This window comes from Salvelinus alpinus, chromosome 5 (genome assembly GCF_045679555.1).
Source record: "Salvelinus alpinus chromosome 5, SLU_Salpinus.1, whole genome shotgun sequence".
Classification (NCBI taxonomy): domain Eukaryota; kingdom Metazoa; phylum Chordata; class Actinopteri; order Salmoniformes; family Salmonidae; genus Salvelinus; species Salvelinus alpinus.
The window spans coordinates 72,794,734-72,916,629 of record NC_092090.1 but is presented as its reverse complement, the minus strand read 5'-3'; the positions used below and the strand labels follow the sequence as shown (position 1 = coordinate 72,916,629).

Genomic DNA, 121,896 nt, shown 5'->3' with positions numbered 1-121,896 from the left:
TGTCCACATATTCTAAGTCAGAACCGTCCAGAGTAGTGATGCTAGTCGGGCGGGCGGGTGCGGGCAGCGAACGGTTGAAAAGCATGCATTTGGTATTACTAGCGTTTAAGAGCAGTTGGAGGCCACGGAAGGAGTGTTGTATGGCAATGAAGCTCGTTTGGAGGTTAGTTAGCACAGTGTCCAAAGAAGGGCCAGAGGTATACAGAATGGTGTCGTCTGCGTAGAGATGGATCAGGGAATCAGGCCGCAGCAAGAGCGACATCGTTGATATATACAGAGAAAAGAGTCGGCCCGAGAAACCGGATTGCACAGCTGAGAGGGTACGGTGGGATTCGAAATGGTCAGTGATCTGTTTATTAACTTGGCTTTCGAAGACTTTAGAAAGGCAGGGCAGGATGGATATATGTCTATAACAGTTTGGGGCTAGAGTGTCACCCCCTTTGAAGAGGGGGATGACCGCGGCAGCTTTCCAATCTTTAGGAATCTCGGACGATACGAAAGAGAGGTTGAATAGACTAGTAATAGGTGTTGCAACAACGGCGGCAGATAATGTTGGAAAGAGAGGGTCCAGATTGTCTAGCCCAGCTGAGTTGTACGGGTCCAGGTTTTGCAGCTCTTTCAGAACGTCTGCTATCTGGATTTGGGTGAAGGAGAAGCTGGGGAGGCTTGGGCAAGTAGCTGCGGGAGGTGTGGAGCTGTTGGCCCGGGGTTGGGGTAGCCAGGAGGAAAGCATGGCCAGCCGTAGAGAAATGCTTATTGAAATTCTCGATTATCGTGGATTTATCGGTGGTGACAATGTTACCTATCTTCAGTGCAGTGGGTAGCTGGGAGGAGGTGTTCTTATTCTCCATGGACTTTACAGTGTCCCAAAACAAAATTATGGGGGTATTGAAGTGGTTCCCAACTCCGGTCCTCGAGTACCCCCAACAGTACACATTTTCTATTGTAGCCCCGTACAAGCACAACTGATTCAACTTGTCAACTAATCATCAGGCCCTCAATGAGGTGAATCAGGTATGTTTGTCCGGGGCTCCATCAAAAATGTGTGCTCTTCGGGGTACTCCAGGACCAGAGTTGGGAACTACTGGATTGTGTGAGAAAAAAAATCTATTTAATCTATTTTGAATTCAGGCTGTAACACAACAAAATGTTGAATAACTCGAGGGGTAGAAATACTTTCTGAAGGCACTGCAAATTTGTGACATTCTTTTTCCATTGCGACAAACATTTCTCTACATTCAAGGTGGGAAACAAAATGTATGTTAAGGCCTATTATTTCTTTGACTAGCCTCCTATACTTAGGGCTGGATTCAATCCATATCGTGGAAGTATCGTGGAAGATCTGCATTAAAATGTATAGCTAATTTCTGATTGAGCCGACATATGCAGCGTTTACTGTGAATGTAGTCTCTGTGAACGTGGGAACATTGACTTTAAATGTCAATCGAGCTATAAAGCGAATCCAGCACTTAATCACACAGTGGTTATATTGGCCAGTGGCACATTGAAAATAATTATTTGGTAGCACTTTATAATAACTCCACATAATAAAGCATTTATAATGGATTAGTGAATAATTGATTCATTTATTAGTCATTAAACCTACTACCACAATTGTAAATGTTATAACCTAGTTATTCACACATTTATAAACAACTTTTAAAGTATTTAATAATGATTCATAAGATAATTCATTATATGTTTATTACAGGTCCTTCTACTAACTCTTTTGTAAGGCCTCATCTAAAGTGTGGACTATTTATACTTTATAAATGTTTTGAGTGACCAATGTAATTTCTCACAAAAAGATGGACATGAAATTGGTAGACATTTCAGCAGTAACTGATTCTCCTTAAGGTCTCAAAATGGCCCTTAGAACATATCAATGGTTAAACAATAAGCACACAATACAGAGGATATTCAAGAAAATATATAGGACATTTTATTCAAAAACAGTCACACAATAGTGTGATGTGTAACTTCAGACACACTATGCTAAGTAAAATAACGTTTTTAGTCCGAAAATGCTAACATAAGCGTTTCTTGGCAGTGACTTTTCTACCAAAACCAGTGTTGATTGCAGTCACTCCTTAGAACTAAAATCTTGTGTAATTTGGTCAGTTGAGTGATTAAGTTCTGGGCCCATTCGTGTTAGAAATTGGGAGTTCCGAAGTCTCCACCCTCACAAAAGGAAACTCTCAGACAAAGATTTTTGGGCTGAATTTTCCTTTAAGAGCAGTCCCAAGACTGCTTATGAGGTAAGAAAACAAATGTCTGAATACATTATTTCTCTGAACTATCCTATTAAGTGTAAACTGTAAAGAGTTACTAATTTAAAGGCCCAGTAAAGGTGCTGTCAAACAAAACCAGGTGTAAAATAGTCTGCACTTAAAAGACTGAAGCGCTGGAAGCATTTAAAAGTTATACATGTAACATTCTACCTGCAAATCGTACATGTAACATTTCTACTTGAATCTACTGCAACACTCACACACACACACATGTGTGTCAGTGTAGTATGTGTGAGTGTGTGAGTAGAGTCCAGTTACTTTGCATAAAGCCAGTGCGAAGTGAAAAAAAAATGGTGTCAATGCAAATAGTCAGGGTAGCCATTTGATGAACTGTTCAACAGTCTTATGGCTTGGGGGTAGAAGCTGTTCAGGAGCCTTTTGGTCCCAAGCTTGGCACTCCAGTACCGGTTGCTGTGCGGTAGCAGAGAGAACAGTCTATGACTTGGGTGACTGGAGTCTTTGACAATTTTTAGGGCCTTCCTCTGACACCACCTGGTGTAAAGGTCCTGGATGGCAGGGAGCTCGGCCCCAGTGAAGACTGGACCATATGCACTACCCTCTGTAATGCCTTATGGTCGGATGCCAAGCAGTTGCCATACCAAGCGGTGTTGGAGCCAGTCAAGATGCTCTTAATGGTGCAGTTGTATAACTTTTTGAGGATCTGAGGGCCCATGACAAATACTTTAAGCATCCTGAGGGGGAAGAGGTGTTTTCGTGCCCTCTTAACGACTGTGTTGGTATGCTTGGACCATGATAAATTGTACAATTTGAATGAATTGTGGTTGATTATAGTACATATTTTGTTTTTACATGAATGTTCAAAACTTGTAAAAGCAATCTGAAAAATTACACATCTAAAGTTCACAGAGTATGTGTCGTTTTCGCTTTGTGACCACAACATCCATCACACGTCTGGCTGTGGGAAACTTATGACATCCTGTGTGTGTGTTTTTGCATTTTCTGTGCCTTCTGGCCTTTGGGCTGTACCTGTGCTTGTTAAGCCAGGTGAATGCACTTGAGGGATGGCTTTAGCACCTTTCATCAAACTTCCAAAATGACTGCATTCTGTGAAAGGGTGAAAAGAGAAATTATTTCATAAATTGGTCAGAACATAAATTGGTAACAAATGCCTGAATGTGCTCTCATTTATTATGGTCCAATCAAATTAACTTTGACGAAAATATTGAATAAATAATTGTTGCATATAGAATGTTGCTAGCGCTAGACATACGTATGACATGTGGATATCAGTCACAGAAATGGAAAGATACTTATTTTGTCTTCAGAAGGGCGCTTGAGCAGGATGATGTAAAATGATGCCGAGGCCAGAGTGGATGCGGACTATGAGTAATCCAGAAAAGAGTGAGTCTGAAAACCCTTCTTTGAAATTTCCCTTTGGAGCCTGGTAGATCGTAGAGAGGAATATATTTTTCAGTGACATGTATGAATCACAGAACATGTTTCAGTTTGTGTATGTATTGTACAGAATGTGTATTTCTATGTGGAAATGTCTTTATGGTACACCACATAACTTCACAGCCGTGTATAGCTCACTGTAAGAGTGCCTAGATGCCTGGCGTGCGATGCTACATACAGTACCAGTGAGTTATACCATTGGCTCATGTCCCTGCACTGCCTCCATGTAGGAGTTTATCACACGTAAAAAGCAATTCTGCTGGTAGATGCAGACATCCTGGAGCTGCTGAAGCAGCCTGCCCGGGACACCCGCTCAGCGGGTGTGGGCTGTAGACAACATGGAGAACACCCCTGGAAAGATCTACGAAAAAACCACAGCATCCATAAGCGCTCACTCAACGCCACAGGTCTGTCCTGTTTCTCACACACCTGTTTCTCTGTCCTGTTTTTCTCACAGTTACATCTCCAGACACACACGTCTCCTTTCTGGCATTTCCCCGGGGTTTAGGAAAAATACCCTCACTTCTCCATACACATGTCCCCATCAACACTCAGATCACACAGCTCACTGGCTCTCTGTCTGTCTTCCGCACAGACCTAATCTCTGCTGAGGATCTGGAGACTATTGCTGATCTGACTTGCTGCTCAGCCATGGCCCGCCCCACTTCCTGCAAAACCACCCCAACCTGAAGAGGTTCCGCACAGCCACCAGTGTCTGTAACAACAGGTAAGCCAAATAATGGCATCAAAGTAACAAGACTCCTACACCATCCTGTTGTTGCACAACACATACTGGCCTAAAATCACAGAAGGAAGGAATTGACTAGTGATGCAAGCCAAAAACATGAATATCACCATGGCATCTCCTTCACTTTTTCAATGTATATTTCCCTCCCCCTCTCTCTAGGGAAAACCCTCGAAGAGGCTCTGCCAACACACCCTTCACCCACTGGCTCCTTGCTGAGTATGAGGATGGCATCTCACTGGCCAAGGGCTGGGATCCGAACATGCAAATCAATGGGAACCTCCTCCCCCTGGTACTACAACCGTATTATCATTACCAATATTATTTTACATTTACATTTAAGTCATTTAGCAGACGCTCTTATCCAGAGCGACTTATCATACTGATTAAGCTACACTATTAACTATCCTTGTTATCTTGATCCTTAGGATTAAGATAGTGTTAGCAGTAAGATCCTTAGTACTCTAGTGGCACATAAGCAACATTTCCTTCAGACTCACCAGAGGGATCCTTTTCTCCAACTGTCCAGGTGAGGGAGGTGTCCAACCGCATCCTGAACATTGCTCTGACCTCCATGCACACAATGATTTGCGTGAACACAACCGTATGACCCGCACCCTCACCCAGCTCAACCCTCACTGGACTGGAGAGATCACCTACCAGGAGACCTGCAAGATCATGGGAGGCTACTTCCAGGTAATTCCAATGAGAGCCTAATAACAAATCTATTTAATTTAGCTCAGTTTCTATCTGTACATGGAGTTCAAAGTTACAAAGGTCATAACATAGTTGTAGTTACCTACACACATGGGTTTGAGTTGCTGGGTGATTAAACTGTCACACATGTCCTTCCTCCTCTCACAGGTGATCACCTTCAGGGACTTCCTGTTCCACATTGTGGGCCCAGACTTCATTGCAAGGCAGCTGTCCACCTACCCTGGCTATGATGAGAATGTCGACTCCAGCATCTCCAATGTGTTTGCCTACCTCTTCGCTCACCTTTCCATCCAGCCCTTTATCTTCCGTCTGGATGAGAACTACAACGAGAACGCCCAGTTCCCCAGTCCGCTGCTGCACAGGGCCTTCTTCGCCCCCTGGAGGATTGTCTTTGAAGGTACAACTCTCAGTCCCACTTCTCAGGGGGACATTTACATTCACCATAAGTGATTTCCCGTTGTACACTAAAAGTGTATAGATTAAAATAAGGTTGTATTATTATTACTACTAAAGTATAGCTGGATCAGGCCTTACTGCTACCTGCTCCCCCAGGTAGCAGTAATGCATGATGGGGTGGCAGGTAGCCTAGTAGTTAGAGCGTTGAACTAGTAACCAAAAGGTTGCAAGATTGAATCCCTGATCCGACAAGGTAAAAATCTGTCGGTCTGAACAAGGCAGTTAACCCACTGTACCTAGGCCATCATTAAAAATAAGAATTTGTTCTTAACTGACTTACCTAGTTAAATAAAGTTTAAAAAAAGGTGGTTTGGACCCTATGCTGAGGTGGCTGGTGGGTCGTCAGGATAAACTGAACACTCAGGACCACATGATGAGCTGAGGGATAGGCTGTTTGAGTTTTCCGTTAAAATGTCCCTGGTCATGGGCTCTCTCAACCGAGACCACATACTCCCTCTCTCTGTCTCCTATCCTCTATTTCTCCCTCTCTCTGATTAACTGTCTCATCTAGAAGCGTATCTTTCTCTACAGTAGAACTTTACTCCACTTATACCACACATGGGAGGACTACTGTCAAAGCTCTCCACACTGTCTTCTATGTGATACTGTATTTCTGTAAAAGGCTGCCAATTAACACTTCATCTTCTTGTTACCCCTCTCAGGTTACAACAAATGGTATGGGTTATGTAACCTGTCCTAGGCCCAGAACCTGGCAATGGTGATAAACAACACTGAGCTGGCCCAGAACCTGCTGAACCTCTATGGGACTCCTGACAACATTGATTAGGCAGGGTCGTTTATAGACTCTCAATCCACAGCATGTTTGACTGTATTAACAGAGCCTTTAAAAATTTTTTTTTTTTTAGAAAGGACTCAGCAATGTCTTATTTGGACTTTCATATCTCTGAGTCTTCAGTCATAATTTACAAAAACCCTGTTTATCACCATAATTTGTGTTGTGTATCAGACTGTGGTGGGAAAACGATAGTCTTCACCGAGGATCAGAAAAAAAGCTTGGGGAAGACATCTCTGGCTCGCATCACCTGTGACAACACTGGCATCGCTGATGTCCCTGACCCTTCCAGTATCACCCCCGTGAGTCCGGTTACACCCTTTGTGAAGACATCCCTGCTTTCGACCTCAGCCCCTGGAAGAACAATGGTGATAGTGAGTGTTGATCTGAGGCCTCGTGTGACATACATCTCTCTTTAACTGAGCCTTACTGAGGTGGGAATTTGTGTGTTCTCAAGTGTGAGTTAGAAAGATATTAGTTTGTCAATATATACAGGAAGTAATACATGATTTCTAATATAATTTTTTATTGAACCTGGTCCAAACACAGATCCCAAATCTGGTGGAACTGGCTCGACTGAACAAGGACCAGTAGGACCGAGAGGGCCACCAGGTCCAGAAGGTAAAATCACCACCCTCCTCCACCATCCCTTCTCTCCCCCATTTACATGTATAGTGGCAAGAAAAAGTATGTGAACCCTTTGGAAATACCTGGATTTCTGCATAAATTGGTCATAAAATTTGATCTGATCTTCATCTAGTTCACAACAATAGACAAACACAGTCTGCTTAAACTAATAACACACAAACAATTATACGTTTTCATGTCTTTATTGAACACACTGTGTAAACATTCACAGTGCAGGGTGGGAAAAGTATGTGAACCCTTGGTTTTAATAACTGGTTGACTCTACTTTGGCTGCAATAACTTAAACCAAATATTTTCTGTAGTTATGGATTAGACTTGCACAACAGTCAGGAGGAATTTTGGACCGTTCCTCTTTACAACACTGTTTCAGTTCAGCAATATTCTTGGGATGTCTGGTGTGAACTGCTCTCTTGAGGTCATGCCACAGCATCTCAATCGGGTTGAGTTCAGGACTCTGACTGGGCCACTCCAGAAGGCGTATTTTCTTCTGTTGAAGCCATTCTGTTGTTGATTTACTTCTGTGTTTTTGGTCGTTGTCCTGTTGCACCACCCAACTTCTGTTGAGGTTCAATTGGCGGACAGATAGACTAACATTCTCCTGAAAAATATCTTGATAAACTTGGGAATTATTTTTTCGGTCGATGATAGCAAGCTATCCAGGCCCTGAGGCAGCAAATCAGCCCCAAATCATGCTGCTCCCTCCACCATACTTTACAGTTGGGATGAGGTTTTGATGTTGGTGTGCTGTGCCTTTTTTTCTCCACACATAGTGTTGTGTGTTCCTTCCAAACAACTCAATTGTAGTTTCATCTGTCCACAGAATATTTTGCAAGTAGCGCTGTGGAACATCCAGGTGCACTTTTGCAAAGTTCAGACATGCAGCAATGTTTTTTTGGACAGCGGTGGCTTCTTCCGTGGGGTCCTCCCTTGAACACCATTCTTGTTTAGTGTTTTACGTATCGTAGACTCGTCAACAGAGATGTTAGCATGTTCTGGAGATTTCTGTAAGTCTTTAGCTGACACTCTAGGATTTTTCTTAACCTCATTGAGCATTCTGTGCTGTGCTCTTGCAGTCAGCTTTGCAGGACGGCCACTCCTAGGGAGAGTAGCAAAAGTGCTGAACTTTCTCCTTTTATAGACAATTTGTCTTACCGTGGACTGATGAACATCAAGGCTTTTTTACTTTTGTAACCCTTTCCAGCTTTATGCAAGTCAACAATTCTTAATCTTAGGTCTTCTGAGATCTATTTTGTTCGAGGCATGGTTCACATCAGGCAATGCTTCTTGTGAATAGCAAACTCAAATTGTGCGAGTGTTTTTTATAGGGCAAGGCAGTTCTAACCAACATCTCCAATCTCGTCTCATTGATTGGACTACAGGTTAGCTGACTCCTGACTCCAATTAGCTTTTGGAGAAATTAGCCTAGGAGTTCACATACTTTTTTCAACCTACACTGTGAATGTTTAAATGATGCATTCAATATAGACAAGAAAAATACAATAATTAGTGTGATATTAGTTTAAGCACACTATGTTTGTCTATTGTTGTGACTTAGATGAAGATCAGATCAAATTTTATGACCAATTTATGCAGAAATCCAGGTAATTCCAAAGGGTTCACATACTTTTTCTTGCCACTGTATATGATTACTGTCTGTATTATGTCATAAATCTTCTGGTAGTCACTCACTAGGCCTGATGTGAGGTGCTAAGTGGTTATCTGATGAGGCCCCCCAGAGCATAATCACTGATATGACTAATAGTATATAACAAGGAGAAGCATAACCACTGATATGACTAATAGTGTCTGTTGTAGTGTTGATATCATTCCTAACCTCAGTCTCTCTCACTCAGGACCACAAGGGCCACGTGGTTTGCCTGGCATCTACGCAAAATCTGCCTTCGCCGTGCGGCTCGGCTACAACTACCCCAAACCAGGCCAGCCCATCCAAACCTATGAGGTAATCTACAATGGACAGAACCACTACGACACCAGGATGGGGGAGTTCACCTGCGTGGAGCCAGGCGTCTACGAGTTTGAGTTCCATTGCACCATATAACAGAATGTGGGCAGCGTGGACCTGCGGAGAAACGGCCAGCTGGTGCTGCATTCCTTCACCACCCAGCAGAACAGCTACATCACGGCTACTGGAGGCACACTGCTGCAGCTCAACAAGGGGGACAAGATCTGGCTGTCAACTTACTACGGTGGCAACGGCATGACCTCCGACAGCTTCTTCTCAGGGCACCTGATCTTCACTGTCCAGAGCCCTCTCTGACCCACAGGTTACAACTAAGCTACCTTTTCTGTCTTTTAAAATTCATTTTTTATTATATTTTAATGTATGATAAGCTTTAACAGATCATCAAGGAGAAAAGAGGTAAATTCACTGGTTTGTTATTCTTGCACTAGGAGAGAAAGAGGAGTGGGAGAGTCACTGATAGGAGAAAGAGGAGTGGGAGAGTCACTGATAGGAGAGAAAGAGGAGTGGGAGAGTCACTGATAGGAGAGAAAGAGGAGTGGGAGAGTCACTGATAGGAGAGAAAGAGGAGTGGGAGAGTCACTGATAGGAGAGAAAGAGGAGTGGGAGAGTCACTGATAGGAGAGAAAGAGGAGTGGGAGAGTCACTGATAGGAGAAAGAGGAGTGGGAGAGTCACTGATAGGAGAGAAAGAGGAGTGGGAGAGTCAGTGATAGGAGAGAAAGAGGAGTGGGAGAGTCACTGATAGGAGGAAGAGGAGTGGGAGAGTCACTGATAGGAGAAAGAGGAGTGAGAGAGTCACTGATAGGAGAGAAAGAGGAGTGGGAGAGTCACTGATATGAGAGAAAGAGAAGTGGGAGAGTCACTGATAGGAGAGAAAGAGGAGTGGGAGAGTCACTGATAGGAGAAAGAAGAGTGGGCAAGTCACTGATAGGAGAGAAAGAGGAGTGGGAGATTCACTGATAGGAGAAAGAGGAGTGGGAGAGTCACTGATAGGAGAAAGAGGAGTGGGCAAGTCACTGATAGGAGAGAAAGAGGAGTGGGAGAGTCACTGATAGGAGAGAAAAAGGAGTGGGAGAGTCACTGATAGGAGAGAAAGGAGAGATAGGAGAGAAAGAGGAGTGGGAGAGTCACTGATAGGAGAAAGAGGAGTGAGAGAGTCACTGATAGGAGAGAAAGAGGATCCAATTATTGTTGTTAGATTCAATTAATCTTACCACATCAGGGATATGCATTGGGATAGCTTTATGATTGTTAATTGTATTTTTTTTCATTTGACTTTCTTCTAATTGTTGGTATGTATTTTCCTTCTTATGAACTTGTTGGCTAATTCAATTATATCGTTAGATCTTACACATTAAACACTTAGAACAAAACCTAATAACTTAATATATGCTAATGATCAGTTTTGGTGTGATGATAAAATTATGACAAATAAGAAGGGAGCCTACCTGCCGTTGGGTCGGCAAAACATTAATTCTAAAGCTAATGTTTCAACATTTACACAGTAAATTTCGATTGTTTTTATTTATTTTCCTTGGAAAGTTAAGAACAAATTCGTATTTACAATGACGGCCTACCCCGGCCAAACCCGAACGACGCTGGTCCAATTGTGCGCCGCCCTATGGGACTCCCGATCACAGCCGGTTGTGATACAGCCCGGAATCGAATCAGGGTCTGTAGTGACGCCTCTAGCACTGCGATGCAGTGCCCTAGACCGCTGCGCCACTCGGGAGGAGGTAAATTATTATGAAGAGTATACTTTGATAAACAATTATTTTCTGACTGTGATTCATCTTTCAAATTATAAATTATGAATACAATAAAATGACACATGCACATGCTCCTCTGTGTCACCTCAAGTCAAGACCTCACCTCACATTGTTGGAGTAGCGATACACACAACACACAGCATGTTCACTTCACGCTCAACCAAAGGGGGGCGTGAGGGTTCCACATCGATTCGCACCCTTCTTCTCAGATGTAGGACTTTTCACAGAATACGAATGTCTCAAAATCTACTTGGATGGCTCAGATTATGGCCTATAGGCTACACTGCAGTATGTGGTTTATCACACATATAATTCATAATCTATGTTTAATGTTCGTTTTATGAAGATTGGCCTAAAAGAGTCAATATGTGCCAAAAAAGTACAATAAACTCAACATAACTTTTTGTGCATAGGCCTAGGCTAGGCTGTGCGTGTTTTCGTTGTGGAAAATGAGTAACAGAAATATTGGCTATAAAAATAACACCAATATGCATATAGGATACAGAAAACAGAACATTAAGATTTTGTCAACTTTAATAGGCCTACTTATCTTATAACCAATCATCAACAATATTAAAGCAAACGAATAAGTCAAACTAACATCTTTCCTAGCCTAAACATTTTCATTAAAATGTTTGCTTTATTCGTGAAGTAAAGATTAGGATTTAGAAAATCAATAGAATGATAGGCTGCAGGCAGAGGATAACATAAGATGCGGTCTGACTGGGCACCATTTTAATTGTTGTCGTCTATATTCGCCGGGGACTTACCTTACTTAAATAAGTAAACAAATAAATGAGCGCAATATATAGCGATCGATACGGACGTGGTGGGCCGCATTATCCCGTTGTTCTCTCCGCAGTGGACAGAGGGGACGCGAGCCAGCTGCTGCGTCTTGGGCCTTCACCCCCCCCCCCCCCCCCCTCCCCTCCCAGAAAGTGGCGGCTGGTACTCCCGTGGGAGCGAGGGAATGCCTGGAGATGGCGAGTGGCACACGATACACCATTGTTCGGTCTAGCAGTCACTGATTCCTCGCCCCACACCCCGTAAACACTGACCGTCTCAGCGAGTAAAATTGATTAGAAAGCCGTTTGTGTCGCTCAAGGTGGTTTGACTAATCCGCATTTTCGCCTGGGTATCTGCTCCAATATTACGAAGCGAGCAAATCCATTTTTCATTCGATATAGCTACATGGCTATAGGCTAGGCCTACCCATCTGTAAAGTTAAACAGGTTGTTTCCCTCTAAAGCCCGATGACTGGTCCATTAATTTTCCACGTGCAAACAGGACTCATGTCAATAAAATCTAGTCAGTTAATGTCACCCAACTATTTGCGGTGTTCTGTATAGCCATCCTACACTCAGTGCGCAATCCTTGCATTGAGGAGGTTCTGAGGGTCCTTCAAGCGCTTCTGAGCAACCTACTTTCTTTTTTAAAGACAATAGTCCTCCTGCATGAGTCCTCAAGTCAAGAAGGTCTTTCTCCTACCAGTAGATGACTCCATTCACCTGAGAGGAAGTGGGTACATAAAGCAGGTAGGCTACAGTTGACAATAAGTAGCCTAAACCTGCCCTAGACAGCCCTCAATGCCAAAATCCGTAAAAGCAAGTGCGGTTATTTTAGCTATGGATGCTATGTCATCTCTGGTAGTGTTCTGTGGAGGAATTCACATATGTGTATTAGGCCTACCTACTTCAGCATCTGTAGTTATTTAATGGTTTCGGGTTAAGCAGAGCTGTCAATCAAACAAGTCGGGATGCGGGGCAGAGGAGTATGGAACGAACTCAGGGAGGGGCGGAGAATCAGTGGCAAGGATTCCGCAAGACTGTTCTTATAATTGGGGGAACATCTGACTCCGTCGCGCGCTGGCAGATGGTCGGTTGAGGCGGGATCGAAGGGGGGAGATTTACATTCATTGTTCAGGGGCTCGAGCTCAATCCAGAGACAATAGCCTCAGCAAGGAGCAAGGGATGAAAAAACTTTCCTTTTCAGATACAGAAGGATGGATAAAGAAACAACGGAAATTAATTAAAAACAAGTTTCTGTAAATTAAAACGCATAAAAACGTATGATCTGCCAGCTATTCGAGCACACAGGTCAACAGGCATATAGAAACAGTTGTTTGTCAGCAACTTTTATGTAAATCGTTTTTCATTTTATGGTGCAAATAACCTGAGTAAAACGCGTAATACACACAGCCAGTGTTTATTGCAGATAGACCAAGTGCAGATGTATCGGTTTTTCTGCGCAGGCTCTTCAGTGACACCCACATGGGAACTGAGGTTTAACTTTCCAACTGTAGAATATTTTTTATAATAAGGTTGAACGCATTTATAACTGAAATGTGGTTTACTCAATTGAACACGGGTTCACATCCTATCTAAGTATGATATCTGATTCCTCCACATTTTGGAACTGTGCCCCAAATATATATTGATGATCTATTTAGCAAATAGAAAAAAAATAGAGTAGGCTACAATGTAAAATGTACACATAAATCCACATTATTTTTCATGGATGTGTTGTCATTGCATTGCCTGTTGTTATAGCGGATATAATTATTGATTCTGTATTCATTTGAAACATATCTAACATATACTGTATCTGTATCATTTTAGACAGAAGTTCCAACCGTGTTTCCTCAGACTGACAGCACTGTCTTGGATGAGCAGCACGAATGTATAGCAGTGAAGAACAACCAGACTACAATTGTTTAGCACTAATATCCTTAATCGAATCACAGCTTTCAATCACTGCGCATTGTTCAGGGAGAGCAGACAGGTGCAGTGCACTCTTGTGTTTACTGATGACTCGACTGAAAATGCCAAATAAGATATTCAGGTTTGTTGCTTTCGACTTTTAATCCAGTTATCCTATTAAAAGACCATTTACAGTTGAATGCCTAACGCAAGCAATAGAACAGAAACGTTGGCTACATTTTGAATATCAAACTAAATAAGCCAATAGTTTAGCTGGAGATGCAATATGTATGCGTAGGCTAAAATGTTACATTTTACATGTTCAAGTAACCTAGACTTAAATGCTTTCTCAATTTTACAATCTTTAGACAACTTTGCTGCAACATGAAGGCCTAGCTGTCTTTTTGTAGGCCTTTCATGCATATGTCTGGGACAAATATGGCAGCAGTAGGCCTTTATTCAAATGGAATGTTGTATCTATGTTATTTATCTGGGTTTGTTCCCTGCAGCGGTAATTGTACGCAGCACTGAGAGATTACAAAGAGATAATAAACAAGACATCGAATAATAATAATTTATTAAGTATCCTAATGAATGGGCCAATATTATAAACAGGTGATTGATGTCACTGCACTATAGGCTGAATAAAACGTTTTGTGTTCACTGAAACTTCCATTTGTGATTTCAACATAGAATAATAACATAATTTAATTATTAACACAATGTAGCCTAGTTCGATAGTCTGTTCAAAAAAATCCACTCTTTCTGCTGAAAATAATAAAGGTCTGTTGTCTGAATATGTGATCAAATGTTTAAAAGTTAAAATGAAAGGATAAAAAAATAAAATAATGTTATTAGCCTTAATTTATGTTCATATTATGGCACTTTCATCTGAGATCTGAAGCACACTTTGGGTAGGACTTCACCAGAGAAAAGTTTGAAGAGACAAGAGAGCTATTTGGCTAGCTGGATGCTCAAAAAGTCCAACCAACGGAGACATTTTACACCAATGAGAGCATCCATTTCAACAATCGGTCCCCCATATGGCCGTGTAGCCCCTCCTCCAGACCCTATCCCGACAGAGGAACTCATACATGCTTCAGGACAGTGAAGTGGAGCATTATTGCCAGCTCTTTAGCCCATACATTCAAAGCGAAAAAGGTCTCTTCTACTTTGTTTGAGAAAGATTTTGCCACCTGATTTTAGAACTGTCGTGTGGAAGTGTGTGTGCATGCATATCTGTGGAATAGACTACGGTGTGCACGAGACTGTCCAGGAGTGCGCGCGTGTCCACCAAACAGGTGACCCTTGTTTATGGTCGAACCGACGTTTGACGTTACATATCCCCTGTTTGTGGACAATGATTGCAGTCCACGGGAAAATACATCTATTGCTTGTTTTCCTTCAAGAGCACGTTTGAAGACAGAATAGTGGACACGCAGTAGCCTATTATTTCCCCTGGGTAGCTCTGAAGCCTCAATCATCATCCAAGTGTTCGATAACAGCATCCTGGAACGTACCTCCCAGTTCTATTTTGCCAAAGTGATATTGCTCTCTCGTTTACTCTGAAAAGAACACCATTGGATTTGTGTATTAAATGTACGGGATCCAGGAGCATCTGATAAGAGACGTCAGCGGATTAAAAGAAAGAACTCTAGGAGAGGAGATGGATCCAGTCCGGTCCTGGGTGCGTAATGTCGGTGTTGTGGATGCTAACGTAGCAGCGCAAAGGTACAGTACACCTTCATGTTATCAAGTCCTGTGGTATTTTGACGAAATACACGAATCTTTCGTATTGGCAACTAAGCACAACATAAAACAGTTTAACGCACGTATAAGAAATTGCTTTAATGGATGATTAGGTTAGACTTCTTTAAGCATGCAAGAGCAGTCAATGTATTATGCACATGGTTTCAACAATTTCTATATCCTAAAGCATGCTATGCTCGGGAAAAAATGATAAAGGTAAATGACAAATAGCCTACCAGATGGCGCACAGATCACCGTAACATAGCCTATAGACTAGCCTATAAAAGTGACCTGTGGTGCAACGCAGTCAAATATAAAGTATTGTTGTTGATTATGCTCATGGCTCTTGTGTGATACTCATTTACCCTAAACTTATCCAGACTTGAGATGAAACGAAAAAACAACAGGTTGTCTTTGGGAGTAAGTGGCCCGGGCGTAAAGTTGACAATTGTGTAGAAAAATCTATCTCAAGCATCCCTGGCTTTCTGTATACTGAGTCCTGATTTTCCGGGGTGCGCGCTGTCAATAGCGAGTGGTGGCAGTGTCACAAGCAGCATGAAAGGGATATAACAAAACACAACAATAAAACTAAAACGCATTCTGTCACGAAAGTGACCGCACGGGCCGGAATAATGTTAATTTAGTGAGGATTCCACCTCTTGGGTATTGATTTGTAGGCCTATAGGACGCGCATGAAAGGCTTTTGACGGTTGGAATCTGTTATTTTATCCATGTTGAATTATCTACTAAAGATGTTATATCTCCATCCAGAAATTCTCTTATCCCCATATATTAGGCCTATAGCCAATAATGACGATTTAATTTGATGATAATAGCCCAGAAATAATAATAATAGGCCTAATCATAATAACAATAACAATAATAATGATAATAATAATACAATTATGTTGGCCTGTCTACTGAAATATTAATCAGTAGACAAATTCATATTCGTATTATCATTTGTTTCCCCCAAAATCAATTAGTCTACCATTATCTCATTTAAAAGTTTTTCAAAACTTTGACAGTGTTTTTCATACTGGTTTAAAATTAACTTTTGTGTATTCATAATGTTAAAATACTCCAGTAGGCTACATCTACAGGGTGTTATGATAGCCTTGGTATAAATGATGTAGCCTTCTTTTCAAAGGAGAACATGCAAAAAAGTAAGCATGCATACAAGGTAGCTTAACATTACTTTCAAATGTGTATTTGCCTAAATAAACCGTTTTTTGGCAACAGAACAAACTTTTGTAGTAAATTGAAAACCTCTGTAATTTGGTGTATTCGATTAAATAAGGTTATGACTGATATTTCAAATGAGCGTTAATCCGATCACAGTCTTTTCCTATTTTACATGTATTTTATGCAACCGAAACACATTTGTTGATTGAAACCCTTTTCAATTGGTCACATCATGAATAGCACCTTTTCATAATACTCACCAGATAGCAGATATAATATAACTTTCCCTGAATGTACTCTGATGCTTCTCAACCTGTAGGAAAATTTGAATTTTCCGTCTTCTTCCAAGCCTAAATTATGCAGCGATACAATAATGGATACATGGAGGCTAGACACAATTATCCTATCAAAAGCACATTTTCATTTATGTCTGACTTTGGACCTTTTCTCCTTTCACTTTTCGAAGATCAACGATGAAGATCAACATGAGTGCCAAAATAACTTTCACAGTAGACCTTTAAACTTCTTCATATTTTGCAGCGTCGAAAAAAACACAGCCTTTATCTCACCCAGTGTAAGAGGCGAAACATCAATACACAATCATTGTTAATTAAGCTCTAGGCCTTCACGCTTGGAGCAAGTCAAACTTTGACCCACCCATTAATTACATAAACACTGCGAGCACTTCATGCTATTTTTTGGTACATGTCAACATTTAGATTTCATTCCACCATCGATAATTCGCGATTTCCCAGGTAGGTCATGCATAGAAAGTTAGTCATTGAACCCAATGTGATTCTTGAATTGTTGCTAACAAATAATCTAAATGACCTTTTGTGAAAATTAAGCATAAGATGATTGCATCATACAGTTAGGCTATATAAGCTGTTTATTCTTACAATCTTAATGAAGCATTTAAATCAAATAGTCTATAATTCCTTTAATGGGTTTCCCCACATTGTTTGTTCAGTGAGTATTTTCTAAACAAATTTCCTCCATATTGCCATTCCTGACCTATTCATGTTGCAATGTTAAATCTAGAAATGAATGATTCTGTTGTAGTCTATACAGTTCACCTTCATAAACAGTGACTGGAGTTGTAATGTGCCATCACTAGCACATTAGAGGTTGCTGCCTATATACATGCACTTGAAATCACTGTGCCTCTTTAATAAATAGAACACTAGTCACTTTAATAATGTTGACATATTTTGAATTACTCATCTCATATGTATATACTGTATTCTATTCTATTCTACTGTATCTTAGTTTAAGCCCCTCTGACATTGCTAGTCCATATATTTATATATTCTTAATTCCATTCCTTTACTTAGATTTGTGTGTATTGGGTATATGTCGTGAAATTGTTCGATATTACTTGTTAGATATTACTGCACTATTTGAGCTAGAGACACAAGCATTTTGCTACACCCGCAATAACATCTGCTAAACACGTGTACGTGACCAATAAAATGTGATTTTGATTAGATTTTAAGAGTGTTTGCTATGTGTGACTGAGGATTGTGATGTAGTGTAAGTGAATTTCCCTCTCCTCTCCTCTCCTCTCCTCTCCTCTCCTCTCCTCTCCTCTCCTCTCCTCTCCTCTCCTCTCCTCTCTTCTCCTCTCCTCTCCTCTCCTCTCCTCTCCTCTCCTCTCCTCTCCTCTCCTCTCCTCTCCTCTCCTCTCTACAGTGGTGTAGCTCTCTCCAGGGCCCACTTTGAGAAGCAGCCACCCTCTAACCTGCGCAAGTCCAACTTCTTCCACTTCGTCCTGGCACTCTATGACAGACACGGACAGCCTGTAGAGGTGGAGAGGACTTCCTTCGTGGACTTTGTGGAACAGGACAAGGTGTGTGTGTTTGTTTGTCTCAGTTTGTTGACTGTGTGAGTATATTTGTGCATATTTCTCCATGGATTTCTCTTTATTACGCATGTCCTCTGTGTTCGCTATTATTGAAATCAAATCACAAGTCTCAAGTTACTTTCCATAAGTTTACAAGAGAGAGTGAAGAAAAGGTGGCAGCTCTTACTATAGAAATAGAATGAAGATTTATCTGGCTATTACAGCAAATGCAGCAAAACTTTAAGCTGACCACATTTACACATTTACACAACCCATAGCAGGACATTTCTATGCAACCTGTAGTGTACAGGCGTTTAACTTGACCTTCCACGTCCCCTATAAAGCTGAGCTTATTGAACAGCTGACAGCTCCATGTTACAAGCCTCCCTCCCAATGAGATGAGCTGATGGTGAGCGATTGAAAAATAATACCTAATGACTAATTAACAGCCTTACTCATTAGTGGGACATCACTACTTGTAAAAATGCAAATTACGCTGGCCTCTGTTAAGTTTTACCGTGACCAAATCATCAAAGTCTCTTTTCCTCCCACCCCCACATTCTAAATACTCCGGAGGGGGGAGAAGTACATTCCTCAGGTCAGACATTGGGTCAAAAGAAGGAGAGGAAGAGGTGCAGAGTGGCAGTCAGATTGAGAGGGAGAGAGAGGGAGAGAGAGAAAGAAAAGGAGAGAGAGAGAGTTTTGAGAGAACAAGAGAGACAGACAGAGAGCGACAGGGCAGGGGAGGGGTACACTGCATGGTGGAAGCCTTATGCCCAGTGTTGATGGATGGTTTTGCCTTGTGGTTAAACTCGAGCTGGGAGTGTGAGGCTTGTGGTCCAAACTGGTAACAGCTCTCCCCTCGAGAGAGAGAAAAGAGGGCACTGTCCTGTCAACGGAAGTTCAAACACGGTTTTGTTTTACAGACAGAGAGAGAGAGAGTGTCAGTGCTAATGCCAGGGCTGAGAGCTATCAGTGTTTCCCCTAGCGCCACACACACAGCCAGGTCAAGGCAGAATGATATGATGGCTGCAGAGGAGTTAACCTGGCATCTGGTTTTGTTGTTATTCAGAGGTAGAAGGGTGATACAGAGATATAAATGTTCCTCTGTGAATATTTACTAAACATTATGTTCCAGTCTCTACTGTATACTGTACATTTCTCTGTTTCTTACCTTCGCTCATCTCTCTTAATATGTTCATTTATTTCCTTCCTCTCTTATCTCTTACTTTCTCCCTAGCTCTGTCTTCCTCTCGTATCTCTTACTTTCTCCCTAGCTCTGTCTTCCTCTCTTATCTCTTACTTTCTCCCTAGCTCTGTCTTCCTCTCGTATCTCTTACTTTCTCCCTAGCTCTGTCTTCCTCTCTTATCTCTTACTTTCTCCCTAGCTCTGTCTTCCTCTCATATCTCTTACTTTCTCCCTAGCTCTGTCCTCCTCTCGTATCTCTTACTTTCTCCCTAGCTCTGTCTTCCTCTCATATCTCTTACTTTCTCCCTAGCTCTGTCCTCCTCTCGTATCTCTTACTTTCTCCCTAGCTCTGTCTTCCTCTCTTATCTCTTACTTTCTCCCTAGCTCTGTCTTCCTCTCATATCTCTTACTTTCTCCCTAGCTCTGTCCTCCTCTCGTATCTCTTACTTTCTCCCTAGCTCTGTCTTCCTCTCATATCTCTTACTTTCTCCCTAGCTCTGTCCTCCTCTCGTATCTCTTACTTTCTCCCTAGCTCTGTCTTCCTCTCTTATCTCTTACTTTCTCCCTAGCTCTGTCTTCCTCACTTATCTCTTACTTTTTCCCTATCTCTGTCTTCCTCTCTTTTTGCTCAGAGATGACGGCTCCCTGGGTTATTGGACCAGAGAGGATTCCTTTGAGACCAGTTAGCAAGAGACTGGAAAGGGAAAGAAAGAGGGATAAAATAAAAGAGGGTGGTGTAGAGCCATGGGGAAGAAAGGATGGAGGAAGGGAAGTTTCTCTGTCAAGGTCGACTGCTGCTCACTCTCGCAGCACTACAGTCGTTTCCACTCACTGGAATATCCAGAGTAGGCCTACGCACACAGACAGACACATTGCGCACATGCACACATACGCACACACGCGAGCTTGTGTGCACGTTCACTGTTGCATAGCATACATGATAATGGGTACACTCTATTTTATTTGATCATACAGATCCCACGGCTTTAGGATTTCACGTCAGATGTGCTGCAGTTGAACTTCTAAAAAGAGGAGCTAACTCAAGGTTAAGCACCCAGCTCTGGAGCCCAGTGCAGGGTCCCATCTGGGGGTTTGAGCCTACAACCCTGGGATCCCCACACCACTCCCAGGGAAGGATGAAGTGCAGGATTAGAGGAGCCTGACTCTGCTTAACTGTGCTTAGTGATGCCCAGATGTACTTAACTGTGCTTAACTGTGCCCTCACCAGTGCTATAACTGCATGACTGCATCTGTGCGTTTGTCTGTTTGTCTGTTTGTCTGTTTGTCGTCTCATTCTAAGGAGCAGACGGGAGAAAAGACCAACAACGGCACGCACTACAAGATACAGCTTCTCTACAGCAATGGTGAGTACACCTTCAAATCATCAGCCATAGCATCAGATAGCAGCATGTCCCATTCATGTCAGTGTGAGAACGTGGCCACTCGGGTATTGATGTTCTGTGTGGTTTCATGTCTCTTGATTCTTTGTCCCAGAGACATTTTAGTGTCTGACCACTTCAGAGTGGGAGGAGGAACAGGTTGTCCTGAGACTGGACCACAGACCAAACACTATTCCGCATCTTAATGGTATGGTCATGGAATGGACATGATATGGAAATAACCACTTCTCATGCGTTCCAAATATGAGAGCAAAAAGCCCACTTGAACCCCCCCCCCTCTCTATCCCAGTGGTCTTCAACCTGCCACTTCCTCTGCCTCTCATCCCACCTCACCCTTCTTCTAAATATCTATCCACTCATCCAATTTCAGAGTTTTTTGAGCCCCAGATGTAGTTGTGTGTGGATCTGCTTCCTTGCCCATAAACAGGGAAGCAAGGTACACAGTGCCCCACAGGGTGTTACAACATCAGACAAGGGATATGCAAAGAGATTTCTGGTTCCCATTAGCCTCCACTCCCCCTCCTCTGCCATCGCCATGGCACCCATGGGAGAGGAGATAAAAGACATGTACCAGAAAGACCCCCACCATACACACTCATACACATACACTGTACACTGTACACTGTACACACATGCCTGCCTCTACACCCTCCGTTTCCCTTCCCCTTCCCCCAAGCCATACCAAAGGCCTGCAGATTGAGACTTTGATGAAAGGAACCCGTTTTAAAAGCAGTATTCTGCATAGGCTTCATAATAAATCCCTCTGATAAAACGTGGTGCTCTTCAGACGCAATTCATTACATCGACGGCAGCTTTCAAGGAAGTAAAACCAGTAGTTTTGAAGCACCCAGAGACCAAAGGTTCAGGTGTTTTCTAAAAGCATGCTGGGAGGCTCTCTGTCAGATCCCAGAGCTCCTAAAGCCCTCCACTGCTCCTCATCTGACCTGTATGGATGACCCAGGGAATGGCCATTCTGGGAATCATATAAATGTCCCGTCTAAAACACTCATATCACATGCCTTCAGGATTAGGTTGTCGTTGTGAGATGAGTCTAGTTTAGTTTCCTTTACTGATTGTGTATGTGTCTGTGTGCAGGGGTTCGTACGGAACAGGATCTTTATGCACGACTTATTGACTCAGTCACTAAACAGGTAAGGAGCCCTGTTTGCCTTGACTGGATTTAGCCTGCTGTGGAACTCCTGATTACAGCTTGATTGATTGCACATGAAATCTAATTCCCCCATCTAATTCCCCCATCACTCGATCTCCCTCTCTCTCAGCCCATAGCATATGAGGGACAGAACAAGAATCCTGAAATGTGCCGTGTTCTGCTCACTCACGAGGTTATGTGCAGGTGAGCCACACACACACACACACACACACACACACACACACACACACACACACACACACACACACACACACACACACACACACACACACACACACACACACACACACACACACACACACTAACAGATGGAGGAAATCATATTCATCAAAATATCCATCACCCATGTCTCTTTGTTTTATCTTGATGTGTCTGACATGTGGTATGCCATTTGAAAATAAGACTGGGGTTGAAGTGAAAGTATAGCCTGTCTGTCTTCAGGCTTGTTACAGTGTGAGCCCCCTGCTGCCTTCTCCTGTAGCCCCCGTGTCCCCCACCAGCTCCTGTTTCTCTCTGGAGCATCCCTCGTGGACAGGGGGAGCTACGGGGGCCAGACTTCCTTGAACCTCCACTGAAACATGTTCAGGGTATAATTAACCCCCCCAACCCCCATCACCACCCTAGCCCCTTACGTTTTACGTGGACAATGGTCCACAATGGAAGCCTGTTGAAACATAAGAATTAGAGTAGTTTCTCTGATTTCTGAAAGCTTTAGTTTCTAACAGAGTGCATGGAAACTATGCATAATGTGTAGAAGGCATAAGACAGTGTGGCAGCAATGGGTCAGGGTGAAAAGAGGGCTGCCGTTATGGTGCTTTAGTAAGACTGGGCTTCCTCACTATGCATGCAGTGTTTTTGGAGTTAAGGAGGTAGGAAGAGAGGGACAGAGGGAGAGAGCGAGTGAGTGCTGGGGAAGTGGGGCAGTGACCCAGGGTTTGAGGGCTGGAGGGGGAAGGAGAGGGGGATTTGGCAGGGGAAGAGGGGCTAAGACTGAGTGGGCTTTGCCATTGTTTAGCCAGCAGATGCCCGAATGTGACTCACAGCTGGCTAATAACAGAGCCGGGGAGGCAGAGGGCAAGCGTCACAGCTGGGGAGTGAGGCCGTCTGACAGGGGGCGGAGGGGGGGCAGAGGGGGGCAGGGCCAAGCTGGGACACGAGAGGGGTGAAGCGAGGTGTAGGAGTGGCAGATGGTTAGGGGTGGGGGCACTTTTTGTTATGCAGCGGAGGGGACTTGGAGGGGGGGCCGGGGGGCCAGCAGGCTCCACAGACAGGACTGCTGACGAATTGTAGGATGCTGTGTGTGTGTGTGTGTGTGTGTGTGTGTGTGTGTGTGTGTGTGTGTGTGTGTGTGTGTGTGTGTGTGTGTGTGTGTGTGTGTGTGTGTGTGTGTGTGTGTGTGTGTGTGTGTGTGTGTGTGTGTGTGTGTGTGTGTGTGTGTGTGTGTGTGTGTGTGTGTGTGTGTGTTTGTCTGTGGGTGATTGGGTGGGGGTTGAGTTTGATTTCGAAATCAATGTGACAGATTGCCAGGCTGGCTTTTCACTTCTGAATAATGTCTCCCTGTTTGTATGGTCCGTTGTTGTACCTTTTCTCCCCTTTCTTTTATTCTTTTGTCTCTTTCTCCCCTCCTCTCCTTTGGCCCTTTTTGTTTCCCTGGATCAGTGCAGTCTGGAACGGTGGACGGGCCAGAGGAAAGATCAGTACTGTCATGCTGGTTTGTTTCACTCACTGTGTTGTTGTGTTTTCTGGTTGTTCTTTTGGAACACAGTCGCTGTTGTGAGAAGAAAAGCTGTGGAAACCGCAACGAGACGCCCTCTGACCCAGTCATCATTGACAGGTAACAGCACCTGTCACCCGCTCACACAACCCTGACAACGTCAAACACCCCAATTGAGCCTGTGTTCCACTGTCTCCCCCTCAACTGTCCCTCTTATGCCTCTAAGATGTCCAGACATACTCAGATGCAGAAATACTCACTACTCACACAAACATCAATTCATGGATGCACATTAACATTTACTCAGAGAGAGAGAGAGAGAGGAGTGAGGGCAGAGACCCAGATCCAGGTGATGAGATCTCACAAATAAGCTGTTGTTTTTATGGCCAGTAAAGACAGAGGGCCTAGTGGGAGAGGAATGGTTAGTGGGGGCAACGGGAGAGAGGGCAGGGTGTGGATGTTTAAGGGTGATGGCGAGGTGCATACATGTCTGCATGTTAAATATGTGTGCAAGTGTGTACAGTCCGTGTGTGTTGTTGTGGGTGTGTGTGTATTTGGGAGCTCACCTTCTAGGTCTGTGTTGCTGTGCCAGATGCCTTTAACCCCATGGAGTCGATGTCCACGCCCCCGCGAAAATCTAATTAGAATAATAAAACATTCCCATAAAAAAATATATGTTTAGGGGCCCCCGAGTGGTGCAGCGGTCTAAGGCACTGCATCTCAGTGCTAGAGGTGTCACTACAGATCCGGGTTCGATCCCGGGAGGTGTCACAGCAGGCCACGACTGGGAGACGCATAATTGGCCCAGCGTCGTCTGGGTTAGGGTAGGATTTGGCTGTCCAGGATATCCTTGTCCCATCATGCTCTAGCGACTCCTGTGGTGGGCCAGGTGCATGCACGCTGACACGGTCGCTAGTTGGATGGTGTTTCCTCCAACACATTGGTGTGGCTGGCTTCCATGTTAAGCGAGCAGTGTGGCTTGGCAGGGTCGTGTTTCGGAGGACGCATGGCTCTCGACCTCTGTACGGGAGTTGCAGCGATGGGACAAGACTGTAACTACCAATTGAATATAATGAAAAAGGGGTAAAAAATAAATAAATCTGTCAGTTTAAGCTAGAGATACCAGTTTTATTTTGCATTGGATGCGTCTCAATCCCCCACAAGCGTCTTGAGACTCGTCTGAAGTCGGTACAGCCGATCTGCCAACTTCTGTCTATAACGTCCGAACAGTTTAGGCTACACAGTAATATGACCCCTCTGTGGAAGGGTGAGACTCTCATGAAGAAGTACATGTTGGTTGTTTTGCCTGTCAAGACTCGTCTGAAGGTCCCGCGGTACCAGTTGAAAAAATTTATGGAAGTATATATGGAGACTGTTTAGTGACAAAAATAAGGGGTTAAATACATGTAAAAAATATATATCTTGGATATAGGACAGACACTTCAGAACAAACATCCTTTTTGTTGGGAGACTATCTGTTGTTCCATGTAGTTCATCTCTTATTCAATGCACTTGTATGGGCTAATAGAAGTAAGGCCAAATACATTTTTTTATACTTCAAGGGGTCTTAAAATTCAAAATCAAATAGCAAAATGATCCTTGGTATGACCTTCTTAAAACAATTCCATATAGCTTAGTAGACCCCCCCCCCCTCCCCCGGCTTAGACAGGGCTTAGACTGTAATGGGTTAATGGAGTGCACCCACCCTGTGAGTGTTTATGACACTGAGGCATGCGTCTGTGATAGTTAGCGTCTCTGTAGTATACCTGTCACTGCTAATGTAAGCATCTGTGTTTGTTAGTGACTGTGCTGCTAACACATGCAGATACTGTACACTCTGTCTGTCTGTCTGCCTCCTTTGCACTGGTGATCAGCACACAGAACACTGTGACCGCCCCTTGCACTTAGTCCACACTGTCCTACAAAAAAAACCTCTGTACACAGTCCTAAACTCCTGCCATATATACTGTATGAATAAAAAACATCCCTGTCAGAATCATGAAGAGTTAGGGTCTATCGTGCAATGTGAGGGTTCACACATATGTCTTGTCTGCAGCCTCCCCAACTGACAGCCAGTTATCAGGCTTTAGGGAGACAGAGCATTACCTTAATCGGCATGTGTGAGGGCTTCCACGTCCCAGGGATTTTGGAAGTCACACAGGGTCTGCATGGAGTTAACCACTGTGATGAATGCTCTTAAGCAGACCTATGTACAATAGTTTTTCTGTGATGTCATCTCTTCAACCTACATCGCCCCTCCCTCCCTCCCTCCCTCCCTCCCTCCCTCCCTCCTAAAATACACTCACTTCATACATGTCAAAGATTTCTCTCTCTCTTTTTCTCCTCTGTTCAAGCTGGCTGGCTGTTGACAGTGTGTCTCAGAGGATCTCTGCTGAAGATAGTTTTCATATAACGGAAAAATTGGGCTGTTGTCTTTTGGATTTTCCCAGAATCCCTAGGAGCAGCTGTTTTTCTCATTTAGTGCATTACTTTCCCAACTATCCTTTTCCTCCATCTTCCATGGCTAAACCTCTCCAAAGATTGTTCATAAGTAGTGCAGGGGGCTTGTGAATTGGAGGATCTGTATCAGTGTGTGAGCCTGTGCAGGCTGATGGTGGTGCTGTGAGGATGGTTTTAAATGGGATCGTTGACCTAATCACACTGTGCCCATCCAGACCTGATAGGAGCTTTTCCCTCTTGACAGGCTCATGGATCCCTCTCCTTGGGGAGCAGCCTATTAGCAGCTATGTAATTTGGGATAAGCTGTTGGAATTTGTTGCACTGTGTCCTTGCAGAAATCCCAAATGTATTTCTTGTGGCTTTGTATGTGTGTATGTGTGAGAGAGGAAGAACGTGTCTGTGTGAATATGCCCATATGTACATTGTTTGTGTGTACATAAATTCATGTATTTTTCTGTTTGTGTGTGTTTGTGCATGGATGTGCACAGATGTTTATTTATTTATGCATTTATAGTGTATGGATGCATGTGCAATTGTGTGTAGGTGACCCATTGCCTGACTTTTACCCCTGTCACTGCTTGGGGCCTAGATTATTTGTGTGTGTGTGTGGTGGGTGTGGGTGGGGGTGGGGGTGTGGGTTGTTTCTGAGGGTGCAGTAATCATCCTCCTGCTCCCAGCCCCAACACCTGTTCTCCAATTAACATTCAGCGTGCTGGGGCCCACCCTCCCTACTGCCACCCCTACTGCCGCTGAATCGCTCTCATCTCTCTTTTTCAATTTCTCCCCCTTTCCCTCTCTCTCAATCTCTGTGCTTCTCTATCTCTCCTTTTGTCTCTCTTTCTCTCTCTCTCTCTCTCCCTCTCTCTCTCTCTCTCATGCTTATACCAGTGTTTCTACCACACTCTTTCTATCTTTCTTTCACTTCCTTTCTCTCTTCCTCTGCCTTGTGTTCCCTTATCCCTCTCTCTCCCCCTCATCCTAGCCCATCAAATTTTGTGATAATTAGGCAGTGTCATTAGGACACCTACCCAAGTACAAGGGAGTTTGCAATTCCCCAAACGGCCCAAACCCCCTATTTTCTAATCTCCTTTCCATATTGTCCCCCCCCCCTCCCAATCCCCTCCTGCTGCTCCGCTCCCTCCTTCTCCCTAATCCTGATTTGAGTGAAAGGGGAGAGAGGAGATCACAGCTGATCCATAGGGAGGGATGGCGGGATGCAGGAGTGGGGGTAGGGGGCTTGGAGGTGTTGGGGGTTAGTCAGAATGGGGAGATGACTCTTTAAGACACCCTTACTCCTATTCATATAAAGCACTGATCAGGTCATACTGCTTGCAGTGGTTACTAGTCTTGTCATTGTTGAATATGTCACTCACTCACTGACTATCTTATGCAATTGAGGGGGACCTCTTTGTTTTGAAGATGTAAATGATCTTTGATTGATTAATTGACTGATTGATTCCTCTGTTTTGCCAATTTCAAATTGTGGATGACATTCACACGTGCCCTGTTGCTGAATGACTCACTTGTGATTAAATTATCTGTTTCAAAGAGAACTGACTGTATGGCTGTAGCATAAAACTCCATACTCCATTCTCTGATATGTTCCGTTTTTTTTTACAGGCCTTGCTGTCACAGCTTTTGCATTGTCTGGGTTTGATATTTTCTCAGTGCTTGTCTAACTTATATATACCAGAACACATCCCTGTGTGTGTCCCTCCCTCCTCCAACCTAAGGAGTTCCACTCTCTACTCAGAGACAGACAGGTCAGTTAACAGTGGCATTACTGCCAGATGACCCCTGACCTTTAGAGAACTATATGAGCGCTAGCCTCTGTGTTTATAGAGGAGCATGCTTTACAACAGAGACAGACAGTCAGTATTAGTGCTAGTGTTTGTAGGAATGGGAAGTTTGGATTGGTTAATGGGAGGGGGCAGGGTTGGAGTGTATGAGCGTGGTTTTACATTTGGGTAGGAGGTTGGAATCAATAGATGGTCATAAGGAAAGCATGAAAGATCCATCGTAAGGGAGGAGAAGGGAGGCAGGGGAGGAGAGAGTCCGGAGAGGGGATCAATGGAATTCACTATCTCACTAATTGATCGTGTTTTCAGGAAGGGTCTTTTTTTAACAAGCCAGCACTCTGAGGAAAGAGGAATAATCAATGGGAATTTTCCAATTTTGTCAATATCGCTTTTCCCTTCCCCCTTTCAAAACGACAAGCCATTTCACAAAGACTGGATGCAAGAGAGAGATACATTAGTTTTCCTTTCTGTCAATGAGAACATACAAAATCCTCCTTAGCAAGTTTTTTTCTTCTCATCAATTAGACCAGATAAATCCTTTCCTATGTGTTAAATGATAAAAAATACTTATTATAGGCAGCAGTAATGGTTGTGGTCAAGCCCACTTTTAGAAATGGGATTAGAGCTCCCTTGCGAAGACTTCAAATAGTTGACCCTAAGAGGAATCCATTGCTCTTCATCTTGTATTATGGGCCGTATTGATCTTCTACTCCTGATTCTAGTTATGTGCACGTTTGGTTGTTTTGTCTGGCCGTCACATAGCAGCGAATGAAAGTGGGCACACGGTTGCTTTTAAATCAATATACACTAAATTGCTTTTACTTCTAGAAAATAATGTGGGTCAATTTCTAATGTCTTCATTTGGATGAGGATTATTTCAGTGAACATTTTGCACGTGTTATCTGTTGGAATCGACACGGATTCCTAATGGACAGTTTGATAATATAGGATTCAAATATAATTTGTTAATTTGTATCTGAATGCCTTTCGTCAACAACCACATCTGTAACACCATGCCCAAACCGGACGCGCGCGTGCTTCCTCGTGCGCAAAATGATTTTGTCCCCCCCACACCAAATGCGATCACGATACGCAGGTTGCAATATCAAAACAAACTCTGAACCAATTATATTAATTTGGGGACAGTTCGAAAAGCGTTAAACATTTATGGCAATTTAGCTAGCTAGCTTGTAGCTGCTAGTTAATTTGTCTAATTTAGCTAGCTAGCTTGTAGTTGCTAGTTAATTTGTCTAATTTAGCTAGCTAGCTTGCTATTGCAAGCTAATTTTCCTGGGATATAAACGTTGAGTTGTTATTTTACCTGTGCACAACGTCCTCTACTCGGACAATTAATCTACACATTAAATGGTCAACCGAATCATTTCTAGTCATCTCTTCTCCTTCCAGTCTTTTTCTTCTTTGGACTTTATATGGCGATTGGCATCTAACTTTCATAATAAGGTGTATTACCACAACCGACCGCCCGACCGACCTCAGTTCATCTTTCAAACACCCATGTGGTTATAACCAATGAGGAGATGGCACGTGGGTATATGCTTCTAAAAGCCAATGAGGAGATGTGAGAGGCAGGACTTGCATCGCATTCTGCGTCACAAATAGAAGCAACTTCTATTGTAGCGCCTGGCAACGCAGATGCTCGTTGATGTGCACGAGCAGTGTGGGTGCAATGACTGAATAACATGTATGTGTAAATGTATTTTGCGACGCGAGCGGTGTGGTCAGCATGTCAGGGACTGTTTGACAATCTGTCTGGATCTTATTTTCTGTCTGTTTCTGCTTGTCTGTCTGTCTGTCTGTCTGTCTGTCTGTCTGTCTGTCTGTCTGTCTGTCTGTCTGTCTGTCTGTCTGTCTGTCTGTCTGTCTGTCTGTCTGTCTGTCTTTCAGCCTGTCTCTCCCTTCTTTCCTTCCTTCTCTCCCTTTCTCTCTATCTTTTCCCCTATACGTAAGATTTATCTGTGTGTTAGTTATGCTGCCTTTGTGTGCTGCCTCTGTGTGCTGCCTCTGTGTGTTGCCTCTGTGGCGTTCTGAGCTCCTGTACATCTGTGTTGGCAGGTCCCTGCTCCCTGTGCGAGCTTGCCTCTTAGCCTCTCACTGTAATTTTAATGGAGGGGAACATCACCCGCCCCTCTCAACAGAGCCCCCGGGAACATGCAGGGAGCAGAGCTTTTGGAAAGGAACATTAAACAACTGGCCAAAAAAATGGAAACAGCAACCATTTTTGACTGTGTCAGGGGGTCGAATTCCTCACCTCTCCCAGATGCCTAGTAGAAGCCAAATGGCCCTGTTACCTCATCATATGTCCTCTTGGAGATGTGAACAGTGTCAGTTTTAGAGATTGTTCTCACGATCACAGAATCTGTAACTCCTTTAGCCGTGGAGCTCAGAGTAGGATGACATGGTCTCCAGCAGCAGTGCATGTCAGAGTGGAGATCCTAGTTAACAGACCTATTGGCCCCTTCTACCACCACTACCTCCACCACCTGCACCTCCACCACCTCCTCCACCACCACGTCCACCACGTCCACCACCTCCACCTCCTCCACCTCCACCACCTCCACCACCACCTCCATCTCCACCACCAAGACCTCCACCACCACCACCTCCACCACCATCTCCAACCCCACCACCACCCATGTGTAGTCTGGACATCCTTTCCACAATGGTAGTTCCTTCCGAGACCCATTTTTTATTTGTCCCAGAGAGCCCTGATTTTAGGGGAAGGAGGAGGAATCCTGCATCTGAATTACACAGATCAATGGCATGACAAGCCGTCCATACAGGCTCATCTCCACTACCTCTGGTAGCGTGCCATGTCTTCTAGCCAAAACATATACAGCCCCCACAGGCACTCACTGAGCCAGCTATAGCTACAGGCACAATCTACCTACAGTGGGGAGAACAAGTATTTGATACACTGCCGATTTTGCAGGTTTTCCTACTTACAAAGCATGTAGAGGTCTGTAATTTTTATCATAGGTACACTTCAACTGTGAGAGACGGAATCTAAAACAAAAATCCAGAAAATCACATTGTGTGATTTTTAAATAATTAATTTGCATTTTATTGCATGACATAAGTATTTGATACATCAGAAAAGCAGAACTTAATATTTGGTACAGAAACCTTTGTTTGCAATTACAGAGCTCATACGTTTCCTGTAGTTCTTGACCATGTTTGCACACACTGCAGCAGGGATTTTGGCCCACTCCTCCATACAGACCTTCCCCAGATCCTTCAGGTTTCGGGGCTGTCGCTGGGCAATACGGACTTTCAGCTCCCTCCAAAGATTTTCTATTGGGTTCAGGTCTGGAGACTGGCTAGACCACTCCAGGACCTTGAGATGCTTCTTACGGAGCCACTCCTTAGTTGCCCTGGCTGTGTGTTTCGTTTCGTTGTCATGCGGATAGACCCAGCCACGACCCATCTTCAATGTTCTTACTGAGGGAAGGAGGTTGTTGGCCAAGATCTTGCGATACATGGCCCCATCCATCCTCCCCTCAATACGGTGCATTCGTCCTGACCCCTTTGCAGAAAAGCATCCCCAAAGAATGATGTTTCCACCTCCATGCTTCACGGTTGGGATGGGTTCTTGGGGTTGTACTCATCATCCTTCTTCCTCCAAACACGGCGAGTGGAGTTTAGACCAAAAAGCTCTATTTTTGTCTCATCAGACCACACGACCTTCTCCTATTCCTCCTCTGGATCATCCAGATGGTCATTGGCAAACTTCAGACGGGCCTGGACATGCGCTGGCTTGAGCAGGGGGACCTTGCATGCGCTGCAGGATTTTAATCCATGATGGCGTAGTGTGTTACTAATGGTTTTCTTTGAGACTGTGGTCCCAGCTCTCTTCAGGTCATTGACCAGGTCCTGCTGTGTAGTTCTGGGCTGATCCCTCACCTTCCTCATGATCATTGATGCCCCACGAGGTGAGATCTTGCATGGAGCTCCAGACCGAGGGTGATTGACCGTCATCTTGAACTTCTTCCATTTTCTAATAATTGCGCCAACAGTTGTTGCCTTCTCACCAAGCTGCTTGCCTATTGTCCTGTAGCCCATCCCAGCCTTGTGCAGGTCTACAATTTTATCCCTGATGTCCTTACACAGCTCTCTGGTCTTGGCCATTGTGGAGAGGTTGGAGTCTGTTTGATTGAGTGTGTGGACAGGTGTCTTTTATACAGGTAACCAGTTCAAACAGGTGCAGTTAATACAGGTAATGAGTGGAGAACAGGAGGGCTTCTTAAAGAAAAACTAACAGGTCTGTGAGAGCCGGAATTCTTACTGGTTGGTAGGTGATCAAATACTTATGTCATGTAATAAAATGCAAATTAATTACTTAAAAATCATACAATGTGATTTTCTGGATTTTTGTTTTAGATTTCGTCTCTCACAGTTGAAGTGTACCTATGATAAAAATTACAGACCTCTACATGCTTTGTAAGTAGGAAAACCTGCAAAATCGGCAGTGTATCAAATACTTGTTCTCCCCACTGTACATGCTGATCCTATACGTTCTCATTATTACAGCTACACATCTGTAATGTCTTTAAAGACACACACACACACACACACACACACACACACACACACACACACACACACACACACACACACACACACACACACACACACACACACACACACACACACACACACACACACACACACACACACACACACACACACACACACACACACACACACACACACACAATCCCTCCAGTCCCTTCACTTCCCTGTCACAGGCGCCTCGTCTCCCTGGTGGCTGGTAGTGTCCAGTCCCTCCAGACCTCTGTCAGGAGCCCTTCAGACAGGGGACTGGCAGTGAGTGGAGACAGAGATGGGGCCCAGCAGCTCCACTGCACACAACACCACAGGCTGGGCCAGTCTGAGCAGCTGGCACAGGAGTGGCGGACATCTCCTCCCAGGAGGCAATGAGAGGAGGAGAATGACAGACAGACAGACAGAGGGAGGGAGAGGGTGCCACTGTCTAGATTATCAAATACTCACTGACAGGTACTGCTTGTAAGAAACACAGAGAGAGAACACTATTCAGAGTCAGGAGTCAGAATTCATTTTGTGATGTACGTGGTTTTGGTGATGTGGTCTCATGTGAACCAGGAAGACCCACGACTCAAATACAGACAGGAAGTAAACCATGAGTGGCAGATTAGATGACTGAATTGTGCTGTCACCTTTGGCTGTGTTGGACTGCGTTGGGTTGGGTGTCGTGGCTTGAACCCTAACACTCAGAACAAGCATATGTTGTTTTCTTAGGGAGAGCGCACAGAGGGGGAAGTCGGAAACGGAGCGCAGCAGAGAAATGTTTTGACAGGAAATGGGAATGGACTGCAAATGGGCTAATGTGGGTGAATGACAGGGGGATTTAGGGAGGGGGGAAAACATGGGGTTTGGAAGGGGGCTCATAGCACTGAAAATGGCCACACTCTCCATGAGTGGCTGGGACCGGGCGCTGTGTTACTGGGACAGGGAGAGGGGAAAGCAGCTTCCCATTTGTCTGGCCACTAATGGGTTTCACCTTTGGTAGGGCAGCACTCTCAGGAGGCCAGATTAGCATGATTTATTTTAGAGTACTTGAGATAATTTGTGTGTACATGGATGTGTGTGTATCAGAGTTTGTGTGTATCAGAGTTTGTGTGTATCAGAATTTGTGTGCACATGGATGTGTGTGTATCAGTTTGTGTGTATTAGCATTTGTGTGCACATGGATGTGTGTGTATCAGAGTTTGTGTGTATCAGAATTTGTGTGCACATGGATGTGTGTGTATCAGAGTTTGTGTGTATCAGAATTTGTGTGCACATGGATGTGTGTGTATCAGAGTTTGTGTGTATCAGCATTTGTGTGTATCAGCATTTGTGTGCACATGGATGTGTGTGTATCAGAGTTTGTGTGTATCAGAATTTGTGTGCACACGGATGTGTGTGTATCAGAATTTGTGTGCACATGGATGTGTGTGTATCAGAGTTTGTTTGTACATGGATGTGTGTGTGGAGCCTCCAAGCAGGCGTGCATGTGTGTCAAAGGCCAGAGTCAGAGGCCAGTTAGCAGTGGTATTTAGGAACAGGGGCTGTTATCTTTGGCTGGATGCTGGTGCGTAGGGGTGGGGCAAAGAGGTGTGGGGGATGGATAGGGGGTCAGTCAGTCCCTCATATAAAGGTCTTAAATTTCACTAACGATTTAACGATGCCCCCTGGCGCTGGCCCGGACCCAGTTTGTTTGTTTGTTTGTCTGTTTGTCAGGAATCTGGACAGAATTTATTTCCCAGGGAGGACTCAGATTTCCCTTGTATCCCCCCAATCGTCCTCATCATACTCCCCCTTACCGCCTCAAAGCACAACATTTCAAATAGGCCTATAGCCCTATTTACCCCTAAAACATGCATATCAAAGTATTTAGAGAGATGGAATATTAGACGTGCATGCCATGCTCTATGGTCATAGAGTAATTATAACAACCTGTTATTGAAATGGGTGCATTAGAGGCAGCTGTTTCTATAATATCTAGTAGCCCTTAGAGCAACACACGTCTGTATATGCATTCTCCTGATATCGTTTTTGATGTTTTATGGTCGTGTGTGTGTGTGTGTGTGTGTGTGTGTGTGTGTGTGTGTGTGTGTGTGTGTGTGTGTGTGTGTGTGTGTGTGTGTGTGTGTGTGTGTGTGTGTGTGTGTGTGTGTGTGTGTGTGTGTGTGTGTGTGTGTGTGTGTGTGTGTGTGTGTGTGTGTGTGTGTAAATATTCTTGATGAATCTGTCAGGGCTGAGGGCAGGGGGTGATGTGGCCGCTGACAGCCTCCCAGCAGGCATGCTGTGCGCCCAACAGTCCCCCTGCCCTTCCTCTATCCCCCTCCAACCCTTTCCTCTCTCTTATTCCCTCACTCTTCTCCTGCCCTCCCTCCCACTCTCTCCCGCTCCTCTCTATGGCTCCACACATTTGCTGTGGATTAGCTACGGACAGTAAATTACAGCACCCTGGACCTCTGAGTGATTCCATACCGATCTCTATACACGTTCCACCTCTCCCTCCCTCCTTCCCTCCCTTGTGCCATTATCCAGTTCTACCCTCTGTCTCTCTCTCTTTGTCTGTCTGTCTGTCTGTCTGTCTGTCTGTCTGTCTGTCTGTCTGTCTGTCTGTCTGTCTGTCTCTGTCTCTGTCTCTGTCTCTGTCTCTGTCTGTCTGTCTGTCTGTCTGTCTGTCTGTCTGTCTCTCTTCAGTCTGATCTGTTTTTCTCCCTTCTATCTGTCATTTCCGTCCTGGTTCCTAGATTCCCTCAACCCTGTCAAAATTCTCTCCCCCTGTCTCTCTGTCTCTCTTTTTCATTTTACTTCACTCCTTCCTTCGTTCTTCTATGGTGTCACGCTACACAGCATTCTTTCTTTTACACGCCCCCCCCTCTATTCCTCCCTTCGATCACTTTCTCCCACCTTCTCTCTCTCCCACCTCTCCTTTCTACCTCCCTCCCCCTCTCCTTCCTTCTCTCTCTAGAAACAGATGTTGTTTGTCAGATCTTATCATTACTGGCTAATTAAGAAGACATCTCTTCTCATTCTGTTGTTGTTTCTCTCCTCTCTCTGACGTCCATCTCTCTGTCTTTGTTCTTCTCTGAGGCGGGTTTGGGATGTGCTGTGGTATGTGGGTATTTAATACTCAAAGGTGATTATCGGCTTATGAAAGCCTATAGGTTTTGACAGTGTTAGGAGGACAGTATCTAGGAATCATCGTTATGTGTATTGGAGGGAGCACCTGATACATTTCTGATGTACATTTGTGCATTTTGACATTATTCATGCTGCTTCAGTTAGAAATATCAGTTTTGGGTCATCAGTGTTGTGTGGGGATTGTAAAGGTCCTTATTGGTATGTATGAGACCTTCCCATACACAATGGGCTGCTCAACGACTCCAGTGTGACAGTTTGGAGAGAGTATTTTGAATCTTCATCCCATAGGACTCACAAAGCATGCTGGGAAAGGTCAGGCTACTGATGGGAGGTCTATTCCCTATCCTGGATGAACATCCACGTTCTCTCCAGCCTGGATCTCCCTGTGTATGTCTCTGTCAGTCTGTCCAGCCATAGATCCATATAACTAAATATGCCTACATTCTCTCTCTCTTTCTTTCTCTCCCGCTCTTGTTATTATGCCAAGTGTTGACTGCTGGAACAACATTCAACTATTTAAAAGATTAAACCGATACCATCAGGCCAGCAGTGATGTTGTTAAGTCATTTTAAGACCAAGGTGACGCAATGTTCAAAAAGTCCACGTTCGCACTTATCAGGAGGGTCCATCAGCCCCCATCCATGTCCCTCTATTACACTGTCCCCCCTTCTCACCCCTCTCTCACCTCACTGCCCCGCCTCAGCTGAGGCACTTTTGCGGTGTCAAGCCTGATGGTTGTACAGCACTACCAAGCTCTATAAATCAGCACTAGGGGTTTAAATGTTTGGCTTTGACACAGTTCTCAAGTTTAGAGACGGGTGGGCTGGGTTTTGGTCTGGGGCCGCAGGGGTGAGGCTGGGCTGAAATGGAGAAGGGGCCATGGGGGCAAATCCAATCCAGCGGTCAAACTTTAAAAGGAGTCCTTTTCCCCATGCTCTGTTTCCGTCTGTGTGGCACCTCTCCAAAGAATCTAGCCGCTATTTTTGATACCACAGGACTATCTGTGAGTGCTTCCCTTCCACCAATGCTGACGAATGCTGCCGCCAAAACTGCGACCGTTTGTTCTGACCTCTGCTGCTCAAAAAATACATTAAAACATAGAGAATATTTCAGTGAGTGCAGGTTTTTCCTTCCAGTTTATGCCTTTTGAAGCCAGCACCCAAAGATCTTTTGGCACTACAAACATTTGAGCTAAGCGCGCCAATTTCTCTTTCCATTGATTTGGTGTACCTATCTCCACCCATCACTCAGTGGTCTTGTCTGTCAGTGTGTGGTTGTTAGTGTGTGGGTATGCCTGACTGTCAGACCATGAAGACAGGTTTAATCCCTGGATCAAAACAGCCCTCAATGAGAGACTAACATGGGCCATTTTATAGATTATGATAGAGTGGGATTAGGAAAGGCGGGGGTGCTAGAAATTTGAGAGGACAGAGGTGCATTTTTATTTATTTAACTAGGCAAGTCAGTTAAGGACAAATTCTTATTTACAATGACAGCCTACCGGGGAACAGTGGGTTTACTGCCTTGTTCAGGGGCAGAACGACAGATTTTTTTACCTTGTCAGCTTAGGGATTTGATCCAGCAACCTTTTGGTTACTGACCCAATTTAAACTACCTCACCCCCCATACTGCTTTTATTTATTTACTTTTCTGCTCTTTTGCACACCAGTATCTCTTCTTGCACATGATCATCTGATGATTTATCACTCCAGTGTTAATCTGCTAAATTGTAATTATTCGATTTATTGCCTACCTCATGCCTTTTGCACACATTGTATATAGATTCTCTTTTTTTTCTACCAGGTTATTGACTTGTTTATTGTTTACTCCATGTGTAACTCTGTGTTGTTGTCTGTTCACACTGCTATGCTTTATCTTGGCCAGGTCGCAGTTGCAAATGAGAACTTGTTCTCAACTAGCCTACCTGGTTAAATAAAGGTGAAATAAAAAAATAAAAATAAAACCTGCCGCCCCCATAGCTGTGCACCCAATAAAACAAATCTAAAATAAGTGAAACCCCTGCTAAAACAAGTTGCTAAGGGTTGGTTTGTCGAGTGCTTTTAAACATACAAGGCAGTTTGGAGAGAGAGGGGAGTGAGAGAGGGTTAGGGTTATATAAAGTATGTTAAGTAAAGGTGAGAGAAGGACTAGTACGATTTCTGTACTAAAATACAAGTTAGTAGGCTGGTGTGAATGGTCCCGCGGTGGTATGCTACAGAGGGGGTATCAGTTCGTGGAGGGTTCTCTATGCCCCATTAGCAGTGTCAAAGGTCAGGTGCCCCGGGTGTTAACCCTGGTGACCAGTCTAGCTTCCAGTCTGCCAGGGGACCCTGGGATCCAGGGGTATTTATTACCTCCTCCCCAGTTCCCCTCCTCCCCGTCCTCCTCATCCCTCCCCAAATCTCCCCATGGAGGAAAACAAAACACCCCCATCCCTCACCACAACAAACTCCATGTACTAATTGGATACATATCCATACATTGATGCATGACGACCCATCTGTAGATTTCTGCATCAGTGTAAAATATTCATAGGTCAACTCTGGCCTATGCAGAACTCGGCCAATAGACAGGAGCCTTGGAACTTGACCCAATACTCATATTTTGTGCATACATTTCAAGTTGCGTTTACATGCATTTGATTTTCTATTTGAATGTGCATGTTTATTATAGAGTTTGTTTGTGTGTATGTAATGTTTGTGTGCGTGCATGTGTGTGTGTATGTGTGTGTGTGTGTGTGTGTGTGTGTGTGTGTGTGTGTGTGTGTGTGTGTGTGTGTGTATAAGTTAATGTTCTCAGTGTGTGAGTGTGGCAGAGGAAGGTCCTCAGAATGTCAGTATGTTTTAATGCCTCACATCTGGTTTCCTAATTTTCTTCCCCTACCCCCCCACCATGTCAGGACACTGTTTTGTTTTTCCAGGGTGGGGGGCGATGGGGGGGATGTCTGATGAGTGATGGCCCTGAATACAGGACGTCAACATTCCCCCCTCCTCTTTTTGTCTCTCCCTCTCTTCTCTCGCTGTTTCAGCCTTTTCTTCCCCACCATCTATCCCCACCTTCCCTCTCTTCTTCCTTCATTCTCTCCGCCTGTCTTCTAAATACTGATGGATGGAAGATCATGCTTCTGACTTCTGCTTCATGCCTCTCTCTCTCTCTCTCTCTCTCTCTCTCTCTCTCTCTCTCTCTCTCTCTCTCTCTCTCTCTCTCTCTCTCTCTCTCTCTCTCTCTCTCTCTCTCTCTCTCTCTCTCTCTCTGTTGGTGTTCCTAGATAGAGAACAGAGCCTCTCTCACCCTGCCAAACTAAATGCTCTCCATTTTAATCCTCTCTCTCTGTCTCTCACGGTTAAAATCCCTCCCAAGTATTTTATTGAAAGATGATTGTCATCAATGCAGCTGTCCCAAAACAGAGGACCAGGCTCACGTGAGATAAAGGGACTGTCCCACAGGAAGACAAGGTGGCAGGAACTAGTCCAGTTGTGTGGCAGCGTCATATGATCCATATAAAGCAAAATATTGTAGCTAAATCTATGCACCATAGCCTACAGATCTAATACACGGATACAGACACTGATACAGCTGTGACTAATCAGCATATAGATAGTGATATGTGGTGTGTCTCTGTGACATGGCAATTTAAGCCAGTTGAAATGAAGGTTGATAAATGCCAATGAAAGTTATTGTCAGGGGTCCTGTGCAGCTTATGTGCTAGCGATATGATTAAGGCCATATGTAATGGCTCAGCTATGTTTAACAGATGCCTCAGATAGGACTGACTGAGGCTAAACGTGGTCTGTCTGACAGTCAATGCCTAGGTGAACATGGAAGAATGAAACAATTATGGAGTTAAGTTTGTAACTTTGCTGTTATTGCAGTGTCATGACTTACTCTAGTTTTTTCTGAACTAGTTTTAGTTAAGCAAGTTGTCACCCTGCGGATTGCTCTCCCCATGCTGTGAGGCCTGTGTTTAGTCTTGGGAACTGAAGCAGATGCAGACAAAGGGGATTTGGAGGCCTTGACAGAGATACAGAGGGGAAAAAACAGACTCCCCATGGAGCCAGTGTGGAAATTGATCCCAAGGCTTAAGACTTCGGCATACCTTTTGTTTGTGTTTCCTAATCAGGTCTTTGAGGAGGGTAGTGGGGAACGCCAGTTGGAGGGGTCATAGATATTTACTGATTTACATTAATGACAACTGAACAACTCATAAAATATTAAACTTGCATCTCAACTTGTCACAGAAAGTTACCCCTCCCCCCAAATGAATTTCATAATTGAATTAGTGGGGTAAATATGAATTCCAGTGACAGTTGGTTATGGAATAACCACTTTGAATATGAGAGGCAAAGCTGCAAATGCATACCTCTAAGCCACAGTATAGCTAAAGGAGTTCTCCTTTGAAAATGGACATTCCTCTCCACACAGTTTCCTTCTGACATCCAGATCACCTCCAATGCTTAACAAGGCCACCTCCTCTCTAGCCTGTGGGTGGGGAGGTGTGTGGGCGTATTACATTACCAAAACAAAAACAAACAACCCCGATATTAAACTTTTGCGACCACAACAGAGGCGGGGGAAAAACAGAGGGTCCTCGACTTCTTATTAATTATGCAAGATTAGTCTAATTATAATTCAGCAAATGAATGTGTGGCAGAAGGTGCGAGGCGACGGGGCTGGGAGATTTGCATGTTAAGTGGGCAAGGGGAAGCGGCTAATGCATGCTAATATATGCACCAATGTCTCGCTTTAATTTCAGCATTTGCAGCTGTGTGCGTCCGAACTGAGGGGGCTGAAAGTTGACTGAATGGGTTTTTGGGGAGGACAGAGGTGGGGTGGGGTGGGGGGGGGGGGGGGGGGGGGTTGTATGGAAGTGTGTATGAGTGTTTATAATGTCACACAAACAAACACAGTGAGGGAATGATGAATGAAAGTCAGAGGAAAGGGGAAGGGGAAGGTCAATGCACACTGTCCAATGGGGATGTTGGCCTAGAACCTGGAGGGTCATCGCTACATCTAGAGTGTGTCTTTAAAGGGATGTCACGCATCCCTGCTGTGAAGTCACCAATGTGACTGGGTGGAGTGAGTGGTCATTGTTGGCTGGGTGCACTTGAAGTGGCCAGAGATCCAGAGAGCAGGTGGCTGGGCAGGGAGAGGAGCGTGTCAGGGGCTGGAACAGAGCAGGGCCATGGCCACGGTCATTTAGCCCAACAAAGGAGCCCGCAGTAATGTTATAAATGACTCTGCCATGTCTCTTTGTGGGGGTTCCCACATGAATTTGAAGCAAATGAATAGAATGTTCACCATCATATACCAGAGTAGAAATCACACACTGAAGGATCTTCAAGTGCACTGTTTAAAAGAAGTGGATGAAAACAGCAGAATATTATCCAATATATCTCTCATCGGTGGCTATGAGGCAAACTGGATTCAAACACAGCATAAACTACTAAGACATCATATAAATCATGACAGCATGATGGATACAATACAGAGAGACCAGAGAGGGCGTGAGAGAGGGAAGGACAGAGAGAGGGAGTGAGGGAGAGAAGGACGGAGAGAGGGAGTGAGGGAGGGAAGGACGGAGAGAGGGAGTGAGGGAGGGAAGGACGGAGAGAGGGAGTGAGAGAGGGAAGGACGGAGAGAGGGAGTGAGGGAGGGAAGGACGGAGAGAGGGAGTGAGGGAGGGAAGGACGGAGAGAGGGAGTGAGGGAGAGAAGGACGGAGAGAGGGAGTGAGGGAGGGAAGGACGGAGAGAGGGAGTGAGAGAGGGAAGGACAGAGAGAGGGAGTGAGGGAGAGAAGGACGGAGAGAGGGAGTGAGGGAGGGAAGGACGGAGAGAGGGAGTGAGAGAGGGAAGGACGGAGAGAGGGAGTAAGGGAAGGAAGGACGGAGAGAGGGAGTGAGAGAGGGAAGGACAGAGAGAGGGAGTGAGGGAGAGAAGGACGGAGAGAGGGAGTGAGGGAGAGAAGGACGGAGAGAGGGAGTGAGGGAGAGAAGGACGGAGAGAGGGAGTGAGGGAGAGAAGGACGGAGAGAGGGAGTGAGAGAGGGAAGGACAGAGAGAGGGAGTGAGGGAGAGAAGGACGGAGAGAGGGAGTGAGGGAAGGAAGGACGGAGAGAGGGAGTGAGAGAGGGAAGGACGGAGAGAGGGAGTAAGGGAGGGAAGGACGGAGAGAGGGAGTGAGGGAGAGAAGGACGGAGAGAGGGAGTGAGGGAGGGAAGGACGGAGAGAGGGAGTGAGGGAGGGAAGGATGGAGAGCGGGAGTGAGGGAGGGAAGGACGGAGAGAGGGAGTGAGGGAGGGAAGGATGGAGAGAGGGAGTGAGGGAGGGAAGGACGGATAGACAGAGTGAGAGAGGGAAGGATGGAGAGAGGGAGTGAGGGAGGGAAGGACGGAGAGAGGGAGTGAGGGAGGGAAGGATGGAGAGAGGGAGTGAGGGAGGGAAGAACAGAGAAAGGGAGTGAGGGAGGGAAGGACGGAGAGAGGGAGTGAGGGAAGGAAGGACGGAGAGAGGGAGAGAGGGGGGAAGGATGGAGAGAGGGAGTGAGGGAGGCTAGGACGGAGAGAGGGAGTGAGGGAGGGAAGGACGGAGAGAGGGAGTGAGGGAGGGAAGGACGGAGAGAGGGAGTGAGGGAGGGAAGGACGGAGAGAGGGAGAGAGGATAAGATGGGGATAAGGATATAAAGAGGAGGAAGTGGTTAAAGGGAGGGAGAGGCGATGTGGCCATTTGCACACATCCACCCCGGGCCCAACTGTAGCGGAGCTGTGAGGTTGGAGGTCCCAGCTCTCACTGATAAATCAGAATCACCCTCCGCCAACAACAATATTGATTGTCCTCCGCTGAAATAGCTCAAATCAAGAAATATTGGACACTGTCTTGGAACCAAGCGCTCGTTCTGAGCCAGGGCCTGTTCACAAGGGAGGAGGGGAGGGAGTGATGGAAGAAGAGTGAGAAAGAGGCTGAGAGAGGGAAGGAGAAATTACCATTGAATGGAAGGGTTCTGGGCTGTGGGGCCAATATGAAGTCCCTCTCCAAACAAAGTCTCTCCATTAATATGACTTATATCTGCAGTGAGCTCAATGTGGGTGGGATCGGATAGCTAGCCGCCCAGCTCCAGCTCCTGCCTCTCTCTCATTTCTCCTCATCACTGTTGTTGTTTGTTTAGTTAGTAGTTCTGATCTCTACACCACGCCCATTTCACTCTAATTCTCTTTTTCTCTTCAGACCATTTCATTACTCCCTCAACTATCTCCCCTTTCTATCACTTCCTCCCCCCTCCTCTCTCCCTCGCTCTCTGTGATGGAATGTGTGTTCCTTGTGGTTGCCTTCTCTTTCCCGTCTCTGTCTTTCCCTCTCAGCGTGGGGACTTTGGGATTGCGGCAGAGCCGCGTTGCCATGGCAGCGGGCTATGTTGCCGAACTGTGTACACCTGGGATTTGGAGTCTCTCCCTCCTCTCCACATCTTCATCTCAGTCTCTCCATCTCTCTCCTCTTCTCTGCTCTAGTGGAGGCTATCAGCACCCCGTCTCTCTCTTTCCACGCTCTGATCTCCTCCCCACACACACAACGTTAATGAGACACATTCATGAGAAAATACACACACAAACCTCATGCAAATGTACATACAAACACTCTGTCTCTGTCCTCCTTTCACTTTCTCTCTAGTTGCCTTTCTCTCGTCCCCCACTGTTCCCATGTGGAGGTTCAGATGGAGCATAGTGGGATACCATGGGGTCCCCAGAGTCCCCTGGCATATATCACGGGCTCCTGTTCACTTTGAAACACAGCAGCAGTTTTCAATGGACTGCATTACAAATTCTCATCATTTGATTTAAAGTGTAATAACATTGACTCTAATGCTAAACTAAACAGCAGTGATTAATGCAAGGGCAGATATCACGAAGCAGCATTAACCACACACGCACATGCAAACACACACACACACAGACTCACACACGTGTAGGCACGCACACACTCAATGTTCATAATGCATCTCTATGGCCAGAACACCAATCAGCGTCTTCTTGACTGATTTGAAATGATTAATGCCAATAAATAAGGCCAACAAATAATGAATGCGTTGTTCTTCCATGTGATGTTTTCCTGTCTATTGAGTTATTGATGTCCTATTTTTCTTTTTCCCCTGCAGATTCTTCTTGAAGTTTTTCCTGAAGTGTAACCAAAATTGTCTGAAGACAGCAGGGAACCCAAGGGACATGAGGAGATTTCAGGTATGGAGAGTAGGAGATAGAGAGAGAGGGGTGTTTGTGTGTATTCATGTAGGCCTATGTGTGTGAGAGAGAGAGAGAGGGAGGGAGGGAGGGAGGGAGGGAGGGAGGGAGGGAGGGAGGGAGGGAGGGAGGGAGGGAGGGAGGGAGGGAGGGAGGGAGGGAGGGGGGAGGGAGGGAGGGGTTATCTAAAATATAGATTTTTAAAACATGCATTTCTTTCCACTCTACTTTCACAAAGAGGGCCTTTCGTTATCCAGGATCTGCCCAGGTATAGGTGAAACCACATTTCTCCATAACAGAACCTCAAGCACTGGAATGGAGGGGAAAGTTAAAAATCAATAGAGAAACAAAGAGGGATAGATGGAAAGAGAAAGGGAAGGGTGGTAGTGGGGTGGGAGAGACAAGGGGGGAGGCAGGCAGGAAATAGGCTGAGGTGTTTCAGGAAGTTGTCAAGAATTGAGTGATTGGCTCCAGATGGGGGAGGTCATGCTCCGTGACCCAGGAAGTGGTCACAGGGGACACTCCCGCTTCACTTCCTCTGCTGTCTTTCAGCACCAGAGCCCCTGTCTGGCATTCTCTCTCTCTCTCTCTCTCTCTCTCTCTCTCTCTCTCTCTCTCTCTCTCTCTCTCTCTCTCTCTCTCTCTCTCTCTCTCTCTCTCTCTCTCTCTCTCTCTCTCTCTCTCTCTCTCTCTCTCTCTCTCACGTGTCTCTTTCTCTCTCGCTCTCTCTCTTTCTCTCTCCCTGTTTTCCACCATGTTTGTTTTAACTCCAGCGCGGTGACACATGCTGAGACGTTATGAGCGGGCGGCCGCTCCAAGGCCCTCACCTCCAGGTTAAAAGACGATCAGAACGGGACAGGAGCCCGTTGCTGCTGCTTGATCAATAATTTACTGTTATTTTCCTTCAGATGACTTTCCTCTCCTAGTCAACCATCTACAAGAACATCTGCTTTCTCTCCCTCTCTCTCTCTTTCTTTCTATGCGTCTGTGCTCCAGTCTCTACATAGGCAGCTCTGCAATACCGAAAAGTCCTTAATTAACACACCACTTTCATATGACAAAGCCTATTTCAAAATATCTAGAAATGAATGTCCATCAGCATTTCATAGTCACCACGCAACTACCGCCACCCCGTCCTGCATGTACACATATAGACATATGGACACTCTTAAGCACACAAGAACATCCACATATTTTGATTGCATGTCCTCCATGGTGAACATGTGTACTTTGTGGAGAGGAAGGGACACATGCTGTTGGCCAGAAATCAAATCATGGCCACCATATATCATACTCTAACTCCCAGTAAAAAGAGGAGATTCAGTCCATATGTCTGGTGTCAGTGAGGGATGAGGCCTGAAACTCCAACCACAGCCTCAGGAGGGGATAGGAGGGAGAGAGGCCACAGCGAGAGGGTCAGTGATGTAAAAATATGATCTAGTAGGGTCGTCACATTACCCGTTGAGAAATATTTATATCAACTGGATGCTGAAATTGATTGTAGCCAAGGGATTTATTTTAGCAGGAAACCAAATCTCACATAAAGTGACGTAACATGTCTTTAGTTACCCAGATACACCGTGAGTTGATCTTTTCCTCTTTCCTGTCCTCCCCTGTCTTTCAGGTGGTCCTGTCCAGCACTGTGAGTGTAGACGGACATGTCTTAGCTGTGTCTGACAACATGTTTGTCCACAACAACTCCAAACACGGCCGGAGAGCCCGCAGGCTGGAGCCGGGAGAGTCAGTGGAAAACGGCATGGAATACGGTAAGACACACACCACTACCTACCCTGATGTACTGATGCATACTGTAGCTTACTCATCTTATCCACTTCACTGTGCTTCGCAATGGCTAACCTCAATGTCTAGAGCTGACCCCCTAAAACAGACAATAAATACATTGCCAGGATGTGGAATGAGTTCAATTAAACTGACCTTATTGCTCTTCTTCTACAGCCACCCCCTGTATCAAAGCCATCAGCCCCAGTGAGGGCTGGACCACGGGCGGGGCCATGGTCATTGTGATCGGGGAGAACTTCTTTGACGGGCTGCAGGTGGTGTTCGGCAGCATGCTGGTGTGGAGCGAGGTAGCTATGTGGCTTTACTGTAACTGTCTCTTTAAAACAACTCATTAACGAGACTGTTACTGATTGAAAACATAAGGTAGCGAACGCATATGGATTGTCTCATTAGCACAGTCATTTGTTGGCTGCCTGTTACATGTTGGCGTTATGAGAGCAAACCGTATTATTCTATCAGATACTGTAGACGATCAAATAGTCTCATTTGTTGCTCATTTTCTGTCTTGTCTCTGTTTCTCTCTCTTTCTCTTAGTTGATCACGCCCCACGCCATCCGTGTCCAGACGCCCCCTCGCCACATCCCAGGGGTCGTGGAGGTCACGCTGTCCTACAAATCTAAACAGTTCTGCAAGGGGACACCTGGGCGCTTCATCTACACAGGTAAACACACCTCTTATTTACCTCACAGCCACACCTACCCCAGCCAGCAGCCATTGACCAACAACATATCAAACAGGAAGATTACATGTGATGAGTCAGGACCTAGTGCTGATGTATCTGTGTTTGTGTTTAGCGCTGAATGAGCCCACCATAGACTACGGTTTCCAGAGACTTCAAAAGGTCATCCCCAGACACCCTGGTGACCCTGACAAACTGGCCAAGGTGAGTGACAACGCGCTACACTACACTACACCACACTACATTACACTACACCATACCATACCACACTACACCAGACCACACTACACCACACCACACCACGCTACATTACACTACACCATACCACATTACACCAGACCACATTACACCACACCACACCATACTACATTACAATACACCAGACCACACTACACCACACCACACCACACTACATTACACGACACCAGACCACACTACACCACACCACACTATATCACATTACACCACACCACACCACACTACATTACACTACACAATACCACACTACACCAGACCACACTACACCAGACCACACTACACCACACTACACCACACCACACCACACTACATTACACTACACCACACTACACCACACCACACTACATTACACTACACCAGACCAGACCACATCACACCACACTACACCACACCACACTACATTACACTACACCACACCACACTACATTAAACTACACCAGACCACACCACACTACACCACACCACACTACACCACACTACATTACACTACACCACACCACACTATATCACATTACACCACACCACACCACACTACACCATACCACACTACACCAGACCACACTACACCACACTACACCACACTACACCACACTACACCACACCACACCACACTACATTACACTACACCACACTACACCACACCACACTACATTACACTACACCAGACCAGACCAGACCACACCACACCACACTACACCACACCACACTACACCACACCACACTACATTACACTACACCACACTACACCACACCACACTACATTAAACTACACCAGACCACACCACACTACACCACACCACACCACACCAGACCACACTACACCAGACCACACTACACCACACTACATTACACTACACCAGACCACACCACATTACACCATACTACATTACACTACACCAGACCACATTACATTACACTACACCAGACCACACCACACTACATCACAGCACACCACACCAGACCACACTACACCAGACCACACTACACCACACTACATTACACTACACCAGACCACATTACATTACACTACACCAGACCAGACCACACCACACCACACCACATTACACCACACTACATTACACTACACCAGACCACACCACACTACATTACACCAGACCAGACCACACTACACCACACCACTCTACACCAGACCACACTAAACCACACTACATTACACTACACCAGACCACACTACACCACACTACATTACACTACACCATACCGCATTACACCACACTACATTACACCACACCACACCACACTACATTACACCAGACCACACTACACCACACCACTCTACACCACACCACACTACACTACACTACACCAGACCACACTAACCACACCACACTACACCAGACCAACTACACCACACTACACTACACTACACCAGACCACACTACAGCACACCACACTACATCACACTACACTACACTACACCAGACCACACTACACTACACCACACCACACTACACCAGACCACACTACACCAGACCACACTACACCACACTACATTACACCACACCAGACCACACCGCACCACACCACACTACACTACACCACACAACACCACACTACATTACACTTCACCAGACCACACTACACCACACCACACTACATTACACCACACCACACTACATTACACTACACCATACCACACTACATTACACTTCACCACACCAGACCATACCACACCACACCACACTACACCACACCACTACACCACACCACACCACACCACACCACACTACATTACACCACACCACACCACACCACACTACACCACACCACACCACACTACATTACACCACACCAGACCACACCACACCACACCACACTACACCACACCACACCACACTACATTACACTACACCATACCACACTACATTACACCACACCACACCAGACCACACCACACCACACCACACCACACCACACCACACCACACCACACTACACTACACTACACCACACCACACTACACTACACCACACCACACTATATTACACTTCACCAGACCACACCATACCACACTACATTACACCACACCACACTATATTACACTTCACCAGACCACACCATACCACACTACATTACACCACACCACACCACACTACACCACACCACACCACACTACACTACACCACACCACACTACACTACACCACACTATATTACACTTCATCAGACCACACCATACCACACTACATTACACCACACCACACCACACTACACCACACCACACCACACTACATTACACCACACCAGACCAGACCAGACCACACCACACCACACTACACTACACCACACCACACTACACTACACCACACCACACTATATTACACCACACCAGACCACACTACACCACACTACACCACACCACACTACACCACACAACACCACACTACATTACACCACACCAGACCACAGCACACATGGTGACTTCTGTCATCACACCTCACTTTACATACAGTACACACGATGTAACACCAGAGGCTAATTCATGTCTCTGTGTCTGTGTGTAGGAGATGCTACTGAAGAGAGCAGCTGATCTGGTAGAGGCCTTGTATGGAAACCCACACAGTAATCAGGTAACCAGCGCTGTTCAGCAGAGGTGGCACCGAGTCACAAGCAAGTCAAATCGAGTCACAAGTTTTCAAGTCAAGTCTCAAGTCAAGAAAAACATTAATCTATACATGCAATAACTTGTTCAAATCTTTGTCTATTTATTGAAGCTACCAGACAGCCCTTTTCATTATTTTGTCTGCAACGCAATTTTCACATCCATTGGTACATTTGTCTCAATCAGACTTAATGATTATTAACGATATTTCATCACCATTCATACATAGAACAATAATTTCTTCTCATTCAACATACTGACTCCAAAGCGTGGCACGCAGGCCACATAGCTATCTTTAGAGCGTTGGGCCAGTAACTGGAAGGTTGCTGGACCGAATCCCCGAGCTGACAAGGTGAAAATCTATAGTTTTGCCCCTGAGCAAGGCAGTTAACCCACTGTTAACCGGGCGCCAAAGACGTGGATGTCGATTAAGGCAGCCCCCCGCACCTTTCTGATTCAGAGGGGTTGGGTTAAATGCGGAAGACTCATTTTAGTTGAATACATTCAGTTGGACGACTGACTAGGTATCCCCCCTTTCCCTTTCCCTATTTCTATGCGCCCTGAGGTGCGCATTCTCCTATTACGCACAACCAGAATGACTGAGACATAGGACACAGACACACAGAACTCGGACATAACCCGAAACCATACATTGAATTAAATGAACAGAGCTTCTACCTCATGAGTCTTGCGAATGTTCATGTGCACAATGAACACAGCGCCCAGGCTAAATGAAAATGGATCATATGAAACGTGAAATAGAAATGTCTAAGTGTTGCAATAGTATGGTGATGGAATGATGAAACGCTAGTAATTATTGGAGGATTAGATGGAATATAGACTTACCACATATGCATTTAAATGTGTGAAAACAACAGCAGATATTTAAAGAATTGAACAAAGCGCTCTCCACTGGAAGGTGTTTGGAGAGCCCCTGTGGTGCATCCTCGCCACAGTAATAATTCATTTGAACAACAAATTCCAAATGCAAGCATAAGTCAATTATAAATGTCAAGCAATTTTAAAATACCGAAAGACCAGTAAGCCTATGCTAGTAGGCCTAATTGTTGCTTGATGCCCCATTGCTGCTGAGCTTGCAAAGAAAACAGTTAATATTCTTGATCACCAAACTATTTTTGGAGCTCCATGTTTATTTATTATGGCTGTCCTCTCTCCCTACAATTTGACGTTTGCGCTGCACCCGATCCTATAGCTGTACAGTAAATCAGCAATCTGTTGGCTAGCTCACCCGACCGGTGTTGATTGACAGTTTTCTGGTCCAATCAGAGGGCCAAGTGTGCGTTTCACTAGCCAATCTGTTGCACGTTTTTTGTTGTTGCAAGGGCGATGCTGCGGCTACTGTCTATGGCTTCTCTGTGCCACAAAATGAATGACAAAACATGACATAACCTAGCCAGATCATTTCTAGTCATCAGTCTCAAGTAAGAGGGTAGTCCCGAGTCACGAGGCTCCAAGTCAAAGTCAAGTCTCAAGTCATCAAATTTGTGACTGAAGTCAGACTTGACTCCAAGTCATGTGACTGGAGTAAACAACTCTGCTGTTCTTGTCTCTTTTACTGTTACTCTTATCAATAACTACTATAAATCTCTGATGTCTGGCTAACAGTTTGTATTGTCTGTCTCTTTAGGACATGTTGCTGAAGCGTGCAGCGGACATTGCTGAGGCCCTGTACAGTGTTCCCCGTCCCCACAGCCAGCTGCAGGCCCTGCCTAGTTCCCCAGCCCATGGCAGTGTGATGGGCCTGGGCTCATACCCCTCCCAGCTGGGGGTCAGCATCGGAGAGCCAGGACAAACTAGCCAGGGTGAGCAGTACTAGACTTACTATGTGATTTATAGTGATATTCACAAGAGTCTGTCCCTTTGCGATTTTCTTCTAGGTGGTGCTGTGATATCCCCAGTGGGAAAATCACTTTTCGTCCTGTGTTTTCCTTACCTCTGTCTTTTTTGTTCTAACACTCTATCGGTCTCTCTCTTTGTTTCTCTCTCTCTCTCCAGGTTATATTCGTAACTCCAGCAGTTTGTCCCCACGGGGATACCCCTCTGCCTCCACCCCTCAGCAGTCGGGCTATGGGGGAGGTGGAGGCATGAGTGGCGGGTATGGGGCAGTGCCCATGACTAGTCTGGGGGTGCCAGGATCCCCTGGTTTTAGCAGTGCCTCCCCCACTGGTTCTCCCTATGGCAGTGAGTGTGTCTCCTCTTACTCAATCACTTTGTCCTGTGTTTTCTTCCTGTCCCTGCTACAATAAAACATAATTGCCCACCATTGACAAAGGTTGACCGGTGCATAGAATCCTTCTGTTATAAAGTATCAACAACTATTCTCTCTCTCTCCTCCACAGTAATGCCATCTAGTCCCACCATCCCAGGTTCCAGCTCCTCCTCCTCCCTCCTGCCGTTCTCCTCCTTCCCGTCCTCAGCCAAACAGAAGAGTGCCTTTGCTCCCGTTCTCCGGCCCCAGGGATCCTCCTCTCCTGCCTGCCCCGCCTCAGGAGGCAACAGCTTCAGAGGTAGAACCAAACTACAATCTTAGAAACACCCCTTTCTGTGTAAAAACCCCCCAACATTTTTCTGTATAAAAGCAAATCCATACACATAGGCTAGGCATGCATGACAATACAATATGTCTGTCTGTTATTTGGGTTATAATAATGATTGCCATTTTCCAAAATAAGATTGTATCTAAAACATATTAGATTATTACTATTCTCTTTCTCTATAGCGATGACCGGCCTGGTAGTTCCCCCGATGTAGCAGCACTCCACCACCTCCCATCCACCATCTACAAACCAGACCAGACCAGACCACTGCTCCAACACTGCCACCCCCCTGCAGGCACTGACAGGGCAGGGATGATGATGGAACACACACTGATTTCTCAACCACCCACAACTATCCTCACTGATGCCCTGCCACTAGTTGAGTCCATGTATCATTCATCTGGATGAAAGGGATGGGATAGAAAGAGTCCAAAGACCAGCCAGTCACTCCAGATGCAGACAGAAGACCTCTTCGTCTGTAGTAGCTGCAAAGACATGAGACTTTCTTGGGCCACAGCACAACACAGTGGAGCCCTACAGGGTGCACTATGGGTGTCTCTGTATTTTGAAAGGAAAGCAGAAGTCAGCGTCAAGATGCCTTCACGAGCTTCAAAAGCACTCATACCACCCAACGTTGCAGCCGTATGCAGCGTTTGGTTCATCCATTAACACCTACCCCAAACTGATCAACCTCTTGGCTAGCGGAGGTGTGGTAGAAGAATATGTCTGTTGATGGTTTGTTGTTAGAGCACTGAACTGAATGGACAATGGACAACTCTGATACTATGTGCCGAAACTCAATGAACCAGGGTGATGTTTGTCTCTAAGGACACTGTCAAAGGCATGTGAAGACTCCAAGGTTTTTGTAGTAGACTTTTTGAAGGTGATTTACATTCCAGAATGATAGACCCTTTATTTTCTGTTCTCATCTCCACGATTTTACAAGGGCAAATTCTTTGTCCTCCAGTGTTGGTAATAAAAAGTAAAAAAGTAATTCATATATTGATTTATTTAAGAAGAAAAAAACAAGCAATTTAACTTATTATTACATTTAGTTTAGGGAATAATATAAACGTGTTTTAATTCCTTTTTTGCAATTGTTATATATATGATTATCTCTATCTTGTCATTATTCTTGTTTTTATTGAAATCTTTGAGGGTTTTATTAGACATGACTGTTGATTAATACGTAAGAGAGAATGAAGTAGTACTCCAATGTTTATTGGCCAATACTCTTTTCCTGGTTTGTCACATAACAAAATGGAACCGTTATGTCCAATGTCAAAGAAAGCAAATGACCTTGCTGTTCTCTATAAAGGAAAACTAGTTAGCATATATTATTATTCATTTCATTTTTATGCATGTTATTTCAACACTGATTCCCTTGTATTATTTCATTCATGTGGCCAATTTGAAATTGTATGTCGAACATTATGATTTTCATTGTTGATTCATTTGATGTGTTTCATTCCACAGTCTCTGGTCACTATGCAGTAAAGTAGCAAGCACAAACTGAAATCAAAGGGATATATTGGGGATTTGTCATAAACCCATGCAACAGTGTTCTTACTCACTGTTGCAGCACAATACAAACATCATGCTCAGGATTAGAAAACACAGAATATTTTTATTTTTTAGCTGACATCTATTCAAAGTTGTTTCCAGTGTTTAACTGGTTTTATTTATTTGATAGCAGTTAGTAAAATGTAAGGTCACACATTTTTTTTTGTTCAAAAGCCAACTTTCTTTTTTAATGGTACAGAATAACATGATTGTCTGAAATTGTGATTTGTATATCATAAGGTGTAATTATATTTTGTCCTCCCAAATAAAAGAAAAATCACAATAGGAGCTCACTGTTGGTATTCATAACTGAAACATGAGGAAAGTTGAAAAAACAAGGTCTATTTTTGTGTGCGTACACCTGACTTTGTGTTTGCATCTATGCCAATTAGACATCAAGAAAAATGTACAGATATCCATAATAAGACCAATTAAAAACTCTTTAGGCAAGTGAGGTTTTGCTACATACAGCATTATGGGACTATAATTCAGGAATACACCAGGACAATTTTTTGACTCACCTGTATGCTTGTGTATTTTGACACTGCTTTGTATACATAGCTGATGAGGCGCAGCATCTTAATTGTGGAGTGTGCGTTGCAGACTGTGTAGCTACTGCCTCTAAAGATAAACAACATCCCCCCATCACTCTCCTCTCCAGCGGCAACCTTGCTTATTCCTCTAAGGACCAGGCCTCTGGGGGCCCCACTGAGAACCACATGAGCCTCTCCTCCTTCTCTCTCTCTGGCGTGTGCCCTCTTTCTTTCCCATCTCCCCCTCTCTCTCTCGCTACCCTGCCATTCTTTCTTTCAGTCTTTGTTTCAATCCCCTTTCATCCCTTCATTCTTTCTCTCCTGCTCCCTCTCTCCCTCTGTAATGGCTTCTCTCTGTTAATGTAATTAGCACTGGTAAAGGAGGGCAGTTAATTACCAGCTCTTTTTTTGATGGGGTAATTAATGTTATGCCAGGAAACAGCAACTGTTTCATTAACACAACGCTCAAAGCAGTGAAGGGGTGGGGCAGCGCTGAGTGTATTCATATCCATGTGTGTGTCAAAGTGTGTGGTTGTGTTCTACAGTCTGAGTGTACACTACAGTAGGGTATTTAGATAAATATGCTCAAGGATGGAGTAATAGCGGTTTTGAACACAAAAGGCAGAGCTGCTCTGTGAGAGGACCCTCTGGCCCCCTTTTAGTCTTTGCTTTTGTTTGATTTCTTTGTCACCATCAAGTGGCACTTGTCAAAGAAGTCAAAGCTGCTACCCGTCTCTCACTCTCTGCCCCTATTTCTCTCTCTCCATCTCTCTCCCTCTCTCACTGTAAACATGCTGCTAATTTGACAAGTTTAAGTCAGCTTTGTTGTCAGAACCTCAGCATTCATCCCAATGAGTGCTCCTTCTGCCCAGTGGTGCAGGAGCCATATGCTCGTCTTCCTCAGGACTGTTTAGTTGTTATTGTTTTGGCTGCTGCATCACAGGTGCCATTTCACTGTCTTCTGATCACACATTCAATTAAGGAAGGATGTTACACCACCTGCCATCAAGCACTTCTCACAGATTTACACAATCTCTTATTGTAAGGAGCGTCACCATTTTCATGTCAAAAGCCTTACATGTAAAAGTAGATGTAAATAAATGGATGATATTTTAATATGAATTTGCTCGTCGTGTAGCAAGGTAGAATAGAAAAAAATGAGACAAAGAAAAGTAGGTAGTATAAGACAAAAGTCCATCCATCCCCCCTTACAAGGGATGTGTTTGTGTTTATTTACCCAATTAGCCCTCGGGCCACAGCATGGCCCGGCATTAAGCTGGCATTATCCCAGAGTGTGTGCAGTTTGTGCAGTGTGTGTGTGTGTGTGTGTGTTCATCCCCTTCTCATTTGAATCTTAGATGATGACCAGCTAAAGGCAGTCTATAATGGGACTTGAGAGGGGGATTGTTGGTCAAATAGATGTGTAGATTGGCTCGACCCCACCCCACCCCACCCATTCACTCTCTGCAGCCTTTAGCCAATCAATCACCAAATCCTATATTGTTGCCCATTAGACAAGGGTTTCCCAAACCCAGTCCTGGGCCCCCCCCCCCCCCCCTCTGTGCATGTTTGATTTTTTTGCCCTAGCACTACACAGCTGATTCAAATAACCAACTCAACATCAAGCTTTGATTATTTGAATCAGTTGTGTAGTGCTAGGGCAAAAAAACTAAACATGCACTGAGGGGGTGGGGGTGGGGGGGGGGATAGGGGGCAGGACCGAGTTTGGGAAACTCTGCATTAGACTACTGAAACCCCTTTCCTTTTTCCAAAATGATCCCCCCACCCCCCCATCCCCATTCCCTTGGGTGTCAGTAGAGTGGGGTGACAGATGGGATAGACAGATAGCTGGCCCATAAGACAACCCCCCAAACAACCCTCCTCCACAGACACAGACCTCATCTGTCTGTCCTATGCTTTTGTTCACTTTGGAAAAGTGCGCTCTGTGAACACAGAGGGACGACTCTGCCCCTCTGTCTCAATCTGTGTGTATGTGCGTGTGTTGTGTTGAATGACACTTGCAGAGTATTAGTGTGGGGTGAACGATGCTCGGATGAAGCCAGATGTACTCAATCATTATATTCAGAACTGCATGTTCTTAATTCATGTACACACAGTGCCATATGGTACCTCATTCTGATGTTCATGATGTGTGGCTACTGTGTGGAGGACCCAGATGTGCAGGTTCTATGTCGGGCCACCTCAGAAACGATGTCTGACCTAAAAACACATGGGAAGATACAATTATATGTGGCCACAGTTGGTTTAAAGTGTGGACACTACATTTTATTTTTAGGGCAAACATTCAAACATGTAATTGCAGCCTGAGTAGAAAACGATAGTTGTGAATAATGGCAACACACTCTTAGAAAAAAGGGTTCCGAAAGGGTTCTTCGGCTGTCCCCATTGGAGAACCCTTTGCGATCCCTTTTTTGCTCCAGGTAGAACCCTTTTTGGTTCTAGGTAGAACTCTCCCAAAGGGGTTCTACTTGGAACCAAAAAGGTTCTACCTGGAACTTAAAAGGGCTCTTCAAAGGGTTCTCCTATGGGGACAGCCGAGGAACCCCTTCAGTTCTAGATAGCACCTTTTTTTCTAAGAGTGGCGCAGAGTTCTAAGGCACTGCATCTCACTGCAAGAGGCGTCACTACAGTCCCTGGTTCGAAACCAGGCTGTATCACATTCGCACGTGATTGGGAATCCCATAGGGTGCGCACAATTTGCTCAGCATCGACCGGGTTTCGCCGGGGTAGGTCGTCATTGTAAATAAGAATATGTTCTTAACTGACTTTCCTAGTCAAATAAAGGTTCAATAAAAAATAAATAAATACAAATTATAGTGTTGAGGATTTTATTACATTTTGAGCCACATCAGGTGGTGCCTACAGGAAAAACTATGCATTTATGAAAAATATAACATTTTAACTCTGTCTAATTCTAATATTGGCAAAAGTGGAGTAGAATCAGTGAGGATCTAATCTGGCCTAACTGCGCATATTGGCTGTTTTTGCAGAGCCGAGTTTTGAGGAGGTGAGAAGGCCCTGTACCGGTGATTAATTACACCCACGTCAGGTGACAGTGGTGGGATCTCTCAACGTGGTGCCTGCAACCGACACAGAGGGAAACCCACCCTGGCTAATTGACCCGGCTTCTGTTAGGCCATCCATCACCCGTGGCCCAAGTGCCCCTGTAAGAAACACATTATTCAGGGATAAGTTAGTTAACCAACCATCGCTCCACCTTTCATTAATGGTATTAGCTTTTCTCGTGTGCGTGCTTTTCCTCCATGCACGTGGCTAGTTAGACAAAATTGTGTTGGGTTGTTTGCCTAAAGAAATGTTGTGTACCGGTAAGTGCCAAATGCAAATGCACTGATCTTCTAAGTAGGCTAATAGACATAACCCCCCGCCATTGAGGACTTTCACCATTTTGAAGTAGTCAACTGGGTGGGACTTCCTATGGGTTAAGGAAAGATCACATAATTTCATCCTAGTCATCGGGAGGGATCAGCTAATGAATTATGCTCATGAGCAAACATTCCATACATACAAGTGGCAGTTGGCTTTATACCTGTTCAAACAACACACCCCAGGTGGCAGTATGCACCCTTTCAGTTTGCTTACCAAATCATAGGAGTAGTAGAAGAAGAAAATGTACTACTTAAAAATCGAAATGGCATCAATGGCACTGCCCGTGCGCTCAAAAATGCCATAATGGACAGATACAAAGAATAGCATTCTCTATGGTCCAGTAACAGTGTGTTTGGATCCACATGAGTTTCTAGGTCGACAACATCTTCAATTTATGAGAGTTTACGGAAGTTTTCCCCGGCTCAATTGTTAGTCCCGTTACACACCTTCAGTATCTACCTATCACTGTTCATCAGCCAAGCATTAAACCCTGTCGCGTTAGGCTAGGCTATGCTAGTCAGCTTTTTTGATGAGGATGCTCCCGGATCCGGGATGGGTATCACTGAAATTAACTAATGAGATGATTCATAGTCTATAATTTAAAAAGACTCCTTTCTGCCTATCAAGCTGTGTGCTGTTTTTACCTCAGTTCTCTGTAAAAATGTGATAAAACCTTTTAAATAATTGTATCGACTGTGAAGCCTTTGTCTGGCAGTACCTCCTGAGGAAACGACTGACGACATGATAAGAAGGAGACCTCTCATCTGTATCCATGCTGTTGGCATGTACCATATATGGAGCAGTTTTTCTAAACATTTAATCCAGATAATCCAAATGATTATTATTTTCTATTGAAATTGTGTCTGAAAACAAGGAGGGATCACATCTGAAGGGGGAGCAGAGTTGAACACGACACAGGATGATTTTGATCTGGAGTAAATGTTTTGTAAAACGGGGCCCTTGGGTTAAATGGAATGGTGGTTTATGTGAATCCCAGTGGTGCACACCTGTGTAGCCCCAGTAGGGTACATGTATTTATAACCTTCCATTAGAAAGCCTCATAAAACTTTATTTATTTTCCAATCAACCTAAAATACTAGAGGTTTTACTGTTTTTACAGTCAGTTTGGACCCTTAGGTCATGTCATACTGTTGATGTGAATACAATGATACTGCAGCAGAGGCCTGGTTGGCTTTGTACTTTTCAGTCTTTTGTTGATTTGAGTCATTCCCTCCCTGTCCTTAGTACACAGTAGGCAACAGTAGGTTCGGAGATCCCAGCAGTGCAGTGCGGTATGTGTCTGTCTGGGTGAGGAGAGGAGAGCAGACAGACAGGGAGAGATGGAAGGGCCTGCGTCCTCTCTCCTTCACACCTGGTCTTGTCAGGGCCCACATGTGGTTTCGCTTTGCTCCTCAGGAAACGGAGGGACAGTCAGCGAGAAGAAGGGAGAGGAGGGGAGAGATATATTGGAGATGGTGAGCCGTGGGTTGAGCAGGACAAATGATTTCTCATCCCCAAAGGGTATGTCAGTCATACCAGAAACTCTCCCAAAAAGAACCACTTTCTCTCCCACCGAGAACGCTGGCTCAGTGTTTACAGAGGCACACAGCGAGAGCAGTTGGAGTAGATACAGATAGGTCTACTTGTTCAATGAGATTATATGTCTCGGTCTGTCTGTCTTTGAATATTCTATATGTTTAATAGTGGGCCGCCAATTACTGTATGGAATCTGTGTTGTGGACACAGAGCAGATCTCTTCTGTAGCCATGTTTGGACAGCCAGCACTAGTGCGATGAGGGTGTAATGGGCCTGGGTAATAGATGATACGTTTCTCGCAATCTACATTTGTTCTATGATATCTAGCAGGCAGTCTGTACTGTGGGAGCTGGGGTTATGCTGCGGGGCCATTCAGAGCCTGTGGGAAGGGACTGCACTGCACAGTTTAAAATGTATACGCTGATGTAGTTTTAAGCTGTTCAAAGAAGCAGTAGAGTGCCACCTTCTGGTAAAAGAAAACAATCTCGCTAAATGTTCAACGTTTTTCTTGTTCTCTCGTCAAAGATACTCTGCGTGTACAACATATTTGGAACACCTGCTCCTTCCAGTGACCAGGTGAATCAAGGTGAAAGGTATGATCCCTTATTGAGGTCACATCAGTGTAGATGAAGGGAGGAAACAGGTTAAAGAAGGAATTTTAAGCCTTGAGACAATAGAGCCCCACAGCAGAGGTGTCATAATACCCATAAAACCTTGCATTCAAACAGGGAAATGGTTCCAGTCATTTTTCCCATAGGGAATTTTAGAAACTAAAATAATGGCTATGTTTTGTGTAGGTTTACCCTGGCGTGACGTTTAGATAACCATGTAAATCTAACTCAGACAAGGTGACTTTTATCAATAAATTAGGCTCTATTTACTTTCAGATTTGAAAATGCTAATTAACATCAAAGTAGACATCATGCAAGACTAAAAATCCCTGCAAGCTCCTGCACGCCATCTCTATATGACACCTTTGCTAACAGGTATAGTGTCAATTTAAAACTTGCACAAGACAGTTCACAGAATTGTTAATTTAAAGAAATGTAGCCAATGTATTAATTACTAAATGCAGCTAACATTAGATAGTTAATCCAGAGATTTTTACCTTTGCCTCGATTTGGCAGTCTCATCCAGATCATCATGGCATTTGTAGTTATTTGTGATAGGCACATTAGCAGCTAATTAGCATTTCCTTTTTGTGGGGTAAATACAGGCGAATATATTGATAAAAGTCACCTTGTTCGAGAGAGATTTACATAGTTATCAAAACGTCATGCCAGGGTAAACCTACACGAAACACAGCCCTTATTTTAAGTTTCTAAAATACTCTATGGGAAAAATGAAAAACGATTGGAAGCATTTCCTTGTTAGACCATTAGGTTTTATGGGTATTATGACTAATACTGTGGTAGTCTATCGAGAAAAAGAATTGTGTATGTGTGCCATTCAGAGGGTGAATGGGCAAAACAAAATATTTAAGTGCTTTTGAATGGTGTATGGTAGTTGCTGCCAGGCACACCGGTATGATTGTGTCAAGAACTGCAACGCTTCTGGGTTTTTCACACTCAACAGTTTCCCGTGTGTATCAAGAATGGTATACCAGTCCATGCCCCAATGAATTGAGGCTGTTCTGAGGGCAAAAGGTGTTCCTAATGTTTGGTACACTCAGTGTATAGTAATGATTTGGTCCGTGTCCATCTGTGTGTGACACAAACAACAAGTGCATCTCCGCTCCACCACCTGAATACCAACATGTATAAATATGCAGCAGGATATCTAATCAAATAAATCCATTCATTAACAGAGCCGCTGGTATTTCTTCCTTTGCATTAATTACATAGTCATTACCATATCAATTAGAGAAATCAGAGATCATGTAATTAAGGTTTAACCAGGAGCACCTGCTACCTCAGTGTGTGTGTGTGTGTGTGTGTGTGTGTGTGTGTGTGTGTGTGTGTGTGTGTGTGTGTGTGTGTGTGTGTGTGTGTGTGTGTGTGTGTGTGTGTGTGTGTGTGTGTGTGTGTGTGTGTGTGTGTGTGTGTGTGTGTTCCAGTCCTAATCTCATCTCAGGTCTTTGACAGTACTCTTCCTCATCAATCTGAGCTGTCGGAATGACATAATTTTTCTGTGCTGTTGTTTTTCAGTGGATGGGGGTGGAGCAGGAGATGTTGTTACAGCAATTCTATTGATTGGCAGTGACGCCTGATTAGAAAGGAAGAAAAAGGGACAGGTGGAGAGAGGAGGGCTGGCCAATCTTAAGGAAAAGATTGGGATAGAGTGAGAACACGGGGCATCAGGTGGTATTGTGTGTGTTGTTGCTGGTGTTATAACGGCTTGGATCACACAATGCAGCAAAAAAATCCTCTCTCTTACTGGTCACAGAAAATGTCCTGTTGAGGGCTTTCCTGAAGCTTTACTGAATATTATTATGTTAGCTGTCAATTGAAATGACAGTTCTCAATACATATCCCTAATGTATTCCACATGGATCATGAAGTAAACATTATATCAGTTGACTTTTTTTTTTACCACACTGCAGAGTGTTGTACTCGCCAGAGGCAGTGGTTGTCATTTCCATGTGTCCAAATATCTGATCTATGAAAAAGTTAATTGACCAAAGATGTCACTTTGGGCAGTGGAGCATGGTAGTTCTGACCAGGTTGTAGAGAGGAAGGGGTTAAGGGTTAGAGGGTAGGGATGGCCACCTGGAGGGAAAGAATAGAGGGGGTGGGTACAGGAGGATGGAACATTTTTTTATGGGGGAAGAAGGAAGCTCAGAAAGAAAAACACCCAGAGGAAAAGAGGCAGTGGAGAGGAGGTGAGGAAAGGGAGCGGGACAAGGGGGAAGGAGGGAGGGCATTTTGGAAATGGGGCTCTGGGGGACATGTCTCAGCTGCACGGGGCCTCAGAGTGGCACCTACCTCCAGCCTCTTCCCCTGTTCTTTCCTGTTCCACTTCCTCTGTTTTCACTCCTTTGCTACCCCTTTTCTCCCTCTTCATCGTTCTCATTCTCTGGACACTAACCATATCCCTCTGTTTTGTCCTCAACATACACTCCCACTAATTTAAATGCATTCCCTTACTTATACAACAATATAGACACACAAACACCGTCACATATACACACCTGTAGCAGTTGTAGGAGTTCTGATCCCTTGCCCTGACCGGACAACCTCCTGGGGCTTTGACATCCTCTGGCCTTCTCCCTGTGCGCCTAACTGTGCTTTTTAGGTTGTAAACCCCCCCCCCCCAGCCTCTCACTACCCCCCCCCACACCCCCACACCCCACCCACCCACTACCTTCCCCGGTCCGTAAATCACCCTCACACCCTCTGCTCTGGTCTGCAGCCAGGAGCTACAGTTGGACCTCACAATGAACCACAGCAGCACTAACAGGGTGATTCCAGCAGAACAAGCACACAAAATGTTGCGAATGCACAAGCTTCTGAAGCTAAAATATGATACATAAATATCCATCACATCCACAACCATTATGGATGTTACGGGTATCATATCCTAGACTATATGAAACCTTGATCAAAGAAAGCTTTACAGAGAAAGTTTCAAGATGATCCAATGTAAGGTGCATGTTTAAAAAAAAAAGTTATGGATAGTACATTGCCTGTCCCAGTCACCCTTCTATCTTTACAAACTGTAGAACATGCAAACAAAACTCAAGACACTTCAACTTGGTCTGTATTGCTTCATTAACATATCATCTTCAAAACTAACACTGGGGGACAGCTGTGAGTGGAGACACAAGCTATGTGAGCTCTTTCATGAAGCCATGAAATATAATTGACTGAACATTTTTTGTTTTTGAGACTTGGCCTCCTACTCTGAAATTTATCAAATGCATGCAATTTTCTACTTAAACTTTTCAAATAAAGCCAGAACTCCAACATACTGACCTTCAGGATAATTATGAACGTGGTTTCATTTGGAAATTACTAACTTTATTTGGGCATGCTCATGTTGACTTTCCTTGGAATCGCCCAACACTGTCTCTTCAACACCGCCAAGACAGCCATGTCCTCTACCAAAGGAAATTACTCTGTTAAAACAACCAATTATATTTTCCACTGTAAGGCCCTCCTGTGTGAATATGGAGGTTAGGTTCCTGTGTGTGATGCAGTTGATCCTGTGTGAAGCCTCTGCTAGTTGAAGGGACTACATAGTCTTACTAAGTCTCTGAGACAAGCAGCACCACTCGGGTTCCCCCTATGACGTCTTACAGTACATTATTTAAACCCATGCAATGCAATACCACTAGGTGGCAGGAGCAAGCTGATGTATCTTTATCCATACCAGCTCAGCTCTGCATTTTCCCCTGATGTCACACTCCTTTACCACTTCTAGAATCAGAGCTCAAATCTACCACTAGATCTTCCTCTCATCCAATCAGCCTTATTCTCCTTTTCCCTGGTCATTTATAATTGATCAGCTGGTAATGGAGTGTATTCTGATGGTGGAACAAACAGAGAGGCCGAAATGTGGAGCAAACGTCTAGTAGACAGGGCTTTTGCATAGCAACGTTTGTCCCTTAGTGTCAATAGCTAGCACTCCGGAGAGTCTCAGAACACTTTATAACTTTGTCTGTTTTTGAGTGATGAGAGAAACAGCATCTCCCCAGAGATCTTTATTACACGACTGAAGCTTCTTGATTAGAGAATGTTTAAAAACTGCTTCAGCTCTCCAATTAGAGCTCTTCACTAAAGCCAAGCTGGGTCTTTTCCATTCATTACCAGTCATTGAGCAGTTCTGTTTTATTGAACATTTCTCAGCTTTTTGTACTCATTCCCTAAGCTTAAAACAAAACATATATTTTAGTAGTCTAAATTTACAAAGGCTAACCATGTTATAAAGCTGCTGTTTTGACCAGAAAATGGACATGTGTTTATAGTGAGAAAAGGCATTTTTCTCTGGCATTGTGAGTTAAGCAGCACTTACTGCGTCTCGAGGGCAGAGCAGTAGAATAGCCCTGGCCGTAACAACCCAAGCCTGTTGAGCCCCACCCTCTATTGATATACATTTCTCTCCACCACTTAGCAGCACCACATACTGTACTGGTACTCAGGCCACAGTCATAAGAGGCATGAAACAGAACAGTGGTTGTTGCCAAGCTGCCCCAGGCTGTTGTCATTCCCAGCTGGTGTGACGCGACGATGCCCACCACTGACCCTGTGGTTATCATAACACCCCTAGGCCTGCCCACGCTGGCCCTGGTCAGCATACTCGTACACTCACACACACACACACTGCAGTGTTAGTGACTGATCAGCCTTTTAGATTACATGGCAGAGTGCCTGGGCCATGTGACAGCATGGATGCGAAGCCTGCCCTTGGTTTGTTATCCACCATATGGCATTCCCAATCAGTCCCCTCTATTGATGCTATGCCAGGCCCAGGCTGCCCAGCACTGCCAGCCTCACCAGAGGAGACACTCCAAGGTTCTGAGGCTATGAGCTCCAGGACTTTATGCTTCGTCATGAAACAGACAAATGTCAGAGATGCTTTTAAAAAAGGAAATACATGTCAGATGGGTATTAAATGGTCTAGTTTTCTAATATGAAAGATATGGCGCATATTAATAAAAATAAGTAGCTGACTGTTCTCATATGGTTTCCATGTGTTTGATAACATTCCATTTACTCCATTCCAGCCATTGTTATGAACCGTCCTCCCCTCAGCAGCCTCCTGTGCTTAGATGTTCTAATATATTGGTGTAGGCAGAAATTGATGTGTGGCTGGGCATAAGTAAGTGGATGGGACAACATTTCCCAGCAAAAAATACAGCAAAAATACCCTGACATATTTAAGTGGAAATTTGTGCACTCACATTGCATAATTTAACACATTACATAAGATAGATATGACCAAAAAACACAACACAAATTTCCCTTGAAAAACAAGCCGTTATTATTGCCAAGTAGGCAGTGCAAGTGCACAACTACACAACCGTTTAGAACAACACCGCTGACAAAACAGGCAGACCGTCCGAGTCCGACAGTAAACAAACAATGAAATAAACAAAATGTCTATCACCTACATATTCAGAGAGAGAAGATTAAAGATGTAGAAAAAGAGAGAGAGAGAGATAGAGTGTCATGTTCGTCGTATGAATCGGACCAAGGCGCAGCGTGGTATGCGTACATTCTAATTTATTAAACTTCTTAGGGATAGGGGGCGACATTTTCACTTTTGGATGAATTGGTGCCCAAAGTAAACGGCCTCGTACTCTGTCCTAGATCATATGATATGCATATTATTATTACTATTGGATAGAAAACACTCCGAAGTCTCTAAAACTGTTTGAATTATATCTGTGAGTAAAACAGAACTCATATGGCAGGCAAACTTCCAAACAGGAAGTGAAAATTCTCAAATGGGTCGCTGTGAAAGGCATCGCCTATTCAATTCTCCTATTTTTATGGATCTGTATGCACTTCATACGCCTTCCACTAGATGTCAACAGGCAGTAGAATGTGGAATGAAGCGTATAGCTTGATGTGGGACCGGATGAGAGCCGTTGGAGTGACTGGTCAGGCATATTGCCAGTTCTTGGCCACGCACACTACGCATGTGATGTCCTTCCTTGCTATCGGTTATATAGATATGAAGAAATGCTCCGTCTGGGACGTTATTGGATATATATGAGAAAAACATCCTGAAGATTGATTCTCAACTGAGTTTGACCAGTTTATTCGATTTGTAATATCACTTTTTGAAGTTTTCGTTCATTAGCGTAAAGTTCTAAGGACACGTGAACTACACATGCTAGCCAAAGTTGCTAATTCGACAGAAGTAATGGACATTATAAAACAAAAAAACGATTTATTGTGGAACTAGGATTCCTGGCACTGCATTCTGATGAAAGATCATCAAAGGTAAGGGAATATTTATGATGTAATTTCGAATTTCTGTTGACTCCAACATGGCGGAGAATGGCTGAGCGCTGTCTCAGATTATTGCATGCTGTGCTTTTTACTAAAGTTATTTTTTAAATCTAACACAGCGGTTGCATTAAGAACCAGTGTATCTTTAATTATATGTTAAACATGTATCTTTCATCAAAGTTTATGATGAGTATTTCTGTATTTCACGTGGCTATCTGTAATTACTTTCGCTATTTTGGAGCCATTTCTGAACATGGCGCCAATGTAAAACCACGATTTGTGGCTATAAATATGCACATAATCGAACAAAACATAAATGTATTGTATAACATGATGTCATATGACTGTCATCTGATGAAGTTGTTCAAAGGTTAGTGATTAATTTTATCTCTATTTGTGGGTTTTGTGAAAGCTATCTTTGCCGTGAAAAAATGGCGGTGTGTTTTTGGATATTGTGGTGAGCTAACATAAATATATGTTCTGTTTTCGCTGTAAAACATTTTAAAAATCGGACATGTTGGCTGGATTCACAAGATGTTTATCTTTAATTATTTGTACAACATGTATTTTTCATCAAAGTTTTATGATGAGTATTTCTGTATTTCACGTTGCTCTCTGTAATTATTCTGGCTATTTTGGAGCCATTTCTGAACATGGCGCCAATGTAAAACCACGATTTGTGGCTATAAATATGCACATAATCGAACAAAACATAAATGTATTGTATAACATATCAGGCCACCATAGACATACAAATCACCTAGACCTACAAAATACTAGACATACAAAAACCCCTAGACAATACAAAAACTAACGTATGTTAGTGTGTGTGTGTGTGTGTGTGTGTGTGTGTGTGTGTGTGTGTGTGTGTGTGTGTGTGTGTGTGTGTGTGTGTGTGTGTGTGTGTGTGTGTGTGTGTGTGTGTGTGTGTGTGTGTGTGTGTGTGTGTGTGTGTGTGTGTGTGTGAGAGAGAGAGAGAGAGAGAGAGAGAGAGAGAGAGAGAGAGAGAGAGAGAGAGAGAGAGAGATGCTACAGAAGCAGTGATAAAATGGGAAAAATTATACTGTCACAAAATACGGATAATAGATGAAGTGTTCAGTCGGACAGTCCAACCTCATGAAATAATCAACATATTATCAAATCGACCACTCCCACTCAAAGGAGCAATTTACAGTACAGTCACAACAGGTGGATCGTCAGGACACCAGCTCGGCACTGGATTGGAATATGAGCAAACAAGTTATTGCAATGAAGAATAGAAAGCCATGAAAGGGTTTTCATTAAGCCCAAAAGTGTACACTTTTTGCCATATGAAAACAGCCACACACAATACAATACAAACACTTTAGGTCAGTGGTCACCAACCGGTTCGCAATCGGAAGTAGGGGTGCTAAGGGTAATATAGCACCCTCTGAAAATGTTGAATAAAAAAAAATATATATTTAGAAAAATATATATTTTATGAAAAATATATTTTTTCACAAAAAATGTCACACTGGGCCTTTACTCGTATTAGCGGACTGATATAGACATCTGTAGCGTGGGCAAAAACATTTGTTCAGCATTTCTGCTTTGGCAAAAAATGTAGTTGTATAATTAAGAGCAGTATCTTGCAGTATTCAGTATTCAAATTGTAAGAGTTGTTGCCCTGCCCCTTGCTCTGCAATTGTCCTTTAATGGAATCCATTACAGTATGAACATAACCCTGTCCTCAAACATTTACATAAAAAAATGAAAACTTATGGGCAAAGACACAAACCACTTAATGTAAATTACTGTACTGTACATAGGCTGGTCATCTAGGTATGTACCTGTTGACATTCCTTCCCCATGAACAAAAACAATACACATTAGAGTAATTGACTGGTTTGTTATGATGTGGCTCAGTTGGTAGAGCATGGCGCTTGCAATGCTAGAGTTGTGGGTTTGATTCCCAAGGGGTAACAGTATGAACATGTATGCTACTGTAAGTTGCTCTGGATAAGAGCATCTATTTAATAAGAATAAATAGGCTATTTCAGTTTTCACGGAAAGAAGTTGGATTTGCAAATTATTTAAAGAAACTGGAAAACATAAAGTATTTTTATATTCCTCTAAGTATTATCCGATTAACTGTTTTGTACAGATAATAATCCGACTCGAGTTACAAATGCTGGTAAACACTCAAATTCATTTAGTTACATTTTTGTTCACAAAAGTAGTGCATTGGGCTTTTACTAGTCCTGTATTAGCGGACTGATATAGAAGTCATCAGCGCCCCCAAACTATGTCTACAAGGCATTCCTAGTCGATCACCAAACATCTCGGTAAAAAACAAAAACAATAAAGCCTTGCGTTCCTATGTTTTTTCCGTTTTGCGGTGTTGACGGTAGGTGCACTTGATTCAGCAGATCTGGCGCCGGAAAGGCAAAGTGTTCCCATTTTGAACAATTCCATGTGTCTGAAGGTAGAACTCGGCCTACCCGTCAGGCCCAGAGTGCAAATCAAGTGCATCTATTGGCCTACCGCTAGCCAATCAGATAGTTCAGATCACCCATGTCTGTAGTTTCAGAGCCTTAGACTGTAAAAAATAAACCTTGAAAGCACAGCATACTGTGAGATTTCAAAACCATGACTAGAGAGAGACTCAACGAATAGAGTAAAGAGATGCTGTTTTTATGAGTAAGTTCATGTTTAAATTGTTATTCAGCACTGTCAACACTTTGTTAAAACACGTTTATAAGCCATAAAATGGCGTTCTCTTCTACGCACGCTACAACAAACTACAATGAATGCGTATAGCAACGTTTTCCGATAAGCTTACGTTATTATCGGGTTGTGCAATCTTTAATGTCGATGAATATTTCCCTTTCTCTGTTCATACAAGTAACAACATGAATTGGTGCATGAGGCATAAATAATGCAGTGCTACTTGAGTTGCGCCATCAGCTGGAAGACTGCATTCCCTTTTCTCAGCAGAATGAGGGAGAGTGGAGCGATGGTGAGTCGGGTGAGAGGCAGCCTAACCGCTGCTATTCATCATCCCCTCAGACTAACCATTAGATGCAGGCCATCAGTCCAGTAAAAAAAAAAAAGCTAATTGTTATGCTCACTTAGCTGTGCCTCACAAGTAATACAACAAATGATCTATTACCAGTGTGATCATATTTTTTGTATTTTTATTTAACCTTTATTTAACTAGGCAAGTCAGTTAAGAACAAATTATTATTTACAATGAAGGCCTACAAGAAGGTAAAAGGCCTCCTGCAGGGACGGGGGCTGAGATAATAAAAAAAATAAATGAAAATAGGCACCATAACACTACATAAAGAGAGACCTAAGACAACAACATAGCATGGCGGCAACACATGAAAACACAGCATGGTATCAACACAACATGGTAGCAGCACAAAACATGGTACAAACATTATTGGGCACAGACAACAGCACAAAGGGCAAGAAGATAGAGACAACAATAAATCACCTGAAGCAGCCACAACTGTCAGTAAGAGTGTCCGTGATTGAGTCTTTGAATGAAGAGATGGAGATACAACGGTCCAGTTTGAGTGTTCTTTTGCAGGTCGTTCCAGTCGCTAGCTGCATACCTACATGTTTTTAAATGTTTTAAATGGTCTGAGAAGAACAACATTGACAGCACAATTTAAGCATAGCCAATATGCAGTGATATAATAATGTATTGAGCCTATAGCCTACTGCACAAACCTCATTGCTACAAAATAGTTTTTCATTGGTTAATGTTGTGTATGCTTACGCTTTGTAAGTCATGTTTAAAAAAAATCTGCGCAGTAGATCTCGGCATACATTTTGACTCAAAGTGATCTTGACTCAGAAAAATCCAATCTACTTTTACTGTTCACGTACACATATTTAGCAGATGTTATTGTGGGTGTAGCGAAATTCTGGTGTTCCTAGCTACAACAGTGCAGTAGCATCTAACAATTCACAACAATACACACAGTTCTAAAAGTAACATAATGCAATTAAGAAATATATAAATATTAGGACAAGCAACGTCGGAGTAGCATTGACTAAATTACAGTAGAGTACAGTATCTACATATGAAATGAATAAAACAGTATGTAAACATTATTAAAGTGACCAGTGATTCCATGTCTATGTACGTACGGCAGCAGCCTCTAAGGTGCAGGGTTGAGTAACCGGGTGGTAGGCGGCTAGTGATGGCTATTTAACAGTCTGATGGCCTTGAGATAGAAGCTGTTTTTCAGTCTCTCCAGCCCAGCTTTGATTCACCTGTACTGACCTCGCCTTCTGGATGATAGCGGGGTGAACAGGCCGTGGCTCAGGTGGTTGATGTCCTTGATGATCTTTTTGACCTTCCTGGACATCGGATGCTGTATGTGTCCTGAAGGGCAGGCAGTGTGCCCCCGGTTGGTTGGTTCGTGACCACTGCTTTAGGCCTATATCTTGAACTGTACGGCGGGTATGAAATTAATAGCTCACCTTGAATAAGCAAACGCTACTGTATCGGCATTCAGGAATGAAAACATTAAATCATTATACATAATACCACGGCTTGTAGCTGACTTTGAATCAAACACATATAGGCCTGGCCTACCAAGACAGGCATGAAAACATTAGGCTAAATCATAAATAAAACGTATTCAGGCTTATCATTCTTGTGTGTTTCACTTTTTACAATACAAGCTGTAGACACACTCCTAGGCTTGGTGTTGAAGATGTAGATTATTTCATCATAGTCAAAAGAGCCACTGAGATTGTTGAGACGTGCAGTCAGCATTCAAGGTCTGGATGCTATGATATGGACTGTAGTGGAGAAGTGTCTGTCAACAATACATGAAGTCATAGGAAGAGTGATGGCCCTTAGTAGTCTATTGATGTTAGGGAAAATGTCAGGGCTGCAGTTGTCCAACATTTCAATAAGGGATGGGAATTCCTGACCTCCCACCATTTTCCAACGCACGGTTAATTCAGCATCCTCAACAGAGATATCCCACTGGGCATACATTGGTTGAATCAACGTTGTTACAACATAATTTCAACCAAATTTTGTTAAACCAATGTCGAATAAACGTTGAATTGACATCTGTGCCCAGAGGGATAATATTGATTGCATGGGGCCAGCAGTTATTATTTCAGTTCAAAAGTCCTAGACCCTGGAAGACCGGCCGCTGCTGGTCTCGTTATTCCATATTAATCCTCCTGGAACCGGGTGTGCAGCTCAGTCAGGATATGATATTTGGATACGAATGAAAAAAAATCCTAAACGTTGCACTTGTTAAGGGCCACTTCACTATCCCTGTCTCCACATAGTGTTATGACCTGTTCAGCGCATAGCAAAACAATGTCCAGAACCACTTTGATAATTCCTCTCTACAAATTAATATTCCATGGCCTCGCGGTTAAGTTGATTTAAAATATTACCCCTGGCTTTGATTACGATGGCTTGCACTGTATCCTTCAAATGTACAGTATCCAGTGAAAAGAGTGGGGTTTGCTATCCTGGTGTTTGAAGCGTGCCTCGTGAATGTGCTTCCAGTCCTTATATCTGTCTCTAACAAATGAACATTCCATAGTGGCCTCGGGGAAATGTCTACACATTTGACAGAAAACAGCATCCCTTGTCAAACTGTATTCCAGCCAATAAAACTGCCATGCCACTTCCATTGATCACTGTAGTGGGGAACATTCACATTTTTGGTTGTGTGGGTGGTTTGTCAACTGCAGCCAAATCCACAGGTGGACTCGTGATGGCATGCTCACTGTGATGATCTGGGCTGTGGAAGTCGAAGCAGTAGCCATGCTAATCTCCTATGGGCTTCCACTGACATGCTAGCCATGCTAGCTTGAGCTCGGCCGACAGAGATAGTGGAGCAGGTGCTGTGTCTCAATCCATCAGTGGCTTTTTGAAAAGTGTAATTCGTTTTTTAATAACTTGTGACTTGCTAGCTAGTGCTAGTTTGCATTAGCAAAGAATTGCAGAGGGTCAAAACAATTTGCGCATAGTGTGTGTGTGGGTGGGTGGGTGGGGGGGGGGGGGGGATTAGTGGTACCATATGATTATGATTACGTATGACCAATTAGATCCCAGAAACCTATGGCATTTCAATATTTCTGATTAGTCAAGAGACAATATAAGCAACAAATCAAATTATTATTTATTTATTATTTAAAAAAAATCTATTTTTTATGCCAGCCCGGTTTGGTGGGCCAGTGTTCAGTCTGGCAGGGCCTCTGCCCAGTCTGGCCCTGCCGTGGCTTCACCTCTGTTTTAATAATGTCATAATATTGTACTGTCTTTATAGTGTTTGATTAGTAGAACTTTGTGTGTTTGTTTTTATGAAGGACACGGTGTGTATGTATTTTTCTGGCTGGGTTAAGCGGTGCTCTTTATTGAAACTGTGCTCTGGGTTTGCTGTGTGGTGCAGTGCAGTGCTGAGCCTCCTGCTGTTTACAATACACCATCGGATAACGCTTCCAGTATTGTCCACAGGAGGCGCCAATGGTTAGGGAGTAGTAGCCATACAGCAGGTTAAAACGCTCCTGCCACTGCAACACACATTTTCTCTGCTCTTTCAATTACATTTTAAGTCCAAGTCAGATTGAGATCACAGATTCATTGAAAAGTCATATTTGCTTGTTCAGAAGCAGGCCTACAGGTTTTCTGTGATAAAACAAATGGAGATAAATGCATCATTAAACAGTCTGTCTTTCATTCTGTTGAGGCTGGTCAGCTGGTGTACTGTATACTCTGTCAGTACTGTCTCCTCTGTCCTGTACCCCCTGTCTCATTAATGCTTACACTCACCACTAGATGGGCCAGTTACTCTACACAACTCACGCTGTTAGTCCCTGAGTGTAATATAATGGGAGAGGGGAAATGCAGTGAACAACTATATTTATCTTATTCTAAGGAATGGCAGGATTATGATAATTTAATCCACTGGACATAACCGAAATAATTTGATGAAAGGCTGTTTTCACTGCAATTCATAACCAATTCAGTCAGTCAGTATTTGTGAAATACACAAGGGCTATTGTATGCCACATTATGGTTGCCTAATGGTGACTAATACTACCTAAAAATAACTGTGGTATCCAGCAGTGCTGCAGTTGAACGTGCAGAGAGAGGATGACATGCACCATGTACTGTAGGCTGATGGACCTCTGCCAGAACAACCACTACACTAGAGACACTGTATAGAAATATGAGGCGGACTCTACATGAGCAGCATAAAAACACACATCACACTGATCTGTCTATACAGTGTGTGTAGGAGGTCAAAGACTGTTACATGTATGAAGCTACTGATAGGAAGAGGTGTTATTGTTTCGTCTGTTATCGGGCTGGTTCATTCTGACCTTAACAAAGTGTTTATTCCAAAAATACTCTACAGAACACTATGGCCATGTGATCATCTTTGATGAAGAACATGATTCAATTAGATCAGTAAATGAGATATTCCCCCAAGTCCCATTCTCTCTCTGTCTCTGTCTCTTTTCACCTGTGGAGTGAATATGAATTAGTGTAAAAATGGCACTAAGTTTCTATCCCCATCAATAAAGTGTGGACTCACAGGTCCTCTCTATCTAAGCCAGCTCTCTGTCATTCTCATAGCATTCTCATAGCTGGAAAGGCACGAAGGTCATTGTGAGGTAGGCTGTCGCGGTGAATGTTGCAGTGATGAGGCAGATAAGAACGGTACATTTTCCTACCAAAGGTGAGGGCTTTTATTTGCCAACGTGGAGAGTAAAAAATAGGCTGCTAAAGTACTTACAATATTTTCAAAATAATAAATAGGACGAGGAGCAACAAACTGGACTGAGATCAGTTTCACAGCACTGACCTAACCCAGGCATCAATAACACCATAGCAATTACCATAAGCAGCACAAGTATAGACCAACATTCCCATGTCTGGCCACAACAAGAAATTATGCATTTTACCATGGAACATTCTGTTATGTACAGTACATTTCAATGTTCACCAATTATCCCGTCTCCCCCCAACAGGTTGTGTAAAACCACAGTTTACATTATGCTAACACACTACCATTGGCCTGTCAATGTAACGGTCTTTCTCCTCCTCTTCGCTTGAAGAGGAGGAGTAGGGATTGGACCAAAGTGCAGCGTGGTTATAGGACATAATTAATTTATTTAATGAAAAGACGAACACGAAAAACACTTGAGAATATACAAAACAACAAAACGACGTAGACAGACCTGAACTGGAAAACTTACATAAACACGCAGAACAGGAATAGACTACACAAACCGAAACAGTCCCGTGTGGCGCGACAAACACAGACACGGAAGACAATCACCCACAAACAAACAGTGAGAACATCCTACCTTAATATGGTTCTCAATCAGAGGAAATGTCAAACACCTGCCTCTAATTGAGAACCATATCAGGCAACCCATTAAACCAACATAGAAACACATAACATAGAATGCCCACCCCAACTCACGCCCTGACCAACTAAACACATACAAAAACAACAGAAAACAGGTCAGGAACGTGACATAACCCCCCCCTCAAGGTGCGCACTCCGGACGCACCACCAAAAGTCTAGGGGAGGGTCTGGGTGGGCATCTGACCACGGTGGTGGCTCAGGCTCTGGGCGTGGTCCCCACCCCACCATAGTCAATCCCCGCTTCCGTATCCCCCTCCCAATGACCACCCTCCAAATAAACCCACCTAATTTAAGGGGCAACACCGGGATAAGGGGCAACACCGGGATAAGGGGCAACACCGGGATAAGGGGCAGCTCCGGACTGATGGACGGCAGCTCCGGACTGAAGGACGGCAGCTCCGGACTGAAGGACGGCAGCTCCGGACTGAAGGACGGCAGCTCCGGACTGAAGGACGGCAGCTCCGGACTGAAGGACGGCAGCTCATGGCTAGCTGACGGCTCTGGCTGCTCAGGGCTCGCTGACGACTCTGGCTGCTCAGGGCTCGCTGACGACTCTGGCTGCTCAGGGCTCGCTGACGACTCTGGCTGCTCAGGGCTCGCTGACGACTCTGGCTGCTCAGGGCTCGCTGACGACTCTGGCTGCTCAGGGCTCGCTGACGACTCTGGCAGATCCTGGCTGACTGGCGGCTCTGGCAGATCCTGTCTGGCGGACGGCTCTGGCTGATCCTGTCTGGCGGACGGCTCTGGCTGATCCTGTCTGGCGGACGGCTCTGGCTGATCCTGTCTGGCGGACGGCTCTGGCTGATCCTGTCTGGCAGACGGCTCTGGCTGATTCTGTCTGGCGGACGGCTCTGGCTGATCCTGTCTGGCGGACGGCTCTAGCGGCTCGGGACAGACGGGCAGCTCTGACGGCTCGGGACAGACGGGCAGCTCTGACGGTGCTTGGCAGACGGGCAGCTCTGACGGTGCTTGGCAGACGGGCAGCTCTGACGGTGCTTGGCAGACGGGCAGCTCTGACGGTGCTTGGCAGACGGGCAGCTCTGACGGTGCTTGGTAGACGGGCAGCTCTGACGGTGCTTGGCAGACGGGCAGCTCTGACGGTGCTTGGCAGACGGGCAGCTCTGACGGTGCTTGGCAGACGGGCAGCTCTGACGGTGCTTGACAGACGGGCAGCTCTGACGGTGCTTGGCAGACGGGCAGCTCTGACGGTGCTTGGCAGACGGGCAGCTCTGACGGTGCTTGGCAGACGGGCAGCTCTGACGGTGCTTGGCAGACGGGCAGCTCTGACGGTGCTTGGCAGACGGGCAGCTCAGACGGTGCTTGGCAAACGGCAGACTCTGGCCGGCTGAGGCGCACATTATGCCTGGTGCGTGGTGCCGGAACTGGAGGTACCGGGCTAAGGACACGCACCTCAAGGCTAGTGCGGGGAGCAGGAACAGGGCACACTGACTTCTCAAAGCGCACTATAGGCCTGGTGCGTGGTACCGGAACTGGAGGTACCGGGCTGAGGACACGCACCTCAGGGCGAGTGCGGGGAGAAGGAACAGTGCGTACAGGGCTCTGGAGACGCACAGGAGGCTTGGTGCGTGGTGCCGGAACTGGAGGTACTGGGCTGGAGACACGCACCACAGGGCTAGTGCGTGGAGGAGGAACAGGGCTCTGGAGACGCACTGGAAACCTGGTGCGTGGTGTAGGCACTGGTGGTACTGGACTGGGGCGGGAAGGTGGCGCCGGATATACCGGACCGTGCAGGCGTACTGGCTCCCTTGAGCACTGAGCCTGCCCAACCTTACCTGGTTGTATGCTCCCCGTCGCCCGACCAGTGCGGGGAGGTGGAATAACCCGCACCGGGCTATGTAGGCGAACCGGGGACACCATGCGTAAGGCTGGTGCCATGTAAGCCGGCCCGAGGAGACGCACTGGTGGCCAGATGCGTTGGGCCGGCTTCATGACATCCGGCTCAATCCTCAATCTAGCCCGGCCGATACGAGGAGCTGGTATGTACCGCACCGGGCTACGCACACGTACAGGAGACACCATGCGCTCTACTGCGTAACACGGTGTCTGCCCGTACTCTCGCTCTCCACGGTAAGTACAGGGAGTTGGCGCAGGTCTCCTACCTGACTTCGCCACACTACCCTTTAGCCTCCCCCCCCAAGAAATTTTTGAGGTTTCCTCTCGGTTTTCCAGCCACGTCTCCTTGCTGCCTCCTCATACCACCGCTCCTGGGCTTTCGCTGCCTCCATCTCTTCCCGAGAGCGGCGATATTCTCCAACCTTCGCCCAGGGTCCCTTTCCGTCCAATATTTCCTCCCATGTCCATGAATCCTGCGATCGCTGTTGCTCTCTCCCACGCCGCTTGGTCCTAGGTTGGTGGGTGATTCTGTAACAGTCTTTCTCCTCCTCTTCGCTTGAAGAGGAGGAGTAGGGATTGGACCATAGTGCAGCGTGGTTATAGGACATAATGAATTTATTTAATGAAAAGACGAACACGAAAAACACTTGAGAATATACAAAACAACAAAACGACGTAGACAGACCTGAACTGGAAAACTTACATAAACACGCAGAACAGGAATAGACTACACAAACCGAAACAGTCCCGTGTGGCGCGACAAACACAGACACGGAAGACAATCACCCACAAACAAACAGTGAGAACATCCTACCTTAATATGGTTCTCAATCAGAGGAAATGTCAAACACCTGCCTCTAATTGAGAACCATGTCAGGCAACCCATTAAACCAACATAGAAACACATAACATAGAATGCCCACCCCAACTCACGCCCTGTGTCATGTTTTGTCATTGATTATCATGTCTTGTCCCTGTGCTTCCCTTCTATTCGTTTCCCTCTGCTGGTCTTATTAGGTTCTTTCCCTCTTTCTATCCCTCTCTCTCCCCCTCCCTCTCTCCCTCTCTCACCCCCTCCCTCTCTCCCTCTCTCGCTCTCTCTCTCTATCGTTCCGTTCCTGCTCCCAGCTGTTCCTCATTCTCCTAACTACCTCATTTACTCTTTCACACCTGTCCCCTATTTTGCCCTCTGATTAGAGTCCCTATTTCTCCCTCTGTTTTCCGCTTCTGTCCTTGTCGGATCCTTGTTTGATGTTTGCTGTTCTGTGTCCTTGTTCCGCCCTGTCGTGTTTTTGCCTTCTTCAGATGCTGCGTGTGAGCAGGTGTCTATGTCAGCTACGGCCTGTGCCTTCCCGAAGCGACCTGCAGTCTGTGGCCGCGTCTCCAGTCGTTCCTCTCTACTGACGAGAGGATTTCAGTTTTCCTGTTTTGGATTTACCTAAGATAATATCCAGGAGTATCGGTTTTTGTTTAAGACTGGAATAAAGACTCTGTTTCTATTAAGTCGCTTTTGGGTCCTCATTCACCAGCATAACAGAAGGATCCGACCTTGAATGGACCCAGCGACTACGGATTCTCGCAACACTGCCGTCGAGTTCCAGGGAGCAATGCTCGGCAGACACGAGCAGGAATTGTCTGCTGCTCGTCATGCCGTTGAGACCCTGGCCGCTCAGGTCTCCGACCTCTCAGGACAGTTTCAGAGTCTTCGTCTCGTGCCACCAGCTACTTCCTGGTCTTCCGAGTCTCCGGAACCTAGGGTTAATAACCCACCATGTTACTCTGGGCAGCCCACTGAGTGTCGCTCCTTTCTCACCCAGTGTGATATTGTGTTCTCTCTCCAGCCCAACACATACTCAAGAGAGAGAGCTCGGATCGCTTACGTCATATCACTCCTTACTGGTCGGGCTCGGGAGTGGGGCACAGCTATCTGGGAGGCAAGGGCTGAGTGTTCTAACGATTATCAGAACTTTAAAGAGGAGATGATACGGGTTTTTGATCGTTCAGTTTTTGGGAAGGAGGCTTCCAGGGCCCTGGCTTCCCTATGTCAAGGTGATCGATCCATAACGGATTACTCTATAGAGTTTCGCACTCTTGCTGCCTCCAGTGACTGGAACGAGCCGGCGTTGCTCGCTCGTTTTCTGGAGGGACTCCACGCTGAGGTTAAGGATGAGATTCTCTCCCGGGAGGTTCCTTCCAGCGTGGACTCTTTGATTGCACTCGCCATCCGCATAGAACGACGGGTAGATCTTCGTCACCGAGCTCGTGGAAGAGAGCTCGCGTTAACGGTGTTCCCCCTCTCCGCATCTCAACCATCTCCTCCCACCGGCTCAGAGACTGAGCCCATGCAGCTGGGAGGTATTCGCATCTCGACTAAGGAGAGGGAACGGAGAATCACCAACCGCCTTTGCCTCTATTGCGGTTCTGCTGGACATTTTGTCATGTCATGTCCAGTAAAAGCCAGAGCTCATCAGTAAGCGGAGGGCTACTGGTGAGCGCTACTACTCAGGTCTCTCCATCAAGATCCTGTACTACCTTGTCGGTCCATCTACGCTGGACCGGTTCGGCTGCTTCCTGCAGTGCCTTGATAGACTCTGGGGCTGAGGGTTGTTTTATGGACGAAGCATGGGCTCGGAAACATGACATTCCTCTCAGACAGTTAGGGAAGCCCACGCCCATGTTCGCCTTAGATGGTAGTCTTCTCCCCAGTATCAGATGTGAGACACTACCTTTAACCCTCACAGTATCTGGTAACCACAGTGAGACCATTTCCTTTTTGATTTTTCGTTCACCTTTTACACCTGTTGTTTTGGGTCATCCCTGGCTAGTATGTCATAATCCTTCTATTAATTGGTCTAGTAATTCTATCCTATCCTGGAACGTTTCTTGTCATGTGAAGTGTTTAATGTCTGCTATCCCTCCTGTTTCTTCTGTCCCCTCTTCTCAGGAGGAACCTGGTGATTTGACAGGAGTGCCGGAGGAATATCATGATCTGCGCACGGTCTTCAGTCGGTCCAGAGCCAACTCTCTTCCTCCTCACCGGTCGTATGATTGTTGTATTGATCTCCTTCCGGGGACCACTCCCCCTCGGGGTAGACTATACTCTCTGTCGGCTCCCGAACGTAAGGCTCTCGAGGATTATCTGTCTGTTTCTCTCGACGCCGGTACCGTGGTGCCTTCTTCCTCTCCCGCCGGAGCGGGGTTTTTTTTTGTTAAGAAGAAGGACGGTACTCTGCGCCCCTGCGTGGATTATCGAGGGCTGAATGACATAACGGTTAAGAATCGTTATCCGCTTCCCCTTATGTCGTCAGCCTTCGAGATTCTGCAGGGAGCCAGGTTCTTTACTAAGTTGGACCTTCGTAACGCTTACCATCTCGTGCGCATCAGAGAGGGGGACGAGTGGAAAACGGCGTTTAACACTCCGTTAGGGCATTTTGAATACCGGGTTCTGCCGTTCGGTCTCGCTAATGCTCCAGCTGTCTTTCAGGCATTAGTTAATGATGTACTGAGAGACATGCTGAACATCTTTGTTTTCGTTTACCTTGACGATATCCTGATTTTTTCACCGTCACTCGAGATTCATGTTCAGCACGTTCGACGTGTACTCCAGCGCCTTTTAGAGAATTGTCTCTACGTGAAGGCTGAGAAGTGCGCCTTTCATGTCTCCTCTGTCACATTTCTCGGTTCTGTTATTTCCGCTGAGGGCATTCAGATGGATCCCGCTAAGGTTCAGGCTGTCAGCGATTGGCCCGTTCCTAAGTCACGTGTCGAGTTGCAGCGCTTTCTCGGTTTCGCTAATTTCTATCGGCGTTTCATTCGTAATTTCGGTCAAGTGGCTGCCCCTCTCACAGCTCTGACTTCTGTCAAGACGTGCTTTAAGTGGTCCGGTTCCGCCCAGGGAGCTTTTGATCTCCTCAAGAAGCGTTTTACATCCGCTCCTATCCTTGTTACTCCTGACGTCACTAAACAATTCATTGTCGAGGTTGACGCTTCAGAGGTGGGCGTGGGAGCCATTCTGTCCCAGCGCTTCCATTCTGACGATAAGGTCCATCCTTGCGCTTATTTTTCTCATCGCCTGTCGCCATCGGAACGCAACTATGATGTGGGTAACCGCGAACTGCTCGCCATCCGCTTAGCCATAGGCGAATGGCGACAGTGGTTGGAGGGGGCGACCGTTCCTTTTGTCGTTTGGACTGACCATAAGAACCTTGAGTACATCCGTTCTGCCAAACGACTTAATGCACGTCAAGCTCGTTGGGCGTTGTTTTTCGCTCGTTTCGAGTTCGTGATTTCTTATCGCCCGGGAAATAAGAACACCAAGCCTGATGCCTTATCCCGTCTCTTTAGTTCTTCTGTGGCTTCTACCGACCCCGAGGGGATTCTCCCTGAAGGGCGTGTTGTCGGGTTGACTGTCTGGGGAATTGAGAGACAGGTAAAGCAAGCACTCACTCACACTGCGTCGCCGCGCGCTTGTCCTAGTAACCTTCTGTTCGTTCCTGTCTCTACTCGTCTGGCTGTTCTTCAGTGGGCTCACTCTGCCAAGTTAGCTGGCCACCCCGGCGTTCGGGGTACGCTTGCTTCTATTCGCCAGCGGTTTTGGTGGCCTACTCAGGAGCGTGACACGCGCCGTTTCGTGGCTGCTTGTTCGGACTGCGCGCAGACTAAGTCAGGTAACTCTCCTCCTGCCGGTCGTCTCAGACCGCTTCCCATTCCTTCTCGACCATGGTCTCACATCGCCTTAGACTTTATTACCGGTCTGCCTTCGTCTGCGGGGAAGACTGTGATTCTTACGGTTGTCGATAGGTTCTCTAAGGCGGCACATTTCATTCCCCTCGCTAAGCTTCCTTCCGCTAAGGAGACGGCACAAATCATCATTGAGAATGTGTTCAGAATTCATGGCCTCCCGTTAGACGCCGTTTCAGACAGAGGCCCGCAATTCACGTCACAGTTTTGGAGGGAGTTCTGTCGTTTGATTGGTGCTTCCGTCAGTCTCTCTTCCGGGTTTCATCCCCAGTCTAACGGTCAAGCAGAAAGGGCCAATCAGTCGATTGGTCGCATATTACGCAGCCTTTCTTTTCGAAACCCTGCGTCTTGGGCAGAACAGCTCCCCTGGGCAGAATACGCTCACAACTCGCTTCCTTCGTCTGCTACCGGGCTATCTCCGTTTCAGAGTAGTCTTGGGTACCAGCCTCCTCTGTTCTCGTCCCAGCTCGCCGAGTCCAGCGTTCCCTCCGCTCAGGCTTTTGTCCAACGTTGTGAGCGCACCTGGAGGAGGGTCAGGTCTGCACTTTGCCGTTACAGGGCGCAGACTGTGAGAGCCGCCAATAAACGTAGGATTAAGAGTCCTAGGTATTGTCGCGGTCAGAGAGTGTGGCTTTCCACTCGTAACCTTCCCCTTACGACAGCTTCTCGCAAGTTGACTCCGCGGTTCATTGGTCCGTTCCGTGTCTCTCAGGTCGTCAATCCTGTCGCTGTGCGACTGCTTCTTCCGCGACATCTTCGTCGCGTCCACCCTGTCTTCCATGTCTCCTGTGTCAAACCTTTTCTTCGCGCCCCCGTTCGTCTTCCCTCCCCCCCCCCCCCGTCCTTGTCGAGGGCGCACCTATTTACAAGGTACGGAAGATCATGGACATGCGTTCTCGGGGACGTGGTCACCAGTACTTAGTGGATTGGGAGGGTTACGGTCCTGAGGAGAGGAGTTGGGTTCCATCTCGGGACGTGCTGGACCGTTCGTTGATTGATGATTTCCTCCGTTGCCGCCAGGGTTCCTCCTCGAGTGCGCCAGGAGGCGCTCGGTGAGTGGGGGGGTACTGTCATGTTTTGTCATTGATTATCATGTCTTGTCCCTGTGCTTCCCTTCTATTCGTTTCCCTCTGCTGGTCTTATTAGGTTCTTTCCCTCTTTCTATCCCTCTCTCTCCCCCTCCCTCTCTCCCTCTCTCGCTCTCTCTCTCTATCGTTCCGTTCCTGCTCCCAGCTGTTCCTCATTCTCCTAACTACCTCATTTACTCTTTCACACCTGTCCCCTATTTTGCCCTCTGATTAGAGTCCCTATTTCTCCCTCTGTTTTCTGCTTCTGTCCTTGTCGGATCCTTGTTTGATGTTTGCTGTTCTGTGTCCTTGTTCCGCCCTGTCGTGTTTTTGCCTTCTTCAGATGCTGCGTGTGAGCAGGTGTCTATGTCAGCTACGGCCTGTGCCTTCCCGAAGCGACCTGCAGTCTGTGGCCGCGTCTCCAGTCGTTCCTCTCTACTGACGAGAGGATTTCAGTTTTCCTGTTTTGGATTTACCTAAGATAATATCCAGGAGTATCGGTTTTTGTTTAAGACTGGAATAAAGACTCTGTTTCTATTAAGTCGCTTTTGGGTCCTCATTCACCAGCATAACACCCTGACCAACTAAACACATACAAAAACAACAGAAAACAGGTCAGGAACGTGACAGTCAAACTCTGATCATGATAAACCACTCCACAATTAACAGGTAAGCAATTGATCTCCATTTCACTTAACCATACATATTAAATTCTTAAATATGATCACTTCGTAGTTGTAACTTCTAATTTACCAATGCACATAGTTACTTGAATGGAAAGAGTAACTATCTACTAGTGTAGTCGCAAAGAAAATGGCTGGCGCCAAATCGACTTGCACAACCACAAACTCCCATTGGCCAACATTTGTTTTTCCTTCTTAATGTGATCAACAATGAAAATATCGCAGGACACTGCTGCAATTGCAAAACTTATCTTCAATAAAAAATATGCAGTCGAATGACCAAAGTGGCGTCATGGGTGGAATGTTATTAATATTTTTAATTTCATATATATATATTTCTTTTTTTGAAAGGGGGGAAGTAGATCAGCTTTAATATTGAAGATACGTTGTGGCTTCCATCAATCTAATTGACTGCAGCATTTCCAATCCCCCACATATACACTACCGTTCAAAAGTTGGGGTCACTTAGAAATGTCCTTGTTTTTAAAAGAAAAGCACTTTTTTTGTCCGTTAAAATAACATCAAATTGATCAGAAATACAGTGTAGACATTGTTAATGTCGTAAATGACTATTGTAGCTGGAAACGGCTGATTTTTATCTATATAGGCTTACAGAGGCCCATTATCAGCAACCATCACTCCTGTGTTCAAATGGCACATTGTGTTAGCTAATCCAAGTTTAGCATTTTAAAAGGCTAATTGATCATTAGAAAAGTATTTTGCAATTATGTTAGCACAGCTGAAAACTGTTGTGCTGATTTAAAGAAGCAATAAAACTGGCCTTCTTTAGACTAGTTGAGTATCTGGAGCATCAGCATGTGTGGGTTCGATTACAGGCTCAAGCTGGCCAGAAACAAAGAACTTTCTTCTGAAACTCGTCAGTCTATTATTGTTCGGAGAAATGAAAGCTATTCCATGCGAGAAATTGCCAAGAAACTGAAGATCTCGTACAACGCTGTGTACTTCTCCCTTCACAGAACAGCCCAAACTGGCTCTAACCAGAATAGAAAGAGGAGTGGGAGGCCCCGGTGCACAACTGAGCAAGAGGACAAGTATATTAGAGTGTCTACTTTGAGAAACAGACGCCTCACAAGTCCTCAACTGGCAGCTTCATTAAATAGTACCCGCAAAACACCAGTCTCAACGTTAACAGTGAAGAGGAGACTCCGGGATGCTGTTCTTCTGGACAGAGGAACTCTGCCTAGTGTCTGTGTTCTTTTTCCCATCTTGCTTCTACACCTGCATTGCTTGCTGTTTGGGGTTTTAGGCTGGGTGTCTGTACAGCACTTCGAGATATTAGCTGATGTACGAAGGGCTATATAAAATAAACTTGATTTGATTTGATTTGATTTTTTATTGGCCAGTCTGAGATATGTTTTTTTCTTTGCAATTCTGCCTAGAAGGCCAGCATCCCGGAGTCGCCTCTTCACTGTTGACGTTGTTATTTTTAGTCCCACCCTTCAGTTCCACTCAACCCCTCCCATCTATCTCTGACTCCATCCAGTTTAGATTTCTATTTGATATATTTTTCAACTGTTCACCTTTCTATTTTCATAGTTTCATTTTTTTTGCTAAGAGTATTATTATATTATTCATTTACTATTACTTTTTTTTTAAATCACCCAGTAGTGCTATTTGTGGAGTTAGCTTGAGGTAAATGTTGCAATTCTTCAGCCATTCCTGAACCTGCGACCAAAAACAAGCTACATATGGACAGTACCAAAACAAATTTTCGAATGATTCTTGCAGTGAAATCTGCGGAGCTGGTATGGTCGTATCCCCAATATAAATATATATATACACTGCTCAAAAAAATAAAGGGAACACTTAAACAACACAATGTAACTCCAAGTCAATCACACTTCTATGAAATCAAACTGTCCACTTAGGAAGCAACACTGATTGACAATAAATTTCACATGCTGTTGTGCAAATGGAATAGACAAAAGGTGGAAATTATAGGCAATTAGCAAGACACCCCCAAAAAAGGAGTGATTCTGCAGGTGGTGACCACAGACCACTTCTCAGTTCCTATGCTTCCTGGCTGATGTTTTGGTCACTTTTGAATGCTGGCGGTGCTCTCACTCTAGTGGTAGCATGAGACGGAGTCTACAACCCACACAAGTGGCTCAGGTAGTGCAGTTCATCCAGGATGGCACATCAATGCGAGCTGTGGCAAAAAGGTTTGCTGTGTCTGTCAGCGTAGTGTCCAGAGCATGGAGGCGCTACCAGGAGACAGGCCAGTACATCAGGAGACGTGGAGGAGGCCGTAGGAGGGCAACAACCCAGCAGCAGGACCGCTACCTCCGCCTTTGTGCAAGGAGGTGCACTGCCAGAGCCCTGCAAAATGACCTCCAGCAGGCCACAAATGTGCATGTGTCAGCATATGGTCTCACAAGGGGTCTGAGGATCTCATCTCGGTACCTAATGGCAGTCAGGCTACCTCTGGCGAGCACATGGAGGGCTGTGCGGCCCCACAAAGAAATGCCACCCCACACCATGACTGACCCACCGCCAAACCGGTCATGCTGGAGGATGTTGCAGGCAGCAGAACGTTCTCCACGGCGTCTCCAGACTCTGTCACGTCTGTCACATGTGCTCATGTGCTCAGTGTGAACCTGCTTTCATCTGTGAAGAGCACAGGGCGCCAGTGGCGAATTTGCCAATCTTGGTGTTCTCTGGCAAATGCCTAACGTCCTGCACGGTGCTGGGCTGTAAGCACAACCCCCACCTGTGGACGTCGGGCCCTCATACCACCCTCATGGAGTCTGTTTCTGACCGTTTGAGCAGACACATGCACATTTGTGGCCTGCTGGAGGTCATTTTGCAGGGCTCTGGCAGTGCACCTCCTTGCACAAAGGCGGAGGTAGCGGTCCTGTTGCTGGGTTGTTGCCCTCCTACGGCCTCCTCCACGTCTCCTGATGTACTGGCCTGTCTCCTGGTAGCGCCTCCATGCTCTGGACACTACGCTGACAGACACAGCAAACCTTTTTGCCACAGCTCGCATTGATGTGCCATCCTGGATGAACTGCACTACCTGAGCCACTTGTGTGGGTTGTAGACTCCGTCTCATGCTACCACTAGAGTGAGAGCACCGCCAGCATTCAAAAGTGACCAAAACATCAGCCAGGAAGCATAGGAACTGAGAAGTGGTCTGTGGTCACCACCTGCAGAATCACTCCTTTTTTGGGGGTGTCTTGCTAATTGCCTATAATTTCCACCTTTTGTCTATTCCATTTGCACAACAGCATGTGAAATTTATTGTCAATCAGTGTTGCTTCCTAAGTGGACAGTTTGATTTCATAGAAGTGTGATTGACTTGGAGTTACATTGTGTTGTTTAAGTGTTCCCTTTATTTTTTTGAGCAGTGTATATATTGGTTGCAATAATTTTTTGGGAATGTTTTTAATGCAGCGTTGTTTTGTGTATCAGTTCATTTTTATTTTTTATTTTTATTTCACCTTTATTTAACCAGGTAGGCTAGTTGAGAACAAGTTCTCATTTGCAACTGCGACCTGGCCAAGATAAAGCATAGCAGTGTGAACAGACAACAACACAGAGTTACACATGGAGTAAACAATAAACAAGTCAATAACATGGTAGAAAAAAAGAGAATCTATATACAATGTGTGCAAAAGGCATGAGGAGGTAGGCAATATATCGAATAATTACAATTTAGCAGATTAACACTGGAGTGATAAATTATCAGATGATCATGTGCAAGTAGAGATACTGGTGTGCAAAAGAGCAGAAAAGTAAATAAATAAAAGCAGTATGGGGGTGAGGTAGGTAAATTGGGTGGGCTATATACCGATGGACTATGTACAGCTGCAGCGATCGGTTAGCTGCTTAGATAGCAGATGTTTAAAGTTGTTGAGGGAGATAAAAGTTTGTGTACCATTTCATGGAATATTTGTTCTGTCTTTTCTGGTGGAACTAACTTTCTATGGCTTGTTTTTAAAATAGCAATATTTTTAAGATTATTTCATTTTCAAATAACCGAAGGTGAGAGGTTGTAATCTGAATATTGGGAGAAAGGCCATTCTTGAACATGGGGTGAGACATTTTTACTAATCTGCTGGAGAACCAGTTCAGATTTAAGTATAACTTTTGTATGATTGAAGCCGTTAGTGAGAGGTTTAATGCTTTAATATTTCATCATTTCTGCCCTCGAATTCATATTCATTATATAAATAGGCCCCTTTAAACTTCTCTGGCTTGCCGTTCCAAATAAAATGTAATATCTTTTGCTCATGTAATTTAAAAAACAGGTCACTAGGTGTAGGCAAGGCCATGAGCAAATATGTAAACTGGGATATGACTAAAGAGTTAATCAGGGCGATTTTTCCACAAATAGACAGGTGTTTTCCTTTCCATGGTAGCGAGTATGTCCATTTCACCGTCAGACCATTTTATTGGTAAACTACACAGTATTGTAAAAGTTGTATTTTTGGGGATTTAATACGTAATATTGTACACTTATCATACTTTGGTTGTAATCCAGAGAGGTTTGAAACATTATCTAGATCCTCTATGAGGGATCCAAAATGTGGTTTAAATAGAACACATGAATGACACCTTTGCTTTTAAGCCCTGGATTTCTAGCCCCTTGATATTATTGTTGGATCTGATTTTAATAGCTAACATATTCTATGTGAATGGACTCCTCAGTTTCCAGGAAATCCGCCTGTGTTTTAATGTCGCAGGTTCATCGTTTTGTCTTGACCTTCAACTCCGCCTATCCTTGCGAGCCTATGGGGTCCCCTGGGGAGCAGCACTAGCAGTACACCCATTTGTTGTAACGACTCTCGTCGTTGGTTGAAGGAGAGGAGGACCAAATCGCAGCGTGGTACGTTTCCATATTTATTGGAACACTTATAAACACGAACAAAACAATAAACAGAATGAAACCAACGACGCTACAGACCTGAACATGTGAACCTAGTGAAAACAAAGAACGCAATGAACAGGAACAATCACCCACAAACAAACAGTGAGAACAGCCTACCTTAATATGGTTCCCAATCAGAGACAACGTAAAACACCTGCCTCTGATTGAGAACCATATCAGGCCAATTAGACAACCCTAAACCAATGAAACACATAACATAGAATATACCCACCCAGCTCACGTCCTGACCAACTAAACAAAGACTAAACAAAGGAAATAAGGTCAGGAACGTGACATTTGTCAAACTTCTAAAGGACAGACGCCCCTCAAAAATAGTTGTTTCTGATATCTATAGTCAATTAATTATAGCAGCACAAAAACCATGAACTCTATCCACTGTATGGATTTTACACTTGCTAACAGACAAATAAATTGGGAGACCGTATGGAGAAATATATGTGGATCATCTAGAATCCCCAATCACCAATTAATTAATATATTTTTTTGCCATAGAACCTATCTAACACCTCAAAAAAGGCATCACATGGGCATTAGTCCATCACCATTATGTGTGTTCTGCACCACAGGGGACCTTGGTACTTTTCAGCATGTGCTGTGGAAGTGCCCGGGGGGTGGGTTGAATTCTGGGGGAAAGTCAACGATTTATAGATAAAATAATGTCATTAGATCCAATAGTGATGTTGCTCTGTGATGACTCTGATTGGCACTTGTCAGAACGCCAACGGAGAGTGTAGTTGGCAGGAACCACAGCTGCTAAGAAAATTATTGTACAAAGGTGGTTTCCACCTTATCAGTTACCATTGCAACAATGGCTGCTCACATTTAAGGAAATTGTACTTATGAAGCTCTCCATGGCCAGGATCCACAGGGCCAAGGTGGACACATGGAAAAAAGCAGCGGTGGACATTTCTGAACTCCTAACCAATGGGCCTTTATACCTATGAATGTGCATCAATAATTTGTCACTATTTCTGAGGCTCATTTATTTATCTCATATTTTTTTTTTTACATCAAGTTATTATTCTTTCAATTCATAGTTAATTTGCCTACATTTATAGATAAATGTTTTTTTAATCCCCCCCACCGGCAATCTGATAGCATGTAAAATAAATCATAAAATTGCTAACACTTTGATGGCCATAATAAATAGATATCCCGAAAGTGGACAACCTTGTTTTACTCCTCTTGACAGTAATACCTTGAGCTGTAGCCATTATTTACTATTTCACACCTAGCGTTACTGTACATAACTTTAACTGATTGTAAAAGAGATTCTCCAAAATATTCCAGGCATTTATATATAAACTCCAGTCATACTGTATCAAAAGCCTTTTCAAAATCAGAAATGAATACAAGGCCTATTTATTTATTTTTAATATATATATTTTTTCATAGTGTTCTATTCTCTCCCATGTATTGTCCATGTAGAAAATCTGTCTGATTAGGATGAATAATATCAGAATTCTTGCATCACAACACTGAAGTTAATGGGCCTCTAATTTTTTTAAATGGACTGGATCTTTATATTTACCACTTGGGTCCTGTTTCAGTAATAATGAAATCAGACCTTCTTGTTGAGTATCTGATAATCTACCATTTTATAGTAGTGGCTAAAACATGCAAATAACAGTTCTCTGAGTACATCAAAAAAGGTTTGGTATACCTCAACAAAATTTCATAATTAATAAAACAAAACAAAAAATGTCCAGTGTTTCTATGTCAAAAGGTTTTGTTATATTTCTGTTTTCTGTGATGTATTTAAAGTGGAGTATTGGGATGCAAAATGTAATACATTTCAACTCTATATCTGACATGGTACGTAGGTGTCTTCTTTTTTTACGCCCATAACCATGTGTGTGAGGTGTATACTTTTGATTCAAAGTAGATTTGTTTAAGACTAGCAAGAAACACTCTGTGTGACACTGATTTTATTTATTATTTTATAACTTTTTATTTAATCTTTATTTAACTAGGCAAGTCAGTTAAAAACAAATTCATATTTACAGTGACGGCCTACCCCGGCGATGCTGGACCAATTGTGCGCCGCCCTATGGGACTCCCAATCACGGCCGGATGTGATACAGCTTGGATTCAAACCAGGGACCGCAGTGCCTTAGACCGCTGCGCCACTCGGGAGCCACTGCAGTAAAAGGTTAATAAATGACTGGTTAGCAACCCTACAGTATATGTTTACAGGTCAGTTTTCCTAACCACTAACCCCACTCTCTGGATATTTTAATTTTTTTTTGTATTTTGTCATTTAGCAGACACTTAACAAGAGCGACTTACATCAGAAAAGTCGGTGCCAGTAAGAGAGGGGATTGATTTTCTATGGCTGCACCACGATGTATTATTTCAGTCTTGTTAACTTGTGACTGATTGACAGTATCCTATGCGTCATGCTAAACTATGGACCATCACCCTGCTGGGCTTGACTGGGTGTGATATTGATGTTGTGTTCTCTCTTTCTCTCTGTAGGGCAGGACTGGTTGTGCATGTGTGAGGACCTGTCACATTGTGGCCTGTGTTTTAACAGGGCCAGTGGAGCGGTTAATGTGCTGGCGGTGCTAGCCATCACGTTGAAGGAGGGCAGCAGCGTGCTTCTCTCTCCCAACAGGGCAACACAACCTGTCCCTCTCTGGCCTAGCCCCAGCCTCAGTCCTGCCCCCCTCAGCCTCAGCTCTGTCCCCCTCAGCCTCAGCTCTGTCCCCCTCAGACCCAGACTTAGTTATGTCCCCCTCAGCCACAGCCACAGCCTTAGTCCTGTCCCCCTCAGCCTCAGCTCTGTCCCCCTCAGACCCAGACTTAGTTATGTCCCCCTCAGCCACAGCCTCAGTCCTGTCCCCCTCAGCCACAGCCTCAGTCCTTTTCCCCTCAGCCATAGCCTCAGTCCTGTCCCCCTCAGTCACAGACTCAGTTTTCTCCCCCTCTGCCTCAGACTAAGTTTTGTCCCCCTCTGCCCCAGACTCAGTGCTGTCCCCCTCTGCCCCAGACTCAGTGCTGTCCCCCTCTGCCCCAGACTCAGTGCTGTCCCCCTCAGTCCCAGACTCAATCCTAGGTAGGACCATCTAACTGCAGGTACAAACCACAGAGACAATGCTCAGTGTAATCGTAGCTTCTCAACTTGGTTATACTGAACGATAGTATGATATATTGTGTGTCAGGATGTAATGTGTTGGTGAGGCTTCTCCTCAGGGTCAGGATAGTGGGTAGTGGTTCAGTCTGAGATGGTCGGGGTACATTAAGTGGTTACTCTATAAACATGAAGCGCTATTAGATCAGAGAAAACACAACGCACAAGAAGCCTGCTCTACTGGGCCTAGGAAAATACCTATTGTCAGAGTAATATAACACTATGTTTTCCATACCTGTAATCTATTGTGTGACAGACAATGTGTGTGTCTGCCTGGTGCTGTGTGAATGAGAGTGATGTGAACAGTAGCACTGCAGACAGAAGACAGTAACACCAGTCCTGTTCATTTGTATGCTGCTGCAGAATAGTGAGCTGCTATCAGATCAGGGGATGCCTTTGAGAGAGAGAGAGAGAGAGAGAGAGAGAGAGAGAGAGAGAGAGAGAGAGAGAGAGAGAGAGAGAGAGAGAGAGAGAGAGATGAATTGAGGAGGGATGTAGTAGCACAATGCGAGGGTTCAACATTTGAAAGATCCTAAAGCATATCCTTGACACTACATAACAATGTAATTCACGAGAGGAACTTCATTTTCCTTCTCTCTAAGGAATAACTTGTATGCACATTTGGTACAGCGTCGTTTATCATTCTGCAGTAATGGAAAGAAATGTTGGTAGATGGTAAGAAATTCAGAGAATGAGAGAGGAAGCGATAAAGAGAGGGAGAGAGCAAGAGAGAGAATGTCAATGATGGTGGTGCGATGGCATCCTGTGTTTGTGCCAATGACGTCGCACAACCCTCCAGAGGTCCGTACCACAGGACAGTCTGAGAGAATGACGAAGGAAACAAAAAAACTCTTCTACTGAATTGAATTCCTACATTCCCTTTCTCCCCCTCCTGCTCTCTCCTCTCTATTCCCTGCGGTAATAGTTCATTTGCTCTGAAAATACAGAAAGACCATAGTTTTCTCCATCTCTGTGTGCGTGCATGTGTGTTGTTTTACGTATGTATGTACTGTATTTGTGTGTTGTTTTACGTATGTATGTACTGCATTTGTGTGCTGCATGTGATGAAGTGAGCCAGGGAGCGGGAGATGTTAAAGGATCTTTTTTTGCCTGCATCAGCAGCATTGCAGGGGGAGGAAAGAGGGAGGAAAGGGAGGGGTGATGGGTAAAGTGAGAGCAGAGGGAGCGCTAGAGAAATGACCGTAGCAATACTAGTGAACAGGTGCAGCCTTCGTCAGTCCCGCTCTCTGTGTGCTAAACACACACAATCACATGAGTACCACAGGAAATTGGTGGCACCATAATTAGGGAGGACAGGCTCGTGGTAATGGCTGGAGCGGAATGGTATCAATTAAATCAACCACATGGTTTGATGCCATTCCATTCGCTCCGTTCCAGCCATTATTATGAGCCGTCCTCCCCTCAGCAGCCTCCACTGCACGTTTAGACATACACACACTTTGACCATGATACAGAAAACAATAGGAGGAGCTTCTCACTCTGCTGTCCTTACAGTACCCTTCTAGTGTACAGGAGAGAGAGATGGAGAGAATGATCAAGGGAAGGAGAAAAAGAGAGGTAGAGAAGCCTAAGCTGGTAGCAGGCATGCTGGTGTTATTACTGCAGCTCAGAGTGTGATATAGAATGGTCTGTTATTACTGCAGCTCAGAGTGTGATATAGAATGGTCTGTTATTGCTCACATAAGCACACACACACACTGCACCAGCAAGCCTGCATGGGTACCAATCCTGTTCGCCGCAGCGCCCAAAGAGCAGGGAGAGAGGGAGGGGGGAGCAGCGAGAGAGAGGGAGTAAGGGGGGAGCAGCGAGAGAGAGAGAGAGAGAGAGAGAGAGAGAGAGAGAGAGAGAGAGAGAGAGAGAGAGAGAGAGAGAGAGAGAGAGAGAGAGAGAGAGAGAGAGAGAGAGAGAGAGAGAGCGAGAGAGGAAGAGAGAGGAAGAGGGAGGGAGTAGTACAGTGAGCGAGTGAGAGGCAGTTTTTTTGTTTTGGATGGGTTTTTGTCTTCCCTGGTCTCTTGGTGAGTGAGTGTGATGAAACTCAGAATGCCTGTGCTGCTCAGTGATTGTCTGTAGCTCCAACAGCCCTGTCCACCGCTCTGTCCGAAACCTGCCTCCACAGACGGACAAGCAGCAGGACTATTAGAGAGGAGAGAAAAAACAACCTGCAACAAGAAACCAAATCAATGCAGCAAGAGCGAGATTTGACTTTCACTTAAAGCGTCTATCCTTCTCTTAATCTCTTCATTTTGTTAGAGGGGGGTCGCAGTAGTTTCACAGGACTGCAGAACAGCAGGGGAGGAAGAGAGACTTAGAGCCTCAAGAGAGAGGGAGAGGAAGAGAGACTTAGAGCCTCAAGAGAGAGGGAGAGGAAGAGAGACTTAGAGCCTCAAGAGAGAGGGAGAGGAAGAGAGACTTAGAGCCTCAAGAGAGAGGGAGAGGAAGAGAGAGAGAAAAGTGCAGCATCACCCGAATTCCCCCTGTTCTGTTCCCTTGAGGCAGAGTGTGAGCACGCTCTCTCAGACACAGCAGGGCCATACAAGGGAACACACCGGCACCATCAGCGTCAGTGTCCGCCCACGGCAGGCAGGACCTCCAGCGCTGCAACCCCCCTGCCTCTCAGCCCCAACCCCAGGACCTCGCCAGGCCTCATCCACCTTCATCTGCACCAGACAGTCGGCTCAACGAGGCTGAACCATGGCACAAGCTGCCAAACATCTCGTGAAGAACAAGGAATTAAAAATCCAGCTTGAGGCGGAGCGCCTGCTGAAGGAGGAGGAGAAGGCCAAGAAGAGGAACCGCTCGCGGGATAAAAAGCGCAAGGTAAGGGTCCGATCACAGGGGGTCGACGCAGCTGCACTGAACAGCACAACTTTTCTCTCCAAACAGTGCAGAGGTGGAAGATGGGTGTAGTAGATGGCTTACGGTGAGGTAACTGCTGTTTGACTTGGCATGAAACAATTCTTTTTTTTATCCCGGTGCTGAGCTAGTGCCTAACAGCTAATTGCTGTATGACATGTGTTTGTCCTAGAATGTTATGTCCCCTATCAACTGAGCTGACTGAAGCTATAGCAGCCAAGGTGATAATGGCTGGAGTCAATTTTGCTTCTTTTAGCAGTTCTCCAAATTGCATTTTTTTGTTTTTAAATTGTGTAGAAATCACATTGCGGTGTATTGTGTCAATGAGCAACATTTCACTTCCACGCTGCTCAGTGATAACTTAAAGCGGAGAGAGGACATGTTTTTGTGCCCCTCTCTCTCCTCATCCTCTTCCTTCTACCTGTCGTTTAAGAACAATGACTGCTGACTAAGGAGTAATAATTACCTGCAGGCTTTTCTCATACTGGGACCTGTGCACTGCACTGGTACAGTCTTACCAGTGGCACTTGCTGCAAACTCTAAATCTCTGCTTCATCAATCACTGGCTGTTGTGGGTTACAGATGGACCTGTATCGGCGCAATCTGTGATTATGACTGGGATAGCTGGGAAATCCCTACTTGGCTCTTTTCACATTTCATTTAGTGTCATGAATTAAAATTAGCACTTGTCAAAGCCATCGATGAGCATTGTTTATCATATGATAAGACATTCCTCTGTGTCCTGTCTGTCTGTCTGTCTGTCTGTCTGTCTGTCTGTCTGTCTGTCTGTCTGTCTGTCTGTCTGTCTGTCTGTCTGTCTGTCTGTCTGTCTGTCTGTCTGTCTGTCTGTCTGTCTGTCTGTCTGTCTGTCTGTCTGTCTGTCTGTCTGTCTGTCTGTCTGTCTGTCTGTCTGTATACCCCTGAGCTGGTGTTCAGCTACATGTATCTGCCTGTAGGACTATTCGGCTGTAAACTAATCTGCTGATGCAGTAGAGACAGAGATATTGACAGACAGACAGATAGACAGACAGGCAGTCGGCTACTAGTGTTCCTCACCCCACAGGATGGGGACTGGGGGGAGAACGGATGCTGGGGTAGGGGTGGGTTTGTCATGCGTAGTTTGCGTATGGCTGCAGATGTATTGGGGGTGGAAAGAAAGGTCGGTATGGATTGAAGGAGTCTGAGAGGAAGAGATAATGGGGAGTGGGAGGGGGGCATGAAGGAGGGGGTTGCATGAGAGGGGCAGAGAGGATATGACTCAGACCTACCTGAGGCAGGTGTCACAGTGGAGGTTGAAAGTGACTCGTGGACCTGAGAACCAATGGGCCCTCGGGGGCCCCCACCATTCAATATTTGTTTTTTGTTGAAATGCTATTTTATCTGTGGAAATGCTATTTTATATTACTTGCTGGTGTTCCACTGTTGAGTCCGCATAGTTTTTTTAATCAGTATTGGTACATGTTACAAATCATTAGGTTGTAATAGACGTATGTTGCATTAAACAATACAAACATTCACGGTTAATCAGAACTAAGTCCATGTGCCCAATATTTCACTCTGCCTTTATGATTTGTGTGTGTGTGTGTGTGTGTGTGTGTGTGGTGTGTGTGTGTGTGTGTGTGTGTGTGTGTGTGTGTGTGTGTGTGTGTGTGTGTGTGTGTGTGTGTGTGTGTGTGTGTGTGTGTGTGTGTGTGTGTGTGTGTGTGTGTGTGTGTGTGTGTAGCGGGCAGTGGGAGAGTGAGAAAAGGAGGGCCGTGTAGTGGAGAGGGAGAGAGACAGTCATTCTGGCCATGCAGCCCAACTTTGATTGAAAGTGTATTGTTACAGAGTATCCCATGTCACTTATGTAACCAGCAGCCACCCAGCTTAATAAAGTCTGTTAAATAAGTGTTGTGACTACCCCAGCCTTCCCCTCCCCTGCCTTCCCTCCTCTCCCCTCTCTCCAGCTTAGAGGCTATCTTGGTTTCTGGAGCAGATGTTATCACAGGGGGAACTTTCTCTCTCTCGTCCTGCATTTTCCATTTTTTTTTTATAGATATCCCAGTGAAGTACAGTCATAATGTTATGTCTGGGGTGTCCCGTTGCTCTAGCCGTGTGCCTGAGGTTCTGAGGCTGTGTTTGTGGTGCAGACAGTAGGATTTTTTCGGGGAACATTTAAACATGATGAAAAACCCACATCCAGTAAACACTAGTCTCAGAGCAGGGTGACACACAGGACAGTGCTGGGTTATACAGAGGATATGGTTGAATTGTGTTCCCCATTTATGCTTTTTTTCACAGAATATTTTCCCCGAAGGCATCTTATCTCAGGCACGATGGCTCGCTCACTGATAGATTTATTTATCTCTGTTCTCACCAACGCTTCCGTGGAGATATAATGGTATTCACTATTTGACTTGGTTTTTTCCTCATGTTTGCCACTTGACACCTGTTTTTATGCAGCTGTTTCATCAGCTGTCTGTGGTATCTATCTGCTCTCTGGAGTGTCCCTTTTTCCCTATCCTCACAGTGCCACAGTATCCCTTCCTGGTGACAGACACTTCTCTCACTTTACTGATGCACATGCACAGACAAATGCAGACACACTCACACACACACGCAGAAGCAAAAACACACACATGCGCAGAAACACACACACACATGCACAGACCCATGCAGAAACACACATACAGTATGTGTAGAATACATGCAACCACGGTAGCTTTCGAGAACCGAAGGGGGCTTACAGCTTCCCCCTTTTGGGTTCTCCGCTGAATGTACTACAATCCTGACACTCTATTTTAATGTTTAGAAACTTTAATCTGTACTTGCGTTATAGTTTTGGAAGCATAAAGCCCTCTTTCCTATCACATGAAAATGATTTCACAAATGCTAAATATACACTACTGTATATGGGTGTAACACAATTGCAGCCGACAGTATTTGTTAGTGACAACACGTTTCTGACGTCCTTCTTCCATTATACACAGGTGGTCACATCTGTCTTCCATTAGCAAGCGCTGTAACATGGAGACATGGCCGCGTGGGAACTCTACCCCTATATAGGTGTGTATATACGGCTAAAGGCTGTTCTTACGCATGACGCAACGCGAATTGCTTGGATACAGCCCTTAGCCGTGGTATATTGGCCGTATATCACAAACCCCTGAAGTGCCTTATTGCTATTATAAACTGGTTACCAACGTAATTAGAGCAGTAAAAATACATATTTTGTCATACCCGTGGTATACCACGGCTGTCAGCCATTCAGCGTTCGAACCACCCAGTTTATAATATATTATTTTTTCATGTGGGTGGTGACACACATGTGGAGCAATCAGTGAGGTAGGCCTCAAAAAGCCTGTTTTTACCAGAAACGGCCTACCCACTGAAGATCTGGTCACAGATTGCCACTATGGGTTTCTTCACAGCACCCAAACCAAAAACTGATTTAATGCGTCACTCAGTTATGTATAGAGCCATGTCATCGTGTAATTCTCTGCCAACAGAGGTTACTCAGGCAAAAAGCAAGTTTAGCTTAAAAAAACATCTTGTATCACAGCGCCTCTCCTCTTTCTATAAACATCTTGTATCACAGCACCTCTCCTCTTTCTATAAACATCTTGCATCACAGCACCTCTCCTCTTTCTATAAACATCTTGTATCACAGCACCTCTCCTCTTTCTATAAACATCTTGTATCACAGTGCCTCTCCTCTTTCTATAAACATCTTGTATCACAGCACCTCTCCTCTTTCTATAAACATGTTGTATCACAGCACCTCTCCTCTTTCTATAAACATCTTGTATCACAGCACCTCTCCTCTTTCTATAAACATCTTGTATCACAGCACCTCTCCTCTTTCTATAAACATCTTGCATCACAGCACCTCTCCTCTTTCTATAAACATCTTGTATCACAGCACCTCTCCTCTTTCTATAAACATCTTGTATCACAGTGCCTCTCCTCTTTCTATAAACATCTTGTATCACAGCACCTCTCCTCTTTCTATAAACATCTTGTATCACAGCACCTCTCCTCTTTCTATAAACATCTTGTATCACAGCACCTCTCCTCTTTCTATAAACATCTTGCATCACAGCGCCTCTCCTCTTTCTATAAACATCTTGCATCACAGCGCCTCTCCTCTTTCTATAAACATCTTGTATCACAGCGCCTCTCCTCTTTCTATAAACATCTTGTATCACAGCGCCTCTCCTCTTTCTATAAACGTCTTGTATCACAGCGCCTCTCCTCTTTCTATAAACATCTTGTATCACAGCGCCTCTCCTCTTTCTATAAACGTCTTGTATCACAGCGCCTCTCCTCTTTCTATAAACATCTTGCATCACAGCGCCTCTCCTCTTTCTATAAACATCTTGCATCACAGCGCCTCTCCTCTTTCTATAAACATCTTGCATCACAGCGTCTCTCTTCTGTCTATAAACATCTTGTATCACAGCGCCTCTCCTCTTTCTATAAACATCTTGCATCACAGCACCTCTCCTCTTTCTATAAACATCTTGCATCACAGCGCCTCTCCTCTTTCTATAAACATCTTGTATCACAGCGCCTCTCCTCTTTCTATAAACATCTTGTATCACAGCGCCTCTCCTCTTTCTAGAAACATCTTGTATCACAGTGCCTCTCCTCTTTCTATAAACATCTTGTATCACAGCACCTCTCCTCTTTCTATAAACATCTTGCATCACAGCGCCTCTCCTCTTTCTATAAACATCTTGCATCACAGCGCCTCTCCTCTTTCTATAAACATCTTGTATCACAGCGCCTCTCTTTCTATAAACATCTTGCATCACAGCGCCTCTCCTCTTTCTATAAACATCTTGCATCACAGCGCCTCTCCTCTTTCTATAAACATCTTGCATCACAGCGCCTCTCCTCTTTCTATAAACATCTTGTATCACAGCACCTCTCTTTCTATAAACATCTTGCATCACAGCACCTCTCCTCTTTCTAGAAACATCTTGTATCACAGCGCCTCTCCTCTTTCTATAAACATCTTGTATCACAGCACCTCTCCTCTTTCTATAAACATCTTGCATCACAGCGCCTCTCCTCTTTCTATAAACATCTTGCATCACAGCGCCTCTCCTCTTTCTATAAACATCTTGTATCACAGCACCTCTCCTCTTTCTATAAACATCTTGTATCACAGCGCCTCTCCTCTTTCTATAAACATCTTGTATCACAGCGCCTCTCCTCTTTCTATAAACATCTTGCATCACAGCACCTCTCCTCTTTCTATAAACATCTTGCATCACAGCACCTCTCCTCTTTCTATAAACATCTTGCATCACAGCGCCTCTCCTCTTTCTATAAACATCTTGTATCACAGCACCTCTCCTCTTTCTATAAACATCTTGTATCACAGCACCTCTCCTCTTTCTATAAACATCTTGCATCACAGCGCCTCTCCTCTTTCTATAAACATCTTGTATCACAGCACCTCTCCTCTTTCTATAAACATCTTGTATCACAGCACCTCTCCTCTTTCTATAAACATCTTGCATCACAGCGCCTCTCCTCTTTCTATAAACATCTTGTATCACAGCACCTCTCCTCTTTCTATAAACATCTTGTATCACAGCACCTCTCCTCTTTCTATAAACATCTTGTATCACAGCGCCTCTCCTCTTTCTATAAACATCTTGTATCACAGCACCTCTCCTCTTTCTATAAACATCTTGTATCACAGCACCTCTCCTCTTTCTATAAACATCTTGCATCACAGCGCCTCTCCTCTTTCTATAAACATCTTGTATCACAGCGCCTCTCCTCTTTCTATAAACATCTTGCATCACAGCGCCTCTCTTTCTATAAACATCTTGCATCACAGCGCCTCTCCTCTTTCTATAAACATCTTGTATCACAGTGCCTCTCCTCTTTCTAGAAACATCTTGTATCACAGCGCCTCTCCTCTTTCTATAAACATCTTGTATCACAGCGCCTCTCCTCTTTCTATAAACATCTTGTATCACAGCGCCTCTCCTCTTTCTATAAACATCTTGTATCACAGTGCCTCTCCTCTTTCTAGAAACATCTTGTATCACAGCGCCTCTCCTCTTTCTATAAACATCTTGTATCACAGCGCCTCTCCTCTTTCTATAAACATCTTGTATCACAGCGCCTCTCCTCTTTCTAGAAACATCTTGTATCACAGCGCCTCTCATCTTTCTAGAAACATCTTGTATCACAGCGCCTCTCCTCTTTCTATAAACATCTTGCATCACAGCACCTCTCCTCTTTCTAGAAACATCTTGTATCACAGCGCCTCTCATCTTTCTAGAAACATCTTGTATCACAGCGCCTCTCCTCTTTCTATAAACATCTTGCATCACAGCACCTCTCCTCTTTCTATAAACATCTTGTATCACAGCGCCTCTCCTCTTTCTATAAACATCTTGTATCACAGCGCCTCTCCTCTTTCTATAAACATCTTGCATCACAGTGCCTCTCCTCTTTCTATAAACATCTTGCATCACAGCGCCTCTCCTCTTTCTATAAACATCTTGTATCACAGCGCCTCTCCTCTTTCTATAAACATCTTGCATCACAGCGCCTCTCCTCTTTCTATAAACATCTTGCATCACAGCGCCTCTCCTCTTTCTATAAACATCTTGCATCACAGCGCCTCTCCTCTTTCTATAAACATCTTGCATCACAGCGTCTCTCTTCTGTCTATAAACATCTTGTATCACAGCGCCTCTCCTCTTTCTATAAACATCTTGCATCACAGCGCCTCTCCTCTTTCTATAAACATCTTGCATCACAGCGTCTCTCTTCTGTCTATAAACATCTTGTATCACAGCGCCTCTCCTCTTTCTATAAACATCTTGTATCACAGCGCCTCTCCTCTTTCTATAAACATCTTGTATCACAGCGCCTCTCCTCTTTCTATAAACATCTTGCATCACAGCGCCTCTCCTCTTTCTATAAACATCTTGCATCACAGCGCCTCTCCTCTTTCTATAAACATCTTGCATCACAGCGCCTCTCCTCTTTCTATAAACATCTTGTATCACAGCGCCTCTCCTCTTTCTATAAACATCTTGTATCACAGCGCCTCTCCTCTTTCTATAAACATCTTGCATCACAGCGCCTCTCCTCTTTCTATAAACATCTTGTATCACAGCGCCTCTCCTCTTTCTATAAACATCTTGTATCACAGCGCCTCTCCTCTTTCTATAAACATCTTGCATCACAGCGCCTCTCCTCTTTCTATAAACATCTTGCATCACAGCGCCTCTCCTCTTTCTATAAACATCTTGCATCACAGCACCTCTCCTCTTTCTATAAACATCTTGCATCACAGCGCCTCTCCTCTTTCTATAAACATCTTGCATCACAGCACCTCTCCTCTTTCTATAAACATCTTGCATCACAGCGCCTCTCCTCTTTCTATAAACATCTTGTATCACAGCGCCTCTCCTCTTTCTATAAACATCTTGCATCACAGCGCCTCTCCTCTTTCTATAAACATCTTGTATCACAGCGCCTCTCTTTCTATAAACATCTTGCATCACAGCGCCTCTCCTCTTTCTATAAACATCTTGTATCACAGCGCCTCTCTTTCTATAAACATCTTGCATCACAGCGCCTCTCCTCTTTCTATAAACATCTTGCATCACAGCGCCTCTCCTCTTTCTATAAACATCTTGCATCACAGCGCCTCTCTTTCTATAAACATCTTGCATCACAGCGCCTCTCCTCTTTCTATAAACATCTTGCATCACAGCGCCTCTCCTCTTTCTATAAACATCTTGCATCACAGCGCCTCTCCTCTTTCTATAAACATCTTGCATCACAGCGCCTCTCCTCTTTCTATAAACATCTTGTATCACAGCACCTCTCCTCTTTCTATAAACATCTTGTATCACAGCGCCTCTCCTCTTTCTATAAACATCTTGTATCACAGCGCCTCTCCTCTTTCTATAAACATCTTGTATCACAGCGCCTCTCCTCTTTCTAGAAACATCTTGTATCACAGCGCCTCTCCTCTTTCTAGAAACATCTTGTATCACAGCACCTCTCCTCTTTCTATAAACATCTTGTATCACAGCGCCTCTCATCTTTCTAGAAACATCTTGTATCACAGCGCCTCTCCTCTTTCTAGAAACATCTTGTATCACAGCACCTCTCCTCTTTCTATAAACATCTTGCATCACAGCGCCTCTCCTCTTTCTATAAACATCTTGCATCACAGTGCCTCTCCTCTTTCTATAAACATCTTGCATCACAGCGCCTCTCCTCTTTCTATAAACATCTTGTATCACAGCGCCTCTCATCTTTCTATAAACATCTTGCATCACAGCGCCTCTCCTCTTTCTAGAAACATCTTGTATCACAGCGCCTCTCCTCTTTCTATAAACATCTTGTATCACAGCGCCTCTCCTCTTTCTATAAACATCTTGTATCACAGCGCCTCTCCTCTTTCTATAAACATCTTGTATCACAGCACCTCTCCTCTTTCTATAAACATGTTGTATCACAGCGCCTCTCCTCTTTCTATAAACATGTTGTATCACAGCGCCTCTCCTCTTTCTATAAACATCTTGTATCACAGCACCTCTCCTCTTTCTAGAAACATCTTGTATCACAGCGCCTCTCCTCTTTCTATAAACATGTTGTATCACAGCACCTCTCCTCTTTCTAGAAACATCTTGCATCACAGCGCCTCTCCTCTTTCTATAAACATGTTGTATCACAGCACCTCTCCTCTTTCTAGAAACATCTTGCATCACAGCGCCTCTCCTCTTTCTATAAACATCTTGTATCACAGCACCTCTCCTCTTTCTATAAACATCTTGCATCACAGCGCCTCTCCTCTTTCTATAAACATCTTGTATCACAGCACCTCTCCTCTTTCTATAAACATCTTGTATCACAGCGCCTCTCCTCTTTCTATAAACATCTTGTATCACAGCACCTCTCCTCTTTCTATAAACATCTTGTATCACAGCACCTCTCCTCTTTCTATAAACATCTTGCATCACAGCACCTCTCCTCTTTCTATAAACATCTTGTATCACAGCGCCTCTCCTCTTTCTATAAACATCTTGCATCACAGCGCCTCTCCTCTTTCTATAAACATCTTGTATCACAGCGCCTCTCTTTCTATAAACATCTTGCATCACAGCGCCTCTCCTCTTTCTATAAACATCTTGCATCACAGCGCCTCTCTTTCTATAAACATCTTGCATCACAGCGCCTCTTTTCCTAATATAGATCTAATTGAACTGTACTGTATAAAAAATATGAATATGTATATGAAGTGTGTAAATAGTTTTTTTTGTTATTTCTTGGTGTCTTTCCTATATATCATTTTTTATTCAAAGTAATATCTTATGTTGTTCTCTTTTACTGTCCTGTAGTTCGTCATGTATTTGTACATTTTATGTGGACCCCAGGATGAGTAGCTACTGCTAGTACAGTAGCTAATGGGGATCTTATTAAACTAAACTAAACAGTATACACTACACTGGTCAGGCCTTGTCTGGGATATGATGGAGTGTTGTTAGTTGGATGCACTGCAGAGCAGGTGAGGGCAGGCTGCAGTGCACCTGGTGAAGGACATGCACACTATTGAACAGTGTTGGAGAAGCTACTCTGAAAATATACAGTAGTTTACCAAGCTACCAATTACTTTACGGTGCAAAGAAGTTAATATACACTACAGCTACCCCTACCAAAAATATTGTATTTTTTAAACTAAAGTTACTTTGAAAAAGTAGTTCACTACATCTAAACTACTTTGTGAAAAAATTATTATATGTAAATCTGAACATGTCAGATGATAAATTGCAAGAACAGATCACTTTGAGGTCATATGTTAACAGAATGTGTAACTTAGCCTATTAAACACAAAAATGTTTCAAGTAAGATTTAGGCAGGTCTGATAACGAAAAAGAAAGGAAATTATTGCCTAGTTCACCCATATTTTATTTTTGCAAAAAGTAGTGTGTTGTATCAGTAGTTATCTACACCGCTACACGGCAAAAAAGTAATTAACTACTCAAAACACTACCTAGATTTGAATTTACACTGAACAAATATATAAACGCAACATGCAACAATTTCAACGATTTTACTGTTACAGTTCATATAAGGAATAAAGTCAATTGAAATAAATGAATTAGGCCCTAATCTATGGATTTCACATGACTGGGAATACAGATATGTATCTGTTGGTCACAGATACCTTTAAAAAAAATGGTAGGGGCGTGGATCAGAAAACCAATCAGTATCTGGTGTGACCACCATTTACCTCAGAGGCAACTCTATGTGACCACCATAGAGTTGATCAGGCTGTTGATTGTGGCCTGTGGAATGTTGTCCCACTCCTTTTCAGTGGCTGTGCGAAGTTGTTGGATATTGGTGGGAACTAGAACACGCTGTCGAACACGTTGATCCAGAGCATCCCAAACATGCTCAATGGGTGACATGTCTGGTGAGTATACAGGCCATGGAAGAACTGGGACATTTTCAGCTTCCAGGAATTCTGTACAGATCCTAGCGAAATGGGGCCATGCATTATCCTGCTGAAACATGAGGTGACAGGGATCTCATCACGGAATCCCTGTGCATTCAAATTGCCATCGATAAAATGCAATTGTGTTCGTTGTCCATAGCTTATGCCTTCCCATACCATAACCCCAAAGCCACCATGGGACTCTGTTCCCAACGTTGACATCAGCAAACTGCTCGCCCACACGACGCCATACACGCTGTCTGCCGTCTGCCCGGTACAGTTGAAACCGGGATTCATCTGTGAAGAGCACACTTCTCCAGCGTGCCAGTGACCATCAAAGGTGAGCATTTTCCCACTGAAGTCGGTTACGATGCCGAACTGCAGTCAGGTCACGTCCAGACCCGGGTGACAAACACACAGATGTGTCGGTTTCCTTAGTCGGTTTCTGACAGTTCTTTGGTTGTGCAACCCACAGTTTCATCAGCTGTCCGGGTGGCTGGTATCAGACGATCCTGCAGGGGAAGAAGTCGGATGTGGAGGTCCTGGGCTGGCGTGGTTACATGTGGTCTGCGGTTGCGAGGCCGGTTGGACGTACTGCCAAATTCTCTAATACGACGTTAGAGGCAGCTTATGGTAGAGAAAATAACATATAATTCTCTGGCAGCATTCCTGCAGCATTCGTCAACATTCCTAATTCTCTGGTGGACATTCCTGCAGTCAGCATGCCAGTTGCAAGCTCTCACAACACTTGAGACATTTGTGGCATTGTGTTGTGTGACAAAACTGCACATTTTAGAGTGACCTTTTATTGCTGTTTAATCAGATTCTTGATATGCCACACCTGTCAGGTGGGTGGATGATCTTGGCAAAGGAAGAATACTCACTAACAGGGATTTAAACAAATTTGTGTAAAAACAAAAGTAGAGAAATAAGCTTTTTTTGTGCATATGGAACATTTCTGAGATCTTTTATTTCAGCTCATGAACCATGGGACCAACACTGTTGCATTTATATTTTTGTTCAGTGTCGTTCAACTACCACCAAGCTAATTCAAAATGTTGTTAAATTATTACATGTAGTTCACTACTCCCCAACACTGCTCTTGACCACCCATTGGATGACCTGCTCCATCCAAAGAGAGGTAACTGCACCACCAAGCTCCTGAGAAACAGCCACAAACTGTCCTTTATCACCGCCCATATGAACCGCTTGAGAACCCACATGAAAAAATCCTATAGTGTACCATGGTGAAATCCCTGAGTGTTCCTCTCCGGCAACTGAGTTAGGAAGGATGCCTGTATCGTCGTAGTGACTGGGTGTATTGATACACCATCCAAAGCCTAATTAATAACTTCATGCTCAAAGGGATTCAATGTCTGCTTTTTTTATATTTACCCATCTACCAATAGGTGCCCGTCTTAAGACATTTGAAGTATAAAAAAAAAATATAAACAAATTATTTGATGAAAAAATGTTGGGGCCTTACTGCTATTAGCCCATACAAATGCATTGAATAACAGATAGTCCCCCCAAAATATCAAAAGGAAGTTTGTTCTGGACTGTCTCTCCTATATCTGAGTGATATAAGAAAGATCAGGAAACATGTTTATTATTATATATATATATATATATATTTTTTTAACATGTATTTAACCCCATATTTCTGGCATTAAACAGCCTCCATATATACAGTACCAGTCAAAAGTTTGGACACACCTACTCATTCAAGGCTTTTTCTTTATTTTTACTATTTTATACATTGTAGAATAATAGTGAAGACATCAAAACTATGAAATAACACATGGAATCATGTAGTAACCAAAAAAGTATTTAACAAATATATTTTATATTTGAAATTCTTCAATGTAGCCACCGTTTGCCTTGATGACGGCTTTGCACACTCTTGACATATGGACTTCAGACAAATCTCCTGACACTTGTGGAGGTCGTAGAGCGTTCTAAGAAGGTTATTTAAAAAACATGCATTCCGTTCTCAGCATCAACAAAACTCTCTTTAACCTCTATCTTGTTAAATGTGTCCAGGTGTGTTGGGTGCGCCAACTGATTGGCCACACCTGATCTTAATGAGTGCTTGTTTCCTTTGAAATGGGGTCTGTTTGAGACTAAAATGAGCAGCTTTGCATGAGTTTGCAAAAAAGATGTCTTTCTATCTCCATCCTGATGGCACAGTGGACTAATTCCATGGATAGAGAACAGAAGAGCATAATGTAGGTTTGAATCTCACTGATGCCCCAAAAAATACAACACATTGTTGTATGAGTAAATGCATTTCCATGTGTCCTATCTGTGCTTGGAGTTCAAAACAGTTAACCTAAGCTAGCAGTGTTATTAAAAGTCTTATTGAAACATGTTTTCAGAATGTTATTTAATTACCTTTCAAATAACCTATAATTTCCGTTCTCAGAACGTTAATAAAACCTCCAAGAAAATGTTCATGGTAAAAAATTTCACGTTCAAAGGAACAGGTCGAAATTTTCACTTCTGTTTTCATAACATTTACAAAACATTCAGTTTTATGGGTCAGGAAACTTATGGCTTCGTTCCCAGAACCAATGGGAAACCAAAAACGTATGTTCCCACAACTTCCATGGTACCATACGTGCTAACTGGGTGAAGAGCAGGGAGAGAGGGAGGTGGGAGCAGCGAAAGAGGGGAAGAGAGCAAGGGAAGGGGAGCAGTGATAGAGGGAGAGGGAGGGAGCAACACGGTGAGTGAGTAAGAGAGGCAGTTTATTTTTTTACGTGCATGTTTTGGATGGGTTTTTGTCTTCCCTGGTCTCTTGGTGAGTGAGTGTGATGATACTCAGAATGCCTGTGATGCTCAGTGATTCTCTGTAGCAGAGCCATGGCGAGTAGCGCCCACAGCTCTGTCCACCACTCTGTCCACCACTCTGTCCGCACTTCCTTCCACAGACGAACAAGCAGCAGGACTATTAGAGAGGAGAAAAAAAACTGCAACAAGAAACCAAATCAATGCAAGAGGAGGGAGATTTGACTTTCACTTAAAGCTGTTCAGGCTGTTCTATTCCTCCATCCATCCCTCTCTTCTTAATCTTTTCATTTCCGTAGAGGGGGGTCGGAGTAGTTTCACAGAACTGCAGAACAGCAGGAGAGGAAGAGAGCCTCGAGAGAGGGAGAGGAAGCGAGACAGACAGCTTCACCTGAATTTTCCCCTGTTCTGCTCCCTTGTTGTGGTTCAGAGATAGGAAGAACGGAGGATCTGAGAGCGAGGGAGTGGCAGCTACAATAATTACACGGGGAAAGTGTATGTGAGTGAGAGTAAGAGGCAGAGGAAGAGAGAAGGAGAGCGGGAGCAGAGCTGCAGTAGCATCCTACAGCAGACGGCTGAGGACTGCCTCCCTGTGTGTGTATGTGTGTGTGTGTGTGTGCGGCATGTCTGTGTGACTGCACTGCACTGCTGAAGAAGAGGAGGAGGAGGCAGTGTGAGCATGCTCTCTTAGACACAGCAGGGCCATACAAGGAAACACACACCGGCACCATCAGCATCCGTGTCTGTTCGTGGCAGGCAGGACCTCCAGTGCTGCATCCGCCCAGCCTCTCAGCCCCAACCCCAGGACCTCGCAAGGCCTCTACCACCTTCATCTCCACAATACAGTCAGCTCAACCAGGCTGAAACATGGCACAAGCTGCCAAACATCTCCGCAAGAACAAGGATTTAGAAGCCCATCTTGAGGCAGAGCGCAAGGAGAAGGAGGAGGAAAAGGCCAAGAAGAGGAACCGCTCGCGAGATAAAAAGCGCAAGGTAAAGGGTCTGCTTACAGGGGTTCATAGGGGGTGGGGAGAGGGAGCAGTGGAGATGGGGGCAGGAGGGAGAAAAACGCCCCCCTTCTTTCCCTCTAATGCTAAGCTCTGGTTAGTGGTGCTGGGGCACACACACTGATGCGTGTTTCTACAGTGTGTGCAAAGTGGCACTGACACACATGTACTGTGCATACAGAAATGGGGAAACTAAACACACTGCACACTCTTTCTCCTCTTCCTGATTTACTGACTCCTCTGGCAGAGCTGTCCTATGGGTCTGTGTGGTACTCTACCTCTTTATCTCTCCCTTTATCTTCCTGTCTCTCTCCCTGTCTCTCCTCTCTTTGTCTTCACACTGCGGCGTATTGTGTCAATGAGCAACATTTCCCTGAGAGAGGACATGTTTTTGTGCCCCTCACCTCATCCTCTTTCTTCTACCTCTCATTTAAGAACTATTGTAATGACTGCTGACTAAGGAGTAATAATTACCTGCAGGCTTTTCTCATACTGGGACCTGTGCACTGCGCTGCCAGCGCTGGTGGCTGTTGTCACACTAGTTGCACTTGCCACAAACATTACATGCTGCTTCATCAATCACTGGCTGTTGTGTTGTGGGTTACAGATGGACCTGTATCAGCGCAATCTGTGATTATGACTGGGATAGCTGGGAAATCCCTACTTGGCTCTTTTACTTCACATTTCACTTAGTTTCATGAATTAAACACTTATCAAAGCCATCGATGAGCATTGTTTAGCATATGATAAGACATTCCTCTGCGTCTGTCTGTCTGTATACCCCTGGGCTGGTGTCCAGCTGCATGTATCTGCCTGTAGGACTGTTCTGCTGTAAACTGATCTGATGCTGGTGCAGTAGAGACAGAGTTATGGACAGACAGACAGACAGACAGACTGACTGACTGTCGGCTACTAGTGATCCTCACCCTTACAGGATGCACCCGCAGAGAGAGATGGACGGAGGGGGGAGAACGGATGCTGGGATAGGGGTGGGGTTGTCTTGCATAGTTTGTGTATGGCTGCAGATGTATTGGAGGTGGAAAAACAGTTGGGTAGAAAGGAAAGTCACGAGAGCTGTTTCACTGCTACAAACAGAGTTTCTAGCCACCCAGCTAGCACATAACGTTCTGAGAACCATAGAGATTAGATGAGATTAGAGATTGGTGAGAGCGTGGTTGTCCTATGGTTATTTTGCATACAACCTTTACACAACCTTCTGGGAATTGTGCAGGATAGTTGCTTGGTTTTGAAACATTCTCAGCACATTTAAGGAACATGCCAAAAAACTGCATGGTTCCTAAAAGTTCAAACATGATTACATTTTCAATTTTGGTAATGTTCTAGGAACGTTCTCCAAATGGTTTGACATTGTGAATGTTCTCAAACAATACAGAGAATGTTAAGAAACAATTTTCTTCTGTGGGAATGTTATTTAAAAGCATATACATTCCCGATCTCAGCATCAACAAAACTCCCTCTATCTTGTTAAGTGTGTTTAGGTGTGTTGGCTGTGTCCACTAATTGGCCACACCTGATCTTAATGCTTTTTTCCTTTGAAATGGGGTCTGTTTGAATAGACTAAAGTTAACAGCTTTGTATGAGTAAAAAAACCTGGCATGCTAGCTCCATCCTGGTGACACAGTGGATTCATTCCGTGGATAGAGAAGAAGATTATAGGTTTGAATCTCACTGATGCCGTGTCACAATAAAAAATACATGTGTTTGCATTTTTAATGCCTAAGGAAATGAATTTCCATGTGTCCCACATGTGCTTGCAGTTCAAAAAAGTTAATCCAAAATAAGCTACCACTGTTATTAAAAGTCTTATTGAAACGTTCTGTGAAAGTTTTAAGTTATTCAAAAACCTCCAAATAATCTCTGATTAATAAAACATTTTGCACAATAGAGGGGTTGTAGTTGATGTACGACGACGCCTGGCGGCCATGTTGGAAGACCACTGCATTCATTCTTCTGACAACCCAAAACTGCATGAAAACAGTGCCTAAAACTACAGTAGTTGATTCATCACCACGTCATTTTCTGTAGAGTATTTGGCTGCTCTAACAACGCAGAAAAGACAACGGTAAAAAAATATGTTTACAGATTCCCTAAAATCATGAAACTCCATTGGTGACGCCAAGGTAAGACTCAAGAACAGTCAGAAAAGCAAAGAAACCTTTTTGCCCGTCAAGACATGAACCTAGACAGCTGTCAGTATTTTTTTAATTTAACCAGGTTACGAACAAATTCTTATTTACTAAGAATTTCAGCCTCCTGAGGTTGAAGAGGCGCTGTTGCTGTTGCGCCTTCTTCACCACACTGTCTGTGTGGGTGGACCATTTCAGTTTGTCTGTGATGTGTACGCAGAGGAACTTAAAACTTTCCACCTCCACTACTATCCCGTCGATGTGGATAGGGGGGTGCTCCCTCTGCTGTTTCCTGAAGTCCACAATCATCTCCTTTGTTTTGTTGACATTGAGTGTGAGGTTATTTTCCTGACACCACACTCCGAGGGCCCTCACCTCCTCCCTGTAGGCCGTCTCATCATTGTTGGTAATCAAGCTGTAGTGTTGTCTGCAAACTTGATGATTGAGTTGGAGGCGTGCATGGCCACGCAGTCATGGGTGAACAGGGAGTACAGGAGAGGGCTGAGAATGCACCCTTGTGGGGCCCCAGTGTTGAGGATCAGCGGGCTGGAGATGTTGTTTCCTACCTTCATCACCTGGGGGGCGGGCCGTCAGAAAGTCTAGGACCCAGTTGGACAGGGCGGGGTTGAGACCCAGGGTCTCGAGCTTAATGACGAGTTTGCATGGTACTATGGTGTTAAATGCTGAGCTGCATACGATGAACAGCAGTCTTACATAGGTATGGTACCTAAATTGTCATGACAGCACAAGGCATGTACAAAATCTAGTTTAATGATTAGCCTCATATACATTGTCTACTGGTATAATTTTAAAATTCAGAACACATAGCTGAAGAATATGTAAACAGTGTGAGTTAAGCTATTCTCTGCTTCAAATATACAATGTCAAGGGGTGCATTGCAAATGACCGTAAGGCTACTGCCATCATACTGTAGGCCAATGGTTCCGAACTCCGATAATCGAGTACCCCAAACAGTACAGTTTTATTGTAGCCGCGGACAAACACACCTGATTCAACTTGTCAACTATTCATCAGGCCCTCAATGAGTTTAATCAAGTATGTTTGTCCGGGGCTACAACAAAAGTATGCTGTTGGGGGTACTGGAGGACTGGAGTTGGGCTGTTGGGGGTACTGGAGGACTGGAGTTGGGCTGTTGGGGGTACTGGAGGACTGGAGTTGGGCTGTTGGGGGTACTGGAGGACTGGAGTTGGGCTGTTGGGGGTACTGGAGGACTGGAGCTGGGCTGTTGGGGGTACTGGAGGACTGGAGTTGGGCTGTTGGGGGTACTGGAGCACTGGAGTTGGGCTGTTGGGGGTACTGGAGGACTGGAGTTGGGCTGTTGGGGGTACTGGAGGACTGGAGTTGGGCTGTTGGGGGTACTGGAGGACTGGAGTTGGGCTGTTGGGGGTACTGGAGGACTGGAGTTGGGCTGTTGGGGGTACTGGAGGACTGGAGTTGGGCTGTTGGGGGTACTGGAGGACTGGAGCTGGGCTGTTGGGGGTACTGGAGGACTGGAGTTGGGCTGTTGGGGGTACTGGAGGACTGGAGTTGGGCTGTTGGGGGTACTGGAGGACTGGAGCTGGGCTGTTGGGGGTACTGGAGGACTGGAGCTGGGCTGTTGGGGGTACTGGAGGACTGGAGCTGGGCTGTTGGGGGTACTGTAGGACTGGAGTAGGGAACCACTGCTGTAGGCCTATGGCTGCATTGGTGTTGCATGCGATTATCAGATGCAAAATGGGTTCACATGGCTGAAATCCTGAAAAATGTATTGACAATCAAATAAAACTAATTGGAGAGCTTATGACTGAACAAAAAGGTACTGCTCATTTTAGAATACAACACAGAAACACAGACACATTAGACAGATTCCCTTCCCCTCTTTATTGCAGGATTGTGATCTGTGATTCATCAACATCAACACTAGTTAATCTTGCATACTTGTTAAGTTAACAAAACAAGTTAAAACTTAACTTGAAAGAATCAACACTTTCATATCATTTCAAAGTGTACAAGTAAGCTAACTCATATGTAAAGGTTAGACATTTTAGTAACAAGTAGGCTGTTACTAAATACTAAAGCATAAGTCAATAGCAGAGGTGTCCAACCTCACTCCACTGATCCCTGATCTACTGGGTGAGCAGACTTCTGTTCCAGACCAGCAATAGTACACTTGATTATTAACGAATTAGGTTTGATACATTGAATCAGGTGTGTTAATGCAGGGCTGGAACAGAAGCCTGCACACCCAGCAGGGTTGGCCTGCTCCAGTTGTAATAGGTTTAGCCATTGTGTGACTGTATTTTTGTTCACAGAATTTGCTAACATATACTGTAATCCATGGTATACAAGGATGTACCCTTATTCTCTTGGGACATTCATTGGGACCTCTTCATCTGCAGACAGGGTTTCACGGCTCTCTATCTGAGGACAGAAAACATCACAAAGAAACAGGCTGCATTATACTCAAGTTAGACAGCCCTGAATATTATGCTGCTATATCTCTCTGTCCTCAGTTTTTCTCACTAGGGACTGGAGTTTGAGAATAGTTTCATAATGTCCTCCCACAAAGTTACCTGCTCTATCCAGAGTAGCCTACTCTCCCTTCTCTGACACCTGGAAGGGCTAGCTAATCCTTTCCCCCTCTTCCATGGCTGTTAGCTAGCTAACCTAGCTATAAATGCATTTGGAGTTACAACGATAAATACATCAAGGTAGCTAACTAGCTAATATGAAGTTAGCAAGCTGGTGATTTTTTATTTACGTAGAAAGCTATCTAAACAGTATGTAAAGTCAGCTAACTAGCGAGCATTACAGTGCTTCGGAAAGTATTCAGACCCTTTCACTTTCCCCACATTTTGCTACGTTACAGCCTTATTCTAAAATGGATTTTAAAAAAATTCTCGTCAATCTACACAAAATACCCCCTAATGACAAAGCAAAACAGGTTTTTTAGTCATTTTTGCAAATTTAAATATGACATTTACATAAGTATTCAGACCCTTTACTCAGTACTTTGTTGAAGCACATTTGGCGGCGATTACAGTCTCGAGTCTGCTTGGGTATGAAGTCTCGAGACTGTACACACCCGCTACACCCGCCATAACATCTGCTAAATATGTGTTTGTTACCAATAACATTTGATTTGATGACGCTACAAGCTTGGCATACCTGTATTTGGGGAGTTTCTCCCATTCTTCTCTGCAGATCCTCTTAAGCTCTGTCAGGTTGGATTGGGAGCGCGTCACGCCTGCTCCCGCTCCTCCTCCCCCTGGCGCTCAAGGGCGCCAGACTCCCCAACTTTACGCACTCAAGCGACCTTCAGTACGCACACCTGCCTTTTCCCGTCTCGTGCATCAGCGCTCATTGGACTCACGTGGACTCAATTACTTGTGTAATTTCCTTCTCTATGTCTGTTTCCTAGCTCTGTTCCCTGCTTCGGGATTGTTTGTCAAATGTCCTTGTTTTACCCATGTGCTGACGCTGTTCTTGTCATGTTCGTTCGTGAATAAATGTTTGACTCCCCGTACCTGCTTCTCCTGTCCGGCGTCGGTCCATACAGAGCGTCGCTGCACAGCTATTTTCAGGTCTCTTTTCAGGACATTCAGAGACTTGTCCCGAAGCCACTCCTGTGTTGTCTTGGCTGTGTGCTTAGGGTCATTGTCCTGTTGGAAGATGAACCTTCGCCCCAGTCTGAGGTCCTGAGCGCTCTGGAGCAGGTTTTTATCAAGGATCTCTCTACTTTGTTCAGTTCATCTTTCCCTCGATCCTGACTAGTCTCCCAGTCCCTGCCACAGAAAAACACCCCCACATCATGATACGGCCACCACCATGCTTCACTGTAGGGATGGTATTGGCCAAATGATGAGCGGTGCCAGGTTTCCTCCTGACGTGACGCTTGACATTCAGGTCAAAGGCTTCAATCTTGGTTTCATCAGACCAGAGAATCTTGTTTCTCATGGTCTGAGAGTCCTTTAGGTGCCTTTATGCAAACTCCAAGGGGGTTGTCATGTGCCTTTTACTGAGAAGTGGCTTCCGTCTGGCCACTCTACCATAAAGGCCTGATTGGTGGAGTGATGCAGAGATGGTTGTCCTTCCGGAAGGTTCTCCCATCTCCACAGAGGAACTCTGGAGCTCCCTGACTAAGGCCCTTCTGCCCGATTGCTCAGTTTGGCAGCCAGCTCTAGGAAAGAGCTTGGTGGTTCCAAACTTCTTCCATTTAGAATGATGGAGGCCACTGTGTTCTTGGGGACCTTCAATGCTGCAGAAATGTTTTGGTACCCTTCCCCAGATCTGTGCCTCGACACAATTCTGTCTCGGAGCTCTACGAACAATTGCTTCGACCACATGGCTTGGTTTTTGCTCTGACATGCACTGTCAACTGTGAGACCTTGTATATACAGGTGTGTGCCTTTCCAAATCATGTCCAATCAATTGAATTTACCACAGGTGGACTCCAATCAAGTTGTAGAAACAACTCAAGGATGATCAATGGAAACAGGGTGCACCTGAGCTGAATTTTGAGTCTCCTAGCGAAGGGTCTGAATACTTATGTACAATTTTTATTTTTAATACATTTGCAACCATTTCTAAAAACCTGTTTTTGCTTTGTCATTTTTGGGTATTGTGTGTAGATTGTAGATTCATAAGGAAAACAATGAATTTAATACATTTTAGAATAACGTGAGTTAGCCTGCACACCAAGTTTGCGTAGCAAGCTAGCATCGTTTTTGATCACTTTCAACATACTGTATATTTTCTTACTTTAATAGGTTCTCCCACTGCCTCCATTTTCTGGGTCTGTAGAAAAATGAAATAATGGGCAATTTTCCCGAAGTTTCCAGTGGTAGCAAAACGCAGCCAGCCATGTGGATGATTGGAGGACTTTCAACAGACTGAGTTTGGTCTTCCAACATGGAGCTTGGTGCGGTTGCTAGGTGATTTGTGACGCAACTGCAAGCACTCTATAGGCAAAATTTTCACTTCTGTTCTCAGAACGTCCGCTCAGGAAGTGTATGGCTTCATTACCACCAAAAATGTGAAACCAAAAACATACATTCCCACAACTTCCAATGGACCAAATGTGCTAGCTGGGAAACCGATTTGGTAGATACAGTATGTACAGTATGTGCTATGGGTGTATTAGTGTGTTTAGATATGGACAAGTGACTCATGGACCTGAGAACCAATGGGCCCTCAAGGGCCCCCACCACTCAATTCAGCATTTAATCTTTGTTTTTGTTGACCTCTGAAAATAGCAGGTGGAAATGCCCCATCTTCTTTTATCACGTTTATCTTTTATTAGGCTGTTATTACTGATTTCGTCCCACATGGCTGTTGAGCCCACATTACTTTTGTTTTTGTGTGTGTGTGTGTGTGTGTGTGTGTGTGTGTGTGTGTGTGTGTGTGTGTGTGTGTGTGTGTGTGTGTGTGTGTGTGTGTGTGTGTGTGTGTGTGTGTGTGTGTGTGTGTGTGTGTGTGTGTGTGTGTGTGTGTGTGGCGGGCAGTATGGGAGTCCATGGAGTGGAGGGAGAGACCAGCAAAGGGGAGAGAGACAGTCATTCTGGCAATGCAGCCCAACTTTGATTGAAAGTGTATTGTTACAGAGTATCCCATGTCACTTATGTAACCAGCAGCCACCCAGCTTAATAAAGTCTGTTAAATAAGTGTTGTGACTACCCCAGCCTTCCCCTCCCCTGCCTTCCCTCCTCTCCCCTCTCTCCAGCTTAGAGGCTATCTTGGTTTCTGGAGCAGATGTTAACTCAGGGGGCACTCTCTCGTTCTCTCTCTTTCTCCATTCTCTCTTCTAAACCATTGAAGTACAGTCATACTGTTATGTCTTGTGTCCACTCTTGCTGTAGCCGTGGGCCTGAGGTTCTGAGTTTGTGTTTGTGGTGCAGACAGGAGGACACTTTAGGGGGACATTTGAGTCCCCACACCCACATCCAGTAAACACTAGTCTCAGAGCAGGGTGACACACAGGACAGTGCTGGGTTATACAGAGGCTATGGTTGAATTGTGTTCCCGATTTATGCTTTTTTTCACAGAATATTTTCCCCGAAGGCATCTTATCTCAGGCACGATGGCTCGCTCACTGATAGATTTATTTATCTCTGTTCTCACCAACGCTTCCGTGGAGATATAATGGTATTCACTATTTGACTTGGTTTTTTCCTCATGTTTGCCACTTGACACCTGTTTTTATGCAGCTGTTTCATCAGCTGTCTGTGGTATCTATCTGGTCTCTGGAGTGTCCCTTTTTCCCTATCCTCACAGTGCCACAGTACTGTAGCAAGGTCATCCCTTCCTGGTGACAGACACTTCTCTCACTTTACTGATAGAGCTGCACCGGACACATGCACACAGACACACACTCAAACACACACAAACTCATGCAGAAACACACACATAAACACACGCAGAAACACATACATAAACACACACACAAACTCATGCAGAAACACACACAAACACACACAGAAACACACACATAAACACACACACACAAACTCACGCAGAAACACACACATAAACACACGCAGAAACACACACATAAACACACACACACAAACTCACGCAGAAACACACACATAAACACACGCAGAAACACACACATAAACACACGCAGAAACACACACATAAACACACACACACAAACTCACGCAGAAACACACACATAAACACACACACACACAAACTCACGCAGAAACACACACATAAACACACGCAGAAACACACACATAAACACACACACACAAACTCACGCAGAAACACACACATGAACACACGCAGAAACACACACACACAAACTCACGCAGAAACACACACATAAACACACGCAGAAACACACACATAAACACACACACACAAACTCACGCAGAAACACACACATAAACACACGCAGAAACACACACATAAACACACACACACAAACTCACGCAGAAACACACACATAAACACACGCAGAAACACACACACACAAACTCACATACAAACTCACGCAGAAACACACACATAAACACACGCGCCAATATCCCTTCTTTTCTTTTTCTTTTTTTACAGTAAAAGGTTGCTTATTTGTAAGCCGTCATTGTAAATAAGAATTTGTTCTTAACTGACTTGCCTAGTTAAATCTGGGTCTGTGTGGACTGATGCATATCTCTCTGTCTTCACTATCAGATAGGACAGTGATGTTGACTTGGTCTCTAAACACCTTCAACGTCAGTGTCTTTTTGTACAGTGTCTCACTCACCCAGGTGTTGCAGGATACTGTCTCTGATCTGTAGCCACGTCCTTCTCTTACAGATGTATGATCCTAATTTGAATATTCTTTTGTTGCTGAGAATTTCCCTGCACCGCAGGAAATGCAGAAGAGATTTGTGATTTACATAAACTCACTGAAAACCCACACTAACATCCAGTTATATAGTATTGCACTTATCATGTACCCTACTTTTGGCCAGCCAATAGCCTAACCACCAATCAAGCAACATTATGGACTAAACGTTCAAATCCGGTTGCTGCAGGCTGATTTTGCTGTGACAATATAGGTCAAATTAAGATCCTGCGTCTGTACATACACTTATTATTGATGAGTTTGCTCCTCTGGAAAAATGTGCGTTGTCACTTTGCGAACAAGGACCTACTGTTCCAGTGACCACATAGTTTTCTTCTCTTTGTTTGTTTGTGTGTGTGTCCACATTTAAATCCATTCTATTCAGGGAACTCCATAATAAATTCTACGGAGGTGGAAATATTTATTTAACTGACTTGCCTAGTTAAATAATGGTAAAAAACATGTGGAGATCTGAGTTCAATACTTTACCTTGCTTAGATTTCAGGGAAAGTTAAAGAAATTTACATATTCGTTTCCTTACCCTGTAAGCAGTGTATGGACAAGGTATGACAGCAATCCATGCTTTGACATAGTTTCCCCCGGCACTGTTTCCAAATGCTAATGTTTTACTATTTGTGGCACAAATCCTATTCAAGTCATGGTACCGATATCAGTATTTTTCGCTCATGTTCAAATCATCTAAGTGACTTTGTTGAGCTTCATTATCAATTTTAGATACTTTCAGATGATTTGGACACAATGCACAAAAAATGCTAATATCGGTACCATGACTTGAATGGGATTTGTGCCACAAATGATAAAATGTTTCCATTTGGAAACACTGCCAGGGAAATAAGAAAAAAGCATGGATTGATGTCATGTTTTATCCATAGAATGCTTACAGGGTAAGGAAATCAATGTGTCATTTAGTCATTTTTGTGAGCTATCCCTTGTTGAGGCCTACATATCTATGACACAGAACCTTGGATACTTCCTCATGTCTCTTACTCCTTATTTTATGTTTTATCCTGTGATATGAATATTAAGATAGCAGAGCACATTTGTGAGAATAAGTAAAACGGGTATTTTCAAGATATTTCAAATGTCTAGTTCTCCTCTGGTAATACAGTAAAATCTTTCAGTTTGACACTTTCCCTTAACGGCCATTCAGGGATTGATTTGCACCAAATGCCAAATCTTAGTACAATTAGGATGATTTATTATCCCCCAGGGTATGACTCTGAGGCCACAGTGTATGCCAGCCTGTGTGAATAGGAATGTGTGTGTTCAATAATGCAGTATGCCTCAGTAGCCTTATTTAAACCTGTCGCTAACATGCGTCCTTTGACCTGATCTTGTCCACATTCTGATTGTGCCCAAATGTTCTAAAATAGGTCTACACATGGTATTAAAATGTGTCTCGTATCTGTCCACTGTGTCCGCATTGTGACCAGGTTTCCTGGTCCCTCCCTGTATTCAAATTATATGATATATATATATATATTTTTTTATATGTAGTTATTTATTTTAAGACACATATTGATGCCATAATTCAATGGTGCCACTTGTCAATGAGTTTAGAAGATGGGATCATTGTGCCACGATATTGTGCTAGCCCTAATTTGCAATGCACGTAGATCTCCAAATACGATGGTGATATGTAAGGATTCGTATTTTCTTTGACATGGCTACCCTGTCTCCTAGCCTGTAGTGTCTGTCTGCAGCCTGCCTCTCTCCTCTCTCTCTCTCTCTCTCTCTCTCTCTCTCTCTCTCTCTCTCTCTCTCTCTCTCTCTCTCTCTCTCTCTCTCTCTCTCTCTCTCTCTCTCTCTCTCTCTCTCTCTCTCTCTCTCTCTCCTCTCTCTCTCCTCTCTCTCTCCCCATCTCCCTCTCTCCCCCATCTCTCTCTCCCCCCTCTCTCTCTCTCTCTCTCTCTCCCCATCTCCCTCTCTCCCCCCTCTCTCTCTCCCCCCTCTCTCTCTCCCCCTGAAAGAGAGAAAGTGTCCAGTGCGTGTAGCACAGTCTCTTCTCAAAGCATTATTGTGTCTCTCTTCCTCCCTCCTCGCTGTGTATGTGAGAGAGAGATCGTTATGGTGATGGGAGAGACGGATAGGCTGGTGGTCCTGCTGTGCTATGCTGTATGTGCAGGTTTGGTGCAGTGGATTAGAGGTGCTACAATGAGCTTGAGTGACTAGGCTTCATAATAAAATACCTGAGCACCTCCCTGTCTACAGCCTCCTGCCAGCCATTTGCTGCTGAGGCGGAAGTGATCCATTTGGCGTTTTATGATTGAAGCTTATTGGCTGCCCGAAATAGTGGTGATCAGTTTGGAGTTGAATGCCTTTGACTCTTGTGCCTAGAATTATTATTTGTCTGCTGCACACCTATTGCAGCAGTATGGGCGAGCTGTGTGTGTTTGTGAGTGTGTAACGCTTCTCGTGGGCTGAAGGAAGAGTGGACCAAGGTGCAGCGTTTAAAGTGTTCATGATTTAATCCAAAAACCAAATCGAACAAAAACAACAAACAGGAGAACGAAAGCGAAACAGTTCTGTCTGGTGCAGCAACACAAAAACAGAAAACAACTACCCACAAAATACAGGTGGGAAAAGGCTACCTAAGTATGGTTCTCAATCAGAGACAACGATAGACAGCTGCCTCTGATTGAGAACCACACCCGGCCAAACACATAGAAATAGACAACATAGAACAACAACATAGAATGACCACCCCAACTCACGCCCTGACCAACCAAAATAGAGACATAAAAAGGATCTCTAAGGTCAGGGCGTGACAGAGTGAGTTGCTGCAGTGGGCTGTTTGTCCCACTGGTGTGGATGGGAAGTCTCAGTAAGACCATAAAGCCCAGGCCAGGTCCTCTCCTCTGTCCCACAGTGGGTCCTCTGCAGCTGGACTCAGCAGCTGCTATACACCCTCACTCTCTGGGCTCCAGGGTGGTTGCTGGTGTGGACCAGTGGAGTATTTTGGGGTGAGCGTGTACAAGTCTACCCACATGTAGTGAGGAAGCTGCTTACTGCAGCACACCTCCAACCAGGCCAGTAAAACCGACTGCAGTCGGCCCATCTCTCCTCTGTTAGCCCAGTCTCAGACCCTGTCTCTGTATTCATTAATCTCTGCCAATAACAATGAGTGTGCGCAATTTCCTGTGGCTGTCAGTTCGGCCCCTGTGGCCCTGTGGGACCCCACAGACAGCTGAGTCAGCAGGCCTGGCCCTGCTCTCAGTCATATTTATGGAGACAACCCATCTCCAGCTCCGACCTGCTGTGGGGCTGCAGTGGCTGTGGGGCTGGGTGGCTGAGGGGTTTGGGTGGCTGAGGAGCTGTGGGACTGCAGTAGCTGGGTGGCTGGGTAGCTGGTTGGCTGTGGGGATGTCTGGGTGGCTGGGTATCTGGGTGGCTGTGGGGCTGGGTGGCTGTGGGGCTGGGTGGCTGGGTGGCTCTGGGGCCGGGTGGCTGGGTGGCTGTGGGGCTGGGTGGCTAGGTGGCTCTGGGGCTGGGTGGCTGTGGGGCCGGGTGGCTAGGTGGCTCTGGGGCTGGGTGGCTGTGGGGCTCTGGGGCAGGGTGGCTGTGGGGCTCTGGGCCTGGGTGGCTATGGGGCTATGGGGCTGTGGGGCTGGGTGGCTGTGGGGCCGGGTGGCTATGGGGCTATGGGGCTGTGGGGCTGGGTGGCTGTGGGGCTGGGTGGCTAGGTGGCTGGGGCTGGGTGGCTGTGGGGCTCTGGGGCTGGGTGGCTGTGGGGCTCTGGGCCTGGGTGGCTATGGGGCTATGGGGCTGTGGGGCTGGGTGGCTGTGGGGCTGGGTGGCTAGGTGGCTCTGGGGCTGGGTGGCTGTGGGGCTCTGGGGCTGGGTGGCTGTGGGGCCGGGTGGCTAGGTGGCTCTGGGGCTGGGTGGCTGTGGGGCTCTGGGCCTGGGTGGCTATGGGGCTATGGGGCTGTGGGGCTGGGTGGCTCTGGGGCTGGGTGGCTCTGGGGCTGGGTGGCTGTGGGGCTGGGTGGCTGTGGGGCTGTGGAGCTGGGTGGCTGGGATGTATACCGCTGTGCACCGAGCAGCAGCTCTTTAATTAAAGCTGTAATGGAGGGGGTCATGTGATGCTGGAGCCTAGGGTAGCCCTTATGATATTGGAAATCATACCATCAGTATTTCTAAATACCCCGGTATTCGGTACATATGGTACACCACCCAAACCTACATGAACCTCCCTCTGACCCTCGCAGCTCATTTGATTAAGGAGAATGACTCCCTCTCTGAAAACTAATCGCCATCATTTCTTCTAATAAAAAAACTTCAAAAACAGGCATCTACGTGTGTTATATGTCCATGTTCACTCCCAGAGGACTCTGCAGCAGCACAATGGTGTTATTACTGTATCTATTATATGTTGACATATCTCCATAGTGTCCTTGACTCTAGGTAAGTGCAGCCACTCTGTTGTGAGTGTAGCTGACTGTGAATGAATGGATGGACTGTGAAGAGCAGGTGTTTGGTCCTGATGACTCGTGGAGCAGTAGAGTGATTGTGATGAGTGTTGAGTTGAGAGATCATCAGCTCTTGTTTACTGCAGTACTCATCTTACTGCTGCCAGTCCAGAGGCCGGCTGATTAGGAAAAACATTATCCTTCTCTGTCAGTTAGTCTAGAAGTAATGGCTAACAGTGCTTTGTCATTAGAGC

The 121,896-nt window shown here is 44.8% G+C and overlaps 2 protein-coding genes and 1 pseudogene across 14 annotated transcripts in view; all 3 read left to right on the top strand.

Annotated features, from left to right (window-relative positions):
* The first annotated feature begins 3,603 nt into the window (after positions 1-3,603).
* On the top strand, positions 3,604-9,344 carry LOC139575332 (eosinophil peroxidase-like; annotated as a pseudogene).
* A 5,243-nt stretch (positions 9,345-14,587) lies between these two features.
* LOC139576730 (transcription factor COE2) lies at positions 14,588-53,720 on the top strand. Of its 3 annotated transcripts, none has more exons than XM_071403132.1 (16): positions 14,588-15,248; positions 18,144-18,300; positions 20,784-20,847; positions 21,979-22,034; positions 22,164-22,237; positions 23,820-23,888; positions 43,872-43,953; positions 45,578-45,719; positions 45,910-46,040; positions 46,288-46,414; positions 46,548-46,636; positions 49,214-49,279; positions 50,960-51,134; positions 51,328-51,513; positions 51,672-51,839; positions 52,026-53,720. In XM_071403132.1, the coding sequence occupies exons 1-16, from the start codon at positions 15,115-15,117 to the stop codon at positions 52,049-52,051; spliced, it is 1,746 nt and encodes a 581-aa protein (XP_071259233.1). In that variant the 5' UTR covers positions 14,588-15,114; the 3' UTR covers positions 52,052-53,720. The 3 variants fall into 3 exon arrangements, with proteins under 3 accessions (XP_071259233.1, XP_071259234.1, XP_071259231.1); XM_071403133.1 differs by having other exon boundaries at positions 14,589-15,248; positions 20,790-20,847; positions 52,052-53,720; XM_071403130.1 differs by having other exon boundaries at positions 14,589-15,248; positions 52,052-53,720.
* A 38,851-nt stretch (positions 53,721-92,571) lies between these two features.
* LOC139576729 (ankyrin-1-like) overlaps positions 92,572-121,896 on the top strand; it is a 181,964-nt gene continuing 152,639 nt past the window's right edge. For 4 of the 11 annotated variants that reach the window (XM_071403114.1, XM_071403115.1, XM_071403122.1 and 1 more), the window contains exon 1: positions 92,574-93,431. In XM_071403114.1, the coding sequence (XP_071259215.1) occupies positions 93,306-93,431 (126 nt within the window). In that variant the 5' untranslated portion in view covers positions 92,574-93,305. Of the gene's footprint in view, positions 93,432-121,896 lie in introns of all 11 variants that reach the window. The other 7 variants (XR_011675163.1, XR_011675162.1, XM_071403116.1 and 4 more) reach the window with 6 other exon arrangements.

Excerpts from the sequence above, each read along its gene's own strand:
- LOC139576730 (XM_071403130.1), top strand. The coding sequence starts at position 15,115 with ATGTACGGGATCCAGGAGCATCTGATAAGAGACGTCAGCGGATTAAAA. Across the intron at positions 23,889-43,871 it reads GACCCAGTCATCATTGACAG|ATTCTTCTTGAAGTTTTTCC; the intron begins GTAACAGCACCT and ends TTTCCCCTGCAG. Across the intron at positions 46,041-46,287 it reads GCATGCTGGTGTGGAGCGAG|TTGATCACGCCCCACGCCAT; the intron begins GTAGCTATGTGG and ends TCTTTCTCTTAG.